This window comes from Coregonus lavaretus (genome assembly GCF_964263955.1).
Source record: "Coregonus lavaretus genome assembly, contig: HAP1_SCAFFOLD_1461, whole genome shotgun sequence".
Taxonomy (NCBI): Eukaryota; Metazoa; Chordata; class Actinopteri; order Salmoniformes; family Salmonidae; genus Coregonus; species Coregonus lavaretus.
In genome coordinates, this window is record NW_028157737.1 from 1 (window position 1) to 119,536 (window position 119,536).

Sequence of the window (119,536 nt, forward strand, 5' to 3'; positions counted from 1 at the left end):
TTCCTCCTCTGGAATTACCATTGGACCTTCCTCTTCCTCCATTATTATCCTTCCCCTGCTTCAACTAAAAATTACATCATTGTATTTGCTAATCTATTGTTTAAATCGACATTTTGGTTTTTGTTTTGATTATTGTAAATATAATTTTATATTCATTTTCCACACACTCTCTAGTGTATCTAATTTTTTCAGAGTTTATTCGTCCTGTATGACCTCTAAACCTTCTTTCTGCCGTGTCTAAAGCTCTACCAAACCTTTGGAACCACAATGGACCTGCATTCCTCACACCACCGTTTGGTCTCGAAGTTATCATATATTTTGACCTGATTTTAGGATTTTATATATTTTTTTGCCTAACCCCCATAAGATTGTATAAATAACCAATCATATTGTCACTATCCTCTTCTACGTCTTCCCCTGTACTAGAAGCTGGAGGCTGAATAGAGTTCGCTAACTGTGGATATAACCAATCATATTGTCACTATCCTCTTCTATGTCTTCCCCTGTACTAGAAGCTGGAGGCTGAATAGAGTTCGCTAACTGTGGATATAACCAATCATATTGTCACTATCCTCTTCTACGTCTTCCCCTGTACTAGAAGCTGGAGGCTGAATAGAGTTCGCTAACTGTGGATATAACCAATCATATTGTCACTATCCTCTTCTACGTCTTCCCCTGTACTAGAAGCTGGAGGCTGAATAGAGTTCGCTAACTGTGGATATAACCAATCATATTGTCACTATCCTCTTCTACGTCTTCCCCTGTACTAGAAGCTGGAGGCTGAATAGAGTTCGCTAACTGTGGATCAATTCCTTTCATACTTTCAGATCCTTTTATAGCCCCTTGTGGACTGACTCTTTTCATAAGATAGATTATGTTGCTCCATTGCCAAATTACCTCATTTCTTAACTGACCTTTCCTCCTTCCTAATGATATTTACAGTCCATTGTGTGCACTCATTAAATCCCATGATTTATACACCTCTTTCATGTCATTTAAATCCCATTTCGGGTAGCTTATGGCTGTATTATCAATTATATACTTTCGCTCTACTTGTAATTTAACCCTTTTAAAACTACCAGCTTGAGGATAGTCATTATCTGTCCATGCTGATAAATCACTAAGATATAGTTCCACATAGAAAAATCCTCATTTACTCAACATCCAATTGCACATTGTCTGATTTTCACTACTTTTAAAAGATACTTGTTTTAAATGCGGATTTGTCTGTAATAATTTTGTCGTTTCCTTTCTCTCTCTTCGAGATAAAATGAAGCTCTGGTTTACTCTTAATGGTGACTGTTTTTCCAGATACCGGTCTACTAAGTTGGCTATCCATTACTTTTATTAGTTCATCCAATATTAGTAATCAAATACTTGAATCAAATCCCCAACTTGATCTTTATTAAAATGTTGTTTGCCTATTTTGTCATTGGTGCCATGATTCAACATGATCGCTCTGAGCATTTGTTGTTGAATCACAGCACCATGTTTTTGGCTTAGTTGCTATTTCTCCTTACATCTGTTTACGTACTTGAATACCACTCATCTGTTCCCCTCAACAAAATAATGAATTTTAAACGTTCGTTACAGCTCAGCTTTACCACAGATAAGCAGAATTTAACCTATTAAAATTTTTAAAGTCTGCTTACCAGTTAGTTCGGCTGTAAACTGCATCCTGTTCATTTAGACTCCAATCTGTTATGACGAGTTTCTCTGGTATCTCGCACTTCAGGATGTAAGAGAGTAGTCGACCACTTAGATGGAGAGTTGATTCATTGTTATTTAATGGTTACAGTACTGGATTCAATGACAAGCGGTACGGGCTTAGCCTCTTGTCATCTGAATGACTTCCATAGAAAACCTCTCAGTTTATATAATGCTCTCCGAGCTACTTCCATCCCACAGTTGCCAACCATTATTGAGTGTCACTCATCTCCTACAATAGGATCCCCGTACATAGTATCGTGTGGCACCCTAGCCAGGCCATTCCATCACGTACTCTTTCTAAGATTAGCAACAGTGGCCCCTAATCTATCTTGGCACGCCGACCTTCTGGCCCCCCATCTGTGACCGACACAACACATGGCGTGTCCTTCTCCTCTCTCTCACCTACAGCTGATGACTTTAAAGACATTAATAAATGCTCTATCAAAAGACGTTATATCAAACACCTTCCTAATATTGAGTAACCTCCCCACTTTTGCCCTCAGAACAGCCTCAATTCGTCGGGGCATGGACTCTACAAGGTGTTGAAAGCGTTCCACAGGGAAGCGTGAAAAACCCAGCAGCGTTGCAGTTCTTGACACAAACCGGTGTGCCTGGCACCTACTACCATACCCCGTTCAAAGGCACTTCAATATTTTGTCTTGCCCATTCACCCTCTGAATGGCACACACACACAATCCATGTCTCAATTGTCTCCAGGCTTAAACATCCTTCTTTAACCTGTCCCGTCCCCTTCATCTACAAGTGACATCAATAAGGGATCATAGCTTTCACCTGGATTCACCTGCTCAGTCTGTCATGGAAAGAGCAGGTGTCCTTAATGTTTTGTCCACTTAGTGTAAATTGCACAATCATGATACATTTATGGATTTTCTTATGTAGTCTACTGTTTTCTCTGTATTGAACCTGCCTGCCACCCGCCCGCCTGGGGACTGTGGGTTATGAGACAACCCCCGCATCACTAGCTTGCATGTTCTGCAGCCTTGTAGAGATAGGGAGGGGATGACTGGGAGGCAGGTTGGCATTTATTGTCATGAATCTTGCCCTGGAGGCAGTTCTGCAAAGTGGTCACTAGCTGGCACAGGCATAAAGTAATAATATCTGATTTTAATGCTAACCTTAACCTCACTGCTAATCCTTACCTTAAATTAAAACCATAAAACACAATTGTTTTCCACAAATATTTACGATATAGCCAATTTTGACTATGCAGCTGTCATATCTAGAGGAAATTGTGCAGTTCTGCCTCCAGGGCAAGATTCATGACAAAAGTCAACCTGTGACTGGGAGAGGACAATGTAAAATCGATATCGACATTGTTTTGAGAATTAACATGCTTTTTATTATGAAAAGTACAATATATCCATGTACAATTATGGAGCATATGTCCATATACAATTGTACAATTTGTTTTTCAACATAAAAGACATACAAAAAAATATCACATTGGTATTTCAACAGTGTTATTGTAAGAGTTTAAATGGTTAAACGGAGGATACATCTACAACAGTATAAAACAAGTGCAGTATGTTCTGAGTATGTTACCTTAACGTAAACTCATAACGTCCCACTATAACTTCATGGGAGTCTAGTGGAAAGACTACATGTTGTTTTGGGTGGATTCATCAACATTTGCAGAATATTCCTGTAATGTCAGATGGCATCTTGTCAGACGGCAACAGCCTAGTCGGCTGCAGACACTCATAAGGAGTTCAAGTAGTTTATTTGCCCTTTGCAGGTATTAAAAGTAATACATGCATTGTAATTCCTTGTTGGAGCTCATATAGGACAGTACATACCAGTGGAGGCTGCTGAGGGGAGGACGGCTCATAATAATGGCTGGAACGGAGCAAATTAAATGGCATCAAACACATGGAAACCATGGAAACCATGTATTTGATGTATTTGATACCATTCCACTCAATCCGCTCCAGCCATTACAAGCCTGTCCTCCCCAACTAAGGTCCCACCAACCTCCTGTGGTACGTACACACAAACAGTAAAATATATCATAAGAACATCAATAAAACATGCAAAGTGGTAAAAGATCATAAAAGGAAAAAAATGTTCAGTGATGTTCTAAAAGTATGATGGAAACAGTTTAGGTTGCTTGATTTAACAGGCAGATAGAACTGGGATAGAAGCTGTTCTGGAACCTGGGATCCAGAAACTGCCTAGCAACCACTGGTCCTCACTAGACTGGTGCCCTGCATGTCTATTTGTTCATTGGAGTTTATCAGGTGTTGAAGTGATGTCTGTGTTTGTTGGTCACTTAGTGCTGGAATGAGGTGTCTGTTTGTTCCCAATTCTGTCAGAAATGATGGTCCTCATTTGAAGGTCCTGTGTCAAGGTCCTCACTATTATAGGAAGATGTGTGAGCGTGTGTCCAGTGTGTGTGTGTATCCAAAGTGTGTGTGTGTGTCCAGTGTGTGTGTGAGTGGGTGTGTGTCCAATATGTGTGTGTGTGTCTCCTGTGTATGTGTGTGTCCAGTGTGTGTGTCCAGTGTGTGTGTGTCTCCTGTGTGTATCCATTGTGTGTGTGTGTGTGTGTCCAGCATGTATATATACTGTAGCTACAGCCAACCATTGAACGTTATCCTGCTCCCAAATATATATATACTGTAGCTATAGCCAACCACTGAACGTTATCCTGCTCCCAAATATATATACTGTAGCTATAGCCAACCACTGAACGTTATCCTGCTCCCAAATATATATACTGTAGCTATAGCCAACCACTGAACGTTATCCTGCTCCCATATATATATATACTGTAGCTATAGCCAACCACTGAATGTTATCCTGCTCCCAAATATATATATATACTGTAGCTATAGCCAACCACTGAACGTTATCCTGCTCCCAAATATATATACTGTAGCTATAGCCAACCACTGAATGTTACCCTGCCCCAAATATATATACTGTACCTATAGCCAACCACTGAACGTTATCATGCTCCCAAATATATATATATATATACTGTACCTATAGCCAACCACTGAACGTTATCCTGCTCCCAAATATATATATACTGTAGCTATAGCCAACCACTGAATGTTATCCTGCTCCCATATATATATACTGTAGCTATAGCCAACCACTGAACGTTATCCTGCTCCCAAATATATATACTGTAGCTATAGCCAACCACTGAACGTCATCCTGCTCCCAAATATATATACTGTAGCTATAGCCAACCACTGAACGCTATCCTGCTCCCAAATATATATAATGTAGCTATAGCCAACCACTGAATGTTATCCTGCTCCCAAATATATATACTGTAGCTATAGCCAACCACTGAACGTTATCCTGCTCCCAAATATATATATATATATATATATATATATATATATATATATATATATATATATATATATACTGTAGCTATAGCCAACCACTGAACGTTATCCTGCTCCCAAATATATATATACTGTAGCTATAGCCAACCACTGAACGTTATCCTGCTCCCAAATATATATACTGTAGCTATAGCCAACCACTGAACGTTATCCTGCCCCCAAATATATATACTGTAGCTATAGCCAACCATTGCAGTTGATATGGTCAGTAGTGACTTGCCACATGATAGGTAAACAAACAAACAGTCAAGTAGCCTACAAGCTGAGGATGAAAAATTTATGCACTCACTAAAAACAAGCGGATTCAGCAACACGGACACCGATGGAAATTCTTGCGATTTGACAGTTCCCAAAGGACATGAACTGGTTGAATCAACATTGTTTCTACTTTATAGGACAAGGCTTAATCAGTTTTATGGGAAACCAGCCAATAGTGTACAGCCATAATATAAATGTTTAATGTCTGTTTCCACTAGATTGCGTTACTGACTGACCAGACTGTCTGACCTGCACTGCCTCCTCCTGACTGATATCTAACCAGCCCAGAGGCTTGAAGAGACATTAGACTGTCTGACTGATATCTAACCAGCCCAGAGGCTTGAAGAGACATTAGACTGTCTGACTGATATCTAACCAGCCCAGAGGCTTGAAGAGACATTAGACTGTCTGACTGATATCTAACCAGCCCAGAGGCTTGAAGAGACATTAGACTGTCTGACTGATATCTAACCAGCCCAGAGGCTTGAAGAGACATTAGACTGTCTGACTGATATCTAACCAGCCCAGAGGCTTGAAGAGACATTAGACTGTCTGACTGATATCTAATCAGCCCAGAGGCTTGAAGAGACATTAGACTGTCTGACTGATATCTAACCAGCCCAGAGGCTTGAAGAGACATTAGACTGTCTGACTGATATCTAACCAGCCCAGAGGCTTGAAGAGACATTAGACTGTCTGACTGATATCTAACCAGCCCAGAGGCTTGAAGAGACATTAGACTGTCTGACTGATATCTAACCAGCCCAGAGGCTTGAAGAGACATTAGACTGTCTGACTGATATCTAACCAGCCCAGAGGCTTGAAGAGACATTAGACTGTCTGACTGATATCTAACCAGCCCAGAGGCTTGAAGAGACATTAGACTGTCTGACTGATATCTAACCAGCCCAGAGGCTTGAAGAGACATTAGACTGTCTGACTGATATCTAACCAGCCCAGAGGCTTGAAGAGACATTAGACTGTCTGACTGATATCTAACCAGCCCAGAGGCTTGAAGAGACATTAGACTGTCTGACCTGCACTGCCTCCTCCTGACTGATATCTAACCAGCTCAGAGGCTTGAAGAGACATTAGACTGTCTGACTGATATCTAACCAGCCCAGAGGCTTGAAGAGACATTAGACTGTCTGACCTGCACTGCCTCCTCCTGACTGATATCTAACCAGCTCAGAGGCTTGAAGAGACATTAGACTGTCTGACTGATATCTAACCAGCCCAGAGGCTTGAAGAGACATTAGACTGTCTGACTGATATCTAACCAGCCCAGAGGCTTGAAGAGACATTAGACTGTCTGACTGATATCTAACCAGCCCAGAGGCTTGAAGAGACATTAGACTGTCTGACTGATATCTAACCAGCCCAGAGGCTTGAAGAGACATTAGACTGTCTGACTGATATCTAACCAGCCCAGAGGCTTGAAGAGACATTAGACTGTCTGACTGATATCTAACCAGCCCAGAGGCTTGAAGAGACATTAGACTGTCTGACTGATATCTAACCAGCCCAGAGGCTTGAAGAGACATTAGACTGTCTGACTGATATCTAACCAGCCCAGAGGCTTGAAGAGACATTAGACTGTCTGACTGATATCTAACCAGCCCAGAGGCTTGAAGAGACATTAGACTGTCTGACCTGCACTGCCTCCTCCTGACTGATATCTAACCAGCCCAGAGGCTTGAAGAGACATTAGACTGTCTGACTGATATCTAACCAGCCCAGAGGCTTGAAGAGACATTAGACTGTCTGACTGATATCTAACCAGCCCAGAGGCTTGAAGAGACATTAGACTGTCTGACTGATATCTAACCAGCCCAGAGGCTTGAAGAGACATTAGACTGTCTGACTGATATCTAACCAGCCCAGAGGCTTGAAGAGACATTAGACTGTCTGACTGATATCTAACCAGCCCAGAGGCTTGAAGAGACATTAGACTGTCTGACTGATATCTAACCAGCCCAGAGGCTTGAAGAGACATTAGACTGTCTGACTGATATCTAATCAGCCCAGAGGCTTGAAGAGACATTAGACCACATATGTCAGAGTCAAGGCCCGCGGGCCACATCCGGCCCGCGAGAAGGTTTTTTACGGCCCCTGGGATGATCTTGATTTATTATTAGAACCGGCCCGCAGACCGCAGCAAGCCGGCAGCCCGCAGATCTTTTACACGCACCAATACTACATTTCCCACAATGCAACGGTGACGCACCGAGCAGTAGGCTGCTTCATTTCAATATTTATTGGCACAGCAGTCGTCAGCATCACAGTAAAATTAACTTTCAGATACCCATCAAAAATGGCAAAACGGAAGGTGGACACTGAGAACCGGGGGTTTCAAACAAGGTGGGAGTCGGAGTATATGTTCACGGAGGTAGCTGGAAAACCTGTGTGTCTTCTGTGTGGAGAAAGTGTGGCGGTACTGAAAGAGTATAATCTGAGACGACATTATGAAACGAAACACGCGGACAAAAACAAGAATATGGACATGGAACAAAGGCTACAAAAGGCAGAGGAATTAAAACGAGGCCTCAAATCTCGACAGGCTCTGTTCAAAAAAGCCGTGACGTGGAAAGCTCACCACCAAACCTCCAAATGGAGTTGATTGACCTCCAATGCAATGATGCACTGAGGGCAAAATATGCGGCAGTGGGTGCTGCGGAGTTCGCCCGTTTCCTCCCCGACACAATGCCCCAGCTGCGCATCCAGGCTGCTCAAACGTTGTCTATGTTTGGCAGCACATACCTGTGTGAACAACTGTTTTCTTTGATGAACCTGAACAAAACATCACACAGAAGTCGACTTACTGCTGAACACCTCCACTCAATTCTGAGGATTTCCTCAGCTCAGAGCCTTACCCCGAACATTGATGAACTTGTGGAAAAGATGGGACACCACCAAGTATCACCCTCAACCTCAAACAAGTGAACATTACTGTGCAATCACATATTTAGAGTTTTTACTCAGTTCAAGTTTAAAAGTTAAAGTTTAATATTTGTTTTCACTGCATGTTACTTCTCCTTAAACAAAGTGTTGTTTTTGATTAATAGATTTTTGCACTTTATTTTATTGTATTTCAATCCAATTATATTTTAAAAATATTTCAGTTGAGTGGATGATAGAAAATTGCTATTATTGTTTTTTTCTTTGAAGTAAATTTAGCCCACTTTTGCTAAAATAGAAAATATAGGCTACTGATGGTGCCTTGAATACCGGTTTCTTTCATTTAATGTTCATGTTATGGGGATTTTTATATAAAGGAAATTTGTCTTTTGTGTCTGTTGAAAATTAAAGATTACTGACAGAGCCATAAGAAAATATTGCTTTATTTATCTGATCATATTGGAATATATTTGTTAGGTTTTCAGTAGGTTCAATTAGGTTCACTAGACTATATGCGTCATTTAAAAAATTTTCAATGAACATTCGAACAGTCCGGCCCTCGGCTTGTAGCTAAATTTTTTATTTGGCCCTCCGTCCATTTGACTTTGACACCCCTGCATTAGACTGTCTGACTGATATCTAACCAGCCCAGAGGCTTGAAGAGACATTAGACTGTCTGACTGATATCTAACCAGCTCAGAGGCTTGAAGAGACATTAGACTGTCTGACTGATATCTAACCAGCCCAGAGGCTTGAAGAGACATTAGACTGTCTGACTGATATCTAACCAGCCCAGAGGCTTGAAGAGACATTAGACTGTCTGACTGATATCTAACCAGCTCAGAGGCTTGAAGAGACATTAGACTGTCTGACTGATATCTAACCAGCCCAGAGGCTTGAAGAGACATTAGACTGTCTGACCTGCACTGCCTCCTCCTGACTAATATCTAACCAGCCCAGAGGCTTGAAGAGACATTAGACTGTCTGACTGATATCTAACCAGCCCAGAGGCTTGAAGAGACATTAGACTGTCTGACTGATATCTACCCAGCCCAGAGGCTTGAATAGACATTAGACTGTCTGACTGATATCTAACCAGCCCAGAGGCTTGAAGAGACATTAGACTGTCTGACTGATACCTAACCAGCCCAGAGGCTTGAAGAGACATTAGACTGTCTGACTGATATCTAACCAGCCCAGAGGCTTGAAGAGACATTAGACTGTCTGACTGATATCTAACCAGCCCAGAGGCTTGAAGAGACATTAGACTGTCTGACCTGTACTGCCTCCTCCTGACTGATATCTAACCAGCCCAGAGGCTTGAAGAGACATTAGACTGTCTGACTGATATCTAACCAGCCCAGAGGCTTGAAGAGACATTAGACTGTCTGACTGATATCTAACCAGCCCAGACGCTTGAAGAGACATTAGACTGTCTGACTGATATCTAACCAGCCCAGAGGCTTGAAGAGACATTAGACTGTCTGACTGATATCTAACCAGCCCAGAGGCTTGAAGAGACATTAGACTGTCTGACTGATATCTAACCAGCCCAGAGGCTTGAAGAGACATTAGACTGTCTGACTGATATCTAACCAGCCCAGAGGCTTGAAGAGACATTAGACTGTCTGACTGATATCTAACCAGCCCAGAGGCTTGAAGAGACATTAGACTGTCTGACCTGCACTGCCTCCTCCTGACTAATATCTAACCAGCCCAGAGGCTTGAAGAGACATTAGACTGTCTGACTGATATCTAACCAGCCCAGAGGCTTGAAGAGACATTAGACTGTCTGACTGATATCTACCCAGCCCAGAGGCTTGAATAGACATTAGACTGTCTGACTGATATCTAACCAGCCCAGAGGCTTGAAAAGACATTAGACTGTCTGACTGATACCTAACCAGCCCAGAGGCTTGAAGAGACATTAGACTGTCTGACTGATATCTAACCAGCCCAGAGGCTTGAAGAGACATTAGACTGTCTGACTGATATCTAACCAGCCCAGAGGCTTGAAGAGACATTAGACTGTCTGACCTGTACTGCCTCCTCCTGACTGATATCTAACCAGCCCAGAGGCTTGAAGAGACATTAGACTGTCTGACTGATATCTAACCAGCCCAGAGGCTTGAAGAGACATTAGACTGTCTGACTGATATCTAACCAGCCCAGACGCTTGAAGAGACATTAGACTGTCTGACTGATATCTAACCAGCCCTGAGGCTTGAAGAGACATTAGACTGTCTGACTGATATCTAACCAGCTCAGAGGCTTGAAGAGACATTAGACTGTCTGACTGATATCTAACCAGCTCAGAGGCTTGAAGAGACATTAGACTGCCTGACTGATATCTAACCAGCCCAGAGGCTTGAAGAGACATTAGACTGTCTGACTGATATCTAACCAGCCCAGAGGCTTGAAGAGACATTAGACTGTCTGACTGATATCTAACCAGCCCAGAGGCTTGAAGAGACATTAGACTGTCTGACTGATATCTAACCAGCCCAGAGGCTTGAAGAGACATTAGACTGTCTGACTGATATCTAACCAGCTCAGAGGCTTGAAGAGACATTAGACTGTCTGACTGATATCTAACCAGCCCAGAGGCTTGAAGAGACATTAGACTGTCTGACCTGCACTGCCTCCTCCTGACTGATATCTAACCAGCCCAGAGACTTGAAGAGACATTAGACTGTCTGACAGATATCTAACCAGCCCAGAGTGTTGAAGAGACATTAGACTGTCTGACTGATATCTAACCAGCCCAGAGGCTTGAAGAGACATTAGACTGACTGATATCTAACCAGCCCAGAGGCTTACAGAGACATTATACTGTCTGACTGATATCTAACCAGCCCAGAGGCTTGAAGAGACATTAGACTGTCTGACTGATATCTAACCAGCCCAGAGGCTTGAAGATACATTAGACTGACTGATATCTAACCAGCCCAGAGGCTTACAGAGACATTAGACTGTCTGACTGATATCTAACCAGCCCAGAGGCTTGAAGAGACATTAGACTGTCTGACTGATATCTAACCAGCTCAGAGGCTTGAAGAGACATTAGACTGTCTGACTGATATCTAACCAGCCCAGAGGCTTGAAGAGACATTAGACTGTCTGACTGATATCTAACCAGCCCAGAGGCTTGAAGAGACATTAGACTGTCTGACCTGTACTGCCTCCTCCTGACTGATATCTAACCAGCCCAGAGGCTTGAAGAGACATTAGACTGTCTGACTGATATCTAACCAGCCCAGAGGCTTGAAGAGACATTAGACTGTCTGACTGATATCTAACCAGCCCAGAGGCTTGAAGAGACATTAGACTGTCTGACTGATATCTAACCAGCCCAGAGGCTTGAAGAGACATTAGACTGTCTGACTGATATCTAACCAGCTCAGAGGCTTGAAGAGACATTAGACTGTCTGACTGATATCTAACCAGCTCAGAGGCTTGAAGAGACATTAGACTGCCTGACTGATATCTAACCAGCCCAGAGGCTTGAAGAGACATTAGACTGTCTGACTGATATCTAACCAGCCCAGAGGCTTGAAGAGACATTAGACTGTCTGACTGATATCTAACCAGCCCAGAGGCTTGAAGAGACATTAGTCTGTCTGACTGATATCTAACCAGCCCAGAGGCTTGAAGAGACATTAGACTGTCTGACTGATATCTAACCAGCTCAGAGGCTTGAAGAGACATTAGACTGTCTGACTGATATCTAACCAGCTCAGAGGCTTGAAGAGACATTAGACTGTCTGACTGATATCTAACCAGCCCAGAGGCTTGAAGAGACATTAGACTGTCTGACTGATATCTAACCAGCCCAGAGGCTTGATGAGACATTAGGCTGTCTGACTGATATCTAACCAGCTCAGAGGCTTGAAGAGACATTAGACTGTCTGACTGATATCTAACCAGCCCAGAGGCTTGAAGAGACATTAGACTGTCTGACCTGCACTGCCTCCTCCTGACTGATATCTAACCAGCCCAGAGACTTGAAGAGACATTAGACTGTCTGACTGATATCTAACCAGCCCAGAGGCTTGAAGAGACATTAGACTGTCTGACTGATATCTAACCAGCCCAGAGGCTTGAAGAGACATTAGACTGACTGATATCTAACCAGCCCAGAGGCTTACAGAGACATTATACTGTCTGACTGATATCTAACCAGCCCAGAGGCTTGAAGAGACATTAGACTGTCTGACTGATATCTAACCAGCCCAGAGGCTTGAAGAGACATTAGACTGACTGATATCTAACCAGCCCAGAGGCTTACAGAGACATTAGACTGTCTGACTGATATCTAACCAGCCCAGAGGCTTGAAGAGACATTAGACTGTCTGACTGATATCTAACCAGCTCAGAGGCTTGAAGAGACATTAGACTGTCTGACTGATATCTAACCAGCCCAGAGGCTTGAAGAGACATTAGACTGTCTGACTGATATCTAACCAGCCCAGAGGCTTGAAGAGACATTAGACTGTCTGACTGATATCTAACCAGCCCAGAGGCTTGAAGAGACATTAGACTGTCTGACTGATATCTAACCAGCCCAGAGGCTTGAAGAGACATTAGACTGTTTAAGCTACACTGCCTCCTCCTGTGAGAGCCACGTCAGGCGACACTACACCGTCCCAACAATGCAAACACACATCCTGGTCGAGGTCACTGGAGACGGGGGGACACAAAGGCCACCATGGCAACGCTGGAAAGACAAAGATAACTCAAGGTAATTTTCTGTTATTTAACGTTCCTGAATGCCATTGACAATACCCCAATTTGATAAATACTCCTATTTCATAATCCATTTCTTTGTATTTCAGTTAGAGAAACTAAACTGTGAACTGTGTGTGTCATGCTTAGGAAAGTGACACTGAGGAGGAGGAGGAGGAGGAACGGGGGAGCTTCTGTAAAAAGATGAAGATGCAAGTTATTAAAGTGGAAGAAGATTCTGCTGAGGAGAATTCTGACAAACTATTGAGGAGGATATATGAGCTAGAGCAACAGAACAGAAACATCGATATAGACTTGAAGCAGGAGAACTCTGAATTAAAGAAAACTTCTAAGGACTTGAAGCAGAAGAACTCTGAGCTAGAGAACACTTCTGAAGACTTAAAGCAGAAGAACTCTGAGCTAGAGAACACTTCTGAAGACTTAAAGCAGAAGAACTCTGAGCTAGAGAAAACTTCTGAAGACTTGAAGCAGAAGAACTCTGAGCTAGAGAAAACTTCTGAAGACTTAAAACAGAAGAACTCTGAGCTAGAGAACACTTCTGAAGACTTAAAACAGAAGAACTCTGAACTAGAGAAAACTTCTGAAGACTTGAAGCAGAAGAACTCTGAGCTAGAGAAAACTTATGAAGACTTGAAGCAGAAGAACTCTGAACTAGAGAAAGACTTGGAGCAGAAGAATCAACAGGAAAAGTCATGTTCTATAAATTAAGCTCAGACTACACTAAAAGAAGGCGCTACCTAGAACCATAACGGTTCTTCAATTATCTTCGTAGGAGAACCCTCTGAAAATATTTTTTTTTTGTTACAAGTGGAACCCTTTCACCACTAAAAGGTTCTAAGTAGAACCTTTTCACCACCCAAGGGTTCTACCTGAAACAAATAAGGGTTTTCCTATGGGGACAAACAAAGAACCCCTCTGCGTGTAGTATCAAAATAACTATAAATGGGAATTATCTTCTTGGAGATAAGTGTCAGAATCTGGGCACTAAACTCGCTGTTTTTGTGTTTTAATCACTGTTTATATCCATTTCTACTCAGCACAGACTAATAATACCCACCCAGTCCTGTAGATGAATACCTCTCTGAGTGGTTTTACAGTGTCCCAGTCCTGTAGATGAATACCTCTCTGAGTGTGTCACGGTTTCGGCCGAGACTGCTCCTCCTCCTGGTTCGGGCAGGCTTCGGCGACCGCCGTCCCCGGAGTACTAGCTGCCACCGCTCTATGTTTCTGCAGTCCATTGCTTTTGTCTGTCTGTACCACCTGTGGCCAATTGTGTGTTGATTGCGTGCCCTATAAGTTCCTTGTTTTGTGTTAGTATTATTGTGTGTTGTTTTTCCCTGTCATGTTGTTCGGAGCTACGTGTTTGCACTCTGTTTGTTTTATGTTTAGTGTTTACGCGTGTTTGCGTAATTCTCCCTCGCCTCTTGTTTTTGTCGAGGTCGTGTTATTTGACTTTGGATTATTAAAGTCTGTTGGACTTAACCTCTGTGTCCTGCACCTGACTCCTCCACCACATCCACATCGGTTCCCTTCTGACAGAACAACACACCATCATGGAGTCAGCAGGAACAGCGGCGGCACCCGAATCCCTGGAATACCGGATCAATTACCAGGACACCATGATCCGGCAACTCGGGGCCGCCATGGACGAGGTGTCCAACACACTGCGCCGTTTGATGAATCGGGAGGTGCCCACGCCTTCTCACACCATCCCAGCACCAACGGCCAGTCCTCCTCTCTCAGCACCGGAACCCAGTGGCATTCGGCTCTCGCTCCCGAGGGCATATGACGGTTCTGCAGCCGGGTGTCAGGGCTTCCTCCTACAGGTAGAACTTTACCTTGCCACTATACACCCGGCGCCCTCGGGATACGAGAGCGTCTCCGCCCTCATCTCCTGTCTCTCCGGCAAGGCGTTGGAGTGGGCCAACGCCGAATGGAGGGGAATAGACGCCGCAACCATCACCTACGCGGAGTTTTCCCGCCGCTTCAGGACTGTCTTTGATCATCCACCTGAGGGGAAAGCGGCGGGAGAGCGTCTATTCCACCTCCGACAGGGGAAGAGGAGCGCACAGGAGTTCGCACTGGAGTTCCGGACACTAGCAGCGGATGCGGGGTGGAATGAGAGGGCCCTCATCGACCACTACCGGTGTAGCCTACGAGAGGACGTTCGTCGTGAGATGGCCTGCAGGGACACCAACCTGTCGTTCGACCAGCTGGTGGACATCTCCATCCGTCTAGACACCCTGCTGGCTACCCGCGGACGTCCCGAGTGGGGGTCGTCCATTCCACCCTCCAGCACCTCCGAGCCGATTCCTATGGAGCTCGGGGGTGCTGGTGCTAGAGAGAGGAGGAGAGGGAACCCGAGGGAGGCCATCCCCTGCACCACCTGTGGTCGTGGAGGACACACCGCGGCCAGGTGCTGGGGAGGGTCTCCTGGGAGAGGTGACAGCAGGCCACGCACTGGGGAGTCATTTCAGGTGAGTAGGCGCCCCACTTACCCAGAGCTCTCTGTTGGTCACATGAGTATTCCTGTGAGATTTCCACAGGTGGCACCTCATTCCCAGCATAAGGCGCTAGTAGATTCAGGCGCAGCTGGGAACTTTATTGATCGGGCATTTTGTGCTAGGTTAGGAATTCCCCTTCGGCCGGTAGAAGTTCCATTCCCTGTCCACGCATTAGACAGCCGGCCGTTGGGGTCGGGTCTGATCAGGGATGTCACAGCACCGCTGACGATGACGACGCAGGGGGGTCATGAGGAAATCATTCAGTTCTATCTGATTGACTCTCCTGCGTACCCAGTGGTGTTGGGCCTTCCCTGGTTAAGCACCCATGATCCTACCATAGCGTGGCAACAGAGGGCTCTTATGGAGTGGTCTGCCCAGTGTGTAGGGAGATGTCTAGGTGTTTCCATAGGGGCGACCTCGGTAGAGAGTCCGAACCAAGTGCCCGCACTGCGCATTACCCCCGAGTATGAGGATTTAGCACTCGTGTTTAGCAAATCGAGGGCAACACAGGGGGACTGTGCGATAAATCTCCAGACAGGAGCAGCTCTTCCCCGGAGTCATGTGTATCCCCTGTCTCAAGAGGAAACTGCGGCTATGGAGACTTACATAGCCGAGTCCTTGGCACAGGGATACATACGGTCCTCCACTTCTCCGGTCTCCTCGAGTTTCTTCTTTGTGAAGAAGAAGGACGGGGGATTGCGCCCGTGTAGTGATTACCGTAGTCTCAATCAGATCACAGTGAAATACAGTTACCCACTTCCACTGATTGCGACGATGACGGAGTCATTACGCGGAGCGCGGTTCTTCACAAAGTTGGATCTCAGGAGCGCGTACAATCTGGTGCGCATTAGGGAGGGGGATGAATGGAAAACAGCATTTAGCACCACCTCGGGTCATTACGAGTATCTCGTCATGCCATACGGGTTAATGAATGCTCCTTCAGTCTTCCAATCCTTTGTTGACGAGATTTTCCGGGACATGCATGGGCAGGGTGTAGTGGTGTACATCGACGACATCCTAGTGTATTCTTCTACACGAGCCGAGCATGTAGCCCAGGTGCGCCGAGTGTTGAGACGACTGTTGGAGCATGACTTGTATGTCAAGGCAGAGAAATGCCTGTTCTTCCAGGAGTCCGTCTCCTTTTTGGGTTATCGGTTGTCCGCGTCTGGCGTGGAGATAGAGGTAGACCGGGTATCGGCTGTGCGTAATTGGCAAACTCCAACCACTGTAAAAGAGGTGCAGCAGTTCTTGGGTTTTGCTAATTACTACCGGAGGTTTATTCGGGGTTTTGGACAGGTTGCAGCTCCCATTACGTCCCTGCTAAAGGGGGGTCCGGTGCGTTTGCAGTGGTCGGCTGAGGCGGACAGGGCATTTGTCAAACTAAAGAACCTGTTCACCTCGGCTCCTGTGCTGGCGCATCCGGATCCCTCTTTACCATTCCAAGTCGAGGTAGACGCGTCCGAGACCGGTATTGGGGCAGTTCTATCACAACGGTCCGGCACGCCACCTAAACTCCGCCCCTGTGCGTTCTACTCCAAGAAGCTCAGCTCGGCGGAGAGTAACTATGATGTTGGGGACAGGGAGCTGTTAGCCGTAGTCCAGGCCCTAAAGGTGTGGAGGCATTGGCTTGAGGGGGCTCAACACCCTTTCCTCATTCTGACGGATCACCGTAACCTGGAGTACATCCGGGCAGCTAGGAGATTGAACCATCGTCAGGCTAGGTGGAACATGTTCCTAACCCGGTTCGTTTTTAAGATCACATACATCCCTGGGTCCCAGAATGGTAAGGCAGATGCCCTGTCCTGGCGGTATGACACAGAGGAGAGGTCCAACGAGCCTACTTCCATACTGCCGGAGTCTTGTTTGGTGGCTCCGGTGGTATGGGAGGTCGATTCAGAAATCGAGCGGGCACTGCGTACCGACCCTACTCCCCCCGAGTGTCCTGTGGGGCGGACGTACGTTCCGCTCGAGATTCGTGATCGACTTATTTATTGGGCTCATACATCACCCTCCTCTGGACATCCAGGTATTGGCCGGACATTGCACTGTCTTAGCATGAAATACTGGTGGCCAACGTTAGCCAGGGATGTGAGGGTTTATGTCTCCTCCTGCTCGGTGTGTGCCCAGTGTAAGGCGCCTAGACATTTGCCCAGGGGTAAGCTACATCCCCTGCCCGTTCCACAACGACCATGGTCCCACCTATCGGTGGATTTCGTAACCGACCTTCCCCCCTCCCAGGGGAATACCACCATTTTGGTCGTTGTGGATCGGTTTTCCAAGGCCTGTCGTCTCCTTCCCATGCCGGGTCTCCCTACTGCCCTACAAACCGCTGAGGCCCTATTCACCCATGTTTTCCGGCACTATGGGGTACCCGAGGATATAGTGTCTGACCGAGGTCCCCAGTTCACCTCCAGAGTTTGGGGGGCGTTCATGGAACGGTTGGGGGTCTCGGTAAGCCTTACCTCGGGGTACCACCCAGAGAGTAATGGGCAGGTGGAACGTGTCAACCAGGATGTGGGTAGGTTTTTGAGGTCCTATTGCCGGGACCGGCCGGAGGAGTGGTCTAGGTTCATCCCCTGGGCAGAGATGGCCCAGAACTCTCTCCGCCACTCCTCCACCAATTTAACACCCTTCCAGTGTGTTTTAGGTTATCAGCCGGTCCTGGCACCATGGCACGAGAGCCAGATCGAGGCCCCTGCGGTGGACGAGTGGATTCGGCGCTCGGAGGAGACGTGGGACGCTGCCCATGTCCATCTGCAGCGTGCCATCCGTCAACAGAAGGCGAGCGCCGACCGCCACCGCAGTGAGGGACCGGTGTATGCACCGGGAGATCGAGTCTGGCTCTCGACTCGAAACCTGCCCCTCCGCCTGCCCTGCCGGAAGCTGGGTCGGCGGTTTATGGGGCCCTTCAAAGTCCTGAGAAGATTGAACGAGGTGTGTTACAGGTTACAACTGCCTATAGAGTATAAAAATATTAACCCCTCGTTCCATGTGTCTCTTCTCAGGCCGGTGGTAGCTGGCCCACTCCAAGAGGATGAGATAGGAGAGACCCCTCCGCCCCCTTTGGACATCGAGGGGGTCCCGGCGTACAGGGTCCGGACCATCTTGGACTCAAGGCGCCGGATGAGTGGTCTCCAGTATCTCGTGGAGTGGGAGGGGTACGGTCCGGAGGAACGGTGCTGGGTGCCCAGGAGGGACATACTCGATCCATCCCTCCTGACTGAGTTTCACCATGGGCATCCCACGCGCCCGGGTCCGCGTCCTCCTGGCCGTCCCCGAGGCCGGGGTCGGCGCACGGCTGGAGCCGCGCGTCAAGGGGGGGGTACTGTCACGGTTTCGGCCGAGACTGCTCCTCCTCCTGGTTCGGGCAGGCTACGGCGAGCGCCGTCCCCGGAGTACTAGCTGCCACCGCTCTATGTTTCTGCAGTCCATTGCTTTTGTCTGTCTGTACCACCTGTGGCCAATTGTGTGTTGATTGCGTGCCCTATAAGTTCCTTGTTTTGTGTTAGTATTATTGTGTGTTGTTTTTCCCTGTCATGTTGTTCGGAGCTACGTGTTTGCACTCTGTTTGTTTTATGTTTAGTGTTTACGCGTGTTTGCGTAATTCTCCCTCGTCTCTTGTTTTTGTCGAGGTCGCGTTATTTGACTTTGGATTATTAAAGTCTGTTGGACTTAACCTCTGTGTCCTGCACCTGACTCCTCCACCACATCCACATCGGTTCCCTTCTGACAGAGTGGTTCTACAGTGTCCCAGTCCTGTAGATGAATACCTCTCTGAGTGGTTTTACAGTGTCTCCGTCCTGTAGATGAATACCTCTCTGAGTGGTTTTACAGTGTTTCAGTCCTGTAGATGAATACCTCTCTGAGTGGTTCTACAGTGTCTCAGTCCTGTAGATGAATACCTCTCTGAGTGGTTCTACAGTGTCTCCGTCCTGTAGATGAATACCTCTCTGAGTGGTTTTACAGTGTCCCAGTCCTGTAGATGAATACCTCTCTGAGTGGTTTTACAGTGTCTCAGTCCTGTAGATGAATACCTCTCTGTAGATGAATACCTCTCTGAGTGGTTTTACAGTGTCTCAGTCCTGTAGATGAATACCTCTCTGAGTGGTTTTACAGTGTCTCAGTCCTGTAGATGAATACCTCTCTGAGTGGTTTTACAGTGTCTCCGTCCTGTAGATGAATACCTCTCTGAGTGGTTTTACAGTGTCTCAGTCCTGTAGATGAATACCTCTCTGAGTGGTTTTACAGTGTCTCAGTCCTGTAGATGAATACCTCTCTGAGTGGTTTTACAGTGTCCCAGTCCTGTAGATGAATACCTCTCTGAGTGGTTCTACAGTGTCCCAGTCCTGTAGATGAATACCTCTCTGAGTGGTTTTACAGTGTTTCAGTCCTGTAGATGAATACCTCTCTGAGTGGTTCTACAGTGTCCCAGTCCTGTAGATGAATACCTCTCTGAGTGGTTCTACAATGTTTCTCCACTGTGTTTAATCTACATGATATATCAGCTCTTACTGGTCAGAATTGAAGGAATGATGGATGGCGCTAAACACAGGGAAATTCTTGAGGGAAACCTGTTTCAGTCTTCCAGAGATTTGAGACTGGGACGGAGGTTCACCTTCCAGCAGGTCAATGACCCTAAGCATACTGCTAAAGCAACACTTGAGTGGTTTAAGGGGAAACATTTAAATGTCTTGGAATGGCCTAGTCAAAGCCCAGACCTCAATCCAATTGAGAATCTGTGGTATGACTTAAAGATTGCTGTACACCAGCAGAACCCATCCAACTTGAAGGAGCTGGAGCAGTTTTGCCTTGAAGAATGGGCAAAAATCCCAGTGGCTAGATGTGCCAAGCTTATAGAGACATACCCCAAGAGACTTGCAGCTGTAATTGCTGCAAAAGGTGGCTCTAAAAAGTATTGACTTTGGGGGGGGGGGGGGGTGAATAGTTATGAATGCTCAAGTTTTCAGTTTTTTTGTCTTACTTCTTGTTTGTTTCACAATAAAAAATATTTTTCATCTTCAAAGTGGTAGGCATGTTGTGTAAATCAATTGATACAAACCCCCAAAAAATCAATTTTAATTCCAGGTTGTAAGGCAACAAAATTGGAAAAATACCAAGGGGAGTGAATACTTTCGCAAACCACTTATATATATATATATATATATATATATATATATATATATATATATATACATTTATAATTAAAATTAATATGTTTTTTTTTACTTTTATTTGTGGTGTGGTTTTCATATCAGCCCTTTTGAGCTTCCCAGCCTCACCTGAACACCGTTTTTACCTGTTTATTTATCTGCAGTGTTTTGTCTTTCACTTCTTTTCTTTGGTGTGAATAAAACCTAAAACCTAATTGAGAAATGGTATCACTTGCAATGACTTGTTATGTTTAAACCGTGATTCAAACTGAGACTCAGTGATATGACATGTAAGGCTGTGTATCTGCCTGTATTCATATATGTACCTGATTTCCATTCAGACTGCTTTGTCCAGCCAAGTGGCACTTTGTGGGATACATTGAATGTAATGGAGTTGAAGTTGTGTTCCCAGCAGTCCACAGGATGGCGCCAGAGCAGCATAACTGGACGGGTGAGACATGAGTAATATACCAGGGAAATACACTATATATACAAAAGTATGTGGAAAACCCTTCAAATTAGTGGATTCGGCTATTTCAGCCAAACCCGTTGCTGACAGGTGTATGAAATCGAGCACACAGCCATGCAATCTCCATAGACAAACATTGGCAGTAGAATGGCCTTACTGAAGAGCTCATTGACTTTCAACATGGCACAGTCATAGAATGCCACCTTTCCAACAAGTCACATTTCTGCCCTGCTAGAGCTGCCCCGGTCAACTGTAAGTGCGTTTATTGTGAAGTGGAAACGTCTAGGAGCAACAACGGCTCAGCCGTGAAGTTGTAGGCCACACAAGCTCACAGAACGGGACCGCTTAGTGTCTATGGAGATTGCATGGCTGTGTGCTCGATTTTATACACCTGTCAGCAACCGGTGTGGCTGAAATATCCAAATCCACTAATTTGAAAGGGTGTCCACATACTGCTGTATATATAGTGTATAGTTACACAGTGCTTTCGGAAAGTATTCAGACCCCTTGACTTTTTCCACATTTTGTTACGTTAAAGCCTTATTCTAAAATTGATTAAACTGATTTTTTTCCCTCATCAATCTTCACACAACATCCCATAATGACAAAGTTATGTGTTTTTAGAACTCCTGTGTTGTCTTGGTTGTGTGCTTAGGCTCATTGTCCTGTTGGAAGGTGAACCTTCACCCCAGTCTGAGGTCCAGAGCGCTCTGGAACAGGTTTTCATCAAGGATCTCGCTGTACTTTGCTCTGTTCATCTTTCCCTCGATCCTGACTAGTCTCCCAGTCCCTGCCACTAAAAAACATCCCCACAGCATGCTGCCACCACCATGTTTCACCGTAGGGATGGTGCCAGGTTTCCTCCAGACGTGACGCTTGGCATTCAGGCCAAAGAGATCCATCTTGGTTTCATCAGACCAGAGAATCTTGTTTCTCATGGTCTGAGAGTCTTTAGGTGCCTTTTGGCAAACTCCAAGCGGGCTGTCATGTGCCTTTTACTGAGGAGTGGCTTCCGTCTGGTCACTCTACCATAAAGACCTGATTGGTGGAGTGCTGCAGAGATGTCCTTCTGGAAGGTTCTCGCATATCCACAGAGGAACTCTGGCGCTCTGTCAGAGTGACCATCGGGTTCTTGGTCACCTCCCTGACCAAGGCCCTTCTCCCCCGATTGCTCAGTTTGGCCGGGCGGCAAGCTCTAGGAAGAATCTTGGTGGTTCCAAACTTATTCCATTTAAGAATGATGGAGGCCACTGTGTTCTTGGGGACCTTCAATGCTGCAGACATTTTTTGGTACCCTTCCCCTCGGCACAATCCTGTCTTGGAGCTCTACGGACAATTCCTTCGACCTCATGGCTTGGTTTTTGCTCTGACATGCACTGTCAACTGTGGAACCTTATATAGACAGGTGTGTGCCTTTCCAAATCATGTCCAATCAATTGAATTTACCACAGGTGGAATCCAATCAAGTTGTAGAAACATCTCAGGGATGATCAACGGAAACAGGATGCACATGAGCTCAATTTCGAATCTCATAGCAAAGGGTCTGAAAACTTCTGTAAATAAGGTATTTCTATATATTTGCAAACATGTCTAAAAACCTGTTTTCACTTTGTCATTATGGGGTATTGTGAGTAAATTGATGGGGAAAAATAACTAATTTAATCTATTTTAGAATAAGGCTGTAACTTAACAAAATGTGGAAAAAGTCAAGGGGTCTGAATACTTTTTGAATGCACTGTAGATGTGGTGTGGACTGTATACTCAATACAATCTAAATCTGATACCTCACTGTCTGTCTTTTGACTGATACTGCTTTTTAAACTGCTCTGGTCAATCTACTCAAATATTTGTAATATACATTTTTCTCTCTACAAGCAATACTTTGATAATTTGTCATTTCTAATAATGAAACATCAATTTATGAATAGATAGAGCAGGTTTCAGGACAATTACTTAACAGAAAATGTTGAAAAATATACTGCCAATATCTTCCCCACCAAAGAATAGCAGTGTGGTTTTAATATGATTTGACTCTTGCAGGCTGTCAGGATGTCTAGTCACAGAGGAAGGCTGTGCTTCTCTGATCTCAGCTCTGAGGTCAAACCCCTCACACCTGAGAGAGCTGGACCTGAGCTACAATCACCCAGGAGACTCAGGAGTCAGACTGCTCTCTGCTGGACTGGAGGCTCCACACTGCAGACTGGAGAAACTCAAGTATGTAGAGGGTTTATGTCAATGTTCATATCAGACATGTTGGAGTTATCAGGCTAGTTAAGACAAACATTCTGACCACCACTTGGACAAAGTTATGCGATGTCCGTCTCCAGTCCTTTTCTGCCGTCCATGACGATGTTAACTCCAGTGGTGGAAAAAGTACCCAATTGTCATACTTGAGTAAAAGTAAAGATACCTTAATAGAAAATGACTCAACTAAAAGTGAAAGTCACCCAGTAAAATACTACTTGAGTAAAAGTCTAAAAGTATTTGGTTTTAAATATACTTAAGTATCAAAAGTAAATGTAATTGCTATAATATACTAAAGTATCAAAAGTAAAAGTACAAGTATAAATCATTTCAAATTCCTTACATAAAGCAAACCAGACAATTTTCTTGTTTTTAAAATGTACGTTCAGCCAGAGGCAAACTACAACACTCAGACAATTTACAAACAAAGCATTTGTGTTTACTGAGTCCCCCAGATCAGAGGCAGTAGGGATGTTCTCTTGATAAGTGTGTGAATTGGACCATTTTCTGTCCTGCTAAGCATTCAAAATGTAACAAGTAATTTTGGGTGTCAGGGAAAATGTATGGAGTAAAAAGTACATTATTTTCTTTAGGAATGTAGTGAAGTAAAAGTAAAAGTAGTCAAAAATATAAATAGTTAAGTACAGATACCCCAAAAAAACTACTTAAGTAGTACTTTAAAGTATTTTTATTTAAGTACTTTACACCACTGGTTAACTCTCTTTCTTAGCTAGCTGGACTATGCACTTGCCTCTGCTAGCAATACACTGTGCTAACATTAGCCTTTTCTGGACCACAGAAAATAACAGTTTTAAACAGTTGTAAAAACCCACTTCTTCCAGACAGAATAGTTCCTGTAGATTCAGACTTACTCATCACCAATCTGTTGTTATGTCTCGTGGGTTTCATAACCACGTCTGTATAACAATTCAATAATGATGAGACAGGAGACAGGAATCAGTTCAACCATTTATCTGGAACGTGATCATCTCAACACATACAAACCCCCATGATGCTCTGCAGCACAACCCCAATATACAACAAATACATACATAAGTAAATGGACACTAAATAAAACTAATAGAGGAATTTAAATGTTTAGTTGTAGAAGGTAGGGCCATGGGATAGGGTCAGAAAGGTCAGTATGTTTGATAACTGGTTACAGAGGTGACATAACAAGCATAAGGTCCATTATAACACAGTGAAGTAGAGGTGGGAGCTAAAAGCAGACATGGACAGTGAGACGGTGTGAGGAGGTCAGGGGTGAAACACTAGATCAGGACAGGTAGAAATGGCAGGGCTGGAAATAGACACAGAGAAACATTCTGATCATGGCTCAGACCTGACCTGAGACACCCAAACAGAAGATGCCATAGCAAAGTCCTGTCCAGTAGGCTATATGGGATTTCCTTTCATCAAAATACAACACATGGAAATGTGTTCAGTGTGTGTGTCCAGTGTGTGTGTGTGTGTGTGTGTCCAGTGTGTGTGTGTGTGTGTATCAAGTGTGTTTGTGTGTGTGTGTCCAGTGTGTGTGTGTATCCAGTGTGTGTGTGTGTGTCCAGTGTGTCTGTGTGTCCAGTGTGTGTGCGTGTTCAGTGTGTGTGTGTCCAGTGTGTGTGTGTGTGTGTGTGTGTCCAGTGTGTGTGTGTGTGTATGTCCAGTGTGTGTGTGTGTGTCCAGTGTGTGTCCAGTGTGTGTCCAGTGTGTGTGTGTGTGTGTGTTTGTTCAGTGTGTGTGTGTGTCCGTGTCAGTGTGTGTGTGTGTGTGTCTAGTGTGTGTATGTGTGTCCCAAGTGTGTTTGTGTGTGTGTGTGTGTGTGTCCGGTGTATGTGTGTGTGTGTGTGTGTGTGTGTCCGGTGTGTGTGTCTGTGTGTGTGTGTTTGTCCTGCGTGTGTGTGTCCAGTGTGTGTGTTTGTGTCCAGTGTGTGTGTGTGTGTCCAGTGTGTGTCCAGTGTATATGTGTGTGTGTGTGTCCGGTGTGTGTGTGTCCAGTGTGTGTGTGTGTCCAGTGTGTGTGTGTGTCCAGTGTGTGTGTGTGTTTGTGTGTGTCCAGGGTATGTGTGTGTGTCCAGGGTGTGTGTGTCCAGTGTGTGTCTGTGTCCAGTGTGTGTCTGTGTCCAGTGTGTGTGTGTGTGTGTGTGTGTGTGTGTCAAGTGTGTGTGTGTGTCCAGTGTATATGTGTGTGTGTGTGTCCGGTGTGTGTGTGTCCAGTGTGTGTGTGTGTGTCATGTGTGTGTGTGTGTGTGTGTCCAGTGTGTGTGTGTGTGTCCAGTGTGTGTGTGTGTGTCCAGTGTGAGTGTGTGACCTGTGTGTGTGTGTGTGTGTCCAGTGTGTGTGTCCAGTGTTTATCCAGTGTGTGTGTGTGCCCAGTGTGTGTGTGTGTCCAGTGTGTGTGTGTGTGTGTGTTTGTGTGTGTCCAGTGTATGTGTGTGTGTCCAGTGTGTGTCTGTGTCCAGTGTGTGTCTGTGTCCAGTGTGTGTCTGTGTCCAGTGTGTGTGTTCAGTGTGTGTGTGTGTGTGTACAGTGTGTGTGTGTGTGTGTGTCAAGTGTGTGTGTGTGTGTGTCCAGCGTATATGTGTGTGTGTGTGTCCGGTGTGTGTGTGTCCAGTGTGTGGGTGTGTATAGTGTGTGTGTTCAGTGTGTGTGTGTCCAGTGTGTGTGTGTCCAGTGTGTGTGTTTGTCCAGTGTGTATGTGTGTGTGTGTGTGTGTGTGTTTGTGTGTCCAGTGTGAGTGTGTCCAGTGTGTGTGTGTCCAGTGAGTGTGTTTGTCCAGTGTGTGTCCAGTGTGTGAGTGTGTCCAGTGTGTGTGTGTGTGTCCAGTGTGTGAGTGTGTCCAGTCAGTGTGTGTGTGTCCAGTGTGTGTGTGTCCAGTGTGTGTGTTCAGTGTGTGTGTCCAGTGTGTATGTGTTCAGTGTGTGTGTGTGTCAGTGTTACCATGGTTATTATTTACAGGGACACTGAGGAGTCAGCACTATGAACCCTAAACCCTGGATAGAGGGGCTCAGTGAATGTGGAGTGGAATGTGTTCAGGTGGGTCAGTGTGTCAGAGGAGACTCTGTAGAAGGACAGAGTGCCGGCTGGCCAGTCCAGATACACTCCTACTCTGTGGGAGCTGGAGGAGGGGACGTATATGAAAGTGGGCTTATTATTGTGCCTGGCAAAGTAACTGTTGTCAGAGCAGTCCAGACTCCAGGACTTGTCATTGTATCCAAGCGAACAGTCATAACCCCTTCCTCTCCTGCTGATTCCTTTATATGTCACTCCTATACCAGCCCCACTCCCACTCCACTCTACCTCCCAGTAACAGCGCCCAGTCAGACCCTCTCTACACAGCACCTGTCCCCAGTCCTCAAATCTCTCTGGGTGATCAGGATACAGCTGCTCCTCTCTCCTACATGTCACCTTTCTGTTCTCCTCAGACAGAGAGAGGCGTCTGTTTACTGTGTTTAGGTCCAGTGTGAGATCACAGACATCTGATGGATGAAACCAGACACAATATTAGAAATCATCATCATTCACATTAGAATGTTAACTCACTTTTCACTAATTCATTTAATGTAGATGTTTCTAGGTATCAAAAGGAGAAGTTAAGGTAACTTGAGACTTGTTGAATGATCATATGTTATACTGTATGGTAATATAAAACACACTTATTCCCATTAATTACACACACACACACACACACACACACACACACATCCTGAACAAACACAAAAACACACATACACTGGACACACATACACATCCTGAACACACACACACACACACACACTTACACACACACACACACACACACACACACACACACACACACACACACACACACACACACACACACACACACACATTCTGAACACACACACACACATCCTGAACACACACACACACATCCTGAACACACACATACACACACATTGGATACACACACACACACACACACACACATTTCTAACGTAACACGAACACGTCACACACACACACACACATTGTCAAAGCAACTCTTTGTAAACTTTGGTGTCCCTGATTTGTGCTTCTGTAGAACTACAGCTGATATTTAATATGACCAAGTAAGTAATGATGGTGGTCTTTGACTTTGACTTCACTTGAATTAAGACTTATTCTTAGTCATATTCTTCACAGCAGTCAACACTCACATTTTCTAGGTCCAGGTTTCATTGTCTTCTCTCCACCATGTTCCACACTGTAGCGGTAAGCAGAAGAACAGACAGTCATTGAGGGATACACCTGAACTCAAACACACACACAAACACTCACACACACACACACAAACAGTCAGTATATACATTTGTCCAAGTGTGTGTGTGTGTCCAGTGTGTGTCCAGTGTGTGTGTGTTTGTGTGTGTGTGTGTGTGTGTCCGGTGTCTGTCCAGTGTGTGTGTGTGTATGTCAAGTGTGTGTGTTTGTGTGTCCAGTATGTGTGTGTGTGTGTGTGTGTGTGTGTGTGTTCAGTGTGTTTGTCAGGTGTGTGTGTGTGTCCAGTGTGTGTGTGTCCATTGTGTGTGTGTGTCCAGTGTGTGTGTGTGTGTGTGTGTGTGCGTCCTTTGTGTGTGTGTGTCCTTTGTGTGTATGTGTGTGTTTACAGTGTGTGTGTGTGTGTGTGTGTGTGTCCAGTGTTTGTGTGTGTGTCCAGTGTGTATGTGTGTCCAGTGTGTGTGTGTGTCCAGTGTGTGTGTTCAGTGTGTGTGTGTGTGTGTTCAGTGTGTGTTCAGTGTGTGTGTGTCTAGTGTGTGTGTTCAGCGTGTGTGTCCAGAGTGTGTGTGTGTGTTAAGTGTGTGTGTTCAGCGTGTGTGTGTCCAGTGTGTGTGTGTGTGTGTACAGTGTGTGTGTGTGTCCAGTGTGTGTGTCCAGTGTGTGTGTGTGTGTGTGTGTTCAGTGTGTGTGTGTGTGTTAAGTGTGTGTGTCCAGTGTGTCCAGTGTGTGTGTCTAGTGTGTGTGTGGGTGTGTCCAGTGTGTGTGTTTGTCCAGTGTGTGTGTGTGTGTGTGCGACCTTTGTGTGTGTGTGTCCTTTGTGTGTATGTGTGTGAGTCCTGTGTGTGTGTTTGTCCTGTGTGTGTGTTTGTCCTGTGTGTGTCCAGTGTGTGTGTGTGTCCAGTGTTTGTGTGTGTCCAGTGTGTATGTGTCTCCAGTGTGTGTGTGTGTGTCCAGTGTGTATGTGTGTCCAGTGTGTGTGTGTGTCCAGTGTGTGTGTTCAGTGTGTGTGTGTGTGTGTTCAGTGTGTGTTCAGTGTGTGTGTGTCTAGTGTGTGTGTTCAGCGTGTGTGTCCAGAGTGTGTGTGTGTGTTAAGTGTGTGTGTTCAGCGTGTGTGTGTCCAGTGTGTGTGTGTTTGTGTACAGTGTGTGTGTGTGTCCAGTGTGTGTGTCCAGTGTGTGTGTGTGTGTGTGTGTTCAGTGTGTGTGTGTGTGTTAAGTGTGTGTGTCCAGTGTGTCCAGTGTGTGTGTCTAGTGTGTGTGTGGGTGTGTCCTGTGTGTGTGTTTGTCCAGTGTGTGTGTGTGTGTGTGCGACCTTTGTGTGTGTGTGTCCTTTGTGTGTATGTGTGTGTGTCCTGTGTGTGTGTTTGTCCTGTGTGTGTGTTTGTCCTGTGTGTGTCCAGTGTGTGTGTGTGTCCAGTGTTTGTGTGTGTGTCCAGTGTGTATGTGTGTCCAGTGTGTGTGTGTGTGCACACACACACACACACACGACACACACACACATACACTGGACACACACAGACACACACACAGGACAAACACACACACAGGACACACACACACACTGGACACACACACACACACACACACTGGACACACACACACACACACACACACACACACACACACACACACACACACATACATACACACACACACACACACACACACGGTCAGCATATAACTTAGTCCAAGTGGTGGTCAGAATGTTTGTCTTAACTAGCCTGATAACTCCAACATGTCTAATATGAATATTGACATAAACCCTCTACATACTTGAGTTTCTCCAGTCTGCAGTGTGGATCCTCCAGTCCAGCAGAGAGCAGTCTGACTCCTGAGTCTCCTGGGTGATTGTAGCTCAGGTCCATCTCTCTCAGGTGTGAGGGGTTTGACTTCAGAGCTGAGACCAGAGAAGCACAGCCTTCCTCTGTGACTAGACAGCCTGACAGCCTGCAAAGAGTCAAATCATATTAAAATCACGCTGCTATTCTTTGGTGGTCAAAATAGTGGCAGTATATTTTTTCTACATATTAAGATACATCAGTGTCCTGAAACCTGCCATATCTATTCATAAATTAATGTATCATTATTAGAAATTATCATAATATTGCTTGTAGAGAGAAAAATGTATAGTACAAATATTTGAGTAGACTGACCAGAGCAGTTTAAAAAGCAGTATGAGTCAAAAGACAGACAGTGAGGTATCAGATTTAGATTGTATTGAGTATACAGTCCACACCATATCTATTTTGACAAAGATAACATTTTAAATGTGGCTCTCTACTCCAGCATTTTGGATTTGAGATCACATGTTTCATATGAGGTGACAGTATATAATGTCACCTTTTATTTTAGGGTATTTTAATACATATCTGTTTCACCGATTAGAAATGAAAGCACTTTATGTATCTAGTCCCCCTATTTGAAGAAATCAAAAGTATTCTGACCAATTCACTTATAGTGTATTAAAGTAGTCAAAGGTTTAGTATTTGGTCCCAAACTCGTTGGTTGCATTTGCAGTTAGTTTTGGTTGTATTTTGGGTTATGTTTTGCCCGATAGTAACTGAATGGTGGATGATGACTGGAGTAATTTTCTGTCTAAGAGAGTAGATAACAGGTTTCTAAACACTACTAAATTAATCCTGATGATGACATGATTAAGAAAAATCATGAATGAATCATGAAAAATAATTAATGAGAAAGTTACAGAGGCTACAGCAAAACATACTAACCTCTCACCATTACACTCAAATAAAAAGGTGACATTCTGTACTGTTGGCTAATATGAAACATTCTATCTGAAATCCAAAATGCTGGAGCATAGCATCAAATGTAAAACTGTAAGCTTCACTGTCCAAACACATATGGTGTGGACTATGTGTGCCTGGTAAACACATGTGGATCTGGTGAACAGTTATCACTTGTTGACCAACTACAGGAATACTGACCTCAGAGTCTCCAGTTGACAGTGGGGATTCCCCAGTCCAGCAGAGAGCAGCTTCACTCCTGAATCCTTCAGGTCATTGTTACTCAGATCCAGCTCTCTCAGGTGTGAGGGGTTTGACTTCAGAGCTGAGACCAGAGAAGCACAGCCTTCCTCTGTGACTAGACAGCCTGACAGCCTGCAAAGAGTCAAATCATATTAAAACCACACTGCTATTCTTTGGTGGTGAAAATAGTGGCAGTATATTTTTTCAACATATTCAGATATATCACTGTCCTGAAACCTGCCATATATATTCATAAATTAATGTATCATTATTAGAAATGACAAATTATCAAAGTATTGCTTAAAGAGAGAAAAATATAAAGTACAAATATTTGAGTAGACTGACCAGAGCAGTTTAAAAAGCAGTATCAGGCAAAAGACAGACAGTGAGGTATCAGATTTAGATTGTATTGAGTATACAGTCCACACCATATCTAGTTTGACAGTGAAGATAACATTTTAAATGTGGCTCTGTACTCCAGCATTTTGGATTTGAGATCAAATGTTTCATATGAGGTGACAGTATATAATGTCACCTTTTATTTGAGGGTATTTTAATACATATCTGTTTCACCGTTTAGAAATGAAAGCACTTTATGTATCTAGTCCCCCTATTTGAAGAAGTCATAAGTATTCTAACTAATTCACTTATAGTGTATTAAAGTAGTCAAAAGTTGAGTATTTGGTCTCAAACTCATTGGTTGCATTTGCAGTTTGTTTTGGTTGTGTTTTGGGTTATGTTTTGTCCAATAGTAACTGAATGGTGGATGATGACTGGAGTAATTTTCTGTCTAAGTGAGTAGATAACATGTTTCTAAACACTACTAAATGAATCCTGATGATTCCATGATTAAGACAAATCATGAATGAATCATGAATAATAATGAGTGAGAAAGTTACAGAGGCTACAACAAAACATGCTAACCTCTCACCATTACCAATAACAGAGGGGGTATGATCTTTGTTCCTCTGTAACTTTCTCATTCATCATCATTCACGATTCATTCATGATTATTCATAATCATAGTAGCATCCACATGAATGTAGAAGTGTTCAGAAACATATTCTATTCTTACTGACAATACAAGTGAAGTGACTCCAAAATGACAGGACATTATTCACCATTCAGTTTCTATTGGGGAAAACATAATCCAAAACACAACCAAAACAAACTGCAAATGCATTCAACAAGTTTGTAGAATCACAAGCTTGATGTAATCACTGTGGGTAAGGAATATGGGACCAAATACTAAACTTATGACTAAATTAATTTGCCCAAATAATTACGACTTTTTCATTGGGGAGAATTACACACATAAAGTGCTTTAATTTCTAAACGGTAAAACAGATATGAATTAATACCTTTAAATAAAAGGTGACATTCTGTACTGTTGCCTAATATGAAACATTCTATCTGAAATCCAAAATGCTGGAGCATAGCATCAAATGTAAAACTGTAAGCTTCACTGTCCAAACACATATGGTGTGGACTATGTGTGCCTGGTAAACACATGTGGATCTGGTGAACAGTTATCACTTGTTGACCAACTACAGGAATACTGACCTCAGAGTCTCCAGTTGACAGTGGGGATTCCCCAGTCCAGCAGAGAGCAGCTTCACTCCTGAATCCTTCAGGTCATTGTTACTCAGATCCAGCTCTCTCAGGTGTGAGGGGTTTGACTTCAGAGCTGAGACCAGAGAAGCACAGCCTTCCTCTGTGACTAGACAGCCTGACAGCCTGCAAAGAGTCAAATCATATTAAAACCACACTGCTATTCTTTGGTGGTGAAAATAGTGGCAGTATATTTTTTCAACATATTCAGATATATCACTGTCCTGAAACCTGCCATATATATTCATAAATTAATGTATCATTATTAGAAATGACAAATTATCAAAGTATTGCTTAAAGAGAGAAAAATATAAAGTACAAATATTTGAGTAGACTGACCAGAGCAGTTTAAAAAGCAGTATCAGGCAAAAGACAGACAGTGAGGTATCAGATTTAGATTGTATTGAGTATACAGTCCACACCATATCTAGTTTGACAGTGAAGATAACATTTTAAATGTGGCTCTGTACTCCAGCATTTTGGATTTGAGATCAAATGTTTCATATGAGGTGACAGTATATAATGTCACCTTTTATTTGAGGGTATTTTAATACATATCTGTTTCACCGTTTAGAAATGAAAGCACTTTATGTATCTAGTCCCCCTATTTGAAGAAGTCATAAGTATTCTAACTAATTCACTTATAGTGTATTAAAGTAGTCAAAAGTTGAGTATTTGGTCTCAAACTCATTGGTTGCATTTGCAGTTTGTTTTGGATGTGTTTTGGGTTATGTTTTGTCCAATAGTAACTGAATGGTGGATGATGACTGGAGTAATTTTCTGTCTAAGTGAGTAGATAACATGTTTCTAAACACTACTAAATGAATCCTGATGATTCCATGATTAAGACAAATCATGAATGAATCATGAATAATAATGAGTGAGAAAGTTACAGAGGCTACAACAAAACATGCTAACCTCTCACCATTACCAATAACAGAGGGGGTATGATCTTTGTTCCTCTGTAACTTTCTCATTCATCATCATTCACGATTCATTCATGATTATTCATAATCATGTTAGCGTCCACATGAATGTAGAAGTGTTCAGAAACATCTTCTATTCTTACTGACAATACAAGTGAAGTGACTCCAAAATGACAGGACATTATTCACCATTCAGTTTCTATTGGGGAAAACATAATCCAAAACACAACCAAAACAAACTGCAAATGTATTCAACAAGTTTGTAGAATAACAAGCTTGATGTAATCACTGTGGGTAAGGAATATGGGACCAAATACTAAACATTTGACTAAATTAATTTGTCCAAATAATTACGACTTTTTCATTGGGGAGAATTACACACATAAAGTGCTTTAATTTCTAAACGGTAAAACAGATATGAATTAATACCTTTAAATAAAAGGTGACATTCTGTACTGTTGCCTAATATGAAACATTCTATCTCAAATCCAAAATGCTGGAGCATAGCACCAAATGTAAAACTGTAAGCTTCACTGTCCAAACACATATGGTGTGGACTATGTGTGCCTGGTAAACACATGTGGATCTGGTGAACAGTTATCACTTGTTGACCAACTACAGGAATACTGACCTCAGAGTCTTCAGTTGACAGTGTGGATTCCCCAGTACAGCAGAGAGCAGCTTCACTCCTGAATCCTTCAGGTCATTGTTACTCAGATCCAGCTCTCTCAGGTGTGAGGGGTTTGACCTCAGAGCTGAGACCAGAGAAGCACAGCCTTCCTCTGTGACTAGACAGCCTGACAGCCTGCAAAGAGTCAAAACATATTAAAATCACACTGATATTCTTTGGTGGTGAAAATAGCGGCAATATATTTTTTCAACATTTTCAGATATATCAGTGTCCTGAAACCTGCCATATCTATTCATAAATGAATGTATCATTATTAACAATAATAAATGATCTAAGTACTGCTTGTAGATAGAAAAATATAAAGTACAAATATTTGAGTAGACTGACCAGACCAGTTTAAAAAGCAGTATCAGTCAAAAGACAGAACACTCTCTACTCTGGAACACTCTCTACTCTGGAACACTCTCTAATCTATAACACTCTCTACTCTGTAACACTCTCTACTCTGGAACACTCTCTACTATGGAACACTCTCTACTCTGGAACACTCTCTACTCTGGAACACTCTCTATTCTGTAACACTCTCTACTCTGGAACACTCTCTACTCTGTAACACTCTCTACTCTGGAACACTCTCTACTCTGGAACACTCTCTACCCTGGAACACTCTCTACTATGGAACACTCTCAACTCTGGAACACTCTATACTCTGGAACACTCTCTACCATTGAACACTCTCTACTCTGGAACACTCTCTACCCTGGAACACTCTCTACCATTGAACACTCTCTACTATGGAACACTCTCTACTCTGGAAGTGTATTGCCAAAAAACACTCAAACAACTTCTCTCTCTCTCTCTCTCTCTCTCTCTCTCTCTCTCTCTCTCTCTCTCTCTCTATCTCTCTCTCTCTCTCTCTCCTCTCTCTCTCTCTCTCTCTCTCTCTCTCTCTCTCTCTCTCTCTCTCTCTCTCTCTCTCTCTCTCTCTCTCTCTCTCTCACACACATACACACACACAAAAAAAACACAATAAATCACATCAAACATTTATTATCAAAACAGCATCATGCTTTTAAAACTCACATCACTGTGATTGATCCATTTGAAGAAATAAGTTCAACAGGTTGAAACTGAGTGAAAAACATGGTTGTTGTGGATGTTGTATATTAGAGTTTATGTATTCACATAGGCTATATATGAGACCAAGCCCGAAAAAAACTAAATAAAAAAACTAAATAAAATAATGATTGAACCATTATCCAATACATGGCCTACTGCATATTACGCACGGCACAAAAACATTAAAAACAGAAAAAAGATTGAAGATGTCTTCGGTACATAATTGGTCTAGCCTTGACTCCACAATTAAACAAATTCTAGTAATGTCCTTTGAGTGATGACTGTATTATTATACATACTGGATGGACTGGTTCCCTTATGTTACCCTCCCCACTTCCTATCCATGAGTCTGGGAGAGAACGTATAGGCCTAGGCCATGCTGTTGGTTCATCGATTGTGCAGGGCAGCTTACAGAGTTAGCCTTCTGGTTTACAGAATTAGATTTTAATATAGTCTAGTAATAGGAAGAAAACAAATATGTTCATAATTAATAGGATGACATATGACCTTTAGCTACAGAATATCTCACCACCGTGCGTTTCCATCTCCTCCCCTCTATCCTTCATTCATTTTTCGAGCGCGCAGAGAGAAGGGCTGTCAACAGTTTAGTGAAATATGTTTCCTTGTGAAAACATGTTACTATTGATGATCCAAAACAGATTCCACCTGGTTTCCCAAAATGAAGCACTGGGTAGCTGCAGGAACAGGGTTGGAGAGCCCATGGCATACAGAGTTTGGGCGGAATATCATTTAGATTTTGCTTCCATCTGTCAATGTTCCGATTCTGGGATATTTTGGAACTATAACTTCCATATTTTCATAAAATGTACAATTACATCGGCAATAATGTATATAAATACTTGACGTGTATCATTTTATCCCAACTCCGTCAACTACACCTAGCATAAATGTCGTTTTTGTTAGCATGTTTCATGTAGAACTTCAACCGCTATTTTTCAAACTCTCCATGTTGAATCATATATAATTCAACCGCTATTTTTCAATCTCTCCATGTTGAATCATATTTAATTCAACAGCTTGTTTTCCGGAGCAGATCGTTACTATAGTTACAGTCCATACATGGCTATATATTTTGTGACGTGGTGCTGAAAGAGGAGGCATTTACTGACTGTCACACCCTGGTGTTGGGACTCATTATTGTTTATCCAGGGTGTGTGCAGTCTATGTGTTTGTGTTCTATGTTGGGTGTCTAGGTTGTTGTTTTTCTAGGTTTGTTCAATGACTCCCAATCGGAGGTAACGAGTGTCAGCTGTTCGGCTCGTTATCTCTGATTGGGAGCCATATTTATTTCTGTATGTTTTCCTGTGGGGTTGTGGGTTTTTGTTTCCGTTACGGTGAGTGCACCGTGGAACTTCATTGATCGTGGTTTATTGTTTTGTCGTGCTTTAACTTAATAAAGTCTACGATGTTCACTCAACACGCTGCGCGTTGGTCTCATCCTTCACACGATCGTGACAGAAAAACCCACCAAAGAAAGACCAAGCAGCGTGTCCAGGAGCAAGGTGACTGGACATGGGAGGAGGCGCCGGGCAAGGAGATGGAGAGGCTGGCGATGGCCCAGGTGGGCACAGTGTGGTCCTGGGAGGACATGCTCGGAGGCAAGGGACCTTGGGGGAAGATCAAGGCCCTGGCAAGAGAGGAGCATCGGCGGCAGCAGGTTCAACGTCGTAAGGACGAGAGGCAACCCCAAGAAATTTTTGGGGGGGGGCACATGGCTTGGGCGACGGAGCAGCAGGAGGCTGCCACAAGGGAGAGTCAGAAGGCGGCCAGGTTAAGGGGGCTGACGGAGGCAGAGAAGGGTAGGATTCAGTGGGCTACCAGGTCAAGGGGGCTACTGGGTAAAGCAGAGAGGGAAGGTGTTGAGGCACGGCGTGAGGTACTGGGGTGTGTAACCAGTTCGGTCCGGCCCGTTCCTGATCCTCGGTTGAGGCCAGTGGTGTGTGTTCCCGGTATGGACCGGCCTGTTCCTACTCCACGCACCTGGGATACGGTGCGCTTCGCCAGCCCGGCCCGGCCTGTTCCGGCCACTCGCACCAGGGATACGGTGTGCGTCGCCAGCTCAGCCCTGCCTGTTCCTACTCCACGCACCAGGGATACGGTGCGCTTCGCCAGCTCAGCCCGGCCTGTTCCTACTCCACGCACCAGGGATACGGTGCGCTTCGCCAGCCCAGCCCGGCCTGTTCCTACTCCACGCACCAGGGATACGGTGCGCTTCGCCAGCCCAGCCCGGTCTGTTCCTACTCCACGCACCAGGGATACGGTGCGCTTCGCCAGCCCGGCCCGGCCTGTTCCGGCCACTCGCACCAGGGATACGGTGCGCGTCGCCAGCCCAGCCCGGCCTGTTCCTGCTCTCCGCACTAGGCGTGAGGTGAGTCCCCAGGGTCCAGCATGCCCTGTTCCGGCTCCCCGCACTAGGCGTTATGGGAGTCCCCAGGGTCCAGCATGCCCTGTTCCGACTCCCCGCACTAGCCCTGAGATGCGTGTCCTCAGCCCGGTACCTCCAGTTCCGGCACCACGCAACAGGCCTACGGTGCGCCTCAGACGGCCAGAGTCTGCCGTCTGTCCAACGGGGCCTGAACTGTCCGTCTGCCCAACGGGGTCTGAACTGCCCGTCTGCCCAACGCCGTCTGAACTGCCCGTCTGCCCAACGGCGCCTGAACTGCCTGTCGGCCCAACGCCGTCTGAACTGTCCGTCTGCCCAACGCCGTCTGAACTACCCGTCTGTACAGAGCCTACAAAGCCGCCCGTCTGCCATGAGCCTTCAGAGCCGTCCGCCAGATCGGAGCCGCTAGAGCTCTCCGCCAGACAGGATCAGCCAGAGCCTTCCGCCAGACAGGATCAGCCAGAGCCTTCCGCCAGACAGGATAAGCCAGAGCCTTCCGCCAGACAGGATCAGCCAGAGCCTTCTGTCAGACAGGAGCAGCCAGAGCCTTCCGCCAGACAGGAGCAGCCAGAGCCTTCCGTCAGACCGGATCAGCCAGAGCCTTCCGCCAGACGGGATCAGCCAGAGCCTTCCGCCTGCCATGAGCAGCCAGATCCGTCAGCCAGCCATGAGCAGCAGGATCCGCCAGAGCCAGCCAGCCAGGATCCGCCATTCAGTCCGGAGCTGCCACTTAGTCAGGTACTGTTCCTTAGCCTGGTGCTGGTCCTTATCCCGGTGCTGGTCCTTAGCCCGGTGCTGCCCCTTAGCCCGGTGCTGCCCCTTAGCCCGGTGCTGCCCCTTAGCCCGGTGCTGCCCCTTATCCCGGTGCTGGTCCTTAGTCCGGTGCTGCCCCTTAGTCCGGTGCCGCCCCTTAACCCAGTGGGGTGTAGTTGGGGGGTGGTAATGTGTAGGAGGCTAAGTAAGTGGGTAATGACTATGGTGGGGTGGGGACCACGACCTGGGCCAGAGCCGCCACCTGGACAGACGCCCACCCAGACCCTCCCCTAGACGGTATGCTGGTGCGCCCGGAGTGCGCGCCTTTAGGGGGGGGTACTGTCACACCCTGGTGTTGGGACTCATTATTGTTTATCCAGGGTGTGTGCAGTCTATGTGTTTGTGTTCTATGTTGGGTGTCTAGGTTGTTGTTTTTCTAGGTTTGTTCAATGACTCCCAATCGGAGGTAACGAGTGTCAGCTGTTCGGCTCGTTATCTCTGATTGGGAGCCATATTTATTTCTGTATGTTTTCCTGTGGGGTTGTGGGTTTTTGTTTCCGTTACGGTGAGTGCACCGTGGAACTTCATTGATCGTGGTTTATTGTTTTGTCGTGCTTTAACTTAATAAAGTCTACGATGTTCACTCAACACGCTGCGCGTTGGTCTCATCCTTCACACGATCGTGACACTGACATCCGATTGGTTACTGATATTTAATGGCACTTTCCGGCAACCTGATTGGTTAAAACGCCTCACAGCGCTTCCTCGTTTGAAAATATCTCCCGCGAGGAATCCATGTAAAGACAGACAAAATGAGAAAATCTCGAAGAATATACCTACAGTATGTGGATAAAAAATAGGCGATCTCAGTTAGCCAATGCGAGAAAAGCAGTGAATGAAAGAAAACATGAGCCTGATCAGCCGATCCAGGCAGTGGCAGTACAGGTAGAGGAGGAAAAGGAGGAGGCCGGCAGCAGCGCGTCGAGACGCACATTAGTTGAGATGAAGATGACAGCTAGCAGCGATCAACCAGACAGCAGATTGTACATGATTTGTACATGATTTGATTTGCCCTAAGTGTCTAAACACTGGACTGAAAATCACCATAGACCCCCACCAACCAGGGATTCTGGTATTCTGTCATGATAGAATGGGCACCCTGTGAAGATGATCGTGATGCATTTAGGAGGAGTGTTTACAGGAGTGCTCCAGGGGAGATGTGGCATTTGATATAAATGTGAGGATGGTTCTTCTAGCACACAAACTTGGACTTGGTTATGCAGCTCTAAAGAAAATAAACAAAGTCCTAGGGATTCCTTCCTTGAGTCTCAGCTCATATCAGAGACATGACAGGAGAGTGACAGGTCAATAAAAAGGGAGAGTAGCCCATTATTGTCAGGTGACTTGCTGTGTATAAATAATATTTAGTAGCCAACTGTGATTACTGAGAAATTAGCTTTACATAAAGTAAATGCATGCTGATATGCTAATATGTACATAGGGTAACATGCTGATATGCTAATATGTACATAGGGTAACATGCTGATATGCTAATATGTACACAGGGTAACATGCTGATATGCTAATATGTACATAGGGTAACATGCTGATATGCTAATATGTACATAGGGTAACATGCTGATATGCTAATATGTACATAGGGTAACATGCTGATATGCTAATATGTACATAGGGTAACATGCTGATATGCTAATATGTACACAGGGTAACATGCTGATATGCTAATATGTACATAGGGTAACATGCTGATATTTAGTCCTGCAGTTATGACTGTAATGTCGACAGACATCATAATAAGTATTTTTTCCCCCCACTTTAGTAGCAGAGATTCAGAGAGGGCAACAGCCAATGGGGAGTGCTGCAAAGCTAATTAGAATATGCAGATATAGACCCAGACATAGCAGAGTTGCTGAAGGAGGATGAGGATGCCATCATAGACATTCATGGATCCTTTGATGGCTCTTGGCACAAGAGAGGATTCACTTCCAACTAAGGGATAGGTGTGTACATTGGTGCTGGTACCAGCCAGCCCTAGAAAATGGTGAAGATCCACCCAGTCACTAAAAACATGGAGGCCATACATTCTTTAATTGAGAGGATGCACAGAAAATGGTACCTGTATATCACAGGATGTCAAATGATAACGTCCTCAAAAGAATGTAGCACGGAGGAACCCAGAATGCAAACGAATGTCTGAACTCTAATATGGTCGTGATGCCCAAAAACTGTCTTCGTGGGCAAAAGCCTCATTGCCAGTATGGCAGTAGCCACGTTCAATGAGGGAGCCACTGCTATATCAAATGGGATGGACTAATTGTGTATTGGCAGCACTTTGGCGACACTGGACGCAATCAGAGAGGAGTTGTGAGAGCTGATGCTGCTTCAATGGAGTGTGACAAGGGTAGGAGCAGGTCACATGACACAGTCAAGAAAGTAAAGCAGCACCAGCAACAACTCAAAGAGGGCCGTACATATGGGGCAGGCATAGCTGATTACTGTTCTGCACATTTCAACAGCCATACAAAAGCCTTGGATGTGACACATTGAGCAAAGTGATATGAGAATTTGGCCAAAACTGCATATTTGCCCTACAGACCAGTATTCAAAGCATATGCTCTATTGCTTGAAACAAATGTATTAAACGTGCTGATGTATTTGTAAAAGGTATATTTGATGTTTATTTGTCAGTTTAGAAGTGATATATGAAAAATAGATTAATTTAATGTGACGTAAATGCTCATATTTATGGAAAGTACATTTTAATTGTAGTCTGTGGTGTTTGGAATTACAGTTGTTCTCAATTGCTAAAACACCATTTCTGAAACCTTGCTCCATTTCCTGAAAACATTAAATACAAAACCTCATTTACAAAACCTCTGACTCCTCTCGCAAAATGAAACATTCGCCCTCAAAACAGTTTTTACCTGTGTTCAAAATCAAACACTGCTCTCAAATCATAAACAAAGTGATCAAAATGATAAACACTCTCAAGCAGTCAGTAAACAATACACCAAAAAATAGAAAACACATTGTTCAAAACATACAGTTCTCAGGGAGAAGGACATTTTTAATCTCAAAACAAATGTCATATTTTTCCGTCATTGTCTTTTGATGAACGAAAACATGTTCTATCATAGCAGCTCAAAATTGATCAGAAATTACTACTCTGCTTTGCTCTTTGCAATTTAGTTTTTTGTTCTTCCTCCTCCTTGTACCCCTATTTTTACAGTACTGTACCCTACATCTCACAAACTTGTCCTTTGTCTCTGTGATACTGTAATTCTTGTTCTTTGTTGATATGAACCTGCAACCAGTCCAAATCTATTGAGCAGTCAGTACTGTTAACAAATGGAAAGCCCAATGTTCAGGGCCATACAATTTGTCCATTGTCCAGTATACAGCCTACAATGCACTGTACTACAGTATACAATACTAAAAGGGACACAAATCAAAGGAGTAAACATGTGATCAATGTGCTTCTTCTTGTCTTTGGGCTGGTTCAGGCCAGAGCACTTCGTCCACATCACAAGCAATATTGTCCCTCCTTAGGCAACGGGGGAAGAAGCCTCTTGTGTGCCGTATCCAGCCCTGACATGATTCCTCACCTATATCACCACAGGCTAAATCCATGGCTTGCAGCATATTTACTCTGGTGTAGGGTTGTCTATCATACACTTTCCATCTCCAAGAGGAGAAAAACTCCTCAATCGGATTCAGGAAAGGCGAGTATGGAGGGAGGTACAAGTTCATAAACTGCCCGTTGATGTTAAACCATTCCCTTACCTGAGCAGCTCGGTGGAAACTGACATTGTCCCACACTATCCCATAGGTGGGAATGGGATTCTCATTTAGCTCTTGACCCTGCTGCTCTTGAACCTGCTGCTCAAATAAAATATCTCTTAGATTGGCAATAGATCTTAGAAGGTGCCGAGTGTTATATGGCCCGAGTGTAACATGGTGATGTAGAACGCCATGGTTGCCTATAGCAACACAGATTGCGACATCGCCACCTCGTTGACCAGGGACTTCAACAACGGCCCGCTGTCCAATCATGTTTCGGGCCTCTCCCTTCTCCTCTTTGTTAGATTGAAGCCTTGATTCATCGACAAAGATGAACTCATGGGGTCTGTCCAAGGATTCCAAGTCAAATATTGTCTGTGTAGAAATACAATATACTGTATGTAGGATTTTGTAAGTGGTCCAGAGACAGTGCTCTACTGTAGAGTACAATTAGGCCTACTGTATGCACTTCTGATTCACATACATTGGATGTACTGAAGAGTAATGTCATACACATAGTATGCGTTAGTACTCTAGACAATCTGGATTACAGTAAATGTTTCTGAATGTACACTTACTTGCACATACTGAGCTCGCAGTTCTTTCACCCTTGGTGAGTTGCGCTCAAAAGGTACTCTGTATACTTGTTTCATTCGCATCCTGTTACGATGGAGGACACGGTCAATTGTGGAAATGCTCACACTGTTCGATTCCCTGGAAGTGTGTGTTGTCTTGTGTCACTCGTTCCTGGATTTCTCTGAGTCGTATTGCATTATCTTGAAGGACCATGCCAACTATAACGGCCTCTTGCTCCCCAGTGAAGATAGCTATCTTTCCACCTGCATGTGGCAGCCTTGCAATTCTACAAAAAATAGTAGTTGTGCAGTTACAAAACATATTCATGCAGTACAATACATACAGTGATTCTCTTTACAAACGTCTATTGAAACAGCTGCATATAGTGTAGTACAGTAAATTTGCAATTACAAAAATACAGTTGTATACTGTACCTGTTCTCTTCTCTGAATGTCCTTACTATAGTGGACACAGAAAATCGGCTCAAATTGGGTTGCACTCTAAGTCCTGCTTCCCTCATTGTCAGTCCATGGACAAGAACATGGTCTATGACTGTTGCTCGAATTTCATCAGATATTTCTACTCTTTGTCTTCCTCTTCCTCTTCGTCCTCCTCATCCTCTTTCTTGCCCTCCTCCTCCTCCTCTTCCTCCTCGTCGCCCACCTGGCATACGCACTCATCCTCGTCCTCTCACATTGTTTCTTCTATCCATTCTCAGACTTTCTCCTTCCCACCTTCAACAACCTGTTTGCTCTCTGAACTGCCTTATATTGGTTGTGTCGCATCATTTGAAACAGGTTAAATCCATTTTGAGTGGTTGTGTTCAATCAATGACATGTGTTCTCTATTTTGTATTTGATTGTTGCCACTTGTGTTTACCAGTATGGATGACATGTGCATTAAAGTGCAGAATTTTTTTTGAGAATGAGAACGTGTTTAGAGTTTTGCTGAAAAGTCTAAGTGAGATCTGCATATTGTGTTTTACCATGTGAAATGGTTTAAGGTATTGACAACAGACTGCATAATTCGCTAAATGAGTCCAGGCAACTGAGAACTTTGTTCAGCCAATGGGTTTTAGTGTTTTAGCAATTTGCCCTTTTATAAACGCATTTCATGCAATTCCACGTCATTTTACTTGACTGCAGACTCTGGCATAATCTTTATTAATGCCGTGTTCAAAACAACTGGAAACTCTGAGCTGGGAAATCTCAGACTTCCGACTTTAATGAGTTCAAGACAACTGGGAAATGTGGAAAAAACGAGCTCCGACTGGAAACATTTGTTTTAAACGGTCATCCAACTGGGAATTCTGGCCTCTTTCTAGAGCTCCGACTGGAAACATTTGTTTTAAACGGTCATCCTACTGGGAATTCTGGCCTCTTTCTAGAGCTCCGACTGGAAACATTTGTTTTAAACGGTCATCCTACTGGGAATTCTGGCCTCTTTCTAGAGCTCCGACTGGAAACATTTGTTTTAAACGGTCATCCAACTGGGAATTCTGACCTCTTTCTAGAGCTCCGACTGGAAACATTTGTTTTAAACGGTCATCCTACTGGGAATTCTGGCCTCTTTCTAGAGCTCCGACTGGAAATATTTGTTTTAAACGGTCATCCAACTGGGAATTCTGGCCTCTTTCTAGAGCTCCGACTGGAAACATTTGTTTTAAACGGTCATCCAACTCGGATTTCTGGCCTCTTTCTAGAGCTCCGACTTTCCTGATTTGAAGACCACTGATGTCATGATTCTACCTCATTTTTTCCCGAGTTCCCATTTGTCTTGAAAGCGCAATACCGCACAAATGATCGAAATGACAGGCTATTTTGACACAGAACAACGGAGAATCTGAGATCAATGAAAATGAACTTGAATCCATCAATAGCCTATGCCAGTTAGTGAGTGCATACATTTTCATACTGGCCCTTCATATCTTCGTAGTGACACACCATCCAAAGTGTTATTAATAACTTCACCATGCTCAAATAAATATTCTGCTTTTTATTTTATTTTTACCCGTCTACCAATAGGTGCCCTTCTTTGCGAGGCATTGGAAAACCTCCCTGGTCTTTGTGGTTGAATTTGTGTTTGAAATTCACTGCTCGACTGAGGGACCTTACAGATAATTGTATATGTGGTATACAGAGATGAGGTTGTCATTCAGAAATCCTGTTAAACTCTATTATTGCACACAGGTGAGTCCATGGAACTTATTATGTGTCTTGTTAAGCACATTTTTACTTCTGAACTTATTTAGGCTTGCCATAACAAAGGGGTTGAATACTTGTTGACTCAAGACATTTCAGCTTTTCATTTTTAATTAATTTCTAAAAACATTACTCCACTTTGACGTTATGGAGTATTGTGTGTAGGCCAGTGACACAAAATCTCAATTTAATCCATTTTAAATTCAGGCTGTGTAACAACAAAATCTGGAAAAATTCAAGGGGTGTGACTTTCTGAAGGCACTGCATTATAGACCGTTCAGACTTCAGTAGGGGACGTTGTTGGGCATCTCCTTTAGCATACGCATCAGATTCATCTACTGGGTTGTTATCAATCTAAATAAATACCATCTAAAATAAAATATATTGCTTGATTGAATGCAGTCATGTCTTAAGAATATTTTGTTTCTTATTTTGAATATTTGTATATTTAGAAGTACATAAAATGCATGTAAGGATATGTTTTATATTATAACCAATCAGCATTCAGGATTAGACGTTACATAATATTCTACAAAGGCCTACTGAAACACGTAGCATATTTTAGTTTCCCATACAATAAAAACATGACAATGTAATACATTTGATAAATAGTCTTTATAGATGTGATTAGTAATAGAGTTATAGTCAGTAATACAGTCCAGTAACAGCTTATTTTTACAAAGTAAAACGTAAAAGAGAATTATATCAACCCGCAAGGCTCACGGTCATATTATTTACTGTAAACATGAGTGCCAAAGCTTATAAATAGTGCGTAAACAATTGGAAAGGATGAATTACATAAATAAATATCGGTGAAAAGATATCCATGAAAAGATATGAAAACAAGAGTCATTTATTGATTGTATGGGACCCTGTATTGTGTCCTTACCCGTGTTTTAACTCATGAATCAATCTCATGAATAATGCTTCAGTTCGGCTGGCGCTGAACTCTACTAGCCAAACCCAACGAGTGTTCTAGTATACTCCCTTAAAAAGACCTTAAAAGACCTTCGCTTGAAAAAAGAGGCAGTAGTCCTATTTGTCCTTTTTGAGATGCCGTAGCCAGTATACACTCAAAATCGTCTGAATTAATTAAGATAACTCAAGCAATCTTGGCAAAATGGGTAAAATTGCAGGACATTTGCTTTAAAACTGCAATAATTCTCTCTGCCCCATGGCAAAATATGTAGAATTGCATGAAATTGGTTATAAAATGGCTACATTTTCTCTCCACCCCAATGCAAAATGTGTATAACTGCAGAATACTTGCTTTAAAACTGCAATATTTTCTCTACACCACATGGCAAAATTTGTAAAAATAATTAGACCACCCACAACACCCACAATTCTTCATCATCATTACACCATTGTTCTAAATTAAATTCACCCTCTTCACCCTCCTCATCGTTCAGTTCATTCAAATGTAATTGTAAAGTAACGTGCACCATTATCCGTTTCCATCGCCCGTTCATCCATTGGCATCATTCAACCAGTGAGGAGAGAGACACATTATCACCTGGGTACCAACGTCTTACAGCGCATTTGTCTTTGTCACGAATACCGCCGAGGCTGCTCCTCCTCCTTGTTCGGGCAGGCTTCGGCGTTTGTCGTCCCCGGAGTACTAGCTGCCACCGTTTGATGTTTCGATGTTCGTTTGGTCATGTCTAGTTTAGTGCACCTGTTTCGTATTCTGTCCTGATTATGTCACTTATAAGTTTCCCTGTGTTATGTTTTGGAGTTGTGTGTTATTGTCCGCATGTCGATTGTCTGTTGGTTTATGTTGTGCTTTAGTGTTTTACGAGTAGCGCGTAGGTTTTCGCCTGCTGTGTTTTGAGGCCATTTATTTTCTGTATTGTGTATTCAGTCAAGTAAAGCTGTTTGACTTATCCGCTGTGTCCTGCGCCTGACTTCACCACCACATCCACAAGTACATCGTGACAGTGTTGTTGTTTTATCGTACTGCTTTGCTTTATCTTGGCCAGGTCGCAGTTGTAAATGAGAACTTGTTCTCAACTGGCTTACCTGGTTAAATAAAGGTGAAATAAAAATTTTAATACAAATGAATGGAAGTTAGGCTAGCGAGCAAGCTTTTTAGCCAGGTAGCCTAGGACAACAACAAATAAAAGTGTGTACTGTATGACAGAGTGATATACCATTTTGTTGTGCTGGAATGTTGTTGCTGAAGAGATTGCTATCTCTTCTCTCACTCTGTTTTAGTTCATGCAGGTGACTGTGACCCTCTGGCAGAACGCCCAGAATATGTTCTGGAAGTTAATATAGGAGACATTGCTCAGTTTCTTAGGAAACTAAGCCTGCGGGATAACAGCCAGTCACAAGCAGGAACCAATCCATGTTCTGACCGACCTGTGTACTATGGTGCATTGAGTTGGTTGGAACCTCTCCAGTTAACTGTTAATAAACAATATTAAATTAAACTTAAATTCATTTAAGTTTGACTTCGTGTGTCCCTGTGTTGAATTTCCACGACATCATCAACATAAAAGAGAGGAGGATGTCATTGGTGTTTCTCTACTAGTAGAGTGAGTCAACATGAAAGGGGAGGATGTCATTGGTGTTTCTCTACAAGTAGAGTGAGTCAACATGAAAGAGAGGAGGAGGTCATTAGTGTTTCTCTACTAGTAGAGTGAGTCAACATGAAAGAGGACGATGTCATTGGTGTTTCTCTACTAGTAGGGTGAGTCAACATGAAAGAGGGGGATGTCATTGGTGTTTCTCTCCTAGTAGAGTGAGTCAACATGAAAGAGGAGGATGTCATTGGTGTTTCTCTCCTAGTAGAGTGAGTCAACATGTTTTCTCTACTGGCACCAACACACACACAGAGAAATCAGACCCATGGACAGCCACATCATATTTAGCTAACGTTGATTGGACTGAATTGTTTTTGGTATCTTTCAGTTGTCACTGTATTAGACTAAGCAGAGGTGATTTAATAATGTTGAAATGTTGAAGTTGAAATGGTGCTGGAATAGTGGAGGCAGCTCCTGTTTTCTTAGTGACTTGCGTTAACTCTCCGTGGTTCTAAATCAATAGTTGTTTAGTGCATATGAACTAACAGGTTATAGAGCAAACAATGCAATTATCACAACACATAGATTGTAGAGGTCCGTCTGTCCCTCGAGGATGATGACGAATCCGGTGAACCACACAATTAAACAAGGATAGAGAGTGAAAAGGATCTGGCTACACTCATACTGTCCCTGACCATTATGAAAAAAAGCAAATTGAACAATAAACTTCGGTGTCTCAACACTGTAACGAACTCCGTCGTTGTTCCCCAAGATCACCTCAGTCCACTCTGCGCGTAACTGGACAATATGCTTGGCACCAAACCGTACGTGGACGCGGACAGTTCCAGAACGCGGACATGAGCAGAGCAACACAATAAACTAATCCAAGTCTTTAAAGTCAGTTACATTAGTAATATTCATGTTTTATTTATAAAAAAAAATCGTTTTCTAAAACAATATTTTGAGATCTGGGCCCATATCCAAAAAGCATCTCAGAGTAGAAAATGTGTCGTATAAGTGCTGAGAATAAAGCCGTTTTAGTCCTACTCTTATGGGTATAAATTAAAGCTATGCATGAAGCCTCTTTATTCATAAGCGTCCCACCTAGTTGGCAGATATTTAGGACACCTCATGAGCTGTACTAACCAGTTAAGAGGTACCAGCAGGTGTCTTGATAATAGAAACATGCAGCGAGTCAGTGGTTCCTGTGCAACATGTAATTGCTTTGGAGCAGTGGTGACCTGTCATTCAGGGCAGAGCCCCACCTGTTTAGCAGATGCTCTTACCCAGAGCGATTTACAGTAAGTGCATTCATCTTAAGATAGCTAGGTGAGACAACCAGATAATACAGTCAAATATACAGGATACGAACATTCCATTTCAGCTAAACAATGGATATATAGCGTTTTGCAATTAAAAATAATGCACATCTAAAATCTATTAATTAAACATCTGAGAACAGTAATATTGAAGGTACCCATAAGCAACCATTTCTAATTAAAAAACTCATGTGAAAAATTGTGGAAATAGCATTTAGGTACCACGTTCATCTGTACAAACAATAGTACACAAGTATAAACACCATGGGACCACGCAGCCGTCATACCGCTCAGGAAGGAGACGCGTTCTGTCTCCTAGAGATGAACGTACTTTGTTCTGAAAAGTGCAAATCAATCCCAGAACAACAGCAAAGGACCTTGTGAAGATGCTGGAGGAAACAGGTACAAAAGTATCTATATCCACAGCAAAACGAGTCCTATATTGACATAACCTGAAAGGCCGCTCAGCAAGGAAGAAGCCACTGCTCCAAAACCTCCATAAAAAAGCCAGACTACGGTTTGCAACTGCACATGGGGACAAAGATCGTACTTTTTGTAGAAACGTCCTCTGGTCTGATGAAACAAAAATAGAACTGTTTGGCCATAATGACCATCATTATGTTTGGAGGAAAAAGGGGGTTGCTTGCAAGCCAAAGAACACCATCCCAACCGTGACGCACGGGGGTGGCAGCATCATGCTGTGGGGGTGCTTTGCTGCAGGAGGGACTGGTGCACTTCACAAAATAGATGGCATCATGAGGAAGGAACATGATGTGGATATATTGAAGCAACATCTCAAGACATCAGTCAGGAAGTTAAAGCTTGGTCGCAAATGGGTCTTCCAAATGGACAATGACCCCAAGCATACTTCCAAAGTTGTGGCAAAATGGCTTAAAACAACAATGTCAAGGTATTGGAGTGGCCATCACAAAGCCCTGACCTCAATCCTATAGCAAATTTGTGGGCAGAACTGAAAAAGCGTGTGCGAGCAAGGAGGCCTACATACCTGACTCAGTTACACCAGCTCTGTCAGGAGGAATGGGCCAAAATTCACCCAACTTATTGTAGGAAACTTGTGGAAGGCTACCCGAAACGTTTGACCCAAGTTAAACAATTTAAAGGCAATGCTACCAAATACTAATTGAGTGTATGTAAACCTCTGACCCACTGGGAATGTGATGAAAGAAATAAAAGCTGAAAGAAATCATTCTCTCTACTATTATTCTGACATTTCACATTCTTAAAATAAAGTGGTGATCCTAACTGACCTAAGACAGGGAATATTTACTACGATTAAATGTCAGGAATTGTGAAAAACAGAGTTTAAATATATTTGGCTAAGGTGTATGTAAACCTCCGATTTCAACTGTATTCTTAATTCCATTCCTTAACAAAGGCCAAAACTGCTTTCAAAAGTGTTTTCCCCGTGATCGCATTAAGAGTTGTTGTCCGTTGACTGCTTGAATAAACGGCCCTACAAAGGCAAAGAGCATCAACTAGAAAACAGTACAACTGAAGTGTCACGGTTTCGGCCGAGGCTGCTCCTTCTCCTTGTTCGGGCAGGCTTCGGCGGTCGTCGTCCCCGGAGTACTAGCTGCCACCGTTCGATGTTTCATGTTTGTTTGGTTTTGTCTAGTTGTACACCTGTCCCTTGTTAGTGTCTGATTTTGTTTCCTTTTTAGTTATCGTGTGTTGGGTCAGGTGTTATGTGTGATTGTTCATTGTCAAGCTGTTGCTCTGTTGTATACTCTCGTGTTTGTTGTTTTCCCGAGAGTCCGCACTGTGTGCGCTTTATTCATTTTTACGCACTGTGTGTGTTGTGATTAATTTTGTACTTTGCCTCCCGGTTGGGTTGGCTGTTCGCCTGTTTGGTGCTGCATTTTTGTTTACTAAAGTCTGTTGACGAACGCCCGTGTTTCCTGCGCTTGATTCATCACCGCATCCACACTCAACACCTGACATGAAGACAAAAAAGGCTTTAAAGTTGTTTTTGCTGTTCAGCCAAATATGTCGTAGGTAGATAAGTGTAAATGCACTGATGTATCATCTTATTATGACCACTGATCTGACCTATGACCCCTAAAATGCTGATACTGCACTCTGCCTTTGTATGACCTTAAACAGCTGTATGGGTCATGCAAAAGCAAAGTGCAGCATCTAAAAAATCTAAATGTGTTTATCCAGCTTTCTTGTTGTTTTTAAAGGTGTTATGTGCTTATGTACCTCACTTGCTGTTGTTTCCTTGGTTTTTAAAGGGATTTTGTAGTTACAGCAAATTTGACCCTCCATTTTCTCTGAAACAGAAGATAATTGAACCAGGACACTTTGTCACAAGATATAACAGATACTACGAAGCCTGATTTAGGTCTGAACTCATCTTTGACCGAATGTGTAGCGGCAGTTTGCAATTGTACGGCAGAATAGCTGTGCACATCATCCTAATACCTCTTTATGGACTACATTTGTAAACTTGAACAGTATCTTCTGTTAGGGTGTGAACTGGTATGGTAAGATTACCTAGTGGGGCCAGTAACTGAAAGGTTGTTCGTTCAAATACCTGAGCCATCAAGGTAAAAATCTGTCTGTGCCCTTAAGCAAGGCACTTACACCTTATTTGCTCCAGGGGCACCGTACTACTGTGGATGACCTTGTAAAACAGGACATTTCACTGCATCTATCCGGTGTCTGTGACAATACATTTACAAATATTTTATTTATTTATTACAACAGTTAATTTAACAATGCTGGTTATAAATCTTGTTGACATTCATCAAAGGACACCTTGACTTGCATTACACTCTCACTGCAGAAAAATATTCTCATGAAATCATATGACTTATAGTTAGAGAAAAGGATTCCTGTAAACGCGGCCTGCTACAAGCAGGAAACAAGGTATGGATGTGTGATCTGTCTTGGCATCTTTTTGGGGTAACCACATTGGAACATTCCAACATTCATCTTTAAGGACATGAACTGGCAGAACAGGTTTCAGCAAAGTATGGAGTCATTGTTTTCAGGAAGGTGTCTTCATGGTGATAGGAGCGACAGGAGGCAGACTAAGGGCAAGGGAAGCCACCTGAACTACTGCCTTACAAAGGCAAAAAGCAGTCTATGCAAACAGTGAATCTGAGAACAAATGGCAAGTGAAGATGTCCTTGGATCAACGTAAACAAGAGTTATGACCAGCATTGTTAAATTAACTGTTGGAATTGCAAAAAAATATATATGTTTTTATTGTCAGATACACCGGATAGGTGCAGTGAAATGTGTTGTGTTACAGGGTAAGGCATAGTAGTACAGCACCCATGAAGCAAGTTAGTGTTAAGTGCCTTGCTTAAGGGCACATCAACAGATTATCACATTGACGGCTCGGGTATTCGAACCAGCAACCTTTCAGTTACTGGCCCAACGTTCTAACCACTAGGCAATGTGACCAGACCATACCAGGTCCCGCCCTAAAAGAAGACAATGTTTAAGTGTTCAAATGTAGTCCATGAAGAGGTATTAGGATTATGTGCACAGCTATTCTGCCGTACAATTGCAAACTGCTGCTACACATTTGGTCAAAGATGAGTTCAGACCTAAATCAGGCTTCATAGTATTTGTTATATCTTGTGACAAAGTGTCCTGATTCAATTATCTTCAGTTTCAGAGAAAATGGAGTGTCAAATTTGATGCAACTACAAAATCCAAGTAAAAACCAAGGAAACAGCAGTAAGTGAGGTTACTGCCATCTGGCTTTGTTCCACCATGTTCTACTGCAGTTACTACGGTTTTCCTTGGTATTCTATCAGGCTCTGAGTTCAGGCCATCCCGACCATGACACTCACCCTCACACACTCAAAATTCAGCGGGAAAATGTTGGATAATTTTTGTCATAAAGTCAGTCTTGTCCAAAACTGAGTTTAGTGAGACTTGTGGTTGTGACTGCATCACAACGTAAATGAAGGTTGCCCACATGCCCACACCAAGTAATAATCCATTCAGAATGCAACTGCACGCAACCCAATCGTAATGCCTGTGGTAAATGTGGGTTGACTTTGGATATCCCTATGGGGCTAGTTAGGGACCATCAGTAAATTACACCATGTACATGGGACAACATGTTACAATTCCAATAGCTCCAAATTTGGATTGCAAAACTAAACAGAGACACCAGACAAGACACAGAGACAGCAACAGAAGAATAGGATATGATGGAGAGAGACACCAGACAAGACACAGAGACAGCAACAGAAGAATAGGATATGATGGAGAGAGACACCAGACAAGACACAGAGACAGCAACAGAAGAATAGGATATGATGGAGAGAGACACCAGACAAGACACAGAGACAGCAACAGAAGAACAGGATATGATGGAGAGAAACATCAGACAAGACACAGAGACAACAACAGAAGAATAGGATATAATGGAGAGAGACACCAGACAAGACACAGAGACAGCAACAGAAGAATAGGATATGATGGAGAGAGACACCAGACAAGACACAGAGACAACAACAGAAGAATAGGATATGATGGAGAGAGACACCAGACAAGACACAGAGACAACAACAGAAGAATAGGATATGATGGAGAGAGACACCAGACAAGAAACAGAGACAGCAACAGAAGAATAGGATATGATGGAGAGAGACACCAGACAAGACACAGAGACAACAACAGAAGAATAGGATATGATGGAGAGAGACACCAGACAAGACACAGAGACAACAACAGAAGAATAGGATATGATGGAGAGAGACACCAGACAAGACACAGAGACAACAACAGAAGAATAGGATATGATGGAGAGAGACACCAGACAAGACACAGAGACAACAACAGAAGAACAGGATATGATGGAGAGAGACACAAGACAAGACACAGAGACAGCAACAGAAGAATAGGATATGATGGAGAGAGACACCAGACAAGACACAGAGACATTAACAGAAGAATAGGATATGATGGAGAGAGACACCAGACAAGACACAGAGACAGCAACAGAAGAATAGGATATGATGGAGAGAGACACCAGACAAGATGAAAGACATCAATAGACGACACAGAGAAAGTGATGGATAGAGACAGAGGAGGGGAGAACACACAGTAGACTATCACTAAAAGCTGATATCGGGATTCTAATTACTGCACTGTGTGTGTGTGTGAGAGAGAGAGAGAGCGAGAGAGAGAGAGAGAGAGAGAGAGAGAGAGAGAGAGAGAGAGAGAGAGAGAGAGAGAGAGAGAGAGAGAGATAGAGTGTTTAGGTACTGTGGGATTATTTAATCAGTTTGGCTCATTGGACAGGTCAGAGTCTATGTTTGAAGTTCTTGAGTGGTTTTTGGCAATACACTGGTGATGTATTCACGGATTTAGCTGTTGAAATTCCTTCCCGGACCCTCCTACTGGCTGTGGGCTAAGCCACCGATGTCTTCATATCCTAGGGTAGAGAGGAGCTGCTACCCCTGGGGAGAGAGGAGCTGTTACCCCTGGGGAGAGAGGAGCTGCTACCCCTGGGGAGAGAGGAGCTGATACCCCTGGGGAGAGAGGAGCTGTTACCCCTGGGGAGAGAGGAGCTGCTACCCCTGGGGAGAGAGGAGCTGATACCCCTGGGGAGAGAGGAGCTGCTACCCCTGGGGAGAGAGGAGCTGATACCCCTGGGGAGAGAGGAGCTGCTACCCCTGGGGAGAGAGGAGCTGCTACCCCTGGGGAGAGAGGAGCTGTTACCCCTGGGGAGAGAGGAGCTGATACCCCTGGGGAGAGAGGAGCTGTTACCCCTGGGGAGAGAGGAGCTGCAACCCCTGGGGAGAGAGGAGCTGCTACCCCTGGGGAGAGAGAGGAGCTGATACCCCTGGAGAGAGAGGAGCTGTTACCCCTGGGGAGAGAGGAGCTGTTACCCCTGGGGAGAGAGGAGCTGCTACCCCTGGGGAGAGAGGAGCTGCTACCCCTGGGGAGAGAGAGGAGCTGTTACCCCTGGGGAGAGAGGAGTTGTTACCCCTGGGGAGAGAGGAGCTGTTACCCCTGGGGAGAGAGGAGCTGCTACTCCTGGGGAGAGAGGAGCTGCTACCCCTGGGGAGAGAGGAGCTGTTACCCCTGGGGAGAGAGGAGCTGTTACCCCTGGGGAGAGAGGAACTGCTATCCCTGGGGAGAGAGGAGCTGCTACCCCTGGGGAGAGAGGAGCTGTTACCCCTGGGGAGAGAGGAGCTGTTACCCCTGGGGAGAGAGGAGCTGTTACCCCTGGGGAGAGAGGAACTGCTATCCCTGGGGAGAGAGGAGCTGCTACCCCTGGGGAGAGAGGAGCTGTTACCCCTGGGGAGAGAGGAGCTGTTACCCCTGGGGAGAGAGGAGCTGTTACCCCTGGGGAGAGAGGAGCTGCTGCCCCTGGGGAGAGAGGAGATGTTACCCCTGGGGAGAGAGGAGCTGTTACCCCTGGGGAGAGAGGAGCTGTTACCCCTGGGGAGAGAGGAGCTGTTACCCCTGGGGAGAGAGGAGCTGCTGCCCCTGGGGAGAGAGGAGCTGCTACGAAGAGAGACTGTGACCCTGCTCGGGAAGAGCTTATCGATTGGTGATTGTTGGGGCACGTTTGGCAGGAGCTTCAGTAATGAAGATTGCTGAACTTGCTGATGTTTCACAATATGCCATGGCCGTCTCAGTCACCAGGTCTCAACCCAATTGAAGACAACCATCAACAAAACACTAAATTATGGAATTTCTTGTGGAAGAATGATGTCACATCCCTCCAATAGAGTTCAAGAGACTTTTCTTTTCTTTTTTCAACCTTGACAATGAACACTTTAATGAACCACAAACACTTGATGTTTAGGGATGGCACAAACATAGGGAGACAGTTTGTGTTCCTTCTCACATATGCACCTAGGAAGATGCAGTGTTTCTCAACCTGTCATTTTACATAATGTTGCAAGACACATACCATCAAATGAATCCATAGACTTTTGTCCATATTTACAGAAGGCTGTCATTTCACAAATTGTTCCTATATTGAAAGGACATAGGGAAAATAAAGTCAAACATTTCAATAGAAAATAATAAAAACAATCACAGCATTACTCAGTCTTAATGTATTTTAACCATATTAACCAGTTTAATCAAATTGTTTTAATTTGGAACACTAAATCAGAACTACATTTGGAGTTCCAGACACTTATAGAATGTATGCCAAGGCACATTGTAAGAGCTATAAAGAGACAGGGAGTGGGAGAGAGAACAGGTAGAACCTGATATGGAAATGAGCAGAACAAACTAAAGGAACTTTCCACCACCGAATGATCATTCCAGACTCTACTTCTATTGAGAGACATATAAAAGGTAAGACGACGATTGTTATGTGTATTAATATAGTTGATGATATTGTTATGTGTATTCATATAGTTGATGATATTGTTATGTGTATTAATATAGTTGATGTTATTGTTATGTGTATTAATATAGTTGATGATATTGTTATGTGTATTCATATAGTTGATGATATTGTTATGTGTATTCATAAAGTTGATGATATTGTTATGTGTATTAATATAGTTGATGATATTGTTATGTGTATTAATATAGTTGATGATATTGTTATGTGTATTCATATAGTTGATGATATTGTTATGTGTATTAATATAGTTGATGATATTGTTATGTGTATTAATATAGTTGATGATATTGTTATGTGTATTCATATAGTTGATGATATTGTTATGTGTATTCATATAGTTGATGATATTGTTATGTATATTAATATAGTTGATGATATTGTTATGTGTATTAATATAGTTGATGATATTGTTATGTGTATTAATATAGTTGATGATATTGTTATAGTGTTATAATAGGCCTACTCTCCTTAAAATGTTTTGGATATAAATTAGATGCGTGGGGTGAATTCGTTCTGTTTCCATCTGTGTGCCCCAGGGTGATCGCTCCTACACTATCTAGAATCTAAAAGGGTTCTTTGGCTGTCCCCATAGGAGAACCCTTTGTAGAACCCTTTTTGGTACTAGGTAGAACCCTTTTGGGTTCCATGAAGAATCCTTTCCACAGAGGGTTCTACATGGAAGCCAGAAGGGTTTTACCTGGAACCCAAAAGCGTTCTCCTATGGGGACAGCCAGAGGACCCTTTTGGAACTCTTTTTTCTAAGAGTGTTCTGTATCATAGGTCTATAGACTTGTCTTCTCAAAACAGGCTTAAAACACAACAAGCAACAACATTTTCTCTTTCTAATCTACTGTTAACTATTTTCACTCAGGAAGGTATGTTGTGTGAAAGAGAGACAAATAAATACTGTGGAAAGACTAACAACAACTTACACTTCCTCAAAACTGGTTGTGTGTGTTCATTAGTGCCCACCGTAGCAAAACGTTTGGCAACAGAAACCGTTTAGGTCACGTTGTACAGCGTTTTGGAGTAAACTGTTTATGCAACATTTTAAAACTGTTGGCTGCGGTGTAAACTAATGAATACGACCCAGGTTGTAGCCTACAACTCGGCTGTTGATGTCTGCCTCATGCTGAAACTTGAACTTAGCCTGAGGGGTGGACTATGATGCAAGCTAGATATACTGTTTTTTCAAAGCTTATCTACATTTCAGTTAGCTTCACATTCCAGATCAGACTTCACCCTTAAGAATACACAGAGTGCTAGTCATCAGGAAGGTGCTCTTTCAGCAGAACTGTATATATCTCAATGACTTGACATGTTCTGGTTTTGAATTCAGGCTACAAGGTGAGAATCCTGCAAGGAATGATTGTAAAGTGTGTAGAGAAATTAAATGTATGGTGTAATTTTAGTACAGTGAATGGAAGTAAAACACTCAGACCTAACAGTCTACTTCTACTGAGACAGGTACGTGTCAGTTTAATCATACAAAATGGAGCTAACTGAATGTGGGCAAGTCAAATTCAATATATTCATATATTATATGTATATATTATAGTTCTACATTTAACATTTCATATGATAACTGTAATTGTATCATAGTTCCACTATAGTGTAGTGATCCTCGCTAAATGAGCCACGTCACAATTCCAACCAAGTAACCCAATTGGCGCCAGTGGTGCGATGCATAGGTTGTTTGCCTTTTACACATGCAACCTGGGTTCGCTTCCTTGCCCCGCTGTTCGCTACATTGGTTTCAGAAGTGGTATGGTGTCTGTTAGGCCATCAGAATTGATGGTCCGGACGTGTGAGGGGTCTGAGTAGTCGAAACACGGGACTTTTATTGGGGACAGTGTGAGTCAGGTTACAATTCCCATTGCTGCAATAGGGTTAACCCTACTGCTGTTAACCCTACTGCTGTTAACCCTACTGCTGTTAACCCTACTGCTGTTAACCCTACTGCTGTTAACCCTACTGCTGTTAACCCTACTGCTGTTAACCCTACTGCTGTTAACCCTACTGCTGTTAACCCTACTGCTGTTAACCCTACTGCTGCTATGCGTAGGGTGTTGCAAAAAACCTTTCTGTACGGATCACTGATCCCCCTCAGATCAATCATGTCCATTTTAGCCCTTCAGTCTACATTCTCAGATACGTTTAGAAAAGAACAGATTGAAAGAAATAGTCTACTTTTAATAAATACACATTAGCCTGAGAGAGTGGAAGGGCTGAGAGGAATGTGGCCTTGTGTTGCTGCACTGTCTATAACTACCTTAACAAACAGTAACAGGGAGATGAGGTGAAAGATATCAGTCACGACTACATGTTGTTACAGGCTTTGGTATTTCCATTTATATTTTGAGGTTGGACGTTAGCACGTTGGCCGCACCTCTTGGCGCCACCTCATTAGACAGTATGCTTATGCCTGTGCTGGCTTGTCATCTCTTTAGTCAGAAGGGTTCCATCTGTTATGTGATATTGAAGAGCAGCTGGTCCAGTGTTCTGGTTGGCCTTAGAGATGTTAGAAGACTGGCACCTCTTTGTAGCTCTGCTTCTTTAAGTTGATGAACAAAGTCTTTCTGTCTTGTATCTCCCAGGGTTTGGTCTGGTTTGGTTTGGTTTGGTCTGGTTTGGTCTGGTTTGGTCTGGTCTGGTTTGGTCTGGTTTGGTCTGGTCTGGTTTGGTCTGGTTTGGTCTGGTCTGGTTTGGTCTGGTTTGGTCTGGTTTGGTTTGGTTTGGTTTGCTCCACTTGTTTTTCTACTCCATATTGTAAGTTGGAGGGTTTTTATTTCAGATGTCCTCGTCTGGAGCCACTTCAATGGGCGCTCATGGTGGGAGTCTTTTAGGTACCACTTTCTTGTTGCTAGTCAACATTCATTGGACACTAGGGATTGGACGATTAAAACCGGAGGTCTGATACGCCGTTGCAGTTTTCAAAGCACTACTGATTCGACACAACGTATCAATGCTTGTATCAAAGTAACAATACTACGTGATGATGACTGTCGAAGCTTCGGATATCACACTACCATCTGACAGCTGTCAAAAGAGCTCTGACCTCTGCTGGAAGCTTTGTGTTTTTATCTATACTGAACAAAAATACACTGCTCAAAAAAATTAAGGGAACACTTAAACAACACAATGTAACTCCAAGTCAATCACACTTCTGTGAAATCAAACTGTCCACTTAGGAAGCAACACTGATTGACAATAAATTGCACATGCTGTTGTGCAAATGGAATATACAACAGGTGGAAATTATAGGCAATTAGCAAGACAACCCAATAAAGAAGTGGTTCTGCAGGTGGTGACCACAGACCACTTCTCAGTTCCTATGCTTCCTGGCTGATGTTTTGGTCATTTTTTAATGCTGGCGGTGCTTTCACTCTAGTGGTAGCACAACCCACACAAGTGGCTCAGGTAGTGCAGCTCATCCAGGATGGCACATCAATGCGAGCTGTGGCAAAAAGGTTTGCTGTGTCTGTCAGCGTAGTGTCCAGAGCATGGAGGCGCTACCAGGAGACAGGCCAGTACATCAGGAGACGTGGAGGAGGCCGTAGGAGGGCAACAACCCAGCAGCAGGACTGCTTCCTCCGCCTTTGTGCAAGGAGGAGCAGGAGGAGCACTGCCAGAGCCCTGCAAAATGACCTCCAGCAGGCCACAAATGTGCATGTGTCTGCTCAAACGGTCAGAAACAGACTCCATGAGGGTGGTATGAGGGCCCGACGTCCACAGGTGGGGGTTGTGCTTCAGCCCAACACCGTGCAGGACGTTTGGCATTTGCCAGAGAACACCAAGATTGGCAAATTCGCCACTGGCGCCCTGTGCTCTTCACAGATGAAAGCAGGTTCAAACTGAGCACATGTGACAGACGTGACAGAGTCTGGAGACGCTGTGGAGAACGTTCTGCTGCCTGCAACATCCTCCAGCATGACCGGTTTGGCGGTGGGTCAGTCATGGTGTGGGGTGGCATTTCTTTGGGGGGCCGCACAGCCCTCCATGTGCTCGCCAGAGGTAGCCTGACTGCCATTAGGTACCGAGATGAGATCCTCAGACCCCTTGTGAGACCATATGCTGGTGCGGTTGGCCCTGGGTTCCTCCTAATGCAAGACAATGCTAGACCTCATGTGGCTGGAGTGTGTCAGCAGTTCCTGCAAGAGGAAGGCATTGATGCTATGGACTGGCCCGCCCGTTCCCCAGACCTGAATCCAATTGAGCACATCTGGGACATCATGTCTCGCTCCATCCACCAACGCCTCGTTGCACCACAGACTGTCCAGGAGTTGGCGGATGCTTTAGTCAAGTCTGGGAGGAGATCCCTCAGGAGACCATCCGCCACCTCATCAGGAGCATGCCCAGGCATTGTAGGGAGGTCATACAGGCACGTGGAGGCCACACACACTACTGAGCCTCATTTTGACTTGTTTTAAGGACATTACATCAAAGTTGGATCAGCCTGTAGTGTGGTTTTCCACTTTTTAATTTTGAGGGTGACTCCAAATCCAGACCTCCATGGGTTGATAAATTTGATTTCGATTGATATTTTTTGTGTGATTTTGTTGTCAGCACATTCAACTATGTAAAGAAAAAAGTATTTAATAAGATTATTTCATTCATTCAGATCTAGGATGTGTTATTTTAGTGTTCCCTTTATTTTTTTGAGCAGTGTATAAACGCAACATGTAAAGTGTTGGTCCCATGTTTCATGAGCTGAAATAAAATATCCCAGAAATGTTCCATATGCACAAAAAGCATATTTCTCTCCGATTTTGTGCACAAATTTGTTAACATCCCTGTTAGTGAGCATTTATCCGTTGCCAAGATAATCCATCCACCTGACAGGGGTGGAATATCAAGAAGCTGATTAAACAGCATGATCATTACACATGTGCACCTTGTGCTGGAGACAATAAAAGGCCACTCGAAAATGTGCAGTTTTGTCACAAAACACAATGCCACAGATGTCTCAGGTTTTGAGGGAGCGTGCCATTGGCATGCTGACTGCAGGAATGTCCACCAGAGCTGTTGCCAGAGAATTACATTGGTGTCAGAAGTGGAATGGCGGCTGTGAGGCCATCAGACTGGCCTGGAGGTGTGAGTAGTCGACTTCCTGGTCGGAGGGGGCAGTGTGAGCCATATTCCAATTCCCACCATGTGGGTTAACCCTATTGGTGCGATGCGTAGGTTGTTTGCCTTTTACAAGTGCAACCTGGGTTCACTTCCCTGCCCCGCTGTTTGCTACATTGGTGTCAGAAGTAGTATGGTGTCTGTGAGGCCATCAGATTGCACGGCCCGGATGTGTGAGGGGTCTGAGTAGTCGAAGCACGGGACTTGCTTTTATAGGGGGCAGTGTGAGACAGGTTACAATTCCCATCGCAGCAATAGGGTTAACCTAGTATTGGCCAGCGACCTGGGTTCACTGCCCTGCCTTGCTGTTTGATACAATATTAATATCACAGGCTACCAAACGTCCGTTGAACAAAGAGACACAACAATATGAGTGAAAGGATTTTAGGATAATATCAGTTAGTGTTTATTTAGAGTTGTCTTCTGGGTTCAGCCTTCTAGCTTCCTTTATCAATTGGGTGAAATATAACAAATGACATGGTCTCAGAGTTTGGAGATAATCAGTCCCAGTTTAAATCGCCCATATTGTCAATTTTTATTTCCCCAGAGCAGCAAGGGAATCTAGAGACTCAACCTTTGCAGAATCAGAATCACCTTTATTCGCCAAGTACATTTGCATGTACATATGTAGGATCTTAATTTGAGCCAGTTTGCTACAGCAGGAAAATATTACTGCAGCAACAGGAAATGTGAATTATTATGTGAATTATAATTAATGGACATTTTTGTAGCGGTTGATCCATTTTTATTAAGAGAAACTCAAGTCTGGCATTTCTAAGTGGAAATTACAAACTTCAGAAGCCTTTTAAAACCTCAAATATACTACAAGTTATTCTGCGGTGGAGGGTGATCAAATTAAGATCCTACATCCGTACACATAATTTTACATGGTGATAGTGACAGACAACATTTAGAGACAGAATACAGACAGAAGAGTTTACACAAATGTCTGTACAACATTATACACAACTAGGAAGAGTGAGCATAGAGCTATAAGAGAATGAACAGTGGATATACAGATATACAGTACAGTGGGAATACAGTTGGTATACAGATATACAGTACAGTGGGAATACAGTTGGTATACAGATATACAGTACAGTGGGAATACAGTTGATATACAGATATACAGTACAGTGGGAATACAGTTGATATACAGATATACAGTACAGTGGGTATACAGTTGGTATACGGTGGATGTCCTCATGTACAGTACCAGTATAAATATATCTAAGAGAGATTAACAGAGTGCTAATGTAGTATAGTTCAGTTATTTAGTGTACAGTTCAGAGATGGCTTGATGTGGTGAGCAGCATAGAGTGTATAGTCCTTTAGTCTCTATGGACCAGATGATAGTGTACAGTTCAGAGATGGCTTGATGTGGTGAGCAGCATAGAGTGTATAGTCCTTTAGTCTCTATGGACCAGATGATAGTGTACAGTTCAGAGATGGCTTGATGTGGTGTGCAGCGTAGAGTGCATAGTCCTTTATTCTCACTGGGCCAGATGGTCGGTTGGTCAGGAACACAGCATGGGGAAAGAAACTGTTCAGATGGGGGTCTATAACATCCAATCACATAGGTTTACAGCAGCTGACAGTTGCAACGTTATTGCTGATAACTCAAATTGCCTTATTTAGATAAAGACATAATCTCTCTACAGATGTAGGATCTTAATGTGATCACCCAGTTGCAGGATAACTAAAACTTTAGTGTATTTGAGTGTATTTAAGCTTTAAAAAAGGTTTCAATTCCACTTTTGTATTAAAATAATTGTTCATTAATTATAATCCACATAATAATTCAAATGTCCTGTTGCTGCAGGATTCTTTTCCTGCTGTAGCAAACTGGCTAAAGTTAAGATCCTACATCTGTAGCAATACACCTCTCTTTGATGTACATGGCTATATCAGGATTGACTTTTGACCATTTGACATCTTTTATTTACTGTTGTTTAGGCTGGTTGAATGAGTGGCCTATAAAAGCTACTTCATCTGCAAGAGAACAGGCGGCTGCACCAGCGACTGTCAGAAGTTATGTGATTTCCTCATATGAACGTGAAAGTAAGTGTGTAGCCTACGCAGTTACACAATGGCTGTTGAAACTGTGGCACATATTTCTCGGTAACATTAGAAGTCGGATAAATGTGTTGATATGTAGGAAAGACGGGCAGACTGTCATAGGTCTAGGCTAAACTACAAACTATTATAAGGTCGACGTCAGACATTCAATAGTCCGAGTAGGTTTGAGCTGTGATCACTTACCATGTTGACAAACCTGATGGTCTCCGTTTGAAATGGTGTGTAAAATACCATGCCTAGGCTACAAGCTCTGTCCTGCTACTGTTAGGTCTGTAACGTTATGGGAACTGATCTGAACAGGTTTAGGCTGGTCATCTAGGATATGTAGGCTATAGCTGAGGTATAGACCTCCATCTGTATCAGGACTAGGCTCCTGCTACTGTTACTGTTATAACGTTATGGGAACTGATCTGAACAGGTTTAGGCTGGTCATCTAGGCTATAGCTGAGGTCAGTGGTGATTTTAGCATGTCAATCTTGGTGGGGCAAAACATAAATAAAGGGGGATGCATGCCAGCAAAGCCACTCCACAACACAACACTAAACAATACATTCATTGCACTATAACGGTGACAAACGGTGCCCACAAACTGTTAGGGCCGACATAAAGCAGAGTCCCAACAGCAGAGTCCCAACAGCAGAGTCCCGACAGCAGAGTCCCAACAGCAGAGTCCCAACAGCAGAGTCCCAACAGCAGAGTCCCAACAGCAGAGTCCCAACAGCAGAGTCCCAACAGCAGAGTCCCAACAGCAGAGTCCCAACAGCTGTCCTATCATTTCTCTTCATTATTTCTCTTCATATGACAAGGATTAAAAAGGATTTGCCTGTAGATTGTCGACTTGATTCATGATGATGACTGCTGGCTAAGATTTTGAAAGTATGATGTTGACATGATCAGTCCAATCAAAGCTACTGTAGATATAATGTGATTTGATGTCATTTTATCTGTGGCCAATGACCTTCGTGGATGGGCACTTCTAATGTAACTCTGTGGCAGCACCCAAGGGGCTTGAATTTTCTAGCTCTACTCTTAGACTTGGCAGTGACGTAGTGTCCCCATGAGTGACAGAACACTGAGCCAATCACGGCGCAGCGCTCTGTATTTTCTTCTGGCTTGCCCCACCACCACAGAAAGCACTGAGCTAGGCTGAAACACCTGCATTTTGGAGCTGCCTTACTCAAGAAAACAAAAAAGAGACTGTGTCTATATTAACTCGATGATATATATATATTTTTACATTGTTTGCAAACTGATATGTGACACGTATTAATGCCAAAATAACATGCAAAACAGGAAAGGCCACCTGCCCTTAATGACGGGTCGCTGGTTGAGAGAATGCCAAGAGTGTGCAAAGCTGTCATCAAGGAAAAAGGGTGGCTTTTGAAGAATCTCAAATATAAAATACATTTTGATTTGTTTAACACGTTTTTGGTTACTACATGATACCATATGTGTTATTTCATAGTTTTGATGTCTTCACTATTATTCTACAATGTAGAAAATAGTACAAAATAAAGAAAAACCCTTGAATGAGTATGTGTTCTAAAACTTTTGACCGGTAGTGTATATATTTTTTACATTGTTAGCACACTGATATGTGACATGTATTAATGCCAAAATAACATGCACAACAGGAAAGGCCACCTGCCCTGAATGACGGGTCACCACTGGCTGAGGTATAGACCTTGATCTGCTTTACACAAAAAAATACTGTTATACATTATAACCTAGCCTACTTTAAATAATAAAAAATCTCTTAATTGTTGCAAAAAACCTTTCTGTATAGATCACTGATCCCCCCCAGATCAATCAAGCCCGTTTTAGCCCTTCTGTCTACATTCTCAGACAAGTTTAGAAAAGAACAGATTTAAAGATAATAATTGGCTGACTTTTAATGAATACAAATAAGTGTGAGACATGGCCTTGTGTTGCTGCACTGTCTATAACTACCTTAACAAACAGTGACTTATTATTATTATTGACAGTTAACATGGAGAAGAGATGTCACAACCAGATGTTCATTTGATTGCATTAAATAGCCTGACTGTTTCGATATGTCTGTTAGTAAATGTTTTGTAAGATATAATTAATAAATGATAACAATTCACATTCAAGAATTACTGTGTTAACTACAACCAACATGTTGGATCTCTGTTTAGGGGTCAGTGGTCTAAAATGAGTCTCTCTGGGGAGAGAGAGGAGGGGGGCCCTGCCTCTAAAATGAGTCTCTCTGGGGAACATGACACCAAAGCTAAGAGGTGAGATGACAATTTTGTTTAAGAATTATTAAGAGTTTATTTCCTAAATGCTATTTCCACAATAATCAGAAATGGTTGCTTATGGGTACCTTCAATATTACTGTTCTCAGATGTTTAATTAATAGATTTTAGATGTAGATAATTATTATTATTTTTATTGCAAAACGCTATATATCCATTGTTTAGCTGAAATTGAATGTTCGTATCCTGTATATTTGACTGTATTATCTGGTTGTCTCACCTAGCTATCTTAAGATGAATGCACTTACTGTAAATCGCTCTGGGTAAGAGCATCTGCTAAACAGGTGGGGCTCTGCCCTGAATGACAGGTCACCACTGCTCCAAAGCAATTACATGTTGCACAGGAACCACTGACTCGCTGCATGTTTCTATTATCAAGACACCTGCTGGTACCTCTTAACTGGTTAGGACAGCTCATGAGGTGTCCTAAATATCTGCCAACTAGGTGGGACGCTTATGAATAAAGAGGCTTCATGCATAGCTTTAATTTATACCCATAAGAGTAGGACTACAATGGCTTTATTCTCAGCACTTATACGACACATTTTCTACTCTGAGACACTTTGTGGATATGGGCCCAGATCTCAAAATATTGTTATAAAAAAACTTAGAATGTTTGTTTTACATATATATATATATAAAAATGAATATTACTAATGTAAGCCACTGTAAAGACTGGGTTTAGTTTATTGTGTTGCTCTGCTCATGTCCGCGTTCTGAAACTGTCCGCGTCCCCGTACAGAACTGTCCGCGTCCACGTACGGTTTGGCGCCAAGCATATTGTCCAGTTACGCGCAGAGTGGGCAGAGGTGATGTTGGGACATAACGACGGAGTTCGTTACAGTGTTGAGACACCGAAGTTTATTGTTCAATTTGCTTTTTTGCTTAATGGTCAGTGACAGTATGAGTGTAGCCAGATCCTTTTCACTCGCTAGTCTTGTTTAATTGTGTGGTTCAACGGGTTCGTAATCATCCTCGAGGGACAGACGAACGACCTGCTAGCTAGCCAAGCTAGTCGGTACAGCTAGCTAAGCTAGCTACTCTTTACCAGTAGCATCCTAGTTATCCTAGCTACCACTACATCATCACCGGCTGCCTGCATTTCTTGTGGACCGATGGAGCTCCCTGGTTGTTTCTTCCACCTGTTAAATACCGTGGAGGGCTTCTCCCTCTCTCGTTGACGGATGCTGGCTACCTACCATCCCTCTGTCCGGTTCTCCTCTCTTCACTAGATGGACGGTAACTTTAGTGTTTAATCCCTCTGTGTCCAAGGACTGAACTTTTGAATATTATTTTCGGGGCGCCTCAAGTGACATTTTTTACAACGTTTTTTTCTGATAAAATTAGTTCATTGCATCCGCCATGGAGCCCAGTTTCATAATATTACCTTCTGTCCCTGGTTATGATGTAATTGCGAAAAAACAGGCCTTACTTTAGGTCATTTTTCACCCTACCAGCTCCTATTAGTTCTATTGAGCTCCGTGACACCGACTCGCCTTCAGAACGTTCTATTCCCAGCCCATTGTTCTGCGTCACAATGCCAGCTTCACTATTGTTATCAATGAGACCTGCCTGCGTTAACCCTGTAGGTTTACCTCAGGTAACTTATTATTAACAAGGTTACGGCTACTTGGTGAGCGTTAACCCTGTAGGTTTACCTCAGGTAACTTATTATTAACAAGGTACGGCTACTTGGTGAGCGTTAACCCTGTAGGTTTACCTCAGGTAACTTATTATTAACAAGGTTACAGCTACTTGGTGAGCGTTAACCCTGTAGGTTTACCTCAGGTAACTTATTGTAACGACCCTGTATTGTGTTCTGTGTTCATGGATGTGTTATCGTTCTCATGGGTACTAGCAGGGGTTAAATATGCCAGGACAGATGGAAAGGTTGGGGGGGTATGATGGGTAATCCCGCGGGGTTTTGGAATGATTAAATAGGGGTTACGGTCTCATCTCTCTCTTCTTCTGCTCGGGACCATTGATTTGACATGTTCTATTTGTGTATGTTCGAGGTTTAGCGGCGTGGGTTGTGGCCTGAACAATAGCCCATTCAGGAATAAACCTGTGTTCTGCCTGTACACCTGGTGCCCGTCTCTCTTTTACTTTATGACCCAGCTGGGTCATTACATTGGTGTCAGAAGTGCTTTCGAACGACGGGATAGATCGAGATTAGGCGAGTTAGCTGTTTCAGTATAGGCCGTGGTTAGCTTTAGCGTGACTCGCATCTACGGTCAGGATGATCGGGGCGAGGCGGAAAGTTAAGGAAGAGTCGGACAAAGTGTCCGTTGTGGGCTCGGGTGTACCCGGTCGGGAGGGTCAGGCGATGACGGCTGTAGAAGAGCTGGAGAGCCACATGGCGGGAGTTAAATTGTCAGTCAGCAAGATGGCAGAACGGGCGGGTTTTCCTTCAAACCGCTCGACCAGAACAGACGTCACGGCGACGGAGATATCGACGTCACCGCGTGCGGAAATGGCTGGACCTCCTTATGTAAACAGAGATGGCAGCGCCCTATTGCCATTAGCCACGGTAGCGGCTAAACTTCCAAAGTTCAATGGACAAGGTAAATGGGAAGTTTTTTTCACTCAATTCGAGTTGTTGGCTAGAGCCGGGAGGTGGTCTGACGAGACGAAAGGGTTACAGCTTGCCCTGAGCCTGTCAGAGGAGGCGTCGGAATGCCTGCTAACGCTAGCCCCGGACGAGAGGGGCGACTACGGTGCGCTAGTGGAGGCATTGGGGGTCCGTTTCGGCAGCGATGCACAGCCCAACATGCTGCGGATTGAACTGAATAACAAAAAGAGACTTCAGGGGGAATCATTAAAGGCGTTGGCAAGTGATATTCTGAGCCTGACCAGGCGGGCTTATGCAAATATGCCGATTGGGGTGCAAGACGAGCTGGCACGGGACAGTTTTATTAGAGCGCTCTCCCCCACCGAACTGGGTAAGCATGTGCAGATGTCGGACCCAGCATCTCTGCGGGCTGCAGTGGAGATAGCCAGGAAGAGGGAGCTGATCTGGGGTGAGGGAGTGAGAGTGGAGGTTGCCAGTCAACCAGAGGTGAGAGCAGCGGCGGCCGGGGTGCCGGGGGTCACCAAACCAGAGTGGGTCGACGAGTTGGGAGGGTTAGTCAAGACCGCTTCGCTTGTCATTGAGAAGGGCTCCAGACAACATCGCAGTGTCAGCTCAACTTCCATTGTCTGCTGGGGTTGTGGCCAGCCTGGCCACATTCAGCGGGAGTGTGGCAGATTCTCCAGTCAACAGGGAAACGACAGCGGGTTCTCGCGCAGGGGGCAGCGCGGGCCCATTCCTCCGCCCCCGAACCCACAGTAAGCAGAAGATGTACCCAGCAGTGCAGGCAAGAGGGTGGGGACCTGCTTCCCCAGGGTGTAGCTGCCACCGTGTTTCCTAGTCCGGTAGTTGTGGTGGGACGTACCACCATTGGGGACTTCTGCAATGTCATCGTCAAGGTAGAGGGGGTGGAATGTTTGGCCCTGGTCGACACGGGCTCTACAGTAACCCTGGTGAGACCAGACATACTACCTGTTGGGGTGCGGGTGGAGCCGACCTTTGTCCAGCTACGGACTGTCACGGGGGAGCTAGCCCCCATGTTAGGGAAGTGTCGGGTGTCTGTGACTGTGGGGGGGAGAACTGTGGGGTGTCCGGTGTGGGTAGCAGCGGTACAGGACCCCTGTATACTGGGAATGGACTTTTTGAAAAACTGTGGGGCTCAGTTGGACTTAGCTTCGGGCACTTTGAGGCTGTCGGGGGGGCCCACAGTGGGAATGTCGCCTTCGGGAGGGCCAGCAGGGGGCAGGGCTGTCCCTCCGTCTTCCTCCAAGCTTGCCGAAACTCCACTGGTCGTCCCGGCTGCTCCCTTGGTCGTTGTGCCATCCCAGCAGCTGTCTCCGGCGGCAACGACCTTCACTCCCCATAATGGTGCAAGCACAGGCACCCCAGTAGCCCAAAACACACTGGCTCCTTCACCCCATCAGCCCGACAGGGGGAAGGAGGAAGTTATCGACGCCGTTGAGGCTGTGTGGCTGAAAAACTGTCAAGGTCTGGACGAGAGACAACAGAGACAGTTAAAGCAGCTGCTGTTTGACTTTAAAGATAGCTTCGCTTGGGGGGAAGATGAGGTAGGGCAAACGCACCTGGTTCAGCACGACATCGACACTGGGGACAACCAACCCATTAAAATTCGGCCCCGTCGCATTCCCCTTGCCAAGAGGGAAGCAGCAGCCACAGCTATTGCTGACATGTTGCGGGCTGATTTCATTGAGCCATCAGATAGCCCATGGTCCGCGCCGGTCGTCATGGTGCCTAAGAAAGGGGGTAAACTTAGGTTTTGTGCGGACTACAGGGGCCTAAATTCTGTCACCATTAAAGACTCTTACCCCATACCGAGGATCGATGAGTCGCTAGACCACGTCAGAGGGTCCTCGTGGTTCTCTTCCCTTGATCTGCGCAGTGGCTACTGGCAGGTGCCCCTCTCGCCTGGGGCACGTGAAAAAACGGCCTTCTCCACGGATAGGGGCCATTGGCAGTTCAAGGTGCTGTGCTTCGGGCTTTGTAATGCTCCTGCCACCTTTGAGAGGCTCATGGACAGAGTGCTGGCGGGGGTTCCGAGAGACGAGTGTGTCGTGTACCTAGACGACATATTGGTACACGGCACGTCGTTTGAGGGGGCACTGGGGGCACTTAGGCGAGTGCTGGAGAGGATCTCGGGGGCGGGGCTAAAATTACACCCGGAAAAGTGCCATTTCATGCAAAGGAAGGTGGCGTTCCTGGGTCATCAGCTGGGTGGTGAGGGTATCAGCACGTTGCCAGACAAAGTGGAGGCTGTGAGGGGGTGGCCAATTCCAAGGGGAAAAAAAGAGGTTAAGAGCTTCCTGGGTCTGGCATCCTACTATCGTAGGTTTGTGAAAGGGTTTGCGGGGATAGCAGCTCCTTTGAACCACCTTCTCAAGAAGGACACTGTCTTTCAGTGGACCGAAGAGCACCAGCGGGCGTTTGAGGCCCTCAAACGTGCCCTGGTGGAGGCCCCTGTCCTGTCCTCACCAGACCCAAACCGTCCGTTTATCCTGGACACCGACGCAAGCAATGAGGGCTTGGGGGCCGTGCTGGCTCAGCGTGGTTCTGACGGGGAGCACGTAGTAGCTTATTACAGCAGAACTTTTGATAAGGCTGAAAAACGCTACTGCGTGACAAGGAGGGAGCTTTTGGCTGTCGTGGCAGCAGTACGCCATTTCAAGTACTACCTGGGGGGCCTGCCGTTTGTGGTGCGGACGGATCACTCCGCCCTGCAGTGGCTTCTCTCCTTCAAGGAGCCAGAGGGTCAGATCGCCCGCTGGTTGGAGGAGCTGCAACCCTACTACTTCCAGGTGGAGCACAGGGCCGGCCTTCGCCACAGCAATGCAGACGCCTTGTCCCGCCGCCCGTGTGCTGAGGACGGCTGTGGGTACTGCGCCAAACGGGTGGAGCGAGAGAGGGAACGAGGAGGGAGTCACCGCCACGGTGAGTCAGCTGAGGGTGACAGAGTGCCGGGAGCTTGAGGCTGTGGACGTCGGGGAGTGGAGGCGTCGCCAGGAGGAGGACGCAGAGCTGCGTCCTGTGCTGGGGTGGGTGGAAGAGAGAAGACGACCGCCATGGGGGGAAGTAGCCCCTCTATCACCAGTCACCAAAGGACTCTGGGCTAAATTCTCAGTCCTTAGAGTGGCTGAGGGAGTGCTCCAGAGGGGGTGGAAAAAGCCGGCTACTGGAGAAATGACGTGGCAGGTAGTGGTTCCCAAAAGGCTGCAAGGGAGCGTGTTACAGCAGCTTCACGGGGGAGTAGGCGCAGGGCATTTTGGGGTCTCCAAAACGTTAAAGCGCGTACGTAAAGGCTTCTATTGGGCCAGGCACAGGAGGGATGTGGAGGACTTTTGCAGGCAGTGCGATGAGTGTGCTGCTAAGAAAGGACCTCCAGGTCAGTCACACGCCCTCCTACAACAATTCCCAGTAGGGGAGCCCATGGAGAGACTGGGGGTAGACATAGTTGGACCGTTTCCAACCACAGACAGCGGTAACAGGTGGATTCTAACTGCTATGGACTACTTCACCAAGTGGCCAGAGGCTTACGCTCTCCCAGACCAGGAGGCAGAAACAGTAGCTGATGCATTGGTAGGGGGAATAATCAGTCGGTTCGGGGTGCCACAGTCTATACACAGCGACCAGGGGAGAAACTTTGAGTCACGGGTGTTCTCAGAGTTGTGTAGACGGTTAGACGCGGAGAAGACGCGCACTACTCCGCTTCACCCCCAGAGTGATGGGCTGGTGGAAAGATTTAACAGAACATTAGCACAACAGCTGGCTATCGTTACCTCAAAACACCAGAGAGATTGGGACACCCACTTACCGTTTATTCTTATGGCATGTAGGTCGGCTGTTCAGGAATCGACTGCGTGCTCCCCAGCGCTACTAATGTTAGGTCGTGAGTTGCGCACCCCAGCCGAACTGACGTTTGGCCACCCTCCTGATAACGACGACGGGGTTTTGCCTGGCCCGAACTATGTTCGTCGACTGCAGAACCGGTTAGAAGCGGCTCACACCTTCGCAAGAGAGCAACTCGAGAACGCAGGAATGCGCCAAAAGCGCCACTATGACTCACGCGCTAGGGGGAGGCACTTTGGAGCGGGAGAACGCGTGTGGCTTCACAACCCCACGCGCAAGAAGGGGCGGTGCCCAAAGCTGGACAGTGCCTGGGTGGGGCCGTGCCTGGTGATAGAGAGAGTGGGGGAGGTGACGTACCGGGTGGAGGTTCCCCCACGGGGCAGGAGGGTGGTGGTCCACCGGGACCGATTGGCGCCCTACAGAGGGAGGAAAACGGTAGGGAATGGAAGTGAGGACTCTGATGTGAGCACACGGGGACAGTCTAGCGAGGAGACTCTAGTGCCAGCTGAGCCTGGGACGGGGGCTGCCTCTTCGGGGGGTGCTGGAAATGACATTGGGGCAGATGAGTGTTCTGGGGGTCCACCAGTGAGAGTCAAGGGGAGGCACAAGAGACTGATGCGACCTCCGGGTCGTTTTAAGGATTTTGTTTTGTAACCCTAGGGGCTAGGGTTTAGAAAGGGGGGGGCTATGTAACGACCCTGTATTGTGTTCTGTGTTCATGGATGTGTTATCGTTCTCATGGGTACTAGCAGGGGTTAAATATGCCAGGACAGATGGAAAGGTTGGGGGGGTATGATGGGTAATCCCGCGGGGTTTTGGAATGATTAAATAGGGGTTACGGTCTCATCTCTCTCTTCTTCTGCTCGGGACCATTGATTTGACATGTTCTATTTGTGTATGTTCGAGGTTTAGCGGCGTGGGTTGTGGCCTGAACAATAGCCCATTCAGGAATAAACCTGTGTTCTGCCTGTACACCTGGTGCCCGTCTCTCTTTTACTTTATGACCCAGCTGGGTCATTACATTATTATTTCCAAGGTTACAGCTACTTGGTGAGCGTTAACCCTGTAGGTTTACCTCAGGTAACTTATTATTAACAAGGTTACAGCTACTTGGTGAGCGTTAACCCTGTAGGTTTACCTCAGGTAACTTATTATTAACAAGGTTACAGCTACTTGGTGAGCATTAACCCTGTAGGTTTACCTCAGGTAACTTATTATTAACAAGGTTACGGATACTTGGTGAGCGTTAACCCTGTAGGTTTATCTCAGGTAACTTATTATTACCAAGGTTACGGCTACTTGGTGAGCGTTAACCCTGTAGGTTTACCTCAGGTAACTTATTATTAACAAGGTTACGGATACTTGGTGAGCGTTAACCCTGTAGGTTTATCTCAGGTAACTTATTATTACCAAGGTTACGGCTACTTGGTGAGCGTTAACCCTGTAGGTTTACCTCAGGTAACTTATTATTAACAAGGTTACGGCTACTTGGTGAGCGTTAACCCTGTAGGTTTACCTCAGGTAACTTATTATTACCAAGGTTACAGCTACTTGGTGAGCATTAACCCTGTAGGTTTACCTCAGGTAACTTATTATTAACAAGGTTATGGCTACTTGGTAGCGCGCACACTGTTCACCTGAGTACATGTTGTGGTCACCTATAGTGAGGTGAGACACAGTTTTAGAGGCGATAGCTGGCGGATAGCCATCAAACATTAAACATTTTCTGGTCATGGTTAACCATATTTGTTTTAAGAAAAAAGTGTACAATCTAAACAAAACGCAAGTCCCTGTCCTCTTTTTCAAGATGTGGCCGATTTTAAACAGCCAGAAGACATTTTTTAATTAAGAAATAACCATTTTTTTGAGGACTTGTTGTTTCTAAATGGCTGCTGGATAATTTGATATGCATCGAAATCTTCGTTCATAGGCATCAAATTGAGCGAATGCTGCGCAGGTTCACTGAGTTGCAAACCAAATGGGTATAATGGGGTGATTGTTGTCTAATCTGGTGGTCTAGCTAATGGATTTGTAGATCAGACGCAGTTGCTACCTCAGATTATGAGCCTAAGCCTAGCAAGTGTCATGAAGTGTCAGGTCTCCCGCAGTGGTCTAAGGCCACTAGAGATCCTGGTTCGAATCCAGACTGTTGTAGCCGGCCGCGACCGGGAGACCCGTGACAAAAAAAAAAATGTAAATGTGATGAATGAGTTATGTAGTACCCACATATGGCCACAAGGAGGAGCAAGAGTGCCATAAACCCATACTGTTTTTTGCCATAAAAACCCTAAACCTAACAATCAATCAAATGTATTTATAAAGCTCTTTTTACACCAGCAGATGTCACAAAGTGCTATACAGAAACTCTAACCCTACTTATAACCTATTTTAGCATTAACCGTAACCCTAATTCTAGGGTAGGGTAGCCTAGAACACTTTTATAACTATTTTGCTAATAATATTAACTTAGTAAATACAATTATAGTATTATTTTGTTACTCAAAACCTGTCTAAGCGTTTTGCTGTTTATTTTTATTTTTTATTAGTTATTTTATGATATTTATTATTGCAAGGCAGAACACTTAGACACATTTGTGTTATTTTTCTAATATGGTTTGAATTGGGTGACCTAGTAACCTCTGTGTGAAAGTCCAGCAATTGCCATGGGATAGGTGGGGCAGGTTTGAGACTGATCAAAGGAATTAACAAGAAAAATACACTTTATTTTTCAGCTGCCTCACTAATGTCCGTACGTAAATTAATAACTTGTAATGCTAAATATTTCCAATAGATGGCAGCATAAGACCATGAAGCATCAGTTATAGGCTACAAGCAGCAATATGATTGACATAAAATAGCATGCAACCAAATACTATATGTCCCATGTCTAAAATGGTCACTCATTACTTTAGTTAGCTATATATCTCGTATTAGGCCTGTGATGCTTTTGGAAGAGCAATTAAATAGTGACTATAGCAGGTGTTGAACCCCGGGTAAATAATCACTAGTCAGTACTACTTATTTCTCTGAGAGTGAGGCAGATATATATTAATACTGTGTAAAACCTAGCAGTACTACTTATTTCTCTGAGAGTGAGGAAGATATATTATTACAGTGTAAAACCTAGCAGTACTACTTATTTCTCTGAGAGTAAGGCAGATATATAGCATTTTGCAAAAAAACATGATTATTTGTCTGTCTGAAATGAAACCATCAAGTGATAGATTTTAAACAAATACATGTCTGTCGTTGAACAATCCCATGCCATGATTAGATAGTGAAAAAACACACCAATCTCTTTCATAATTTCTTTAAACAATAAAAGATAATTTACCAACATTTCTGAAAATTGATATATAGCGTTTTGGAATGAAACTCTTCTTATGTTTCCCCATCTGAGCTCAGAGTAGATGAGAGATGTAATGTTTGTCTCTGTTGTGTTGAAGTCCAATCAAGCAGAAGAGACCAGCCTCCCCTGTACCCAGCTGTGTTTCCATGAAGAGTGACCAGTCTATGAATCTTCCTATAGTGTTTAGAGAGGGAGACTTTTCTAACCTAAACCTTTTTTCCATTTTCATAGTCCTGAAACAATATTAAACTAACACAACATTCCCTCCCTGTGTGTGTGTGTGTGTGTGTGTGTGTGTGTGTGTGTGTGTGTGTGTGTATGTGTGTGTGTGTGTGTGTGTGTGTGTATGTGTGTGTGTGTGTGTGTGTGTGTGTGTGTGTGTGTGTGTGTGTGTGTGTGTGTGTGTGTATGTGTGTGTGTGTGTGTGTGTGTGTGTGTGTGTGTGTGTGTGTGTGTGTGTGTGTGTGTGTGTGTGTGTGTGTGTGTGTGTGTGTGTGTGTGTGTGTGTGTGTGTGTGTGTGTGTGTGTGTGTGTGTGTGTGTGTGTGTGTGTGTATGTGTGTGTGTGTGTGTGTGTGTGTGTGTGTGTGTGTGTGTGTGTGTGTGTGTGTGTGTGTGTGTGTGTGTGTATGTGTGTGTGTGTGTGTGTGTGTGTGTGTGTGTGTGCACTCCCTGGATGAGGAGATGTAATCTGATGTTTTGTCCACAGAAACCAACAGGAGAGATCAGAGTCAGAGATTCTCAGTGGTCAGTCTTCCCAGAGTCATCAAACAGACCTGGCCTCCATATTCTGTGTATGTGGTCCTGTTATGTACATTTGTTTTTGTTTACCTCAAGTAAAGGTGATCTGTCAATCATTCGTTAATGAGAAAGCATTTAGTCTCTTGCTTAACTGATTTACTTGATTTATTTCAGTTGCTTGAAGAGAATATTATGACATTTGTGAAGAACGAGCTGAAGATGTTCAAGAGGATTCTTAGTCCAGAACTCCCAGAAGGCTTTGAGAGTCAGAAGCAGGATAAGGAAGTGGTGGATGCTGAAGATGAGAAGCAGGAGAGCATTGCCAGAGAGGGGGCTCTGAAGATCACACTGCACATCCTGAGGAAAATGAACCAGAAGGAGCTTGCTGACACACTGGAGAAAAGTAAGAGCTGTCTGCCTCATGTTGAATGCTGTTTTAGAACATTTAAAAGCTGTAGCTAAAGTACAGCTAAAGTAGCTGTGTAACTCAATGATATTGTAGCAGCCTTAACACGACACCTAGTGACCTCATCAAGTAGCAGCGGGGATGTTTTGTGTTGATTAAATTAGAGAGAGAGAGAGAGAGAGAGAGAGAGAGAGAGACAACATTATTAATGCCATCAATAATACCAATAATGATATAAATCAGTCACACCAGTGTGTAATGCATTATGAAAACATTTACAGATTTATACAGACAGTTAAGAGAATAAATGATTATAATTTAAAGTCTTACAATACTGTAGGCATTAAAACAGACGTAATATTAATATCCTCTGTGTTATTTCTTCATTCAGATGAGCTTGCTGTGATTTGCCAACGTGAACTCAAATCTAATCTAAAGAAGAAGTTTCAATGTGTATTTGAGGGGATCGCTAAACAAGGAAACCCAACACTTCTCAATAAGATCTACACAGAGCTCTACATCACAGAGGGTGGAACAGGAGAGGTCAATAATGAACATGAGCTGAGACAGATTGAGACAACAACCAGGAAACAAGCAAGACCAGAGACTGCAGTCAAATGTAACGACATCTTCAGACCCTTAACTGGACAAGACAAACTTATCAGAACTGTGCTGACAAAGGGAGTCGCTGGCATTGGGAAAACAGTCTCTGTGCAGAAGTTCATTCTGGACTGGGCTGAAGGAAAGGCAAATCAGGATGTCCAATTTGTATTTTCATTCCCTTTTCGGGATCTGAATTTGATGAAAGGGGATAAACACACTTTCATCGAACTTCTCAATCACTTCTCAATGGAAACCAAAGAATCAAGAATCTCCAACTACGACAAGTACAAAGTTCTGTTCATCTTTGATGGTCTGGATGAGTGCCGACTGCCCCTAGACTTCCAGAAGAACAAGATTTGTTGTGACGTCACAGAGTCAACCTCAGTGGATGTTCTGCTGACAAATCTCATCAAGGGAAATCTGCTTCCCTCTGCTCTCCTCTGGATAACTACCCGACCTGCAGCAGCCAATAAGATCCCTTCAGGGTGTGTTGACCAGGTGACAGAGGTACGAGGGTTCAATGACCCACAAAAGGAGGAGTATTTCAGGAAGAGATTCAGTGATGAGGACCTGGCCAGCAGAATCATCTCACACATAAAGACATCAAGGAGCCTCCACATCATGTGCCACATTCCAGTCTTCTGTTGGATTTCTGCAATAGTCCTTGAACACATGCTGAAACATAAGAGAGAAGTGATGCCCAAGACTCTGACTGAGATGTACTCACACCTTGTGGTGTTTCATACCAAACAGAAGAATGAAAAGTATCTTGGGAAAGAAGAGACAGGTCCACACTGGAATAAAGAGAGCATTCTGTCACTGGGAAAACTGGCTTTTCAACAGCTTGTGAATGGCAATCTGATTTTCTATGAAGAAGACCTGAAAGAGGCTGGCATTGATGTCAATGAAGCCTCAGTGTACTCAGGATTGTGCACACAGCTCTTTAAAGAGGAATGTGGGCTGTACCAGGACAAGGTGTACTGCTTCGTGCATCTGAGCATTCAGGAGTTTCTGGCTGCTGTATATGTGTTCCTCTCATTCATCAACAACAATGAGAATCTAATGGATGAACAGCAATCAACGTCCAGGAACTTTTCTGTGAGGATCAGACACAAGCATAAAGTTACTGTCTACAAGAGTGCTGTGGATAAAGCCTTACAAAGTGAGACAGGAAACCTGGACCTTTTCCTCCGCTTCCTTCTGGGCCTCTCACTGGAGTCCAATCAGAAGCACTTACGAGGTCTACTGACAAAGACAAGAAGCAGCTCACAGAGCCATGAAGAAACAGTGAAGTACATCAAGGAGAAGATCAGGGAGAATCCCTCTCCAGAGAGGTGCATCAATCTGTTCCACTGTCTGAATGAACTGAATGACCATTCTCTAGTGGAGGAGATCCAAAGCTACCTGAGCTCAGGAAGTCTCTCAGAAGAAGAACTGTCACCTGCACAGTGGTCAGCTCTGGTCTTTGTGTTGCTGACTTCAGAAAAGGAGCTGGATGTGTTTGACCTGAAGAAATACTCCAGATCAGAGGAAGGTCTTCTGAGGCTGCTGCCAGTGGTCAAAGCCTCCAGAGCTGCACTGTGAGTACATAAAATGACATATAAAAACTAATCATCAGGAAGAAATATTAAGTTTAGAGAAATATATGTATTATAATATATATTACATTGAAAAACGTACTGAATCAATGCATTGATGTTCATATTTGTATAACAATATGACCATACAATTCTAGGAGATGGAAGATGAATCTATATGTTGTTTAAGAGAATAAACCAAATGCATCTGCCATTGTCCTTCTACACTACTGGTGTTAAATTAACAGTGTGTTTGTGAAATCATTATGATCTCTTTGTCAGGCTGTCAGGCTGTCTAGTCACAGAGGAAGGCTGTGCTTCTCTGGTCTCAGCTCTGAAGTCAAACCCCTCACACCTGAGAGAGCTGGATCTGAGTAACAATGACCTGAAGGATTCAGGAGTGAAGCTGCTCTCTGCTGGACTGGGGAATCCCCACTGTAAACTGGAGACTCTGAGGTCAGTATTCCTGTAGTTGGTCAACAAGTGATAACTGTTCACCAGATCCACTTGTGTTTACCAGGCACACATAGTCCACACCATATGTGTTTAGACAGTGAAGCTTACAGTTTTAAATTTGGTGCTATGCTCCAGCATTTTGGATTTCAGATATAATGTTTCATATTAGGCAACAGTACAGAATGTCACCTTTTATTTGAGGTTTTTCATACATATCTGTTTTAGTGTTTAGATACGAAAGCACTTTACGTATCTAGTTCTCCCATTTGAAGAAGTCGTAATTATTTGGACAAATTCATTTAGTCAAAAGTGTAGAATTTGGTCCCATATTCCTTACCTGCAGTGATTACATCAAGCTTGTGATTCTACAAACTTGTTGAATGCATTTGCAGTTGTCTTGGTTGTGTTTTGGATGATGATTTTCCCAATAGAAACTGAATGGTTAATAATGTCCTGTCATTTTGGAGTCACTTCACTTGTATTGTCAGTAAGAATAGAAGATGTTTCTGAACACTTCTACATTCATGTGGATGCTACCATGATTATGAATGATCCACCTGGCTACCACTACCCTGGCCACCAGCTCTGCACCCTCAGCTGCAACTTGCCCATGCCCCCCCCCCCCCCCGCTTCTCCTTCACACAAATTCAGACAGCTGATCATACCCCCTCTGTTATTGGTAATGGTGAGAGGTTAGCATGTTTTGTTGTAGCCTCTGTAACTTTCTCACTCATTATTATTCATGATTCATTCATGATGTTTCTTAATCATGTCATCATCAGGATTAATTTAGTAGTGTTTAGAAACATGTTATCTACTCACTTAGACAGAAAATTACTCCAGCCATCATCCACCATTCAGTTACTATCGGGCAAAACATAACCCAAAACACAACCAAAACAAACTGCAAATGCAACCAACGAGTTTGGGACCAAATACTAAACTTTTGACTACTTTAATACACTATGAGTGAATTTATCAAAATACTTATGACTTCTTCAAAAGTGGGGGACTAGATACATAAAGTGCTTTCATTTCTAAATGGTGAAACAGATATGTATTCAAATACCCTCAAATAAAAGGTGACATTATATACTGTCACCTCATATGAAACATTTGATCTCAAATCCAAAATGCTGGAGTATAGAGCCACATTTAAAATGTTAGCTTCACTGTCAAAATAGATGTGGTGTGGACTGTATACTCAATACATTCTACCGTATTTTTCGACTATAAGCCGCGCCTTTTTTCCCATTTTTCGACACTGCGGCTTATATAACGGTGCGGCTAATCTATGGATTTTTACAGCTAACGGCCACTAGAAGACCTCCTAAATCTATGGATTTTACAGGCAGTCACAGGCTTGATGTAGTCATTGCATTCAAAGAATATGGGACCAAATACTAAACTTTTGACTACTTTAATAAACTATAAGTTAATTGGTCAGAATACTTAGGACTTCTTCAAATAGGGGGACTAGATACATAAAGGGCTTTTATTTTTCTAAATGGTGAAACAGACTTGTATAAAAATTCCCTCAAATTAAAGGTGACATTATATTATGTCACATCATATGAAACATTTGATCTCAAATCCAAAATGTTGGAGTACAGAGCCATATTTAAAATGTTAGCTTCACTGTCAAACTAGATATGGTGTGGACTGTATACTCAATACAATCTAAATCTGATACCTCACTGTCTGTCTTTAGACTGATACTGCTTTTTAAACTGCTCTGGTCAGTCTACTCAAATATTCGTACTATACATTTTTCTCTCTACAAGCAATATTATGATAATTTCTAATTATAATTCATTTATGAATAGATATGGCAGGTTTCAGAACACTGATATATCTGAATATGTTGAAAAAATATACTGCCACTATTATCACCACCAAAGAATAGCAGTGTGATTTTAATATGATTTGACTCTTTGCAGGCTGTCAGGCTGTCTAGTCACAGAGGAAGGCTGTGCTTCTCTGGTCTCAGCTCTGAAGTCAAACCCCTCACACCTGAGAGAGCTGGATCTGAGTAACAATGACCTGAAGGATTCAGGAGTGAAGCTGCTCTCTGCTGGACTGGGGAATCCCCACTGTAAACTGGAGACTCTGAGGTCAGTATTCCTGTAGTTGGTCAACAAGTGATAAATTGTTCACCAGATCCACATGTGTTTACCAGGCACACATAGTCCACACCATATGTGTTTGGACAGTGAAGCTTACAGTTTTAAATTAGGTTTTTAGATACAATGTTTCATATTATGCAACAGTACAGAATGTCACCTTTTATTTAAAGATTTTCATACATATACAGTGAGGGAAAAAAGTTTTTGATCCCCTGCTGATTTTGTACATTTGCCCACTGACAAAGAAATGATCAGTCTATAATTTTAATGGTAGGTTTATTTGAACAGTGAGAGACAGAATAACAACAAAAAAATCCAGAAAAACGCATGTCAAAAATGTTATAAATTGATTTGCATTTTAATGAGGGAAATAAGTATTTGACCCCTTCTCAATCAGAAAGATTTCTGGCTTCCAGGTGTCTTTTATACAGGTAACGAGCTGAGATTAGGAGCACACTCTTAAAGGGAGTTCTCCTAATCTCAGCTTGTTACCTGTATAAAAGACACCAGTCAACAGAAGCAATCAATCAATCACATTCCAAACTCTCCACCATGGCCAAGACCAAAGAGCTCTCCAAGGATGTCAGGGACAAGATTGTAGACCTACACAAGGCTGGAATGGGCTACAAGACCATCGCCAAGCAGCTTGGTGAGAAGGTGACAACAGTTGGTGCGATTATTCGCAAATGGAAGAAACACAAAATAACTGTCAATCTCCCTTGGCCTGGGGCTCCATGCAAGATCTCACCTCGTGGAGTTGCAATGATCATGAGAACGGTGAGGAATCAGCCCAGAACTACACGGGAGGATCTTGTCAATGATCTCAAGCCAGCTGGGACCATAGTCACCAAGAAAACAATTGGTAACACACTACACCGTGAAGGACTGAAATCCTGCAGTGCCCGCAAGGTCCCCCTGCTCAAGAAAGCACATATACATGCCCGTCTGAAGTTTGCCAATGAACATCTGAATGATTCAGAGGAGAACCGGGTGAAAGTGTTGTGGTCAGATGAGACCAAAATCGAGCTCTTTGGCATCAACTCAACTCGCCGTGTTTGGAGGAGGAGGAATACTGCCTATGACCCCAAGAACACCATCCCCACCGTCAAACATGGAGGTGGAAACATTATGCTTTGGGGGTGTTTTTCTGCTAAGGGGACAGGACAACTTCACCGCATCAAAGGGACGATGGACGGGGCCATGTACCATCAAATCTTGAGTGAGAACCTCCTTCCCTCAGCCAGGGCATTGAAAATGGGTCGTGAATGGGTATTCCAGCATGACAATGACCCAAAACACACGGCCAAGGCAACAAAGGAGTGGCTCAAGAAGAAGCACATTAAGGTCCTGGAGTGGCCTAGCCAGTCTCCAGACCTTAATCCCATAGAAAATCTGTGGAGGGAGCTGAAGGTTCGAGTTGCCAAACGTCAGCCTCGAAACCTTAATGACTTGGAGAAGATCTGCAAAGAGGAGTGGGACAAAATCCCTCCTGAGATGTGTGCAAACCTGGTGGCCAACTACAAGAAACGTCTGACCTCTGTGATTGCCAACAAGGGTTTTGCCACCAAGTACTAAGTCATGTTTTGTAGAGGGGTCAAATACTTATTTCCCTCATTAAAATGCAAATACATTTATAACATTTTTGACATGCGTTTTTCTGGATTTTTTTGTTGTTATTCTGTCTCTCACTGTTCAAATAAAGCTACCATTAAAATTCTAGACTGATCATGTCTTTGTCAGTGGGCAAACGTACAAAATCAGCAGGGGATCAAATACATTTTTCCCTCACTGTATTTTTTTACCGTTTAGAAATGAAAGTACTTTATTATGTAGTTCTCCCATTTGAAAAAGTCATAATTATTTAGACAAATTAATTTAGTCAAAAGTTTAGTATTTGGCTCATATTCCTTACCTGCAGTGATTACATCAAGCTTATGATTCTACAATCTTGTTGAATGCATTTGCAGTTTGTTTTGGTTGTGTTTTGGATGATGTTTTTCCCAATAGAAACTGAATGGTGAATAATGTCCTGTCATTTTGGAGTCACTTCACTTGTATTGTCAGTAAGAATAGAATATGTTTCTGAACACTTCTACATTCATGTGGATGCTACCATGATTATGAATAATCATGAATGAATCGTGAATGATGATGAATGAGAAAGTTATCATCATCCACCATTCAGTTACTAACGGGCAAAACATAACCCAAAACACAACCAAAACAAACTGCAAATGCAACCAACGAGTTTGGGACCAAATACTAAACTTCTGACTACTTTAATACACTATAAGTGAATTGGTCAGAATACTTATGACTTCTTCAAATGGGGGGACTAGATACATAAAGTGCTTTCATTTCTAAATGTTGAAACAGATATGTATGAAAATACCCTCAAATAAAAGGTGACATTATATACTGTCACCTCATGTGAAACATTTGATCTCAAATCCAAAATGCTGGAGTATAGAGCCACATTTAAAATGTTTGCTTCACTGTCAAAATAGATATGGTGTGGACTGTATACTCAATACAATCTACCGTCATTTTCGGACTATAAGCCGCGCATTTTTTCCAATTTTTCGACCCCTGAGGCTTATATAACGGTGCGGCTAATCTATGGATTTTTACAGCTAACGGCCCCTAGAAGACCTCCTAAATCTATGGATTTTACAGGTTACAGTCCACCAACTTTAACTCTATGGGCTCTATGACCGGTCCGCGCCCCCCACCTTTAAGCGGCGGGCTCCAGCAGGAAAAGCTGGAGGCCGGAAAAGAGTGAGACAGGTAGCGCGCAAAAGTAAAAGTGGAACCGAGAGTGGTACGAGAGACAGAACGAGAGACAGAACGAGAGCAAGACAGACAGACATTACGAGAGCGAGACAGTTTGTGCAAAGGAAGTTTTCATGCACAAACCCTCATTATGGAAAACAAACGTAGAAATGCATATGATGCAGCTTTTAAGTTAAAGGCAGTCAATCTGGCTGTAAAAGAAGGAAATAGAGCTGCTGCACGTAGCCTTGGCATCAATGAGTCAATGGTGAGACGTTGGAGACCCCAGCGGGAAGAACTGTCTCAATGCAAAAAGTCAAAAAAAGCTTTCAGAGGTAATAAAAGCAGATGACCCGAACTTGAAGACTTTCTTGAAGATTGGGTGAACACACAGAGAGCAGACGGCCGAGGTGTTTCCACCGTGCAGATCCGACTGAAAGCTGAAACAGTCGCCACCGAAATGAAAATTGAAAATTTTAGAGGTGGACCATCCTGGTGTTTCAGATTTATGAGACGAAAGGGACTCTCCATCAGGGCGCGGACGACTGTGTAATGAATGAGTGGCTGAATGAGTGGCTGAATGAGTGGCTGAATGAGTGGCTGAATGAGTGCTACGTCAAGCGCCCTGGAGGATTCTTTCGCCCAAAAAAAGCTTTGCTCGTTTTGGACAGCATGAGGGCCCATATAACGGATTATGTGAAAGCAGCCATCAAGAGCACAAACTCGATTCCAGCTGTGATTCCTGGGGGAACAACGAAGCATCTGCAGCCACTCGACATCAGTGTCAATCGTGCGTTCAAAGTGGCACTACGCGTTCAGTGGGAGGCGTGGATGACTAGCGGCGATAAATCATTCACCAAAACTGGTCGCATGCGAAAAGCAACTTTCGCTCAAGTTTGCGAGTGGATCCTGATAGTGTGGAGGAGTGTCAAAACATCCACGATCATTAACGGGTTCCGAAAGGCTGGACTGCTGCGTGATGAAGAGGAGGACGCCGCCACAGCAAAGGCCCTTCAGAGGTTGTTCGATTCCGTCAGTGACGAAGAGGAGTTCGTTGGTTTTGAGAGCGTCAACGAAGGAGAGAGGAGAGTGGCTGACGAAGCCACCCTGAGCCTGTTCATTTCCGACACTGAAGATGAGGACTTTGGTGGTTTTAGTACGCAGGAAGAAGACGGAGATGAGGATTAATGACTTGACTTTTCTGGTTACAGCCGTGTACTGCACCTTAGCCTAAAAGATGAAGACGAGGATCAATGACTTTTCTGGTAGGCTGATTACCGTATATTTTAAGCAGCCGTGTTGCTGCAACTTTAGGTTTACGCGCTTACTGTCGTGTTACAGGCACTTTATTTTGCACTTTAAAAAAAACACATTTAATTTAGCAATTGATATTGCCTCGTCAAGCGCTGTAAGCTTTGTTTTTTGTTATGGTACTACTGTAGGCTATAATGTAGATAAATATTCAAAGATGTGCACACTTTTTCAAGGTTTTTCAAAAATTACCAAAGTTAAGTGGTTAAATGATTGTGACGCTATTAACTAATTTTGCTGGAATACGTTATGCAAATATGCAACTTGTTTGTTGAAATGTTAATAAATGGGAGCTTCCTCAAGCAGCCATCTCTTTCCCGACAATCCCCTCTGTGCACGAACCCTTACATATGGTAATTAAACATTAAAACACCTGCGGCTTATAGTCCAGTGCGGCTTATATATGTACACATCATTCAATTTAGCTGCTGCGGCTTATACTCCGGTGCGCCTTTTAGTGCGGAAAATACGGTAAATCTGATACCTCACTGTCTGTCTTTTGACTGATACTGCTTTTTAAACTGGTCTGGTCAGTCAACTCAAATATTCGTACTATACATGTCTCTCTCTACAAGCAATATTATGATCATTTCTAATAATGATACATTCATTTATGAATGGATATGGCAGGTTTCAGGACACTGATATATCTGAATATGTTGTAAAAATATACTGCCACTATTTTCACCACCAAAGAATAGCAGTGTGGTTTTAATATGATTTGACTCTTTGCAGGCTGTCAGTTTGTCTAGTCACAGAGAAAGGCTGTGCTTCTCTGGTCTCAGCTCTGAGGTCAAACCCCTCACACCTGAGAGAGCTGGACCTGAATAACAATGACCTGAAGGATTCAGGAGTGAAGCTGCTCTCTGCTGGACTGGGGAATCCCCACTGTAAACTGGAGACTCTGAGGTCAGTATTCCTGTAGTTGGTCAACAAGTGATAACTGTTCACCAGATCCACATGTGTTTACCAGGCACACATAGTCCACACCATATGTGTTTGGACAGTGAAGCTTACAGTTTTACATTTGGTGCTATGCTCCAGCATTTTGGGTTTGAGATATAATGTTTCATATTAGGTGACAGTACAGAATGTCACCTTTTATTTGAGGGTATTTTCATACATATCTGTGTTACTGTTTAGAAATGAAAGCACTGTATGTATCTAGTTTTCCCATTTGAAAAAGTCGTAATAATTTGGACACATTGTCACGATCGTCATATGGAACAGACCAAGGCGCAGCGTGATGAACGAACATACTTTAATTAGTTAAAGCGTAAACACAATACAAAACAAGAAACGACTCGTGAAGTCCACGGTATCAATGACCGAACACGGAACAAAAACCCACAAACACAAAGGGAAAACAGACAGAATAAATATGGCTCCCAATCAGAGACAGCCAACGACAGCTGACACTCGTTGCCTCTGATTGGGAGTCACTCTAGCCAACATAGAACTAAACACAACAGAAACTACCAACCTAGAAATAAACACAAAGAATGAACACACCCTGGCTCAACATATAGAGTCCCAGAGCCAGGGTGTGACACACATTCTCTTATATTGTATTAAAGTAGTCATAAGTTTAGTAATTGGTCCCATATTCCTTACCTGCAGTGATTACATCAAGCTTGTGATTCTACAAACTTGTTGAATACATTTGCAGTTCGTCTTGGTTGTGTTTTGGATGATGTTTTTCCCAATAGAAACTGAATGGTGAATAATGTCCTGTCATTTTGGAGTCACTTCACTTGTATTGTCAGTAAGAATAGAAGATGTTTCTGAACACTTCTACATTCATGTGGATGCTACCATGATTATGAATAATCATGAATGAATCGTGAATGATGATGAATGAGAAAGTTACAGAGGAACAAGGATCATACCCCCTCTGTTATTGGTAATGGAGAGAGGTTAGCATGTTTTGTTGTAGCCTCTGTAACTTTCTCACTCATTATTATTCATGATTCATTCATGATTTTTCTTAATCATGTCATCATCAGGATTAATTTAGTAGTGTTTAGAAACATGTTATCTACTCACTTAGACAGAAAATTACTCCAGTCATCATCCACCATTCAGTTACTATTGGACAAAACATAACCCAAAACACAACCAAAACAAACTGCAAATGCAACCAACGAGTTTGGGACCAAATAATACACTTTTGACTACTTTAATGCATTATAATTGAATTGGTCAGAATACGTTTGACTTCTTCAAATAGGGGGACTAGATACATAAAGTGCTTTCATTTCTAAACGGTGAAACAGATATGTATTAAAATACCCTCAAATAAAATATGAGATTAGATAATGTCACCTCATATGAAACATTTGATCTCAAATCCAAAATGCTGGAGTATAGAGCCACATTTAAAATGTTATCTTTGTCAAAATTGATATGGTGTGGACTGTATACTCAATACAATCTAAATCTGATACCTCACTGTCTGTCTTTTGACTGATACTGCTTTTTAAACTGCTCTGGTCAGTCTACTCACATATTTGTACTTTTATATTTTTATCTCTACAAGCAATACTTTGATAATTTGTCATTTCTAATAATGATACATTCATTTATGAAAGATATGACAGGTTTCAGGACACTGGTATGAATGAAAATGTTGAAAAAATATACTGCCACTATTTTCACCACTAAAGAATAGCAGTGTGGTTTTAATATGATTTGACTCTTTGCAGGCTGTCAGGCTGTCTAGTCACAGAGGAAGGCTGTGCTTCTCTGATCTCAGCTCTGAAGTCAAACCCCTCACACCTGAGAGAGCTGGACCTGAGCTACAATCACCCAGGAGACTCAGGAGTCAGACTGCTCTCTGCTGGACTGGAGGATCCACACTGTAAACTGGAGACTCTGAGGTCAGTATTCCTGTAGTTGGTCAACAAGTGATAACTGTTCACCAGATCCACATGTGTTTACCAGGCACACATAGTCCACACCATATGTGTTTGGACAGTGAAGCTTACAGTTTTACATTTGGTGTTATGCTCCAGCATTTTGGATTTGAGATAGAATGTTTCATATTAGGTGACAGTATATAATGTCACCTTTTATTTGAGGATATTCATATATATTTTACTGTTTAGAAATGAAAGCACTTAATGTATCTAGTTCTCCCATTTGAAAAAGTATTTTATTTTAATTTAGTCCAAAGTTTAGTGTTTGGTCCAATATACTTTGCCTGCAGTGATTACATCAAGCTTGTGATTCTACAAACTTGTTGAATGCATTTGCAGTTTGTCTTGGTTGTGTTTTGGATGATGTTTTTCCCAATAGAATCTGAATGGTGAATAATGTCCTGTCATTTTGGAGTCACTTCACTTGTATTGTCAGTAAGAATAGAAGATGTTTCTGAACACTTCTACATTCATGTGGATGCTACTATGATTATGAATAATCATGAATGAATCGTGAATGATGATGAATGAGAACGTTACAGAGGAACAAGGATCATACCCCCTCTGTTATTGGTAATGGTGAGAGGTTAGCATGTTTTGTTGTAGCCTCTGTAACTTTCTCACTCATTATTATTCATGATTCATTCATGATTTTTCTTAATCATGGCATCATCAGGATTAATTTAGTAGTGTTTAGAAACATGTTATCTACTCACTTAGACAGAAAATTACTCCAGTCATCATCCACCATTCAGTTACTATTGGACAAAACATAACCCAAAACACAACCAAGACAAACTGCAAATGCAACCAACGAGTTTGAGTCACAAGCTTGATGTAGTCATTGTGTTCAAGGAGTATCGGACCAAATACTCAACTTTTGACTACTTTAATACACTATAAGTGAATTTGTCAGAATACTTATGACTTCGTCAAATAGGGGGACTAGATACATGAAGTGCTTTCATTTCTAAATGGTGAAACAGATATGTATTAAAATACCCTCAAATAAAAGGTGACATTATATACTGTCACCTCATATGAAACATTTTATCTCAAATCCAAAATGCTGGAGTAAAGAGCCACATTTAAAATGTTATCTTCACTGTCAAACTAGATATGGTGTGGACTGTATACTCAATACAATCTAAATCTGATACCTCACTGTCTGTCTTTTGACTGATACTGCTTTGTAAACTGCTCTGGTCAGTCTACTCAAATATTTGTACTATACATTTTTCTCTCTACAAGCAATATTATGATCATTTCTAATAATGATACATTCATTCATTTATGAATAGATATGGCAGGTTTCAGGACAGTGATATATCTGAATATGTAGAAAAAATATACTGCCACTATTTTAACCACCAAAGAATAGCAGTGTGGTTTTAATATGATTTGACTCTTTGCAGGCTGTCAGGCTGTCTAGTCACAGAGGAAGGCTGTTCTTATCTGGTCTCAGCTCTGAAGTCAAACCCCTCACACCTGAGAGAGCTGGATCTGAGTAACAATGACCTGAAGGATTCAGGAGTGAAGCTGCTCTCTGCTGGACTGGGGAATCCCCACTGTAAACTGGAGACTCTGAGGTCAGTATTCCTGTAGTTGGTCAACAAGTGATAACTGTTCACCAGATCCACATGTGTTTACCAGGCACACATAGTCCACACCATATGTGTTTGGACAGTGAAGCTTACAGTTTTACATTTGGTGCTATGCTCCAGCATTTCAGATTTGAAATTGTTTCATATTAGGCAACAGTACAGAATGTCACCTTTTATTTTAGGTTTTTCATACATATCTGTGTTACTGTTTAGACATGAAAGCGCTTCATGTGTCTAGTTCTCCCATTTGAAGAAGTCGTAATTATTTGGACAAATTCATTTAGTCAGAAGTTTAGTATTTGGTCCCATATTCCTTACCCACAGTGATTACATCAAGCTTGTGATTCTACAAACGTGTTGAATGCATTTGCAGTTTGTCTTGGTTGTGTTTTAGATTATGTTTTTCCCAATAGAAACTGAATGGTGAATAATGTCCTGTCATTTTGGAGTCACTTCACTTGTATTGTCAGTAAGAATAGAAGATGTTTCTGAACACTTCTACATTCATGTGGATGCTACCATGATTATGAATAATCATGAATGAATCGTGAATGATGATGAATGAGAAAGTTACAGAGGAACAAGGATCATACCCCCTCTGTTATTGGTAATGGTGAGAGGTTAGCATGTTTTGTTGTAGCCTCTGTAACTTTCTCACTCATTATTATTCATGATTCATTCATGATTTTTCTTAATCATGTCATCATCAGGATTAATTTAGTAGTGTTTAGAAACATGTTATCTACTCACTTAGACAGAAAATTACTCCAGTGATCATCCACCATTCAGTTACTATCGGGCAAAACATATCCCAAAACACAACCAAAACAAACTGCAAATGAATCCAACGAGTTTGGGACCAAATACTCAACTTTTGACTACTTTAATACACTGTAAGTGAATTGGTCAGAATACTTTTGACTTCTTCAAATAGGGGGACTAGATACATAAAGTGCTTTCATTTCTAAATGGTGAAACAGATATGTATTAAAATACCCTCAAATAAAAGGTGACATTATATACTGTCATCTCATATGAAACATTTGATCTCAAATCCAAAATGCTGGAGTATAGAGCCACATTTAAAATGTTAGCTTCACTGTCAAACTAGATATGGTGTTTGATACCTCACTGTCTGTCTTTTGACTGATACTGCTTTTTAAACTGCTCTGGTCAGTTTACTCACATATTTGTACTTCATATTTTCTCTCTACAAGCAATATTATGATAATTTCTAATAATGATACATTCATTTATGAACAGATATGTCAGGTTTCAGGACACTGATGTATCTGCAAATGTTGAAAAAATATACTGCCACTATTTTCACCACCAAAGAATAGCAGTGTGGTTTTAATGTGATTTGACTCTTTGCAGGCTGTCAGGCTGTCTAGTCACAGAGGAAGGCTGTGCTTCTCTGGTCTCAGCTCTGAAGTCAAACCCCTCACACCTGAGAGAGCTGGACCTGAGCTACAATCACCCAGGAGACTCAGGAGTCAGACTGCTCTCTGCTGGACTGGAGGATCCACACTGCAGACTGGAGAAACTCAAGTATGTAGAGGGTTTATGTCACTGTTCATATCAGACATGTTGGAGTTATCAGGCAGGTTAAGACAAACATTCTGACCACCACTTGGACTATGTTATATGCTGAGTTATATAAAGACTGTGTGTGTGTGTGTGTGTGTGTCCAGTGTGTATGTGTGTGTGTGTGTGTGTGTGTCCAGTGTGTATGTGTGTGTGTGTGTGTGTCCAGTGTGTGTGTGTGCACGTGTATCAGGACACACAATGAACACACACACAAACACACTGGACACACACAGACTGAAAACACACACACACTGGACAAACACACACTGGACACATACACAGAAAGGACACATACACACACACTGGTCACACACACACACACACACACACACATACTGGACACACACACACACACACACAGTGGCCCCACACACACACACAAAGGAAACACATACAAACTGGACAGACACACTGGGCACACACACACACAAACTGGAAACACACAAACACAAACTCACACGGACACACACACACTCACACTGGACAAACACACACACACACACACACACACAAACACACACACCCACACACACACACACACACACTGGACACACACACACAAACTGGAAACACACACACACTGGACACACACACTGGGCACACACACACACACACACACACACACTGGACACACACACTGAACACACACACTGGAAACACACACACACTGGACACAAACTGGACACACACACACACAATCACACTCACACGGACACACACACACACTTTCACACTGGACACACACACACACACACTGGACAAACACACACACACACACACACCGGAAACACAAACACACTGGACACACACACACACACACTCACACTGGACACACACACACACACTCAAACTGGACACACACACACACACAATGGACACACACACACACACAAACACACACTGGAGCCACACACACTCACTCAAACTGGAAAACTGGGAAAAAAAACACACTGGACACACACACACACGCTGGACACACACACACACACACATCCTTGACACACACACACACTGGACACACACACACACACACACACACACACTGGACACACGCACACACACACACTGGACACACACACACACACACACTGGACACACACACACACACACACACACTGGACCAACACACTCACACACACACACACACACTGGAAACACACTCAAACTGGACACACACACACACACAAACACACACACACACACTGGACACACACACACACTGGACACACACACACACACACACTGGACACACACACACACACACACACTGGACACACACACACACACACACACACACACACACACACACACACACACACACAAACACACACACTGGACATACACACACTGGACACACACACACACTGGACACACACACACTGAAAACACACACACACTGGACACACACACACACACACACACACTGGAAACACACACACTGGAAACACACACACTGGACAAACACACACAAACTCACAAAGGACACATACACACACTCACACTGGACACACACACACACAACTGGAGAAACACACACACTGGAAACACACACACTGGAAACACACACTCAGGACAAAAACACACACACACACACTCACACTGGAGACACACACACACACACAACTGGAGAAACACACACACTGGAAACACACACTCAGGACAAAAACACACACACACACACACACACTGGACACACACACACACACATACACACATACACACACACACACACACTCACACTGGAGACACACACACACACTGGACACACACACACACACACACACACACATACACACACACACACACACACACACTGGGGACACACACACACACACACTGGAAACACACACACTGGAAACACACACTCTGGACAAAAATACACACACATACACACACTGGATCACACACACACACACACTCACACTGGAGACACACACACACACACTGGACACATACACACACGCACACATTCACACACACACACACTGGACACACACACACACACTGGACACATACACACACACACACACACACACACACACACACTGGACACATACACACACACACACACACAACCTGAACACACATACTCACACAAACTGGACCAACACACACACACATTGGAAAAAACACACTAGACACACACACACACGCTGGACACACACACACACACACTGGACACACACACACGCACACACACACACACACAAACACTGGACACACACACACACACACACACACACTGGACACACACACACACACACACACGCAATGGACACACACACACACACACACACACTGGACACACACACACACTCACACACACTCACTCACCCACCCACACACACAAACTGGAAAAAAACACAGTAGACACACACACACACACGCTGGACACACACACACGCACACATACACACACAAACAACACAGACTGGACACACACAGACTCAGACTGGACACACACACACACACTGGATCCATACATACACACACTAGACACACACACACTGGACACACACACACACATACACTGGACACATACACAAAAAGGACGCACACTGGACACACACACACACTGGACACACACGCACTCTGGACACACGATCACACACACACTGGACACACACACACACTCACACTGGACAAATACACACACAAAAAGGACACATACACAAAAAGGACACAAACACTGGACACACACACACACACACACACAGACACACACACACACACTTGGACAAAGTTATATGCTGACTGTGTGTGTGTGTGTGTGTGTGTGTGTGTGTGTGTGTGTGTGTGTGTGTGTGTGTGTGTGTGTGTGTGTGTGTGAGTTCAGGTGTATCCCTCAATGACTGTCTGTTCTTCTGCTTACCGCTACAGTGTGGAACATGGTGGAGAGAACACAATGAAACCTGGACTTAGAAAATGTGAGTGTTGACTGCTGTGAAGAATATGACTAAGAATAAGTCTTAATTCAAGTGAAGTCAAAGTCAAAGACCACCATCATTACTTACTTGGTCATATTAAATATAAGCTGTAGTTCTACAGAAGCAGAAATCAGGGACACCAAAGTTTACAAAGAGTTGCTTTGACAATGTGTGTGTCTGTGTGTGTGTGTGTGTGTGGCGTGTTCGTGTTACTTTAGAAATGTGTGTGTTCAGGGTGTGTGTGTGTGTGTGTGTGTGTGTGTGTGTAATTAATGGGAATAAGTGTGTTTTATATTACCATACAGTATAACATATGATCATTCAACAAGTCTCAAGTTACCTTAACTTCTCCTTTTGATACCTAGAAACATCTACATTAAATTATTTAGTGAAAAGTGAGTTAACGTTCTAATGTGAATGATGATGATTTCTAATATTGTGTCTGGTTTCATCCATCAGATGTCTGTGATCTCACACTGGACCTAAACACAGTAAACAGATTCCTCTCTCTGTCTGAGGAGAACAGAAAGGTGACATGGAGGAGAGAGGAGCAGCCGTATCCTGATCACCCAGAGAGATTTGAGGTCTGGAGACAGGTGCTGTGTAGAGAGGGTCTGACTGGGCGCTGTTACTGGGAGGTAGAGTGGAGTGGGTTCAGGGCTGTTATAGGAGTGGCATATAAAGGAATCAGCAGGAGAGGAGGGGGTATTGACTCTGGGATTGGATGGAATGACAAGTCCTGGAGTCAGTTCTGCTCTGACAACAGTTACTCTGCCTGTCACAATAATAAGTCCACTACCATAGACGTCCCCTCCTCCAGCTCCCACAGAGTAGGAGTGTATCTGGACTGGCCAGCCGGCACTCTGTCCTTCTACAGAGTCTCCTCTGACACACTGACCCACCTGAACACATTCCACTCCACATTCACTGAGCCCCTCTATCCAGGGTTTGGGGTTGATGTTGACTCCTCAGTGTCCCTGTAAATAATAACCATGGTAACACTGACACACACACACACTGGACACAAACACACACACTGGACACACACACACACTGGACACACACACACACAAACACACTAGACACACACACACACACACACACTAGATTCACACACACACACACACTGGACACACACAAACACTGGACACACACACACACTGGACACACACACACACTGGACACACACACACACACACACACAAACACACACACTGGACACACACACACACATACTGAACACACACACACACTGGACACACACACTGACACACACTGGACACACAAACACACTTGATACACACAGACACTGAACAAACACACTGAACACACACACACCGGACAAACACACACTGGACACACACACACACACACACACACACACAGGACACACACACTGATCACACACACACACAATGGACACACACTGGACAAACACACCCACACACTGGACACACACACACACTGGACACACACACACACACACACAGAGGACACACACACACTGGACACACACACACACACACACACACAGAGGACACACACACACTGGACACACACACACACACACACACACACACACACAATGGACACACACTCACACACACTGGACACACACAAACACACACACACACTGGACACACACACACTGGACACACACACACACTCACACTGGACCCACACACATACACACTGGACACACAAACACACACACACGACACACACACAGGACACACACACTGGACACACACACACACTGGACACACACACAAACACTGGACACACACACACCTGACACACACTCACACACACAGGACACACGCACAGGACACACACACACACACACACACACACACACACTGGACACACACACTCACACACACTGGACACACACACAGACACTGGACACACACACTCACACACACTGGATACACACACACACACTGGACACACACAAATAAACACTTACACACACACACACACTGACACACACACACTGGACCCACACACATACACACTGGACACACACACACACGACACACACACATACACACTGGACACACACACATACACACTGGACACACACAAATACACACTTACACACACACACACACTGACACACACACACTGGACGCACACACACACACTGGACACACACACACTGGACACACACACTCACACACACTGGACGCACACACTGGACACATACACATACGCTGGACACACACACACCGGACACACACACACACACACTCACACTGGACCCACACACATACACACTGGACACACACACACACGACACACACACATACACACTGGACACACACACACACTGGACACACACACACATTGGACACACACACACACACACACACACACTGGACACACACAAACACACTTGATACACACACACTGTACACACACACACACAGACACTGAACAAACACACTGAACACACACACACACACACACACACACACACAGGACACACACACACTGATCACACACACACACACTGGACAAACACACCCACACACTGGACACACACACACACTGGACACACACACACACACACACAGAGGACACACACACACTGGACACACACACTGGACACACACACACACACACACACACACACACACAGAGGACACACACACACTGGACACACACACTGGACAAACACACACACACACACACACACTGGACACACACACATACACACTGGAAACACACACACAGGACATACACATACACACTGGACACACACACACACCTGACACACACACACACACAGGACACACACACAGGGGACACACACACACTGGACACACGCACACACACAGGACACTCACACAGGACACACACACACTGGACACACACACACACACACACCTGACACACACACACACACACAGGACACACACACAGGACACACACACACACACACACACTGGACACACACACACACACACTGGTCACACACACTGGACACACACACACACACACTGGACACACACACTCACACACACTGGACACACACACACACTGGACACACACACACACACTGGACACACACACACACTGGACACACACACACTGGACACACACTCACACACACTGGACACACACAAACACACACACACATTGGACACACACACATACGCTGGACACACACACACTGGACACACACACACACACTCACACTGGACCCACACACATACACACTGGACACACACACACACGACACACACACATACACACTGGACACACACACACCTGACACACACACACACACTGGACACACACACTCACACACACTGGACACACACACACACTGGACACACACACACACACTGGACACACACACACACACACACACACACTGGACACACACTCACACACACTGGACACACACAAACACACACACACACTGGACACACACACATACGCTGGACACACACACACTGGACACACACACACACACTCACACTGGACCCACACACATACACACTGGACACACACACACACATGACACACAGGACACACACACTGGACACACACACACACTGGACACACACACAAACACTGGACACACACACACCTGACACACACACACACACACAGGACACACGCACAGGACACACACACACACACACACACACACACACATACACAATGGACACACACACTCACAAACACTGGACACACACACACACACTGGACACACACACTCACACACACACACTGGACACACACACTCACAAACACTGGACACACACACACACACACTGGACACACACACTCACACACACTGGATACACACACACACACTGGACACACACAAATACACACTTACACACACACTTACACACACTGACACACACACACTGGACCCACAAACCTACACACTGGACAAACACACACACGACACACACACATACACACTGGACACACACACACACTGGACACACACAAATACACACTTACACACACACACACACTGACACACACACACTGGACGCACACACACACACTGGACACACACACACTGGACACACACACTGGACACACACAAACACACACACACACTGGACGCACACACTGGACACACACACATACGCTGGACACACACACACCGGACACAAACACACACACACTCACACTGGACCCACACACATACACACTGGACACACACACACACGACACACACACATACACACTGGACACACACACACACTGGACACACACACACTGGACACACACACACACACACACACACTGGACACACACAAACACACTTGATACACACACACTGTACACACACACACACAGACACTGAACAAACACACTGAACACACACACACACACACACACACACACACAGGACACACACACACTGATCACACACACACACACTGGACAAACACACCCACACACTAGACACACACACACACTGGACACACACACACACACAGAGGACACACACACACTGGACACACACACTGGACACACACACACACACACACACACACTGGACAAACACACCCACACACTAGACACACACACACACTGGACACACACACACACACACAGAGGACACACACACACTGGACACACACACTGGACAAACACACACACAAACACACACACAGGACACACACTCATACACACTGGACACACACACATACACACTGGAAACACACACACAGGACATACACATACACACTGGACACACACACACACCTGACACACACACACACACAGGACACACACACAGGGGACACACACACACTGGACACACACACACACACAGGACACACACACAGGACACACACACACTGGACACACACACACACACACCTGACACACACACACACACACACAGGACACACACACAGGACACACACACACACACACACACACTGGACACACACACACACACACACTGGTCACACACACTGGACACACACACACACACACACTGGACACACACACTCACACACACTGGACACACACACACACACTGGACACACACACACACACACACACACTGGACACACACTCACACTCACTGGACACACACAAACACACACACACACTGGACACACACACATACGCTGGACACACACACACTGGACACACACACACACTCACACTGGACCCACACACATACACACTGGACACACACACACACGACACACACACATACACACTGGACACACACACACCTGACACACACACACACACAGGACACACACACTGGACACACACACACACTGGACACACACACAAACACTGGACACACACACACCTGACACACACACACAGGACACACGCACAGGACACACACACACACACACACACACACACACACACACACTGGACACACACACTCACAAACACTGGACACACACACACACACTGGACACACACACTCACACACACACACACACACTCACACACACTGGATACACACACACACACTGGACACACACAAATACACACTGGACACACACACACTGGACCCACAAACATACACACTGGACACACACACACATACACACTGGACACACACACACACTGGACACACACAAATACACACTTACACACACACACACACTGACACACACACACTGGAAGCACACACACACACTGGACACACACACACTGGACACACACACTGGACACACACAAACACACACACACACTGGACGCACACACTGGACACACACACATACGCTGGACACACACACACCGGACACAAACACACACACAATCACACTGGACCCACACACATACACACTGGACACACACACACACGACACACACACATACACACTGGACACACACACACACTGGACACACACACACTGGACACACACACACACACACACACACTAGACACACACACACACACACACTAGATTCACACACACACACACTGGACACACACACACACAATGACACACTGGACACACACACACACTGGACACACACACACATTGGACACACACACACACACACACACACACACACACACACTGGACACACACACACATACTGAACACACACACACTGGACACACACGCTGACACACACTGGACACACAAACACACTTGATACACACACACTGTACACACACACACACACACACACACACACACACACACACACACACACAGACACTGAACAAACACACTGAACACACACACAGACACACACACACACACACACACACACACACACAGGACACACACACACTGATCACACACACACACACACACTGGACACACACTGGACAAACACACCCACACACTGGACACACACACACACACTGGACACACACACACACACAGAGGACACACACACAATGGACACACACACTGGACACACACACACACACACACACACAAACACACACACACAGAGGACACACACACACTGGACACACACACTGGACAAACACACACACACACAGGACACACAGTCATACAAACTGGAAACACACACACAGGACATACACATAAACACTGGACACACACACACACCTGACACACACACACACATAGGACACACACACAGGGGACACACACACACTGGACACACACACACACACAGGACACACACACAGGACACACACACACTGGACACACACACACACACACACACACCTGACACACACACACACACAGGACACACACACAGGACACACACACACACACACACACACACTGGACACACAAACACACACACACACACTGGTCACACACACTGGGGACACACACACACACACACACACACACACACACACACTGGACACACACACTCACACACACGTGACACACACACACACTGGACACACACACACACACACACTGGGGACACACACACACACACACAAACTGGACACACACTTACACACAATGGACACACACAAACACACACACACACTGGACACACACTGGACACACACACTGGACACATACACATACGCTGGACACACACACACTGGACACACACACACACTCACACTGGACCCACAAACATACACACTGGACACACACACACACGACACACACACATACACACTGGACACACACACACACAGGACACACACACTGGACACACACACACACTCACACTGGACCCACACACACAAACACTGGACACACACACACACAGGACACACACACACACACACACACACACACTGGACACACACACTCACACACACAAGACACACACACTGGACACACACACACACTGGACACACACACAAACACTGGACACACACACACCTGACACACACACACACACACACACACACAGGACACACACACAGGACACACACACACACACACACACACTGGATACACACACTCACACACACTGGACACACACACACACACTGGACACACACACTCACACACACTGGATACACACACACACACACTGGACACACACAACTACACACTTACACACACACACACACACACTGACACACACACACTGGACACACACACACACTGGACACACACACTGGACACACACACACTGGACACACACACTCACACACACTGGACACACAAACACACACACACACTGGACGCACACACTGGACACACACACATACGCTGGACACACACACACCGGACACACACACACACACACACACACACTCACACTGGACCCACACACATACACACTGGACACACACACACACGACACAAACACACATACACACTGGACACACACACCTGACACACACACACACAGGACACACACACACACACACACACACACACACACACACTGGAAACACACACTCACACTGGACACACACACACACACACACTTGACACACACACACTGGACACATTTCCATGTGTTGGATTTTGATGAAAGGAAATCCCATATAGCCTACTGGACAGGACTTTGCTATGGCATCTTCTGTTTGGGTGTCTCAGGTCAGGTCTGAGCCATGATCAGAATGTGTCTCTGTGTCTATTTCCAGCCCTGCCATTTCTACCTGTCCTGATCTAGTGTTTCACCCCTGACCTCCTCACACCGTCTCACTGTCCATGTCTGCTTTTAGCTCCCACCTCTACTTCACTGTGTTATAATGGACCTTATGCTTGTTATGTCACCTCTGTAACTAGTTATCAAACATACTGATATTTCTGACCCTATCCCATGGCCCTACTTTCTACAACTGAACATTAAAATTCCTCTATGAGTTTTATTTAGTGTCCATTTACTTATCTATGTATTTGCTGTGTATTGGAATTGTGCCGCAGAGCATCATGGGGGTTTGTATGTGTTGAGATGATCACGTTCCAGATAAATGGTTGAACTGATTCCTGTCTCCCGTCTCATCATTATTGAATTGTTATACAGACGTGGTTATGAAACCCATGAGACATAACAAAAGATTGGCGATGAGTAAGTCTGAATCTACAGGAACTATTCTGTCTGGAAGAAGTGGGTTTTTACAACTGCTTAAAACTGTTATTTTCTGTGGTCCAGTCTAGGCTAATGTTAGCACAGTGTATTGCTAGCAGAGGCAAGTGCATAGTCAAGCTAGCTAAGAAAGAGTTAACATCGTCATGACGTCAGAAAAGGACTCGAGACGGATGTCGGAGCGGGAAAACAACGTGATTAAAAGGGAGGAACATACAGTGATTAAAGGAAAGGACATTTATTCAACTGTGAAGATGAACTTTGGAATAAAGAATTGCTAAATGAGCGAATTTAGGAGGAAACATCAGTGAGTGAAGTGAATGAAGATCATGTGACTGAGGAAAATATTGCTGTGGTTGAGGACAATGTTGAAGTGAGTGACAATCAGGAGCTTATTGAGAAATGAACAATTATTGGAATTGTTGGAAACATTGGACAGTTTGATAAAAGTATTGAACAGTGGAGCTCATATACAGAACGGTTTGAATATTTTGTTCTTGTAAATGACATGGATGAGGACAACATTGTGCCTCCATGTTTTAGTGTAATGGGGCCAAAGACATTTAATTTACTAGGCAGCCTGCTACAGCCAGACAGAACAGGTAATAAGACGAATGGGGATATTGTGGAGATACTTAAGGGACATTTTTCACCAGAACCACTAGTTAATGCTGAAAGGTTCAGGTTCCACAGGAGACATCAGGAAGAGGGAGAATCAGTAACAATGTTTGCTGCTGCATTAAAGAAACTACCAGAACACTGTGAGTTTAATGCTGTTCTAAATGACATCATTGGAGACAGACTAGTATGTGGGCTACGGAGTGAAGCTACACAAAAGAGACTGTTGACTGAAAGTCATCTGACCTTGGCAAAGGACATTGAAATCAGTGTGTCCATGGAACTAGCTGCTAAAGAGGCTCACCAGTTGAGTTCATCAGGAACTTAGTGGGTTCATCTAACAATCCTAATCATCAGCTGATACATTTTAATCTCATACACAGGGTAAACCTTCCACCTAGAAAACATAATTTAATGAACATATTAACCTTTCTTCTGTGTGATCTATGTAATCAATGTAAGGTTCTGTATTTATTTTTCTCAGTTCACCTTGTGTTCTTGAACGTAGCCCTGTTTCTTTGTGTTCTTGAACATAGCCCTGTTTCTTTGTGTTCTTGAACGTAGCCCTGTTTCTTTGTGTTCTTGAACGTAGCCTTGTTTCTTTGTGTTCTTGAACGTAGCCCTGTTTCTTTGTGTTCTTGAACGTAGCCCTGTTTCTTTGTGTTCTTGAACGTAGCCCTGTTTCTTTGTGTTCTTGAACCAAGCCCTGTTTCTTTGTGTTGTTGAACGTTGCCCTGTTTCTTTGTGTTCTTGAACGTAACCCTGTTTTTTTGTGTTCTTGAACGTAGCCCTGTTTCTTTGTGTTCTTGAAAGTAGCCCTGTTTCTTTGTGTTCTTGAACGTAGCCCTGTTTCTTTGTGTTCTTGAAAGTAGCCCTGTTTCTTTGTGTTCTTGAACGTAGCTCTGTTTCTATGTGTTCTTGAACGTAGCCCTGTTTCTTTGTATTCTTGAACGAAGCCCTGTTTCTTTGTGTTCTTGAACGTTGCCCTGTTTCTTTGTGTTCTTGAATGTAGCCCTGTTTATTTGTGTTCTTGAACGTAGCCCTGTTTCTTTGTGTTCTTGAACGTAGCCCTGTTTCTTTGTGTTCTTGAACGTAGCCCTGTTTCTTTGTATTCTTGAACGAAGCCCTGTTTCTTTGTGTTCTTGAACGTTGCCCTGTTTCTTTGTGTTCTTGAACATAGCCCTGTTTCTTTGTGTTGTTGAACGTTGCCCTGTTTCGTTGTGTTCTTGAACATAGCCCTGTTTCTTTGTGTTCTTGAACGTAGCCCTGTTTCTTTGTGTTCTTGAACGTAGCCCTGTTTCTTTGTGTTCTTGAGCGTAGCGCTGTTTCTTTGTGTTCTTGAACGTAACCTTGTTTCTTTGTGTTCTTGAACGTAGCCCTGTTTCTTTGTGTTCTTGAACGTAGCCCTGTTTCTTTGTGTTCTTGAACGTAGCCCTGTTTCTTTGTATTCTTGAACGAAGCCCTGTTTCTTTTTGTTCTTGAACGTTGCCCTGTTTCTTTGTGTTCTTGAATGTAGCCCTGTTTCTTTGTGTTCTTGAACATAGCCCTGTTTCTTTGTGTTCTTGAACGTAGCCCTGTTTCTTTGTGTTCTTGAACGTAGCCCTGTTTCTTTGTGTTCTTGAACATAGCCCTTTTTCTTTGTGTTCTTGAACGTAGCCTTGTTTCTTTGTGTTCTTGAACGTAGCCCTGTTTAATTGTGTTCTTGAACGTAGCCCTGTTTCTTTGTGTTCTTGAACGTAGCCCTGTTTCTTTGTGTTCTTGAACGTAGCCCTGTTTCTTTGTGTTCTTGAGCGTAGCCCTGTTTCTTTGTGTTCTTGAACGTAACCCCCTTTCTTTGTGTTCTTGAACGTAGCCCTGTTTCTTTGTGTTCTTGAAAGTAGCCCTGTTTCTTTGTGTTCTTGAACGTAGCCCTGTTTCTTTGTGTTCTTGAACATAGCCCTGTTTCTTTGTATTCTTGAACGTAGCCCTGTTTCTTTGTGTTCTTGAACGTAGCCCTGTTTCTTTGTGTTCTTGAACGTAGCCCTGTTTCTTTGTATTCTTGAACGAAGCCCTGTTTCTTTGTGTCCTTGAACGTTGCCCTGTTTCTTTGTGTTCTTGAACATAGCCCTGTTTCTTTGTGTTGTTGAACGTTGCCCTGTTTCTTTGTGTTCTTGAACATAGCCCTGTTTCTTTGTGTTCTTGAACGTAGCCCTGTTTCTTTGTGTTCTTGAACGTAGCCCTGTTTCTTTGTGTTCTTGAACATAGCCCTGTTTCTTTGTGTTCTTGAACATAGCCCTTTTTCTTTGTGTTCTTGAACGTATCCCTGTTTCTTTGTGTTCTTGAACGTAGCCCTGTTTCTTTGTGTTCTTGAACGTAGCCCTGTTTCTTTGTGTTCTTGAACGTAGCCCTGTTTCTTTGTGTTCTTGAATGTAGCCCTGTTTCTTTGTGTTCTTGAATGTAGCCCTGTTTCTTTGTGTTCTTGAATGTAGCCCTGTTTCTTTGTGTTCTTGAACGTAGCCCTGTTTCTTTGTGTTCTTGAACGTAGCCCTGTTTCTTTGTGTTCTTGAACGTAGCCCTGTTTCTTTGTGTTCTTGAACGTAGCCCTGTCTTTCATTTTTGTTCATTGATTCCACCTGTGTTAGTTACTCACCTGGTCTCATCAGCTCCTTATTTAGTTCAGTTCTTTCTGTTTGTGCCTTTTGAGGTATTGTTCGTTTTGACTCTACTAAGACTTTTCCTAGCTCGTTTGTGAGAACCAGTTTTAGCCTTCAGTCCTAGTTTTGATTCACCTGCCTGTTTGCCTACCTGTGTATGACCATTGCCTGCCTGTGACCACGATTCCTGTCTTCTGTAAAGGCGTAATAAACACCTGCCGCTCTGGGCGTGAATCTACACCTTTTTCTCCCTGAGTATTCATTACAGTACCCTAATGTTAAGTGTCATAAATGTATAGTTATTAGGTGCATCTTTATAGATAATAAGAAAGAGGGAAAAATATTATAGGTAGGCATCGTGGGCTGTATATTATTAAGTAGTATAGGTAGGCATCGTGGGCTGTTGTGGGTAGTTGTTGTGTAGTTATCGTAGGCTACTTTTGTATTCGGCGGTGCCGGGTGTAGCACGAAGCTAGCTAGCTAACTCACCTCCTGGATTAGCTGGCGAGTAGCTATTAGCAACGGTAGCAACTAAAAACAATATCCTTTTAGCCAGCTACATTCGTTCGCAGCGACGCCGTTTTTCAAACAAAGTCAACACAGCAGCCATTGCTAGCTAGCCAACACTACCAGTTGGCTGTACTGTAGTAGCTAAATACAATATCTTGGTGCTAGCTACCCAACGTTTAATCATTGCTGCGTTATGAAAGGTAAGCTTGGCTTCTTATATGGTGTTGAGTAAAGCCCTAAACCATGTATTTAGATTGTAGGTAGGTATTGTAGTTAGGTATTATAGGTAGTTTACTCAGGTAGTTATTGTAGGTTATTGTAGGTAATTATTGTAGGTAAGTATTGTATTCGGCGGACCCCGGCGAAGCACGAGGCTAGCTTACCCACTACTTGACCCAACAAAGCTAGCTAGCTAGCGGGTAGCTACTGGTAACTTTTAGCAACTGTGGTTAGCTGTTTCCAATGTTATTTCATGCTTAAGAGTACCTGTGATTGAGCCAGCTAGCTGCCACCATTCAGCTGTTTTTCTAACCTCATTATCCGAGGCATTAACGTTAGGTGGTTGGTAGCTGCTGTACTTAATTACAGCTACTGATAACAGTCTGCTGTAGTTTACAACAATTCAAATTTCTAAAGTGGAAGTTGGGAGAGTTTTATTCGGGTGGTTCAGTGAAACAATTATAGTTTCTGAGGTGGAAGTTGGGAGAGTTATATTTTTTTGGTGAGGGAGGCCTGCTCTCTCCTTTCCCAGATGTTTAGTTCATTTCATTCCGATCTCCTCTGCATTATTGTAGCCATCTGCTGCAGCCTGTCAACTATGCCTCTGCCTATCCCTGTTCTCTCCTCTCCGCACAGGCTACACAAACGCCTCACACCGCGTGGCTGCTGCCTCTCTAACCTGGTGGTCCCTGCACGCACCACACACCTGGAGTTCCAGGTCTCAGGCAGCCTCTGGAACTGCCGTTCTGCCGCCAACAAGGCTGACTTCATCCCAGCCTATGCTACCCTCCAGTCCCTCGACTTCCTGGCGCTGACGGAAACATGGATTACCACTGAAAACACTGCTACTCCTACTGCTCTCTCCTCATCTGACCATGTGTTCTCGCATACCCCGAGAGCATCTGGTCAGAGGGGTGGTGGCACAGGAATCCTTATCTCTCCCAAGTGGTCATTCTCAATTTTTCCTCTAACCCATCTGTCTATCTCCTCATTTGAATTCCACGCTGTCACAGTCACTAGCCCATTTAAGCTTAATATCCTTGTCATCTATCGCCCTCCAGGTTCCCTTGGAGAGTTCATCAATGAGCTTGACGCCTTGATAAGTTCCTTTCCTGAGGATGGCTCACCCTTCACAGTTTTGGGGGATTTCAACCTCCCTACGTCTACATTTGACTCATTTATCTCTGCCTCCTTCTTTCCACTCCTCTCCTCTTTTGACCTCACCCTCTCACCGTCCCCCCCTACTCACAAGGCAGGCAATACGCTTGACCTCATCTTTACTAGATGCTGCTCTTCTACTAATCTCACTGCAACTCCCCTCCATGTCTCCGACCACTACTTTGTATCCTTTTCTCTCTCGCTCTCCTCCAACACTACTCACTCTGCCCCTACACAGATGGTAACGCGCCGCCGCAACCTTCGCTCTCTCTCTCCCACTACTCTCTCCTCTTCCATCCTATCATCTCTTCCCTCTGCTCAATCCTTCTCCCTCCAATCTCCTGATTCTGCCTCCTCAACCCTCCTCTCCTCCCTTTCCGCATCCTTTGACTCCCTGTGTCCCCTATCCTCCCGGCCGGCTCGGTCCTCCCCTCCAGCTCCGTGGCTTGATGACTCATTGCGAGCTCACAGAACAGAGCTCCGGGCAGCGGAGCGGAAATGGAAGAAAACTAAACTCCCTGCCGACCTGGCATCTTTTCACTCCCTCCTCTCTACATTTTCTTCATCTGTTTCTGCTGCTAAGGCCACTTTCTACCACTCTAAATTCCAAGCATCTGCCTCTAACCCTAGGAAGCTCTTTGCCACATTCTCCTCACTGCTGAATCCTCCCCCCCTCCTCCCTCTCTGTGGATGACTTCGTCAACCACTTTGAAAAGAAGGTTGACGACATCCGATCCTCGTTTGTTAAGTCTAATGACACTGCTGGTCCTGCTCACACTGCCCTACCCTATGCTTTGACTTCTTTCTCCCCTCTCTCTCCAGATAAAATCTTGCGACTAGTGACTGCAGGCCGCCCAACAACCTGCCCGCTTGACCCCATCCCCTCCTCTCTTCTCCAGACCATCTCCGGTGACCTTCTCCCCTACCTCACCTCGCTGATCAACTCATCCTTGACCGCTGGCCATGTCCCTTTCGTCTTCAAGAGAGCGAGAGTTGCACCCCTTCTCAAAAAACCAACACTCGATCCCACTGATGTCAACAACTACAGACCAGTATCCCTTCTTTCTTTTCTTTCCAAAACTATTGAGCGTGCCGTCTTTAGCCAACTCTCTTGCTATCTCTCTCAGAATGACCTTCTTGATCCAAACCAGTCAGGTTTCAGGACTGGTCATTCAACTGAGACTGCTCTTCTCTGTGTCACGGAGGCTCTCCGCACTGCTAAAGCTAACTCTCTCTCCTCTGCTCTTGTCCTTCTAGACCTGTCTGCTGCCTTTGATACTGTGAACCATCAGATCCTCCTCTCCACCCTCTCCGAGCTGGGCTCACTCCTGGATTGCGTCCTACCTGACCGGTCGCTCCTACCAAGTGGCGTGGCGAGAAGCTGTCTCCGCACCACGTGCTCTCACCACTGGTGTCCCCCAGGGCTCAGTTCTAGGCCCTCTCCTTTTCTCCCTATACACCAAGTCACTTGGCTCTGTCATATCCTCACATGGCCTCTCCTATCACTGCTACGCTGACGATACACAACTAATCTTCTCCTTTCCCCCTTCTGATAACCAGGTGGCGAATCGCATCTCTGCATGTCTGGCCGACATATCAGAATGGATGACGGATCACCACCTCAAGCTGAACCCTGGCAAGACGGAGCTGCTCTTCCTCCCGGGGAAGGACTGCCCGTTCCATGATCTCGCCATCACGGTTGACAACTCCGTTGTGTCCTCCTCCCAGAGTGCGAAGAGCCTTGGCGTGACCCTGGACAACACCCTGTCGTTCTCCGCTAACATCAAGGCGGTGACCCGATCCTGCAGGTTCATGCTCTACAACATTCGGAGAGTACGACCCTGCCTTACATAGGAAGCGGCACAGGTCCTAATCCAGGCACTTGTCATCTCCCGTCTGGATTACTGCAACTCGCTGTTGGCTGGGCTCCCTGCCTGTGCCATTAAACCCCTACAACTCATCCAGAATGCCGCAGCCCGTCTGGTGTTCAACCTTCCCAAGTTCTCTCACGTCACCCCCCTCCTCCGCACACTCCACTGGCTTCCAGTTGAAGCTCGCATCCGTTACAAGACCATGGTGCTTGCCTATGGAGCAGTGAGGGGAACGGCACCTCCGTACCTTCAGGCTCTGATGAGTCCCTACACCCAAACGAGGGCATTGCGTTCATCCACCTCTGGCCTGCTGGCTCCCCTTCCTCTGCGGAAGCATAGTTGCCGCTCAGCCCAGTCAAAACTGTTCGCTGCTCTGGCACCCCAATGGTGGAACAAGCTCCCTCACGACGCCAGGACAGCGGAGTCACTCACCACCTTCCGGAGACATTTGAAACCCCACCTCTTTAAGGAATACCTGGGATAGGATGAAGTAATCCTTCTACCCCCCCGACCCCCCACCCCCAAAAAAAAAAAAAAAAAAAAAAAAAAAAAAATGTAAAGTGGTTAACCCACTGGCTATAGGGTGAATGCACCAATTTGTAAGTCGCTCTGGATAAGAGCGTCTGCTAAATGACTTAAATGTAAATGTAAATGTAGATGGAGGAAGCCGCATCCACATGTAGAGTTGACGGGGGAGGGGACATGTTTCCCAAATAGACACTGGCTTTGGATCAGGTTTAAATTCCCCCCACTAATGATCCTTGTTAGGTTTGGGGGAGGGGAAGCTGATCCTAGATCTGTATCTAGGGGAAACTTCACCCCAGCAAAGAGAGACGGGGGAAGAGGAGGAGAGAGAGCGTTGCTCTCAGGATTGACAGATCATCTACAAAATCTACCAGTAGGAAATTGGTGTCAGAATATATCTGACCTTTAGCAGTTCTAATGTCTTAATTTGCTCCATTTCATTAGTCTTGTTGATTGATTGCTGATATCTAGTTTCACAGGTGAGATGGTGTTGATGAAGAGCATCCATCCGTTTTAGTACTGCATTAATAGTAATGCATTCATAGACATATAGTTGGTACTGGTGGTCCTACCCATCCCCCACTTCACTCCATTAACCCTACACTTGCTGCTCACATGGTGGTTTGTCTAAATGTATCTGACTTTAGGTCAGTTTTTAAGGTTCAGAAGGTAAAGATTGTGTTAGGCTGTGTCAGGAGCACTAGTGGTAGTGCTGCCGCTCCCAGATCACACATTGCCCTATATAAGTATATACTGTAGCAAGCTGAACCCAACACCTACCAATTATCACCTTCTGATCTCTTGGTGTAATGGATAAGCTGTTGGCTTGATAGTCGCTGGACCTGGGTTCGAGTCCCGGTTGGAGCTACCCCCAAATTCGTTACATTGGTGTCAGAAGTGGGATAGTGCCTGTGAGGCCATCAAAGAGGCATGTACACATGAGAGACTTGCTATAAAGAAGTGTGGGGGCATGCTCTCCCCAAGGAAGGAGGTAATGTAGCGACCTTAATCCAACACCTAGCGACATCATAGAGTGGTTCGGACCTCTTGGGTTAGCGCTTAAGGTGTTGGCTTGACAGTTGATGGACCCAGGTTCAAAACCTGTTTGGGGCTACCCCCTGAATTCACTACAATATATTTGTTTGCCTACGGGCAGGGAGAACCGGGTTTGAGACGAAAGGGGCATTACACCGTTGCTGTTTGCAAAAAAACACTACATTGGTGTGATGCACCTGATTGTTTTAATGGTGGGATTGATATGAGTGGAGGCCAACCGGACGATTCAACAGTGAAGATTTTCACACACAGCTGTCTCAACAACCTTTTTCAGCCAAAAACCGGGAGTTTTTCTCCTGCGTTTCGCATGAGGGAATGTCTTAAGATAAGACTTGCTCTATGTCAGATCTAAAAGGCCCTGAATGGAACATCCCTGCCTGGGTACGCACTGGAAGAGGAAGTCTGTGGGCCAGATGATTTGAAAGTCATACGAATCTCTTCAGTAGCGTAGAGTCCAGACTCCAAAGTGACAATTTTAGGTTGTTCTGAATTCAATAGTGCAAATGCCACCTAATCTGTTAGTTCGTATGTATTTTCAAACGCTTGCACAGAGGTCAACTATTTTGTGCCTGTCTTTAGCTTCAAGTGGCGAGATTGGTTTAAGGTGCTTGATATGATGAAACAAGTGCAACAGTTTTTCCACCATTGTGAACATTTAAGAAGATGGTCCCTTCTGTCCTCAAGACAAAACTTGGGCTTATCGGCAAGAAGGTTGATCTATCATGGAAAAGAAAACATGCAAAACCTTGAAGGCCATGGAGAGCCTGGTGGAAGAGGCAACGTCTGAGTCCCTCACAGCTTGAAGACGGGGATTTGGAGACTGATGGGGAATGTCCGGGAGGCGTCCGAGGATGGAATGTCCAGTGGATGTCTCAGTCAATTAAAAACAAAAAAGGTAATTGTATTCTTGAAGATGTCCCGTTTTACTGCTGACCTAAACAGATCCATTTGACCCCATAAAAGAGCGTCCGTGGGATGTCTCAGTCAACCAAGAAAAAAGACCCAGAGGACCAGAAGGCCTGAAGACATACATCTTAAAGAGACTCCTTGAATCATTTATTCCTCATGGAGCATTTTGAAGGTGAGTTGAATTTTCAATATGATGAAGGCTTCTATATCTAACTATGCATATATATATATATATATATATTATTTATGTTGTATATTATAAATGAATGTTTTTAATAATGTATTGTATAAAATGATATAGTATATAATGAATGAGATGTTGTGTTATTGATTTTTTTAAACGAGAATGGACTCTACCTACATATGTATATATCCTACTGTTTATACCAAACAAATGTCAATTTTTATGTGACATGTCTCAAGGTGTCTCAGAACCCATGAAAATGCATGCCAAACCAAGTCTCTACTCAAGAGTGGACCACTGGCTCCACCTAGTGGATGTACTGCTACATCACAGTTATAGAAAAATTACTAGTCAATTAATTATGTGTGTGTGTGTGTGTGTGTGTGTGTGTGTGTGTGTGTGTGTGTGTGTGTGTGTGTGTGTGTGTGTGTGTGTGTATCTAGAATGTTAGTATAATATTATATAATATATATATATATATATATATATATATATATATATATATATATATATATATATATATATATATATATATCTACCTACATATGTATTATCCTACTGTTTTTACCAAACAAAATTCTATTTTATGTGAAGTGTCTAATCAAGAGTGGACCACTGGCTCCACCTAGTGGATGTTCAGTTACATCACAGTTGTAGAAAATAAATTACCTAGCACGTTAGTATACTATTCTATATCCCTCTCTCAATGGATAACAATACACATACATATACACACATATACACACATATATATATATATATATATATATATATATATATATATATATATATATATATATATATATATATATATATATATATATATATATATATATATATATATATATATATATATATATATATATATATATATATATATATATATATATATATATATATATATATATAGTAGTATATATCACTGCATCGCAGTGCTAACTGTGCCACTAGAGATCCTGGTTCGAATCCAGGCTCTGTCGTGACCGGGAGACTCATGGGCGGCGTACAATTGGCCCAGGGTAGGGGAGGGAATGGCCGGCAGGGATGTAGCTCAGTTGATAGAGCATGGCGTTTGCAATGCCAGGGTTGTGGGTTCGATTCCCACGGGGGGCCAGTATTATTATTATTTTTTTTTTATGTATTCACTAACTGTAAGTCGCTCTGGATAAGAGCGTCTGCTAAATGACTAAAATGTAAATATACACACATACATACAGTGAGGGAAAAAGGTATTTGATCCCCTGCTGATTTTGTGATTGACAGTTCTTTTGTGTTTTATAGTTGCACCAACTGTTGTCACCTTCTCACCAAGCTGCTTGGCGATGGTCTTGTAGCCCATTCCAGCCTTGTGTAGGTCTACAATCTTGTCCCTGACATCCTTGGAGAGCTCTTTGGTCTTGGCCATGGTGGAGAGTTTGGAATCTGATTGATTGATTGCTTCTGTGGACAGGTGTCTTTTATACAGGTAACAAACTGAGAATGTGTACTTCCTAATATAAAAGGCTTATCAGGACTGATAAGAAGACAGGATGAAGTAGCATGCTGTGTCTCACCTAACAATGTTATGCAGACTTTCTTTAGAAAAGGTGAAGGCTTCTCTGCCAGACCTACCAGGAGAATCTGGACATTTTCTGCGACTTGGAGACGATGTGGTGGTAAAGGATTAATGAAGTCATTGATGGACAACACCCAAGTGGGAAGGTTAGTAATAGGTGATGATGGCTACCCTGATGGAGGGCCAAGTAAGAGAGAGAGATTCCTAGATCTATATGGACCATTGGAGGACTTTTCTAACGCAAAGGAGGAAGGTGGCACCGCTTCGGCGGAGCATTGTTTTGTTTTGTCTGTGTGTTTTTGCAGCAGATACTATTGGTACGCTGACAGAAGGACACACTCCACAGAGAGACGGTGATAAATGGAGAAGGACTCTGCATGATCAGAGAACTAGTGAAGGAAGAAGGTTCATGCATCATCACACAGTCTACACCAACGGAGGTATGGATAGAGGGGAGATTGAACAGGTATCATGTCAACCAATGCAACAGATGGCTACGAGGAAACTGGCGATCTGGAGATGATAGTAGGTATATACACTGCTAAAGTGATAGTATTGAGAATGTATTGAGATAATGATCTGTATTTATTTTCAGGATGAGGAAAGTCATCATTGAATTATGAATGTTTATAATGTATGTTAATATAAGTATACATTCTGAAAGTTGTAATGGGTGATTAAGTTGAGAGTTTTCATTTTCAGTGATAAGGATAAAGTGAATAAGAATTGTCATTTTAAATTTGGTTGAGTTAAGTAATTTGGTTGGTTATAATTTATAAGATTAATGAGTGATTTAAGTGAATTATTAGTATGTATAAGCATAGAAATGTTTTCTATAGATATTAGGGGTTTAAACAGTGATACATTAAGGTCATGTCTTAGGATACATTTATAGGATTCATTGAATAGACATTGTTGACTCATACTGTTTGAAACATGGAAGTTAAGGTGAGGATTGTGAATGAAATCATGAATATGTTGATTAATTGGGTTAAAGTATTAACATATTAGTAATGATATAGATTTGAAGTATGGGGTGATATTGATATGGATGTTTAGGGTGCTACATATCTATGTTGAATGGCAAGTAATTAATTGGTTCCTATCATGGGGTTATGATATTTTCATATGATGTGAATTTGGTTGAATTATTAAAGCAGGAATAGTCTAGGGATGTGATGATGTAACAGGGAGTGATAATAGAGTGTTATAATGTGTATGTTAAATCAGGAATATTAGGAGGACAGAGGTGGAGGTGAATATTGTATATTTTAACAATCATGGGTTTTTAAGAATTGGGTCTGAGATGTTAATCATTAGCATTGGATGCTATTATATTAAGATTAGGAGGATATGGTAATTTGAATGCTGTTGAAGTCTTTTCAAAGTTTTTTTAGTGGTAATTCCATAGGAACATGGATGGCAAGTATTGTATGTCCTCTAGTGGCAATAGTACTTACTGTAGCTATAGTTCTGGGGTGTTGTTTTCACATTTTTTCGGGGATTGATTTTAAGATCTGTACAAACGATTACTAACATGGCAGTTATTACAGCTAGAGATGTATCAGTTAATGTTAATGCAAGGAGGGAAAGGACTAATTATTATTCTATGTCGTTTTATTTCAGTTTAGAGTCCATTGAATGTTCTTAATTCAGGACTAGCTCTCTCACTCTGACCTTATTATGGTCTGAATCATAGATATGACTATTGCCAAATTATAAAATTCTTCATAATTATCAGTATAATAAATTACCCTCAACTCTGTATAATACATTACCTTAACTTCCTCATCCTATGCCTCTTGGCTTTCCAGTGTGGGTAATCAATTCACACTAGAAAGTCAAGACAGAGTTCAGAGGTCATACAAACCCTTCAAAGAAGTGTTCCATTCTATAGTATAAACTAATCATTAACCACAGTCAAAACATTTCATAAATGTTTTGAATCCCCAGTGTACAGTAAGTCCTCATTACATTTATTCTCAAAATAAATCACGTGTTTACCCAAAACTCGCATATAAAACAAAAAACTTCAGAAAATTCCATGTGTGTGTTCCTTTAAGACATCATCTTTGACCTGTTAAAACCCCCTAAAATCAAAATAACAACCCTATATAACCATTATAATAGGTGGGTTGTGTGTGGTTATTTGAAAAACCCTATTGGAAAACAATAAACAAAACTAGCCAGGCCTTATTTAATTTGGTAGCTCCCTCTTATGACCTAATTATAAGACTGCCAAATTTTACCATCTGCTCCCCCTAGCCCACAGACTTTTGAAACATCCCAATGAGAGATAAGGAAAGCCCAATTTTCCTGGAAGAGAAAGTATATATTTAGTTAACATTCAATTATAATCAGCAATCCAAAAATATTAATTACACACAAAACATGATGCAGATATACCCTGTCCTACCTCACATCAATAATCGTTTGTTTCAATCTAATTCCTCATAACTACTCCAGAAGAAGATTACATAAAATCTCTCAAAAGATGAACATCTATAACCCCTTTTCAGTAATGTAATCTGCTCAGCTTGTTGCAGTGATGTATTGAAATATAAACCTATTGTTTAATAAATTCAGAACTAACAAAAAATGTGTACTTCTCCATCAGCATAATAGTAAAAACTACCTCCCATTGTTCAACGTACCAGAAACAGATTAGCGTTTTTATAATTATTTAGCTGTCTGCATCACTCACTGATGGTTGAACAAACTATAGAATTTAATAATAATAATAATAATAAAAGAATTGTCAAAGAACGTTCCATATTCAACTATTCAGATATCTGCTCCACATTACCCCTGCATCCTTTACATCCTGATATAGCACAGCAAGCACTACTCTCTTTCACCCGCTTACTAAATCATGGCATCAGTCAATTCTATCCACAAACCACTACTACCTAATAACATATTTTCATTGACCTTACTAGAAATAATGATTTTAATACCAGTCTACTCAAACAATCCCATGCAACATTTCTCATGTCCCAATTAACCTACTTTCCTTTTAACCCAGAAAACCCTCTACAATCTCTTTTATCCTCTACTGCTGTCTTTCCATCTAACGGCTCCTTTTATCCTCTACTGCTGTCTTTCCATCTAACGGCTCCTTTTATCCTCTACTGCTGTCTTTCCATCTAACGGCTCCTTTTATCCTCTACTGCTGTCTTTCCATCTAACGGCTCCTTTTATCCTCTACTGCTGTCTTTCCATCTAACGGTACTTTAGCTCTATTATCCTCTACTGCTGTCTTTCCATCTAACGGTACATTAGCTCTATTATCCTCTACTGCTGTCTTTCCATCTAACGGTACTTTAGCTCTATCATCCTCTACTGCTGTCTTTCCATCTAACGGTACTTTAGCTCTATTATCCTCTACTTATGTCTTTCCATCTAACGGTACTTTAGCTCTATTATCCTCTACTGCTGTCTTTCCATCTAACGGTACTTTAGCTCTATTATCCTCTACTGCTGTCTTTCCATCTAACGGCTCCTTTTATCCTCTACTGCTGTCTTTCCATCTAACGGTACTTTAGCTCTATTATCCTCTACTGCTGTCTTTCCATCTAACGGCTCCTTTTATCCTCTACTGCTGTCTTTCCATCTAACGGTACTTTAGCAGGTTACAACTGATTGTTAAGTTTTAGTCAAAACACATAAAACCTCCATTCACAGAGATGCCACTGAAACTACTATGTTATCCAACGCCACTATGGTTTGGTAGGACAATTTCTTTCGTATAATCTTATCAATTAAATCAGTGATTCAGGTCAACAGCATCAATGTAACAGTTTTGCTTCCTTCCCTACATGGTCTTGAACCAGGGACCCTCTGCACACATTAACAGCAGTCATTCAAACAAAAGGCGCGACCTTGCAGAGCGAGGCAAACAACTACTTCAAGGTCGCAGAGCAAGTTACGTCACCAATCTAAACGCTACTAGTTAACACCACTAACTAGCTAGCCATTTCTCACCGTTAACACTCACCACCCTTTTACCTCCTCCCTTTCCACAGCAACCAGTGATCCGGGTACACCAAACTTAACCCATTATGACACTTACAGCTCTCTCACGTTCAGCCAACCCCAGTTGCTAACACCCACAGATCAACACCTAGAAACTCTCCAAACAACAAATAAAAACCATTCTCAAACAGCGTTCTGCCTTTACCTCTATCGTAGGGTTTTAAAAACTTACTTTACAACTTTAACAATCCTAGATTGCTGTAGTAGCTTCATGTTTGGGTTCAGTTTATCTGTTAGGATATTGGGTCAGTAATATTTCTGTAGTTACCTCAGCTAAAAGTTTCTATATTCCTCAGTTAATGTTATCTTTCATTCTCTGCTTCTTTCCAACAGTTTTTTTTATCCCTGCTGTTTTTTAATAGTATTTTAATTCTCTTTGTCCCCTTGCTTCACTTCCCATTAAGAAAACATCCTCCCTGTGCTTCGTCACTATCCTATTAGTATCCCCTGTTATCAACTAAGATCATAGCCACAGCTCTTATGAATCCACCAATCCTCTATTATTAGAAGTCAGCATATCTAGGTAACTGTCCTTTCTAAGGAGGCTACAAGTAACAAACCAAACACTTGCTGTAGTTGATTTACATTTACATTTACATCATTTAGCAGACGCTCTTATCCAGAGCCACTTAATAATTGATCAGCATATATTGAATTTGTATCCATAGTATTAATATCCAATTTATTGATTGACATTACGTCACCATTTTCAATTGTTTAATCCAGCAAAGCATTAGGCAACGCAAAAAAAATGAATACCTCGAAATTGTCTCGCTATTCCTGTTAAATAATTGTGTCTTTCAATTTGAACCAATCACGCCGCTAAATCTTCCATTCTACATCACCAAACCAAATACTTTGTAGTATCTGTCTAAGCAACACACACCAATGGTTGAATTACACTCAGAAACCTAGATTTTACTCTATTCCATTTACCCAATGCTATTGAAATGACAAATAAATCCCACAAATAGCCCAATTACACTGGTTTGTTATGTTATAAGTTACGTCTATAAATTCCAGTCCTTATGGGTAGTTCATTTCTTAAACCTTATCTCTATCAAATTATCCATCAATGGCTCGAACTCAGAAAACTTTTGTTAATTATTTCCCACCCCTTGACGTACGTCTACGTTTGGGTGAGCAAGTTAATACATACATATTATTCAAATGATCACTTAATCACCTCTCTAGTAATCGATTACACACACATAAAATTCATCCTATTTTCACATCGTCACATAGAACGTAGAAACTCCTAGGTACTCACATCAAACAATCCTTTCGTGTTTTTTTAACGATTCTTAATCGACACAAATCAACTTCCTCAAACATACTCAAAAAACTAAACTAAAAACAGACTGTAGTTTCATGGACCTTCCTGTCATTGGATCCTCACCAATTCTCTAACCTTCAGGAAACTCCGTCAAAGTCAAGCCTCTCATTAAAACATAGACTTTTCCACTACACTCTAAAATAACCTCACGCTCTCCATACCACTCCTTGATATTATATGATTGGCATTGATGTACGGAACCACAATATAATGTTATATCAAAGCTTATTATCCAAACTTATATCAAATCATCATACACATTCATAACAAAAAATGGTGGCATTGAGTTGACTTAAAAGGTCTCTTCCCATTAACACAATAGGAGTTGTAGCACTTACTATACATGAATGTTGAAAAATAATATCCTCCAAAATC

General features: G+C 43.7%; 2 protein-coding genes across 2 annotated transcripts; one reads left to right on the forward strand and one right to left on the reverse strand.

Moving 5' to 3' along the window:
- Nucleotides 1-26,519: 26,519 nt before the first annotated feature.
- On the reverse strand, nt 26,520-35,195 carry LOC311124977 (ribonuclease inhibitor-like; the record flags this gene model as incomplete). The annotated part of the gene is made up of 5 exons (XM_084199064.1): nt 26,520-26,838; nt 27,520-27,566; nt 29,350-29,523; nt 30,522-30,695; nt 35,176-35,195. Coding segments are annotated over 5 exons (734 nt in total), but the record flags the coding sequence as incomplete, so codon positions are not given.
- A 27,686-nt stretch (nt 35,196-62,881) lies between these two features.
- LOC311124978 (NLR family CARD domain-containing protein 3-like) lies at nt 62,882-87,948 on the forward strand (the record flags this gene model as incomplete). Its single annotated transcript, XM_084199065.1, has 8 exons — nt 62,882-62,986; nt 65,164-65,262; nt 75,771-75,855; nt 75,977-76,205; nt 76,600-78,383; nt 78,750-78,844; nt 80,785-80,958; nt 87,759-87,948. Exons 2-8 carry the CDS (start codon nt 65,180-65,182, stop codon nt 87,946-87,948), a joined length of 2,640 nt encoding a protein of 879 aa, XP_084055191.1. The 5' UTR covers nt 62,882-62,986; nt 65,164-65,179.
- Nucleotides 87,949-119,536: the final 31,588 nt, after the last annotated feature.